This window comes from Cetorhinus maximus, chromosome 32 (genome assembly GCF_964194155.1).
Source record: "Cetorhinus maximus chromosome 32, sCetMax3.hap1.1, whole genome shotgun sequence".
NCBI classification, from domain to species: Eukaryota; Metazoa; Chordata; class Chondrichthyes; order Lamniformes; family Cetorhinidae; genus Cetorhinus; species Cetorhinus maximus.
In genome coordinates, this window is record NC_135910.1 from 21294066 (window position 1) to 21438244 (window position 144179).

At 41.0% G+C, this 144179-nt stretch overlaps 1 protein-coding gene across 1 annotated transcript; it reads left to right on the top strand.

Moving 5' to 3' along the window:
- The first annotated feature begins 17958 nt into the window (after positions 1–17958).
- On the top strand, positions 17959–76054 carry LOC144671431 (estrogen-related receptor gamma-like). The gene is made up of 6 exons (XM_078533333.1): positions 17959–18320; positions 28045–28161; positions 39835–39945; positions 40817–40978; positions 61348–61617; positions 75723–76054. Exons 1-6 carry the CDS (start codon positions 17990–17992, stop codon positions 75965–75967), a joined length of 1236 nt encoding a protein of 411 aa, XP_078389459.1. The 5' UTR covers positions 17959–17989; the 3' UTR covers positions 75968–76054.
- Positions 76055–144179: the final 68125 nt, after the last annotated feature.

Here is a 144179-nt window from a genome sequence, read left to right on the forward strand (position 1 = left end):
CAAAATTGCATCTGATCTCTTTCATATCCATGGCAGTGACTTCATCGTCATTGTTGACTACTTTACCAAGTACCCCATTATTCAACAATTGCACAATACATTAAACATAACTGTTGGACACACTTTAAGTGCTATTTTCAGTTTATTTGGTGTGCCTAGAAAGAGGTCCACAATTTATTGGTAAGCCATTTTAGGATATGTGTGAGAAGTGGAATATTGATCACCCTACTTCTCCTCCTCATTACCCTAGGTCTAATGGACTAGCTGAATGAATGATTCACATGGTGAAATATCTAATTCTGAAATGTAGACAGACCAAGCAAGATCTACTCACTGCAATGTTATATCTAAGAGCGACACCTTAAATTGCAACTATTCCATGGTGCTATGAAGCCATTATAGACAAAGATGCAACGGTGAGGCATAACCAAGAACAAATCAGATCCATTCCAGATCCTCAACCACCATGCAGTCCTATTGCATCTAGGAAAAGATCCCAAATGCAACCAGGAGCAACATCCAAGAACGACAGCCCCACAGCTCACTGTGAGCAATTAAAGAAACTTCCAGACGAGGAGGTTACTATGACAAGATCTGGGCAGACCAGCAGATTAGCTCTACGCTTTAGAGACTCATAGATTCATTAATTCTATACACTTAATGGTAACTAACATGAACATGTATTGTACATAGTTATACTTCTTTGGAAGGGGGAAAAGTATCTTTAAAAAAAAGAGGGGATGTTGTAACATGCCTTTAAGATATATCAGCATGACATCACTCGAAGGGAAATGTGCCCTGTGATTGAGTCTTAGTTTCACTTTCACTTTCAGCAGAGCACACACACACACACAGCTCTGATGTCTTCAAGCTTTATACCCATGTAGCACCATTCTCATGTGCCTAGTCTTAATAAATAAACCCACATGTTTACCCAATCCCTTATGGGCAATTGGAGATTATATCTTTATAATAACATGATACTGACCACATCCACCAATACTGACCACACCCACAGACACTGAGCAGATCCACCAATACTGACCACACACACCAATTGCTGAACAGACCCATCAATACTGACCAGACACACTGATACTCACCAGATGCACCAATACTGACCACACCCACAAATACTGAGCAGATCCACCAATACTGACCACACACACAGACATTGAGCAGATCCATCAATACTGACCACACCCACAGACACTGAGCAGATCCACCAATACTGACCACACACACAGACACTGAGCAGATCCACCAATACTGACCACACACACAGACACTGAGCAGATCCATCAATACTGACCACACACACACACACTGAGCAGATCCATCAATACTGACCACACACACAGACACTGAGCAGATCCATCAATACTGACCACACCCACAGACACTGAGCAGATCCATCAATACTGACCACACACGCCAATTGCTGAACAGACCCATCAATACTGACCAGACACACTGATACCAGATGCACCAATACTGACTGTCCACTGTGATATTGACCAGACCTACTGATACTGACCACGTACACACCAAGGTTGACCACACACACTGGTAACTGACCATGCACACCAATACTGATCAGACACACTGATACTGACCAGACCTATCAATACTGATGACACACCATGATATTGACCACACACACAGATACTGACCAGACCCACCGATATTGACCACACACCGATACTGATCACAGCCATCAATGCTGACCACACACAGTGATATTGACCATACACACTGATACTGACGACACACACAATGATATTGACCACACATACCAATATGGACCTGATCAACCAACACTGATGACACACTTCAGATACTGAAGCTGTCCATGTCCAAATGGAGCAAGACCTGGACAATACCCAGGCTTGGGCTGTGTTATGAATGGCAGGCGGTAATTGTTGGTCTGACCAAATCCCAAAGAGAAACTTGGTCAAGCTATCACAACAGTTTGCAATTTGTATTTTTATTATGGGAAGGTATGTGTGCTGAAGTCAGAGGTAAAGACTCCATGCCACTTTTGGAGATTTTAAATATTAAATTAAAACATTTATTAACAGAAGAAAAGAAAAACTTAAACACACAAGATCACAGTTACACAGTTAACTTTAGCCTTATAACGCTTCCCAAAAGATTTCTATTTAGATAGACTCACAACTAAACACCCTTTTCCAGGCAAGAGTCCCTTTAGATTCTTATTCTATAAAAAATCCAGTAATATTACCACAAGACACCCACTGTTGCTATAGGAGAGGCATTTCACAGGCTTCTCGCTCCCTCTCACTCGACAATGGAAATCCAAGGCTTGTAACAAAACCTTCCTCCTGAAAACAAACAAACACTCCTCTGGGATAGCAAGAGGCTGCTTACCTCACAGGTCCATCCTCGCACAGCACACTTTTCAAGATATCACATGGCCATACCACCCAAACAGCTTTCAATGTTTCCTTAAATATGTTTTGTCTCTTTCATCTTTAAACCCATTGTTCTTAACTTTCTTTGGAAGTTACCTTTCCTAAAGTATAAAAATCTTTCATAAAAGCAAAATACTGCGGATGCTGGAAATCTGAAACAAAAACAGAAAATGCTCGAAAAACTCAGCAGGTCTGATAGCACCTGTGGAGATTGATGTTTCAAGTCTGTATGACCCTTCTTCAGAGCTCTGAAAATCTGTAAAAATCTTTCATGCTGTCTTTATGGCCATTACTTTCAGGAAAATTAAAGTTAATAACTTTGCATTATTCATTTATGATCTTTGCCAGTTGTAAAACTTCCTTTTATTTCTCTTTGAAATTCAGCAGCTACAAATTCAACTCCTCATTTATCTCCTAATACAAATTCCTATTCATGCTGTATTTACTTGAATCCCATCTTAGCATGTTCATCTCCACTTCAAGATGCCTGTTTTTATACCTAACACTTTGATGACTTAAACCCTGCAGTCTGACTGTCTTCAGTTTAATTAAGTTAGTCACACACACACACAAACATACACAGAGCCTCCACAAGCCTGCTTCACAATATCCCACAGTAATATTGGAAAAAATAATATTTTCTTTACAGCTGATAAGTGGTATGTAACATTCGCGCCACACAAGTACCAGGCAATGACCATCTCCAACAAGAGATAATCTAAAAATTGCCCCTTGACATTCAATGGCATTACCATCGCTGAATTCCACACCATCAACATCCTGGGGGTTACCATTGACCAGAAACTGAACTGGACTAGCTATATAAATACTGTGGCTACAAGAGCCGGTCAGAGGCTAGGATTCCTGTGGTGAGTAACTCACCTCCTGACTCCCCAAAGCCTGTCCACCATCTACAAGGCACAAGTCAGGAGTGTGATGGAATATTCCCCACTTGCCTGGATGAGTGCAGCTCCCACAACACTCAAGAAGCTCAACACCATCCAGGACAAAGCAGCCCAATTGATTGGCACCACATCCACAAAAATACACTCCCTCCACCATCGATGCACAGTGGCAGCAGTGTGTACCATCTACAAAATGCACTGCAGGAACTCACCAAGGTTCCTTAAACAACACCTTCCAAGTCCACAACCACTGCTATCTAGGAGGACAAGGGCAGCAGATAGATGGGAACATCATCACCTGCAAGTTCCCCTCCAAGCCACTCACCATCCTGACTTGGAAATATATCGCCGTTCCTTCACTGTCGCTAGGTCAAAATCCTGGAACTCCTTCCCTAACAGCACTGTGGGTGTACCTACACCACATGGACTGCAACGGTTCAAGAAGGCAGCTCACCACCACCTTCTCAAGGGCAATTAGGGATGAGCATTAAATGCTGGCCCAGTCAGCGACACCCACATCCTGTAAGTGAATAAAAAAAACACACTGGTATTGACCAGACCCACTGGTACTGACCACATACAGTGATATTGACCGCAAATACAGATACTGACCACACACCCCAATACTGACCACAAACACCGATACTGACCACACACACATACTGACCGCACACACTCCGATACCACACACACCCCGATACCACACACACCCCGATACTGACCACACACACTCCGATACCACACACACCCCGATACCACATACACACCGATACTGACTACACACCCCGATACCACACACACACCGATACTGACCACACACACTCCGATACTGACCACACACACCCCGATACCACAGACACACTGATACTGACCACACACACCCCGATACCACACACACGCCGATACTGACCACACACACTCCGATACTGACCACACACACCCCGATACCACAGACACACTGATACTGACCACACACACCTCGATACCACAGACACACTGATACTGACCACACACACCCCAATACCACACACACACCGATACTAACCACACACACCCCGATACCACACACACACCGATACTGACCACACACACCCCGATACCACAGACACACTGATACTGACCACATACACCCCAATACCACACACACACCGATACTGACCACACACACCCCAATACCACACACACACCGATACTAACCACACACACCCCGATACCACACACACACCAATACTGACCACACACACCCCAATACCACACACACACTGATACTGACCACCCACACCGCGATACCACACACACCCCGATACCACACACACCCCGATACCATACACATACCAATACTGACCACACACACACCGATACTGACCACACACACCCTGATACTGACCACAGACACCGATACTGACCACACACACCGATACTGACCACAGACATCGATACTGACCACAGACACCAATACTGACCACACACACCCCGTTACAACACACACCCCGATACCACATACACCCCGATACTTACACACCCCAATACCACACACACCCCGATACCACACACACCCCGATACCACACATATACAATGATACTGACCACAAACAGAGTGTCACCAATCACACTGATCAAAATTTGCAACAGTCTGTTTGGAGGTCAGGTCAGATAGAGTTAATGGTGTGTGTAGGACATTCAATTTAGGGTTAAGGTCAGGGTGAGGGATCTACCTGCACTCCAGGAATCTCATCCACTCTGCATGCTGCTCTTGAGGTGGCTGTGGTGTGGAAGAGACCATCGCCTTCCAGAATGTGCCTTTGCAAAGCAAGTCTGGAAAAAGATAGAATGGATTTTGTTAAAGTTCATCCTGAGTAGCTCTGTACTCTATGGCTGTTCCCAGGGACACACCAAGATAAACATCAAATACTGCTGCAGGAGCATCACCTTGGAGAAAGATGTCCTCTGGTCTGCCCAAAACCTGCTGTTTGTCGACAACCAAGTGTTGCAGACTGGCACGTTCCAAGGTCCATGATTAAGTGCTAGAGGGCACATGAAAACTTGAGCAGCCAGCACAAAGGCTCACCAGAAATGGCCACTGTCTAAGGCGGTCCCACCATCGTACACTGAGGGGCTGGAAACCATTACTATGAAGACATGTTCAAATATTGGACATTTCAAAAAAGCATTTTTTGTTGGAAGGAGAGACTGACTCGCAGCAAGGTGGCTGAATCTACTTAACATCACTAAACCTCCCACATTCTGAGCCTATGGGGCAGAGACGGCAGGTCTGCAAAACTCACCAAAGACAATGACTTCTCTGGGGAATTGCAAATAACTCTCTTCCTGCCTTGTCAAATATATCTATGGAGGCATACACAGTATTCAATAATGGAAAATGAACCATTCAATGATTAATTGCTTGGACAAAAGACCTTGATGTTTTTCTAAGAAGGCTCTTCAGATGATTTAATCAAGTTACCTTTGGAAAATACAATTATTTTTTGAAATACCGGCAGTTGGAGAGAAGTCAAGTGACCAGTGAAGCTTTTTGTGTGTGTTTGAAGCACATGTTTGGAGCAGAACATGAGCAGCATTTGTGTGAAGGAAAGCCTCCTGCTCGCTCCCTCTCTCTCTTTCCCCATCTAAAGACTGAACCCTGTCTGTTACAGTTGAGTGTGTTTTCATTGCTGCAGTAGACAGAGTTTTTAAAGAATGACTTCAATTTTATAGCAGCAACGCCAGTGAAGAAGAAAATATCCACTTCAATACCCACTTGTAGAACCATAGAACCATAGAACACTACAGCACAGAAAAACAGGCCATTCGGCCCTTCTAGTCTGTGCCGAAATATTATTCCGCTAGCCCCATTGACCTGCACCCAGTCCATAACCCTCCAGACCTCTCCCATCCATGTATCCATTGTAATGCCAGTAGACTATTAATCCAGAGGCCCAAGTTAATGCTCTGGGGAAACAGGTTCAAATCCCAACGTGGCAGCTGGTGGGATTTAAATTCAATTAATAAAATCTGGAATTGGAAGCTAGTCTCGGTAATGGTGCCCATTAAACTATCATCAATTGTTGTAAAAACCCATCTAGTTCACTAATGTGACTCCAATGTGGTTGACTTTTAACTTCCCTCTGAAATGGCAGCAAGCCATTCAGTTCAAGGGTAATTAAGGATGAGCAACAAATACTGGCCATGCCAGTTGTAGTATTAGGGTGTTCTGGGCTGAAAGAGTTAATGTGTGATACTGGAGAAACAGTATTGCCCACATGATTATGTAAAATACAGTCATGGGGCAAGAAGGCTGGAAGGTGAAAGGTCATGGCTTAGACTGAGTAACACCTAGTCTTGTATATCTAAATAGTTACAATGAACAGTTATTGATCAGACATATCTATGTCTCTGCAATTGTTCCTTAGCCAGTAGCAGCCAACATTCAACACGATGGCAGCTGTGAAGGACCCAGAAACCTCCAAAAATCAACCTTAAAAATGTTTGCAAGTCGGACCTGAAAAAAGGCACCAAAACTGAAGACTCAGTAAAGAGATTGAACATCTCCAAGAGTTCCATAGAAGACGTGGAGGCAGAGAGAGAGGGGCAGAGAAGAGATCAACTGTCCAGCTTACTAAAAGCTATACCATGGCACATGGTGATCCATGAAAAATCCCAATTCAGTTACAGAGTCAATAAACTTGGCGACGATAAAGGAAGGGTGAGCAAACCTCGAACAAGCTTCAAATTTACAGCACAGTAAGCAGACAGCACCGGGAGAGATTCCATTAGAATGAGCACGGATCGATACACCCCGCAGCCCGGGTCTGAGGTCAGCGCCATTACACGTGGTGAGCGCGTGGTGAAAAAAATTTGAAAAAGAAAAATTGGCCGCTCAAAACAATTCCCCAATGGGACAAAAGCGGTGAACTGGCCTCAATAATTACTTGCAGCAATCATTTTCAAAATTCTGAAAAGATTAGGAACAATTACCAAAGAGGGTCAGCAACCATAGCGAGTATCAGTAAAAGTTTGGTCAGCACAGGAAAACTCCATTGCTGCAACAGAAGTTTAAAAACTTCAGGCACAACTCCTAAGAACTTAACACAGCAAAGGATTCCAAATTCACTTTGCCAGAACGATTTGGGCACAATTCAAATTGAAAAGCCTGAGTCAGCCTCAAATTTATCCAAAAGATCGAATTGGTCAAGCAGCAAGGATCTAGGTCTGACTTCAAAAAGGATTTTCCAAAACTGTTCACTGGGCTGAAGCGATGGAAGACTGAATACAGCATAATGCTGAGGGAAGATGTTAAACCTGTGTGTCTTTTCAGACCCGGGAAGATACCACATCCACTCGTGAAACAGATCCAATTGCAACTTGACAAGATGTCCAAGATGGGATTCATCCCTCCCATCACTAAGCCAACAGAATCGTGCTCCGGAATGGTTCCGGTTCCCAAACCAAACAGGTCCCTTCAAGCCTGTGGTGACCTGACACAGCTCAACATGGCTGTGGCGCGGGAAATCCATCCAATGTCCTCGGTGGGCAACAGCTTGACCAAGCTCTCCAAGTGCACAATGTTCTCGAAACTCGATAACAACAACGGCTTCTGGCAGGTACCGTTAGATGAAAAATCTAAATTATTGACAACCTTTATTACCCCATTTGGCAGATTTTGCTTTAATTGTTCACCAGGGAGAGAGACAGATAGAAAGAGAGAGATGGGCAGACATTTGTACTTCAGATTAACCAGCCAAATAAAACTGAATCAAACGGTTAATGTGCAAAGCTGCAGCTTTACAGCAACTTCCACTCAATAAACTCCGAGATTTGCAGAGAGAGAAAGTGAAATCAAAATAAAAACAACAAAATAAAGGAACAGATGGACAGTAATAGAGGTGGAGAGAATTATAGAAGTTTAAACATATATAAAATCATATATATAGAGAGAGAGAGGTACAGAAAATGGAGGGAGAGAGAAAGAGAGAGGCAGAAGGAAAAATATGATAGAGATAGACAATGAGAGGGAAGGTGTAAATGAAAAAGAGCAAATGAAATAGAAAGTAAACCCAAGTGAAGGAGGGAGGAACAGCAGATAGTGAAAGCTGGATCAGGTGCCAGTTATAACATGTTAGGATATATTTACCTGCATTAGTGTCAGATTAGCTTAATGTTATTTGCTAATGTGTAATATGCTGGTCAGCAGTGTAGACCTACCTAATCCATCCAAGCTGAGGTTGGTGTGACTGATCCAAAACTCTGCTGCTGGGGTCCTAACTTGCACCAAGTCCCATATACCATTCACCCACTATACTCGCTGATCTACATTGTCCCCCAATCCACAAATGCCTACATGTTAAGATTCAGTCTTAAGACTTTCGTGCATTGTAGGGGCAGTGTAGAGTGAGCTTCTATCTAACCCCGTGCTGTACCTGTCCTGGGAGTGTTTGATGGGGATGGTGTAGAGGGAGCTTTACTCTGTATCTAACCCCGTGCTGTACCTGTCCTGGGAGTGTTTGATGGGGACAGTGTAGAGGGAGCTTTACTCTGTATCTAACCCCATGCTGTACCTGTCCTGGGAGTGTTTGATGGGGACAGTGTAGAGGGAGCTTTACTCTGTATCTAACCCCGTGCTGTTCCTGTCCTGGGAGTGTTTGATGCGGACAGTGTAGAGGGAGCTTTACTCTGTATCTAACCCCGTGCTGTACCTGTCCTGGGAGTGTTTGATGGGGACAGTGTAGAGGGAGCTTTACTCTGTATCTAACCCCGTGCTGTACCTGTCCTGGGAGTGTTTGATGGGGACAGTGTAGAGGGAGCTTTACTCTGTATCTAACCCCGTGCTGTACCTGTTCTGGGAGTGTTTGATGGGGACAGTGTTGAGGGAGCTTTACTCTGTATCTAACCCCGTGCTGTACCTGCCCTGGAGTGTTTGATGGGGACAGTGTAGAGGGAGCTTTACTCTGTATCTAACCCCGTGCTGTACCTGTCCTGGGAGTGTTTGATGGGGACAGTGTAGAGGGAGCTTTACTCTGTATCTAACTCCATGCTGTACCTGTCCTGGGAGTGTTTGATGGGGACAGTGTAGAGGGAGCTTTACTCTGTATCTAACCCCGTGCTGTACCTGTTCTGGGAGTGTTTGATGGGGACAGTGTTGAGGGAGCTTTACTCTGTATCTAACCCCGTGCTGTACCTGCCCTGCAGTGTTTGATGGGGACAGTGTAGATGGAGCTTTACTCTGTATCTAACCCCGTGCTGTACCTGCCCTGCAGTGTTTGATGGGGACAGTGTAGATGGAGCTTTACTCTGTGTCTAACCCCGTGCTGTACCTGCCCTGGAGTGTTTGATGGGGACAGTGTAGAGAGAGCTTAGCTCTGTATCTAACCTGTGCTGTATCTCTTCCACTATGTTATGCCTGGTAAAGGCATGTCATATTTGTAACTTTAGACATGGATTGTGTTTGTATAGAAGTTTCTGGAACTGTCTTTTATTTAAAATGGAAACTGATGAACTGTTAAGATGGCCACCAATGGTCAGGTGACCTTTGCAACTACAACACAGGCTATCTGAAGATTCCAGAAAGTTCCTAATTGCATCATCCTGGCTGGGGACATCCCCTGGACTCGGCATTTCACGATGAATACTATCTGTGGAATTTACACTTGCTATTGTTTGTGGATTTATCAAAATCACAAGCCCAGACTCCTTTCCTTCAAGTTGGAACTCTAACAATGAGAGCTGGGCGGAGGTGAATTCATCTTGAGTAAGTGTGAAGACCTCTTCCATTATCTCCATTGTACAGCAATGACTTTCAGCTAAGCCAGTGCTTCCAAAACCTTTCCCACTGTCACCCCAGTTTGAGACTTGAAAAGTTCTGTCACCCCAGAGTGTGAGCCAGGTTGGGGTGGAGGGGAGGGGTAGTGCTGTGAGAGCTGGTGGTGTGGGTGTGGATTGTAGAGGGCGGTATGAGCAGGGAAGTGGTGGTGAAGGGATGTGGGACCAGTGGTGGAGGAAAGGGTGAGAGTGGGGGCTGAGGAGTTGTGAGAGCTGAGGGTGTGGAGATCTGTGCAAGTGGTGTGTTGGTTGAGAGTGGGGGTGCTATTGGAACCGCAGGGTTTTAAAATAAAAAGCATGTACTTGCTCACTGGCTTTTTGGGAACAGGATTCAGGCCATGTAGGCCATGCCCACCATTAAAAAGCGAGGATTTAAAGGGGCATTGCAGCTGCTAACACTCGGTCAGAGCTCCATGGCAGCCATTGCTGTCTCAGTGCTCATGGCCCCAAAATTTCATATGATTTGGGAAGCTCTAAGCTAAGCCATTCAAGGTCAATAATACGAATATTAGTCATGTGACTGAAACTGGTTGGAAAAAGCCAGTTTTCATCTGAAGACCCAGAAATACCAGGGCAGCCTATAGTAAAAACTGAAAGAGACAACAGCTGCAGCAAAAGGCTGCATCATCTTTGCCTTTAAGAACCTGGAGGCTATACAATGCAAAAGAATCTCCCAGCCCGATTTCAAAACTCCAAGTCCATCTTTAAATAAATTTGACCTCCTGATACGAAAACCACAAGTGCCTAGCTTCCTGACCTGCTGTGCATCCATCTCTTTGAGGGAATCCTGGAATAATCTGGATATCCAACTCCAGCTATTTGAATGTGTCTGAGCTACAATTCAAGAGTGGAAAAAGAGTCCTTTCTTTCTTGGGCTGACAGCAACTGTTCTTTCACCACTAACCCAACACCTGAACTATGAACAATTCTTTTGGTTTGCAACATGTAAAAGTAAATTACTTTCTTTAACTGTACCTTTCTTGTGTGTGAGAGTGATTGATGTAGCATTTAGGCTTGCAGGGTTGAATGTGTGAATAAATAACCCTCTTTATTTAAACCTACAAAAGCTTCCTTCTGTTATTTATAACCCTAACCCTCAATTGACCGCACACACTCTGGGTGCTCAGAAATACACCTATCTTCCTCTTCAAAACTGATTACAGACAGTAAGGGAAAGAGAATTGGGGGTTTCAGTTTATCTCTCCCTCCCTGTCTGTAACACCATAGCTATAACACTCAGATATGCTCCACATCCGGGCGGAGGTAATGGGATGCCCTGTTGCATCAGAGTCCAGTGCTCTGTAACATTGAATGATCATTTAACCGCACAATAATGCTGCAATCACCATCTTGTCGCCAGGAGGCAAAAGCAGCAGGTAACTGTGGAGCTCACCCAGAGAATCTGCTGCACAGTTGGTTTATGAGCGGTTGCAACGGTGAATTGGGATGGATTTTGGGCATTAGCTCAGCTTTATTGACTATGAACAAATTCCAATTAATCTTGACTGTTCTCCCAATCATTAAAGACTTGCCCTACTGACCTAACCAATTCTCCTCATTTCAGATTAACCTAGCACTTTTTAACTGCGCCTTTTCATCCAGGTGAGTCAGGGTTTGTTTAAGAGTGAGGCAACAGTACAAATGAGTGAAAAGGAATATCTCTGTCTGTGTGTCTCAGAGTCTCAGCTCCCAAATTAACAATCACGGGGATAACATGGAAATCACTGGAGATATAGGAACATAGCAACAGGAGGAGGCCATTCAGCCCCTTGAATTTGATGCACCATTCAATCTGATCATGGTTGGTCTGCACCTTAACTCCATCTACCCACCTTGGTTCCATAACCCTTAATACCCTTAATCAACTAAAAAAATCCATCAACATCAGCCTTGAAATTTTCAATTTACCCCCAACCTCAATGGCTTTCACAGGACAGCTGAATTATGGCAAGAGTTTGCTGGGAGGGCCTCAAATTTTTGAGGTTGAGATCTTTAGATGACAGATAGATAATTGAGTAGCTCTGTGCAGCCAGTCAGTCAGGGATTGTGAACAATTCTGCACAAAATAGAGCACCATTCCACGGCTTCTCACCAAGCCCTGGTGGATATTTAGTGTTCAGTGCATTCTCTGCTTACATTCCGCATGATACCAGGCACAACATGGCTTCACCGGCATAATGCCAGTTCCGGGAAGCCATAGAGAATACTGGGAATGTTCCTAATGGAGAAGAGAAGATGAAGAGAACTTTTTAAAATTCTGAAGAGTTTTGATAATGAGTGGGGAGAGACTATCCCTTTGATTGGAGAGTCAGGATGTTATGGGTTATTATACCCAGTGTCACAGTTTAATGGGGTTATTATACCCAGTGTCACTGTTTAATGGGGTTATTATACCCAGTGTTGCTGTTTAATGGGGTTAGTGCACTCAGTGTCACTGTTTAATGGGGTTAGTGCACTCAGTGTCACTGTTTAATGGGGTTATTGTACGCAGTGTCACTGCTTAATGGGGCTATTATAGCCAGTGTCACTGTTTAATGGGGTTATCTACCTACTGTCACTGTTTAATGGGGTTATTGTACCCAGTGTCACTGCTTAATGGGGCTATTATAGCCAGTGTCACTGTTTAATGGGGTTATCTACCTACTGTCACTGTGCAATGGGGTTATGTATCTAATGCCACTGTGTTATGGGGTTACTATATATAACCAGTGTTACTATACCCAGGAAAGAAGGCACTGGCGGGAATGGTTTTTAAATCCCTGACAGCAGCTACACTGCAGGGCAGAGTATAAATCAGGAAATAATAGGGACTGGTAAGGAAGGTATTGCAATAATTGTGGGAGATTTTAATCTTCATATGGGTTGGATGAATCAAATTGGCAAAGGTATCCTAGAGGATGAGTTCATAGAGTGCATTTGAGACAGTTTGTTAGAACAATATATTCTGAAATAAACCAGGGAACAGGTTATTTCAGAACTGGTAATGTGTAATGAGATATGATTAATTAATGACCTCATGGTAAAGGATCCTTTCGGTAAAAGTGATCATAACATGATAAAATTTCACATTCACTTTGAGGGTGAGAAATTTGGGTCTGAACCTAGCATTTTAAACTTAAATAAATGCAATTACAAAGGTACGAAGACAGATTTGGCTAAGTAGACTGGGAAAATAGGTTAACTATAAGACAGTGGAGATGTGGTGGTGGACATTTAAGGAGATATTTCATAACTTTCAACAAGAATTTATTCAATTTCGAAAGAAAGCCTCTACGAGAAAATTGCACCATTCATGGCTAAGAAAGTTAAGGATGGTATCAAATTGAAAAGAAGGATGTACAATGCTGCAAAGAGTTACCTTGGGTCAGAAGATTGGGCAATTTTAGAAACCAGCAAAGGGTGACTAAAAAACAATAAAGAGGGAAAAATTGGAGTACGAGGGAAAGCTACAAGAAATATAAAAGCAGACAACAAAAGCTTCTACAAGTGTATAAAAAGGAAAAGTGTTGTTAAATTGAGCATTGATCACTTAGAGGGGGAGAATGGAGAATTAATAATGAGACTCAGGAAATAGCAAAGACTTTGAACAAATATTTTGTGCCTGTCTTCACAGCAGGAGACACAAAAAGAATCTCAAGAATAGGAGAAAAGCAGGAGGCAAAAGGGAGAAGGGAACTTAAAACAATCACAAGCACTAGACAAAAAGCTTTAGGAAAATGAATTGGACTAAAGGCTATCAAGTCCTTGGACCTGATGGGCTGCATCCTGGGGCCTTAAAGGAAATGACTGCAGAGATAGTGGATGTATTGGTTGTAATCTTCCAAAATTGCCTAGATTCTGGAAAGGTCCTAGTGAATAGGAAAGCTGCAAATGTAACACCATTATTTAAGAAAGGAGAGAGACACAAAGCAGGAAACTGTAGGCTAGTTAGTCTAACATCTATCATTGTAAAATTCTAGAATCCATTGTTGAGGAGGTAGTAGCAGGATTTTTAGATAATCATAATACAAACAGGCAGAGTTAACATGGTTTTATGAAATTGAAATCATGTTTGACAAATCTATTAGCATTCTTTGTGGATGTAAGAAGCAGAGTGGATAAAGTGAACCAGTAGATGCAGCAACGAGTTTGGATTTCCAAAAGACATAAGGTGCCACACGAAAGGTTACTACACAAGATAACAGCTTGTGGTGTTGTGGGTGATATATTAGCGTGGATAGAGGACTGGCTAACTAACAGGAAACAGGGAGTTGGGATAAATGGGTCATTTTTGTGTTAGCAAACTATAGCTAGTAGAGTGCCACAGGGATCAGTGCTGGGGCTTCAACTATATCTGATTTATATTGAAGACTAGGACGAAGGGAACAAATGTACTGTAGCCAAATTTGCTGATGATGCAAAGATAGGTAGGAAAAAGAGACCTGTCTAAGCTTTCTCCATGCATTCTCCATGGCAATGCCACTTGCCAACCAATCAGCACTCTCCTCACATACAGTATAAATTGTTGTTTTCCCCTTATATTGGTCTTCTTGCGAGTGTCCTGATGAATGCATGATAAAAAGTTTAGACATGTCTCTTTTTTCAGCAATACTCAAGTCCTGTACTACCAAGCGACTATAGGTAGGAGAGTAAGTTGTGAGGAGGATACAAAGACTCTACAAAGGGATATGGATAGGTTAACTCAATGGGCAAAAATCTGGCACATGCAGTATACTGTGGGGAAAGGTCAGGTTGTCTACTTTGGCAGGAAGTATAACAAAACAGAATAAAATTTAAATGGAGAGAGAGACTGCAGAATGCTACAGTACAGGGGAACTTGGGCATCCTCATACATGAATCACAAAAAGTTAGGTAAAGCAAGTAATTATGAAGGTAAGTGGGCTAGTGGCCTTTATTGCAAGGGAATGGAATAAGAAAATAGGGAAGTCTTGCTACAACTGCACAGGGCATTGGTGAGACCGCACCTGGAGTTCTGTGTGTAATTTTGTCCCCTTACTTAAGGAGGGACATTGGAACCTGTTCAGATAAGATTCACTGGACTGATTCCTGGAATGAAAGGGTTGTATTATGAGGAAAGGTTAGGCTGATACACACTGGAGTTTAGAAAAATAAGAGGTGATCTTATTGAAACACATAAGATTCTGAGGGGGCTTGACAGGATAGATGCTGAGAGGATGTTCCCCCTCATGGGGAATCTAGAACTAGAGAACACTGTTCAAAAATAAGAGGCCTCCCATTTAAGACAGAGGTGAGGAGGAATTTCTTCTCCCGAAAGGTCATTGATCTTTGAAATTCTATTCCCCAGAGATGAGTGGGTGCTGGATCATTGAATATATTCAAGGCTAAATTGAACAGATTTTTGATTGACAGGGGAGTCCAGGGTTATGGGGACAGGCAAGAAAGTGAAGTAAAGGCCACAATCAGAGCAGCCATGATCTTACTGAATGACAGAGCAGGCTCGATAGGCTGAATGGACTACACCTGCTCCTATTTCTTTAAGGTCTCATAACGTTATCTGTTATGTGTCCTGAAGTTTGTATTATCCTGTGAAGAGGATCTGTCACCATCAGGTACTTGTGTAATAAATTAAGTCACTTTATGTTTAAGGTATTGATGTATTATTTCTGTTTGTTATTCCTTATGTAGGTGAGCAGTTTAATGTGAGGGAAAGCTGTGACAGCTTGGCCCAACGAGGCCCAGACCAGCGTGGCAGTGAATAGGTTAACTCTCTGGGACAAGTCCCTCCCTCTTCTCTTCTTTGATCTTCCTAGTGGGGCGTGTGTGTTTGTGAGAGCGTGCTGGAGTTTAATCCCACTTGGCTGCAGCTGACAGCTCTAGTGATAGTGGACAGAAAGGAAAGGAACTGCACGGATACAAGAGGCAATTAATCGTCACAAATTAAAGAAAGCAACGAAAAATCCAACAACATGTGAGTGATTCTTAAATTCAACCGTAGAGCTTGCACATTGAATTGGAACTTTGGGCTTCGATTGACATTTTATTTTATAAATGAAAATATATAAATGATTCTTTTCAAAAATCAGTATTATTTGAATAAATATCAAAACATGAAATAAATTCTGAGCTGATTTACAGTTAATAGTACGGCTCTGATCAGTGTAAAGTTTCTCAGTGAATTATTGAATTACCCGGTATCTGGGACCCTGACTATGACCCTCGCGTGTGGGGCTACAGTACCTGAGGCTATACCGGACTGGATCCTGAGACATCTGAGTCGCATTACTTTCCCTGGGATCCAGGAGCTAGGAAAGCAGAATTCTATAGCGCACCCAGACTATGTTACTCTATCTCCTTGCCTCTGATCCTGATTATTTTATTTTCAGAAATGAAGCACTAGAATTGATACTGATAATATTAATATAATAACTCAAGAGTTTTTCCTTTGTGAATAGTTAAATTATCAGACCGTTAGTTGCAGCCGGTATAAAGAACATTTTGAATGAATATTAAATAAATTGTCTTTGCGTTAATTTCTGAGGTCAACACGGAAACCTAATTTCTCCCAAAATAATTGCTCCCAATTCAAAGTATTTTAGATTTGATGGCATATTGATAATTGTATCGTCAAAGCAATTGTTTCTGACTGGCATTAGGCAGAGATATGATCTGAATAATTCCTTCGCAACCTTGGAGACCCGATCAAATATCTCTCAGTGAAATTAATTTTCCCAAAAGTGCTAACAGCCTTTGTGCTAACAATTAGCCGTTTATGCTTTTCTCAATGTCGATTGGACAACATCGCACTTTGGAGGTTCTCAAGACACTTGTGTTTGCACGAGGTCCATTTAATTTTCTACCTGATGGATGAGCAAACCCTCAAATTGACATGGAATCTAAGAAAGCGCACTCAGAAACTCTGACTCGAACTCATGAATGTCCAGTCCTTTATCACTGGGTATGAGAAGCCTAACAGCTTGAGGAAGGATATGCAAATCAATGTTAACTATAAAATGAAACTGGAAGTATTTAATTGTGTTCCACTGTCCATTTCTGACAAGTAAAATTAAATGAGTAGAAAGTTTCCTGCATGAAACTGCACCTCTGTCACTGAGCGTCATGGGTTCAATAAAACAGCATTCGAAAAGAGAGGAACATTGTGGGCAGTCAATTAACCATCGCTTGTATGTTGCAATGCACTGGACCATGTGAAAACGTCTGGTGCCCCCCAGGAACAGAGCAGCAAACTGCTCCCATTATCCCCAAACTCCTCATTCTAATTAAGAACCTTGGTTAACATTAATAAATTGATCTTTAATTCAGGGCAGCAATTTTGGAAATATTGCCTCTCTCTGCATTGCTCCCTCCAGAATTCACTCTTTCTCCCTTCTGCACTCACTCGCTTTCCAGTGTATTCTCTCTTTCCAGCATTCTCTTTCTCTGAAGCATTCTCTCTCTACCCCAGCATTCTTCCTCTCTTCAGCGAGCTCTCTTTCTCTACTGTATTTTTCTTTCTGCACCATGGGTTTGATACAGAATAAAGCTCCCTCTACACTGTCCCCATCAAACACTCCCAGGACAGGTACAGCACTGGGTTAGATACAGAGTAAAGCTCCTTCTACACCGTCCCCATCAAACACTCCCAGGACAGGTACAGCACGCGGTTAGATACAGAATAAAGCTCCCTCTACACTGTCCCCATCAAACACTCCCAGGACAGGTACAGCACGGGGTTAGATACAGTGTCCTTACACATATCCAATTGGTGTTGCCCTACTTCTTCATTCATGTGTCTTAAAATATATTCATCATATTGGTTTCAGGTTCCTTTGCAGGAAGTCAGTTGAGGACCAACGTTCACAATCCTATGTGAAAATGGAACCCTGGAGTCCGGTGGCAGAAGCAGCAAGTCACTGTAGCCTGGGTGGATCATCAGATGGGAGCACCATGTACAGTGTTACACTAAGCGGAATGCCTGAGGGACTCGCCTCCCCTGACCTCATCACAAGTAATTTCAGTTGCTGTCACAAGAGATATGAGGACTGTCCAAGCGGGCTGATTGGAGATGAGTCCATGAAGTGTGATTACAGCCTCAGCTCTGTTACCAAGCGTCTGTGCCTCGTGTGTGGTGACATTGCCTCCGGATACCATTATGGGGTGGCATCCTGTGAAGCATGTAAAGCCTTCTTCAAACGCACTATTCAAGGTCCAGCAATCATTCCCTGGCTTCATTCCTACCTTGGTTTTGTTTGCATGAACAATTTTGGTGATGGAGATTGGAAGGCATTCCATTTTGGGCAAATAATATCAGCACCAAGCACTCCCAAGAAGGAATGGTCAGGTACAGAGATCCCACTCTAAACCACCCAGGGCTGAGACAGCATTTCTCCAGCAACAACGGGAACTGAACAAGAGCTTTACTCTGTATCTAACCCTGTGCTGTACCTGCCCTGGGAGTGTTTGATGTGGACAGTGTAGAGGGAGCTTTACTCTGTATCTAACCCCGTGCTGTACCTGTCCTGGGAGTGTTTGATGGGGACAGTGTAGAGGGAGCTTTGCTCTGTATCTAACCCCGTGCTGTACCTGCCCTGGGAGTGTTTGATGGGGACAGTGTAGAGGGAGCTTTACTCTGTATCTAACCCCGTGCTGTACCTGTCCTGGGAGTGTTTGATGGGGACAGTGTAGAGGGAGCTTTACTCTGTATCTAACCCCATTCTGTACCTGTCCTGGGAGTGGTTGATGGGGACGGTCTAGAGGGAGCTTTACTCTGTATCTAACCCTGTGCTGTACCTGTCCTGGGAGTGTTTGATGGGGACAGTGTAGAGGGAGCTTTACTCAGTATCTAACCCCGTGCTGTACCTGTCCTGGGAGTGTTTGATGGGGACGGTGTAGAGGGAGCTTTACTCTGTATCTAACCCTGTGCTGTATCTGTCCTGGGTGTATTTGATGGGGACAGTGTAGAGGGAGATTTACTCTGTATCTAACCTTGTGCTGTACCTGTCCTAGGAGTGTTTGATGGGGACAGTGTAGAGGGAGCTTTACTCTGTATCTAACCCTGTGCTGTATCTGTCCTGGGAGTGTTTGATGGGGACAGTGTGGAGGGAGATTTACTCTGTATCTAACCCCGTGCTGTACCTGCCCTGGGAGTGTTTGATGGGGACAGTGTAGAGGGAGCTTTACTCTGTATCTAACCCCGTGCTGTACCTGCCCTGGGAGTGTTTGATGGGGACAGTGTAGAGGGAGCTTTACTCTGTATTTAACCCGGTGCTGTACCTGTCCTGGGAGTGTTTGATGGGGACAGTGTAGAGGGAGCTTCACTTTGTATCTAACCCCGTGCTGTACCTGTCCTGGGAGTGGTTGATGAGGACAGTATATTCCATATCTAACCTGTGTTGTACACGTACTGTGTGTTTGAACTTGACTCTTTGGGTAGTATCTTAGGCACGTATAAAGCTTTCAGATATTGGGGCTATTTCCATGTCCCAATCCTGCTTCCACCAGCTGCCTGCCCTCTGGGTGGATCTTCAGGCGGTGCCAATTAGCAAAAGCAAGAAGCTCAATTGTGTGGGGTCTCAGAGTGGAGATTGGATCCCTCCACAATGGTATCTATGACTACCATTGAACCTCTTTGAGCCTAGTCTAGCCCTGATATTTCCATTTCAATTAGCCTCCAATGGCTGCCCGGCCTCCTCCTGAGAAGCCACCTCCAAAGCTAAGCTCCCGACACAAGTGGGAAATTTCCACTGGTCCAGAATGGCCCTTGATTGAGTCAATTCTACTGGCAGCCAATTTCAGGGAATCTTGCTAGATGGTGAGACCAATTCGAGTAGCTGTCCAGAGGGTTTTTTTCAACTTTCCTGGTTACTCTCTGGCCTCCAAACCCATCATATCGGGGTTAGGAAGATCCTGCCCTTGGTATCCACTATGGAATGATTATTTTTCTCAGGATTTACTCCTTTCACTTTGGTGAGAATAAATTCATTTGAAATGATATTGTTCCAATGCCATCCCTAAATGACTTGCAAATCGTTTAACATAAGACATAAGAAATAGAAGCAGGAGTAGACCAAATGGACCCTTAAGCCTGCTCCACCTTTCAGTAATATCATGGCTGATCTTCAACTACCTCAACTCCACTTTCCTGCACTACCCCCATATTCCTTGATTCCCTTAGTATCCAAAAACCTATCGATCTCAGTTTTGAATATACTGAACCACTGAACATCCAGAGCTCTCTGGGTTAGAGAATTCTAAATATTCACAACCTCCTGCGTGAAGAAGTTTCTCCTCATCTCAGTCCTAAATGTCTGACTCCTGATGCTGGTATTATGACCCTTACTTATCTCTTGACTCTCCAGCCAAGGGGAAGCAGCCTCCCAGCATCTACCCTGTCAAGCTGTTGATGTATCTTGCATATTTCAATGAGGCTTCTGAACTCCACAGAGTATAGGCCCATTCTATTCAACCACTTCTCATAGAACAATCCTCTCATCCCAGGAATCAATCTAGAGAACCTTCACTGCAGCTCCACCAAGGCAAATATACCCTTCACAGGCTAAGGAGATCAACACTGCAGCTGAATTCCAGGTGTGGTTTCACCAAATCCCTACATAATTGCAGCAAGATTTTATTAGTGTTATACTCCAATCACTTTGCAATAAAGGCTAACAGACCATTTGCCTCCCTAATTGCTTGCTGTCCCGACATGTTAGCTTTCTGTGATTCATGTTCAAGGTTACCCATATTCCTCTGCATAGCAACATTTACTAATCTCTCTTCTTTTAAAAAATGTTCTGCTTTTCCAACCTTCTATCAAAGTGAATAATTTCACTCTTCCCTGCTTTATACCCCATCCACCATCTTCCTTGTCCAGTCGCTTAACTGGTCCACATCCCTCTGCAGACTTGTTAAATCAAGGCCCTTTCTGCCATCTAAGGTGGATGTAAAAGATTGCATGGTAATATCTAAAAGATGAACAGGAGAGTTCTCCTGGGCCAATCAACATCACAAAAGCAGATGATTTGGGCATTGTCCCATTGCAGCCTCTGGGAGCTTGCTGTGCACGAATAGGCTGCCTTGTTTCCCACATTATGACAGTAACTTCATTGGCTGTAAAGCACTTTGAGACATCTGGCCATCGTAAGAGACACCATATGAATGCAACTATTTTTCTTTTCTTTGTGTTCTCCTCACAGCTTACTTTCTCAACTAGCTTTATATCACCAGAAAACCTGAATCCGTTACACTCTGTCCCTTCACCTAATGCATTGATAAAGGTTGTAAACAGCTGAGGCCCCAGCACTGATCCTTGTGGTGATCCACTGCTCACACCCTGCCGTGCGAAAAATGACCCATTTATTTAGATTCTCTGTTTTCTGTCTGTTAACCAATTCTCAATCCATTAACCTTCAAATATTTCACCAACACAATCCACATGAGTCAATACCGGGTGTGCTAACAATCTGAGCAACAGATCTATATTGAGCGGGCAGACAGCGGCAGTACAACAGTTTCCCCAGCATCATAGCTACAAAGGAAGCATCTCACCTCTCTCTCATTGTATTCAGTGCTGTCCAGGATGGAAGAGTTGTGTCTCAGCTCACCTCAATCTGGGCCCGACACAAAGTGTGAGATTTAAAACCTGTTATTGATTAATACATCACTGTTCGAAAGGGATAAAAGCCAGCTGATTGCATTCGTCTGAAAAGCTGTTGAAATAATCAATAATCTATTCAGAAGCATTGTGTAAATGTCCTGTTTGATATTGATTGGTATGGGAAGGGCAAGTCTGTTGAGGAGAGCTTCAAATCTCTTGTTCTTGAGTTCCCATTGATCGCTAGCCTAAGAGTCACCATTAAAGATTCCCTGTCATCAGGAATGAGTGACAGTGCAGTCCCTCCCAACAAATGTAAATACCAAATACCACAGACTGGCTTGAATATTCAATATGGACAGACTAAATCTTTATTTTATTCAGTCATGGGATGTGGGCATCACTGACTAAGTCAGCATTTATTGCCCATCCTTAATTGCCCTTGAGAAGGTGGTGGTGAGCTGCCTTCTTGAACCGCTGCAGTCCATGTGGGTGTAGGTACACCCATTGTGCTGTTAGGGAGGGAGTTCCAGGATTTTGACCCAACGACAGTGAAGGAATGGCGATATATTTCCAAGTCAGAATGGTGAGTGACTTGGAGAGGAGCTTGAAGGTGGTGGTGTTCCCATGTGTCTGCTGCCCTTGTCCTTCTAGATGGTGCAGGTTGGGGTTTGGAAGGTGCTGTTGAAGAAACCTCAAACTGTTAGGACTTCATGGGTGATTCTTTACATCAATATCAGTCATTATACAGGGGCTGGATGTTAGGCGGAGATTGGAGGAGTCAGGTTACAGAGACTGGGAGGGGGGAATGTGTCACTTTTCCACAGGAAAGCCCCAGGAGCTGCCAGCCAAGCACTGTAGCTAACTGCCTCCCAGAGCCAGAGTGTGGCATTTCCGAGCACTGGGATAGAACTGACCTCAGGATCATGTGGAGCAGTGACACAAATAACATGGGAAGTGCAACAGAACAGCTTAATATGCCTTCATTCTGCCCTGTAGGCATGCTCTGTACTTGAGGTTTCCCATACATTTGATTTCAGGTGAATAAAGACAGAGAAGGCTATCAGGAAGAAAAAATTCTATTACTCTGTGTGACCGGTTTAAGGTCAGCTGATAAAACCTCGAGGAATATCTCCAAGCAGAGTTGCCAATGTTAGCTGAGGTACAGTGTTAGCGTGAAGAGATTGAGATATACTCTGTATCTAACCCCGTGCTGTACCTGTCCTGGGAGTGATTGATGGGGACAGTGTAGAGGGAGCTTTACTCTGTATCTAACCCCGTGCTGTACCTGTCCTGAGAGTGTTTGATGGGGACAATGCAGAGGGAGATTTACTCTGTATCTAACCCCATGCTGTACCTGTCCTGGGAGTGTTTGATGGGGACAATGCAGAGGGAGATTTACTCTGTATCTAACCCCGAGCTGTACCTGTCCTGGGAGTGTTTGATGGGGACTCTGGTAGCATGACATAGGAATGTGTTTAATTCTCACCTGATGAGCACGGAACAATCCATCTTTTTATTTAGGATTCTTTCCCTTCTCCGTCCGGTTCCCTGATGTTTGAGGAAAGGAGAAATCTAAATGTCTCCTCCCAGACACTATATATCACAATGTATATCATATATATCACATTAATGTGACAATAAGGGTTTAATTAATAATTGAGCTCAGATTTTTGTTCAGGAATATTTAAATCACAAAATTTATATGCTCTGTGTTGCTCAGTTTGTTCATGATGAAATTTGCAAATTTGACAAGAAGATACATATGAAAAGGATAGCAAGGATTTTAATTAATTACTTTTTATTTAATGACTTTGCTAATCTCTGTGCTTGACTCTGTAAGAAAGAGATATCAGGCGGAAGATACAGTCAATATTCATTAGTGTTTACAGAGTTTGAGTGCCGCGACATTTCATTAACGGCGCAGTCCCTGGGGACTGAGAAGGGACTAATTGCTAAATGCAAGCGCATATCTTCGAGAGCTGGTTTAATCCAAGCACAGCAGCTTTAATCAGGAGCACTGCCTCTTCCCCATGGTGTGACAGAACATTGAATCATTTCATATTCACTCTTGGCTACAGAACTGTAGAGAGCAGCAGTGAACACAGAAACAGCAAGTAGCTATTCAACAACAGAAGCCAGCACTATAATTGCATTAACCATGAGAGTTCCAGCTTTCAATTCCCAGATACCTTTAATATCCTTACTTCCCAAGCAGTTATCACTTTCCCTTTTAAAGCCCTCAGTTGTTTGGGAAACTACAATCCTCACAGTTATTGCCTTAAATCACAGGACTCTGATCCTGCTCCTTGCTGTGTACAGATCATTATCTTTGGTCTCAGTACCTGTTGAGTTGGTTGTGGGGAGGGGTAAATCAGAATCAGGGTTCTTGTAGCTGATTCCCATCCAGCTATTCACAGGCTTATGTACTGATGAGGACAGGGTTCAGTTTGGCTCTGGTTAAATAGCTCAAATACACACACACAGAGAGTGGCCACTGGAGAGCGTTTGGAGAGAATCTGATGTCCCAGCAGCAGGAGGAGGAGCAGCAGACCATCAGATTCAGGGAATACAGAGGGGCTTAAAGCTGATCCGATAGCTACCTTCCTGTTAAACAATGGTCAAGCACACAGCCTGGGTCTGGACCTGGGCCTTGGGATGGGGATGGGGCCTGGGGCCTGGGCCTTGGGATGGGGATGGGGCCTGGGGCCTGGGTCTGGGCCTGGGCCTTGGGATGGGGATGGGGCCTGGGGCCTGGGTCTGAGCCTGGGCCTTGGGATGGGGATGGGGCCTGGGGCCTGGGGCCTGGGTCTGGGCCTGGGCCTGGGCCTTGGGATGGGGATGGGGCCTGGGGCCTGGAGCTGGGCTTGGGCCAGAGCTTTGGATTTAGGGCCTCGACCAGGGACAGTTCTACAGTTGGCCTTTGGATTTGGTGCTTGGATCAATAAGGTGGGGTTCCTGAGTGCTGTGTCACAGAAAGCTGCAGTTATGGATTATAAGATCAGGCCAACAAAAGAGTTGAATTACAAAGGTGAGGCGAGAGTAACTGCCCTTGACATCAAGGTAGCATTTGACCAACTGTGGCATCAAGGAGCCCTGGCAAAGCTGCAGTCAATGAGGATCGTGGGAAAACTCTCTGCTGGCTGGAGTCACGTCTAGCACAAAGGAAGTTATATGTATTTTTGTTTTTGTTTTGGATTTCCAGCATCCGCAGTTTTTTGCTTTTATTTTATTGTAGTTGTTGTAGGTCAATCACCTCAGTTCCAGGACATCACTGCAGGAGTTCCTCAGGGTAGTGTCCTCAGCCCAACCATCTTCAGCTGCTTTATCAATGACCTTCCTTCCATCATAAGGTCAGAAGTGGGGGTGTTCGCTGATGTTTGCACAATGTTCAGCACCATTCGCAACTCCTCAGATACTGAAGCCGCCCATGTCCAAATGCAGCAAGACCTGGACAATATCCAGGCTTGGGCTGATAAGTGGCAAGTAACATTCGCACCACACAAGTGCCAGACAATGATCATCTTCAGCAAGAGAGAATCTAACCATCGCCCTTGGCATTCAATGGCATCACCATCACTTAATCCCCCACCATCAACATCCCGGAGGTTACCATTGACCAGAAACTGAACTGGACTAGCCATATAAATAATGTGGCTATAAGAGCAGATCGGAGGCTGGGAATTCTGTGGTGAGTAACTCACCTCCTGACCCCACAAAGCCTGTCCACCATCTACAAGGCACAAGTCAGGAGTGTGATGGAATACTCTCCACTTGCCTGGATGAATGCAGCTCCCATAACACACAAGAAACTCAACACCATCCAGGACAAAGCAGCCCAATTGATTGACACCACATCCACCACCATAAACATTCACTCCCTCCGCCACCGACGCACAGTAAGCAGCAGTGTCTGTACCATCTACAAGATGCACTGCAGGAATTCACCAAGGCTCCTTAGACAGCACCTTCCAAACCCACGACTACCAAGAAGGAAAAGGGCAGCAGACAGATGGGAACACTACCACCTTCTCAAGGGCAATTCTGGATGATCAATAAAAGCTGGCCTTACCAGGAATGCTCAAATCCAGTGCAAAGATCAAAATATTACCTCCCTGGCATCGCCAGTTCTGTTATTTCATCGGCAGCCCCTTAAAGAATTCCAAAAAAACTGAAAGGCCAAAGGAGAGGGAAAAGGAAAGCTGGAGTGCACAGGAGTGAGAGTCAAAGGAACTTGGGGAGTTACAGAGATGAATGGGGGGAGCAACTTGATGAGAAAGATAGAATAAGAGACAAAGAGAGACAGTGTTCAGTCTTTGTGAGGGTATGTGTGAGGGTTTGAGTGAGGGTTTGTGTGAGGGTTTGTGTCAGGGTTTGAGTGAGGGTCTCTGTGAGCGTCGAGGTGAGAGATTGTACGATGATCTGTGTGAGGGTCGGGGTGAGGGTTTGGTTGAGGGTCGGAGTGAGGGTCGGAGTGAGGGTCGGGGTGAGGGTCAGAGTGAGGACTGGGGTGAGGTCGGGGTGAGGGTTTGAGTGAGGGTCAGGGTGAGGGTCGGGGTGAAGGTTTGGGTGAGGGTCGGAGTGAGGGTCGAGGTGAGGGTCGGGGTGAGGGTTTGGGTGAGGGTTTGGGTGAGGGTCTGGGTGAGGGTCAGGGTGAGGGTTTGGGTGAGAGTCGGGGTGAGGGTCGGAGTGAGGGTTTGGATGACGGTCTGGGTGAGGGATTGGGTGAGGGTTTGAGTGAGGGTCAGGGTGTGGGTAGGGGTGAGGGTTTGGGTGAGGGTCGGAGTGAGGGTCGGGGTGAGGGCCGGGTTGAGGGCCAGGGTGAGGTTCGTGGTGCAGGTTTGAGTGAGGGTCAGGGTGAGGGTCGGAGTGAGGGTTTGGGTGAGGGTCGGGGTGGGGGTTTGGTTGAGGGTCGGAATGAGGGTCGGGGTGAGGGTCTGGGTGAGGGTTGGAGTGAGGATCGGGATGAGGGTTTGGGTGAGGGTCAGAGTGAGGGTTGGGGTGAGGGTCGGGGTGAGGATTTGGGTGAGGGTCAGTGTGCGGGTTGGGTTGAGGGTCGGAGTGATGGTTTGGGTGAGGGTCAGGGTGCGGGTCGGGGTGAGGATTTGGGTGAGGGGTCAGGGTGAGGGTTGGGGTGAGGGTTGGAGTGAGGTTTTGGATGAGGGTCAGGGTTAGGGTTGGGGTGAGGGTAGGGGTGAGGGTTTGGGTGAGGGTCAGGGTGAGGGTTTGGGTGAGGGTCGGAGTGAAGGTCAGGGTGAGGGTCGGGGTGAGGATTTGGGTGAGGGGTCAGGGTGAGGGTTGGGGTGAGGTTTGGAGTGAGGTTTTGGGTGAGGGTCAGGGTTAGGGTTGGGGTGAGGGTTGGGGTGAGGATTTAAGTGAGGGTTTGGGTGAGGGGTCAGGGTGAGGGTTGGAGTGAGGGTCGGAGTGAGGGTTTAGGTGAGGGTTTGGGTGAGGGGTCAGGGTGAGGGTTGGGGTGAGGTTTGGAGTGAGGTTTTGGGTGAGGGTCGGGATGAGGGTCGTGGTGAGGGTTGGGGTGAGGATTTAAGTGAGGGTTTGGGTGAGGGGTCAGGGTGAGGGTTGGAGTGAGGGTCGGAGTGAGGGTTTAGGTGAGGGTTTGGGTGAGGGGTCGGAGTGAGGGTCGGTGTGAGGGTTTGGGTGAGGGTCTGAGTGTGGGGTCAGGGTGAGGGTTGGAGTGAGGTTCGGAGTGAGGGTTTGGGTGAGGGGTCGGGGTTAGGGTCGGGGTGAGGGTCTGGGTGAGGGTCGGAGTGAGGGTCTGGGTGAAGGTCTGCGTGAAAGTCGGAGTGAGGGTTGGGGTGAGGGTTTGGGTGAGGGGTTGGGGTGAGGGTTTGGGTGAGGGTCGGGGTGAGGGTTGGAGTGAGGGTCGGGGTGAGGGGTCAGAGTGAGGGTCAGAGTGAGGGTCGGAGTGAGGGTCAGAGTGAAGGTCGGGGTGAGGGGTCGGGGTGAGGGTTGGGGTGAGGGGTCGGGGTGAGGGGTCGGGGTGAGGGGTCGGGGTGAGGGGTCGGGGTGAGGGTCGGGGTGAGGGGTCGGGGTGAGGGTCGGGGTGAGGGTCGGGGTGAGGGGTCGGGGTGAGGGGTCGGGGTGAGGGTCGGGGTGAGGGTCGGGGTGAGGGGTCGGGGTGAGGGTCGGGGTGAGGGGTCGGGGTGAGGGGTCGGGGTGAGGGTCTGGGTGAGGTTCGGGGTGAGGGTCAGGGTGAGGGGTCGGGGTGAGGGGTCAGGGTGAGGGGTCGGAGTGAGGGTCGGAGTGAGGGTCGGAGTGAGGGTTTGGGTGAGGGTCTGGGTGAGGTACTGTACTTTCTAACCATGTCTTTCCCCAGCAGGTAACATTGACTATAGCTGTCCCGCCAGAAACGAGTGTGAAATAACCAAACGCAGGCGGAAATCCTGCCAATCCTGTCGCTTCATGAAATGTCTGAAAGTTGGAATGATGAAAGAAGGTAAATACAATATTTTTATTCAAAAAACTCACTGCGCACTGTGCACATAACAGGAACTTACAGTAACTCACACACATGGGCCGTACAGGAGCCTCTGCCACACACATAGACACATATACACAAACACACAAACACACAAACACACACACACAAACACACAAACACACAGACACACACACACACACACACAAACACAAAAACACACAAACACACACACACAAACGCACAAACACACAGACACACACACACACAGACACACACACACACACAAACACACAGACACACACACACACACACACACACAAACGCACAAACACAAACACAGGCACACACGCACAGACACACACAAACACACAGACACACACACACATACACACACACACACACACACAGACACACACACACACAGACACACTCACACAAACACACAGACACACACGCACAGACACACATAAACAGACAGACATACACACACAAACACACAGACACACACGCACAGACACACACAAACAGACAGACATACACACACAAACACACAGACACACACGCACATACACACACACACACAGACACACACACACAGACACACACACACAAACACAAACACACAGACACACACACACAAACACACAGACACACACGCACAGACACACATAAACAGACAGACATACACACACAAACACACAGACACACACACACAAACACACAGACACACACGCACAGACACACACAAACAGACAGACATACACACACAAACACAAACACACAGACACACACAAACACACAGACACACACACACTCAAACACGCAGACACACACGCACAGACACACACACACAGACACACACACACACACAATCACACAGACACACACACACACACAAACACACACGCACAGACACACACATACACACAGACACACATAAACACACACTCTCACACACAGACACAGACACACACACATAAACACAAATTCACACATGCACAGACACACACACACACAAACACACATACACACAGACACACAAAAACACAAACACTGTCACACACACAGACACATACACACACAAACACAGACACATACACAGAAACACACAGACACACACAGACACACACGCACAGACACATACACACACCCACATAGACACTCATACACACATAAACACACACACACACAGACACACATAAACACACACACACATAAACACACACACACACAGACACACATAAACACACACACACACATAGACACACGCACAGACGCACACACACTCACACACATAGATACACACAGCCACACACACAGCCACACACAGATACACACACACATAGACACACACAGATACACACAGATACACATACAGACACACACAGACACACACACACATACATACACTGGTTGTACAAGGAGTTGACCCTGGGACACACACGCATTGGGGCTGTATATAGTTCCAGGCTTTTTCCCAGTTTGTAACTCTGGGTAAATGAAGGTTTAGGAGCAGTGAGCAAATTGCTGCAGTGTATCCTTACTGTGCGTATTTAGTAACTGGGATGCAATGAAGATGTGTTTTGCTGGAAGCTGAGCGCTGGTGGGTGAGAGGCCCCTGTAAGACAGGGAGCTAATTAAATTAGCATCTGTGCAGAGTGAGCTGGTCACCTCTCTTCCTGAAGGCGCTGATCTCATTTGGGAAGAAACATATAATTGAATTTGTATTTTCCCAGTATAACTTCCCAGCTCCCTATGTGCTCCCTCGCACTCAGTCTAACTCATCACAGCTGCTCAACCAAACCCCAGTGCCTGGTGGATTAACGCTAATCAGTTCCAGGCCTTATAGAAGGCTCTCAACAGAAGACCCCAAAAGTCTCAACATGCAGATTCATATGTGAAAAAATCCTTTTGGTGAAATACATGGCAGGGTTAGTACTCACAGAGCCTGGTATCGCAGGGTTAGTACTCACAGAGCCTGGTATCGCAGGGTTAGTATTCACAGAGCCTGGTATCGCAGGGTTAGTACTCACAGAGCCTGGTATCGCAGGGTTGGCACTCACAGAGCCTGGTATCCCAGGGTTAGTACTCGCAGAGCCTGGTATCCCAGGGTTAGTACTCACAGAGCCTGGTATCCCAGGGTTAGTACTCACAGAGCCTGGTATCCCAGGGTTAGTACTCGCAGAGCCTGGTATCCCAGGGTTAGTACTCACAGAGCCTGGTATCCCAGGAAAGATTGACATTTTCAGGAAAGGAGGTGGAAGATGGACACTGGGAGTTTTAGTGAAGCTTTACTGCATTGCTAACATTGTCATGATGATATTTCTCTGAATTGATTATTTATGTTTCTCTGTCTCATGCCTTCCCCCATTCACAAAGCACTCACAGGCCTCCTTGTGTTGGCAAGTTTGAAACACTGAGACTACTGCCATCAGCTGCCTCTTTCTATTTGGATCATGTATAGTGAAAATGATCATTTCACATTCAGATGAATAAGCTAAATAATTGTGTCAGAAGTACAGGAATGTGTCACTGTGATATCTCCTTCAGATTTGACAATTAGAAATCGATTCAACAAAGATACAGCACGGGTTTAGATAAAGAATAAAGCTCCCTCTACACTGTCCCCATCAAACGCTCCCAGGACAGGTACAGCACGAGGTTAGATACAGAGTAAAGCTCCCTCTACACTGTCCCCATCAAACACTCCCAGGACAGGTACAGCACGGGGTTAGATACAGAGTAAAGCTCCCTCTACACTGTCCCCATCAAACACTCCCAGGACAGGTACAGCACAGGGTTAGATACAGAGTAAAGCTCCCTTTACACTGTCCCCATCAAACACTCCCAGGACAGGTACAGCATGGGGTTAGGTACAGAGTAAAGCTCCCTCTACACTGTCCCCATCAAACACTCCCAGGGCAGGTACAGCACGGGGTTAGATACAGAGTAAAGCTCCCTTTACACTGTCCCCATCAAACACTCCCAGGACAGGTACAGCACGGGGTTAGATACAGAGTAAAGCTCCCTTTACACTGTCCCCATCAAACACTCCCAGGACAGGTACAGCACGGGGTTAGGTACAGAGTAAAGCTCCCTCTACACTGTCCCCATCAAACACTCCCAGGGCAGGTACAGCACGGGGTTAGATACAGAGTAAAGCTCCCTCTACACTGTCCCCATCAAACACTCCCAGGACAGGTACAGCATGGGGTTAGGTACAGAGTAAAGCTCCCTCTACACCGTCCCCATCAAACACTCCCAGGACAGGTACAGCACGGGGTTAGATACAGAGTAAAGCTCCCTCTACACCGTCCCCATCAAACACTCCCAGGACAGGTACAGCACGGGGTTAGATACAGAGTAAAGCTCCCTTTACACTGTCCCCATAAAACACTCCCAGGACAGGTACAGCACGGGGTTAGATACAGAGTAAAGCTCCCTTTACACTGTCCCCATCAAACACTCCCAGGACAGGTACAGCATGGGGTTAGGTACAGAGTAAAGCTCCCTCTACACTGTCCCCATCAAACACTCCCAGGACAGGTACAGCACGGGGTTAGATACAGAGTAAAGCTCCCTTTACACTGTCCCCATCAAACACTCCCAGGACAGGTACGGCATGGGGTTAGATACAGAGTAAAGCTCCCTTTACACTGTCCCCATCAAACACTCCCAGGACAGGTACAGCATGGGGTTAGGTACAGAGTAAAGCTCCCTCTACACTGTCCCCATCAAACACTCCCAGGGCAGGTACAGCACGGGGTTAGATACAGAGTAAAGCTCCCTCTACAATGTCCCCATCAAACACTCCCAGGACAGGTACAGCACGGGGTTAGATACAGAGTAAAGCTCCCTCTACACTGTCCCCATCAAACACTCCCAGGACAGGTACAGCATGGGGTTAGGTACAGAGTAAAGCTCCCTCTACACTGTCCCCATCAAACACTCCCAGGGCAGGTACAGCACGGGGTTAGATACAGAGTAAAGCTCCCTCTACAATGTCCCCATCAAACACTCCCAGGACAGGTACAGCACGGGGTTAGATACAGAGTAAAGCTCCCTCTACACTGTACCCATCAAACACTCCCAGGACAGGTACAGCACGGGGTTAGGTACAGATTAAATCTCCCTCTACACTGTCCCCATCAAACACTCCCAGGACAGGTACAGCACGTGGTTAGGTACAGAGTAAAGCTCCCTCTACACTGTCCCCATCAAACACTCCCAGGTCAGGTACAGCACGGGGTTAGGTACAGAGTAAAGCTCCCTCTACACCGTCCCCATCAAACACTCCCAGGACAGGTACAGCACGGGTTTAGATACAGAGTAAAGCTCCCTCTACACTGTCCCCATCAAACACTCCCAGGACAGGTACAGCACGGGGTTAGATACAGAGTAAAGCTCCCTCTACACTGTCCCCATCAAACACTCCCAGGACAGGTACAGCACGGGGTTAGATACAGAATAAAGCTCCCTCTACACTGTTGTTATCAAACACTGCTGTACCTTGTTGATAGGCATGTTACTGATGGGTTCTGGGATCCTGTGTTGTTGAATAATGAGAAGCTGTAAAAGGTCTGAAGCCCATTTGGGGATGAGGTTTCCTTTGTGCATCAGTGAATCGACACCTTTTGCACCTAATGACCCATTATAACTGGCTGCCAAATCCAATCTCCCCTTTAGCTCACAAGAGGAGGTGGTGGTGTGGTGGTAATGTCACTGGGCTAGTGATCGAAAGGCCCCGCTAATGCTCTGGGGTCACAGGTTCAAATATCCGCATGGCATCTGGTAGAGTTTAAATGCAGTCAATAAATTTGGAATTAAAAAGCTAGCCTCGGTAATAGTGACCATAAAAACATTGTCGATTGTCATAAAAACCCATCTGGTTCACTAATGCCCTTTGGGGAATGAAATCTTCCATCAATAGCCTACATTTAACTTCAGATCCACAGCCATGTGGGTGACACTGAATTGGCCTAGAATGCCACTTACTTGTATCAAACCACTAGAAAGGCCACAAAATGAATGAAACCAGATGGACTCCCTGGCATCGACCTGGGCACCAGAAACAACAACAGCAAACCCAACCCCACTGATCCTGCAAATTCCTCCTTTCTAACATCTGGGGGCTAGTGCCAAAATTGGGAGAGCTGTCTCACAGACTAGTCAAGCAACAGCCTGACATAGTCATCCTCACAGAATCACACCTTACAGATAATGTCCCAGACACCACCATCACTGTCCTTGGGTATGATGAATCAGTGCTCCTCCATGTTGAACATCACTTGGAGGAAGCACTGAGGGTGGCAAGGGTGCAGAATGTACTCTGGGTGGGGACCTTCAATGTCCATCACCAAGAGTGGCTCAGTAGCACCACTGCTGATCAAGCTGGCCGAGTCCTAAATGACATAGCTGCTGGACTGGGTCTGCGGCAGGTGGTGAGGGAACCAACAAGAGGGGAAAACATACTTGACCTCATCCTCACCAACCTGCCTGCCGCAGATGCATCTGCCCATGACAGTATCGGTAGGAGTGACCACCGCACAGTCATTGTGGAGACAAAGTTTTGCTCTCACATTGAGGATACCCTCCATCGTGTTGTGTGGCACTAACACCGCGCTAAATGGGATAGATTTTGAACAGGTCTAGCAACTCAATACTGGGCATCCATGAGGCGCTGTGGGCCATCAGCAGCAGCAGAATTGTACTCGAGCACAATCTGTAACCTCATGGTCTGGCATATCCCCCACTCTACCATTACCATCAAGCCAGGAGATCAACCCTGGTTCAATGAAGAGTGCAGGAGGGCATGTCAGGAGCAGCACCAGATATACCTAAAAATGAGGTATCAACCTGGCGACGCTATCACACAGGACTACTTGAATGCTAAACAGCATAAGCAGCAAGTGATAGACAGAGCCAAGTCATCCCACAACCAATAGATCAGATCTAAGCTCTGCAGTCCTGCCACATCCAGTCGTGAATGGTGGTGGACAATTAAACAACACACTGGAGGAGGAGGCTCCACAAATATCCCCATCCTCAATGATGTAGGAGCCCAGCACATCAGTGCAAAAGATAAGGCTGAAGCATTTGCTACAATCTTCAGCCAGAAGTGCTGAGTGGATGATCCATCTCAGCCTGCTCCGGAGGTCCCCAGCATCACAGATGCCAGTCTTCAGACAGTTCCATTCATTCCACATGATATCAAGAAACGGCTGAAGGCACTGGATACTGCAAAGGCTATGGGCCCTGACAATATTCCGGCAATAGTACTGAAGACTTGTGCTCCAGAACTTGCCGCACCCCTAGCCAAGCTGTTCCAGTACAGCTACAACACTGGCATCTACCCGGCTATGTGGAAAATTGCCCAGGTATGTCCTGTACACAAAAAGCTGGACAAATCTAACCCAGCCAATTACTGGCCCATCAGTCTACTCTCGATCATCAGTAAAGTAATGGAAGGGGTCATCAACAGTGCTATCAAGCGGCACTTGCTGAGCTATAACCTGCTCACTGATGCCCAGTTAGGGTTCTGTCAGGGCCACTCAGCACCTGACCTCATTACAGCCTTGGTTCAAACATGGGCAAAAGAGCTGAACCCCCGAGGTGAGGTGAGAGTGACTGCCCTTGACATCAAGGCAGTATTTGACTATGTGTGGCATCAAAGAGTCTTAGCAAAACTGGGGAAAACTCTCTGCTGGTTAGAGTCATGCCTAGCGCAAAGGAAGATGGTTGTAGCATTTGGAGGTCAATCACCTCAGCTCCAGGACATCACTGCAGGAGTTCCGCAGGGTAGTGTCCTCAGCCTAACCATCTTCAGCTGCTTCATCAATGAGCGTTCCAATGAAGGGAGTGGAAGTATATCAGAGTGTTGCAGTGAGGGCTGTGGGGTGTAACAGAGAGTTACAATTAGTGGTTTGGGCTATATCAGTGTGTTCCAGTGAGGGGTGTGGTTTGTATCAAGGGGTGTGGGATATATCAGAGTGTTACAGTGAGGGGTGTGGGTTATATCAGGTTGTTACAGTGAGAAATGTGGGATATATCAGAGTGTTACAGTGAGGGGTGTGGGATATATCAGACTGTTACAGTGAGGGGTGTGGGGTATATCAGAGTGTTACAGTGAGGGGTGTGGGGTATATCAGAGTGTTACAGTGAGGGGTGTGGGGTATATCAGAGTGTTACAGTGAGGGGTGTGGGGTATATCAGTGTGTTACAGTGAGGGGTGTGGGATATATCAGACTGTTACAGTGAGGGGTGTGCGGTATATCAGAGTGTTACAGTGAGGGGTGTGGGATATATCAGAGTGTTACAGTGAGGGGTGTGGGATATATCAGAGTGTTACAGTGAGGGGTGTGGGGTATATCAGAGTGTTACAGTGAGGGTGTGGGATATATCAGAGTGTTACAGTGAGGGGATGGGGTATATCAGAGTGTTACAGTGAGGGTGTGGGATATATCAGAGTGTTACAGTGAGGGGATGGGGTATATCAGAGTGTTACAGTGAGGGGTGTGGGGTATATCAGAGTGTTACAGTGAGGGGATGGGGTATATCAGAGTGTTACAGTGAGGGTGTGGGATATATCAGAGTGTTACAGTGAGGGGATGGGGTATATCAGAGTGTTACAGTGAGGGGTGTGGGGTATATCAGGGTGTTAAAGTGAGGGGTGTGGGGTATAACAGAGTGTTACAGTGAGGGGTGTGGGGTATATCAGAGTGTTACAGTGAGGGGTGTGGGATATATCAGAGTGTTACAGTGAGGGTTGTGGGGTATATCAGAGTGTTACAGTGAGGGGTGTGGGGTATATCAGAGTGTTACAGTGAGGAGTGTGGGGTATATCAGAATGTTACATTGAGGGTTGTGGGGTATATCAGAGTGTTACAGTGAGGGGTGTGGGGTATATCAGAGTGTTACAGTGAGGGGTGTGGGATATATCAGAGTGTTACAGTGAGGGGTGTGGTGCATATCACAGGGTTACAGTGAGAGGTTTGGGGTATATCAGAGTATTGCAGTGAGGGGTGTGGGGTATATCAGAGTGTTAAAGTGAGGGGTGTGGGATATATCAGAGTGTTACAGTGAGGAGTGTGGGGTATATCAGAGTGTTACAGTGAGGGGTGTGGGATATATCAGAGTGTTACAGTGAGGGATGTGGGATACATCAGAGTGTTACAGTGGGGTGAGTGGGGTATATCAGGGTGTAGCAATGAAGGGTGTGGAAGTATATCCACGTGTTACAGTGAGGGGTGTGGAGTATATCAGAGTTTTACAGTGAACTGTTTGGGGTATATCAGAGTGTTACAGTGAGGATAATTGGGTAAATGTGGTTTGCAGTGAGGGGTGTGGGGTATATCAGAGTGTTACAGTGAGGGGTGTGGGGTATATCAGAGTGTTACAGTGAGGGGTGTGGGGTATATCAGAATATTACAGTGAGAGGTGTGGGGTATATCAGAATATTACAGTGAGGGGTGTGGTGTATATCAGAGTGTTACAGTGAGGGGTGTGGGGTATATCAGAGTGTTACAGTGAGGGGTGTGGGATATATCAGAGTGTTACAGTGAGGGGTGTGGGATACATCAGAGTGTTACAGTGAGGGGTGTGGGGTATATCAGAGTGTTACGGTAATGGGTGTGGTGTATATCAGAGTGTTACAGTGAGGGGTGTGCAGTATATCAGAGTGTTACAGTGAGGGGTGTGGGATATATCAAAGTGTTACAGTGAGGGGTGTGGGATATATCAGAGTGTTACAGTGAGGGGTGTGGGGTATATCAGAGAGTGTTAGAGTGAGGGGTGTGGGGTATATCAGAGTGTTACAGTGAGGGGAGTGGGATATATCAGAGTGTTACAGTGAGGGGTGTGGGGTATATCAGAGTGTTACAGTGAGGGGTGTGGGGTATATCAGAGTGTTACAGTGAGGGGTGTGGGATATATCAGAGTGTTACATTGAGGGGTGTGGGGTATATCAGAGTGTTACAGTGAGGGGTGTGGGGATTATCAGTGTTACAGTGAGGGGTGTGGGGATTATCAGTGTTACAGTGAGGAGTGTGGGGTATATCAGAGTGTTACAGTGAGGGGTGTGGGGATTATCAGTGTTACAGTGAGGGGTGTGGGGTATATCAGAGTGTTACAGTGAGGGGTGTGGGGATTATCAGTGTTACAGTGAGGGGTGTGGGGATTATCAGTGTTACAGTGAAGAGTGTGGGGTATATCAGAGTATTACAGTGAGGGGTGTGGGGATTATCAGTGTTACAGTGAGGGGTGTGGGGATTATCAGAGTGTTACAGTGAGGGTTGTGGGATATATCACAAAGTTACGGTGAGGGGTGTGGCATATATCAGAGTGTTACAGTGAGGGGTGTGGGATATATCAGAGTGTTACAGTGAGGATTGTGGGATATATCAGAGTGTTACAGTGAGGGGTGTAGGGTATATCAGAGTGTTACAGTGAGGAGTGTGGGATATTTCAGAGTGTTACATTGAGGGGTGTGGGGTATATCAGAGTGTTACAGTGAGGGGTGTGGGATATATCACAGTGTTAAATTGAGGGGTGTGGGGTATATCAGAGTGTTACAGTGAGGGGTGTGGGATATATCAGAGTGTTACATTGAGGGGTGTGGTGTATATCAGAGTGTTACAGTGAGGAGTGTGGGGTATATCAGAGTGTTACGGTGAGGGTTGTGGGATATACCAGAGTGTTACATTGAGGGTTGTGGGATATATCAGAGTGTTACAGTGAGGGGTGTGGGGTATATCAGAGTGTTACCGTGAGGGGTGTGGGGTATATCAGAGTGTTACAGTGAGGGGTGTGGGATATATCAGAGTGTTACATTGAGGGGTGTGGGGTATATCAGAGTGTTACAGTGAGGGGTGTGGGATATATCAGAGTGTTACATTGAGGGGTGTGGGGTATATCAGAGTTTTACAGTGAGGGGAGTGGGGTATATCAGTGTGTTACGTTGAGGGGTGTGGGGTATATCAGAGTGTTACAGTGAGGGGTGTGGGATATATCAGAGTGTTACGGTGATGGGTGTGGTGTATATCAGAGTGTTACAGTGAGGGGTGCGGGGTATATCAGAGTGTTACGGTGATGGGTGCGGTGTATATCAGAGCGTTACGGTAATGGGTGTGGTGTATATCAGAGTGTTACGGTGATGGGTGTGGTGTATATCAGAGTGTTACGGTAATGGGTGTGGTGTATATCAGAGTGTTACGGTGATGGGTGTGGTGTATATCAGAGTATTACGGTAATGGGTGTGGTGTATATCAGAGTGTTACGGTGATGGGTGTGGTGTATATCAGAATGTTACGGTGATGGGTGTGGTGTATATCAGAGTGTTACGGTGATGGGTGTGGTGTATATCAGAGTGTTACGGTGATGGGTGTGGTGTATATCAGAGTGTTACGGTAATGGCTGTGGGGTATATCAGAGTGTTACGGTGAGGGGTGTGGTGTATATCAGAGTGTTACGGTGATGGGTGTGGTGTATATCAGAGTGTTAATGTGATGGGTGTGGTGTATATCAGAGTGTTACGGTATGGGTGTGGTGTATATCAGAGTGTTACGGTAATGGGTGTGGTGTATATCAGAGTGTTACGGTGATGGGTGTGGTGTATATCAGAGTGTTACGGTAATGGGTGTGGTGTATATCAGAGTGTTACGGTAATGCGTGTGGTGTATATCAGAGTGTTACGGTAATGGGTGTGGTGTATATCAGAGTGTTACAGTGAGGGGTGTGGTGTATATCAGAGTGTTACGGTAATGGGTGTGGTGTATGTCAGAGTGTTACGGTAATGGGTGTGGTGTATATCAGAGTGTTACGGTGAGGGCTGTGGGGTATATCAGAGTGTTACGGTAATGGGTGTGGTGTATATCAGAGTGTTACGGTAATGTGTGTGTTGTATATCAGAGTGTTACGGTAATGGGTGTGGTGTATGTCAGAGTGTTACGGTAATGGGTGTGGTGTATATCAGAGTGTTACGGTGAGGGGTGTGGGGTATATCAGAGTGTTACGGTAATGGGTGTGGTGTATATCAGAGTGTTACGCTAATGGGTGTGGGTTATATCAGAGTGTTACGGTAATGGGTGTGGTGTATATCAGAGTGTTACGGTAATGGGTGTGGGGTATATCAGAGTGTTACGCTAATGGGTGTGGTGTATATCAGAGTGTTACGGTAATGGGTGTGGTGTATATCAGAGTGTTACGCTAATGGGTGTAGGGTATATCAGAGTGTTACGGTGATGGGTGTGGTGTATATCAGAGTGATACGGTGAGGGGTGTGGTGTATATCAGAGTGTTACGGTAATGGGTGTGGTGTATATCAGAGTGTTACGCTAATGGGTGTAGGGTATATCAGAGTGTTACGGTGATGGGTGTGGTGTATATCAGAGTGTTACGGTGAGGGGTGTGGTGTATATCAGAGTGTTACGGTAATGGGTGTGGTGTATAGCTGTGTTATAGCGATGGGCGAAGTATTAAATTAACATCCTGCCTCCCTATTTGTTGCATGTGAAATGTCCCTTGACACCCACATGAAGAAAATGGATATGTGTTGTCAGTGTGTGGGTCAACATTTCTCCTGTTAATGGCATCAGCAACAATAGATAAACTGGTGATTAAGTGACTTTACAGTTGGTGGGATCTTGCTGTGCATTTATTGGCTGCGGTGTCTGTTGTTTTCTTGCCCCAAAGGTGTGCGCCTGGATCGTGTGAGGGGTGGCCGACAGAAGTACAAGCGACGGTTTGAGGAGGCAGGTGTTGGATACCTGAACTCACAGTGTTGTCAACCCAGCAAAAAATCAGGTAGCGGCCGAGGCTCCTTATTGCTCAGCCGACTGTGTCAGTCCAGGTGAAGGAACCGTGCGAGGTGATGGGTGAAAACTCTCTCTATCAGCATTGTGCTCGGGCAGGAGTCACTGCATTCACCAAATTCAAAACTGCCTGGAGTGGAAATGAGGTCGTAGGAGGTTTTCTGCTGAATTGTCTTTGAAATATACAGGCACAGCAGCAGGAGGCCATTCAGCCCACCATCTCTGTGCTGGCCCTTTATTGAAGCACTCCGAAGCTAATCCCACTGCACTGCTCTCTCCTCACACTTTCCTTCACTTGGCCAATGAAAGAAGCAACCAGCTCAAATAACCCAACTGATAAAACAAACATTTCATAAAGGGAATTGAAATAATGCTGGGCAAATAGTTCACTCACAGGGAGACATGAGGTCAGGGGAGAAAGAGGGGTCAGGTGAGTCGCAGGGTGGTGGGGTTGAGGGAGGGTCTGAATATTGTGAGGGCCAGAGCATGGTGAAGGTCAGGGGGCAGTGAGGGTCAAAGGGCACTGACGGTCGGAGGGCGGTGATGGTCAACAGGCGGTGAAGGTCGGAGGACACTGAGGGTCAAAGGGCAGTGAAAGTTGGAGGGCAGTGAGAGTCAGTGTGCAGTGAGGGTCAGAGGGTGGCGAGGGTTGGAAGGTGGTGAGGGTCAAAGGGCAGTGAGAGCCGTAGGGCAGTGAGGGTTGAAGGGTAATGAGGGTCAGAGGGCGGTGAGGGTTGAAGGGTAATGGGGGTAATCCGACAGACTATGAGCTTTCATTGGTACCTGACTGAGCTAATGAATATCCAACAATCAGAGTCACTGGGAGTCAGCTCATCATTTCAAAACTTTATTTTTTCTTCCAGGGAATAAAATTGTCTCCCATCTCCTATTGGTGGAACCAGACAAGCTCTTCGCTATGGCTGACCCAACAACCCCTGAGAGTGATGTCAAAGTCCTCACAACGCTCTGTGACCTGGCAGACAGAGAACTAGTCATTGTCATTAGCTGGGCTAAACATATCCCAGGTACCAATAACCCCACTGAACGGAAATCGTGGGGGTCACCATGATCCTCCCACATCTTTAAGCAAGTGTGAGTGTGAACAAGTATGTGCCCGTTTGTGTGTGTGTGTGAGTGAGTGTGAGCGAGTGTGTGAGCAAGTGTGAATGTGAGTGAGTGTGAGTGTGAACAAGTATGTGCCCGTTTGTGTGTGTGTGTGAGTGAGTGTGAGCAAGTGTGTGAGTAAGTGTGATGTGAGCGAGTGTGAGTGTGAACAAGTATGTGCCCGTTTGTGTGTGTGTGTGTGTGAGAGTGTGAGCGAGTGTGTGAGCAAGTGTAAATGTGATTGAGTGTGAACAAGTATGTGCCCGTTTGTGTGTGTGTGTGAGTAAGTGTGAGCGAGTGTGTGAGCAAGTGTGAATGTGAGCGAGTGTGAGTGTGAACAAGTATGTGCCCGTTTGTGTGTGTGTGTGTGAGTGAGTGTGTGAGCAAGTGTGATGTGAGTGAGTGTGAGTGTGAACAAGTATGTGCCCGTTTGTGTGTGTGTGAGTGAGTGTGAGTGTGAACAAGTATGTGCCCATTTGTGTGTGAGTGTGAGCGAGTGTGTGAGCAAGTGTGATGTGAGCGAGTGTGTGTGTAAGCGTGTGTGAGTGTGAGCGATTGTGAGTGTGTAAACATGTGTAAATGTGAGTGAGTAAGTGTAAGTGTTGGTGTTGTTCTAGATTTAACTATTCCGATACACTCTTGGCTGGTCTTCCTCTTTCTAACGTGTATAAACTTGAGATCATCCATAACTTTGCTGACCATGTCCCATCTTGTGCAAAGCCCCATTCCCCTATCACCCCTGTGCTCACTGACGTACATTGGCTCCTGGTCAGACAACCCCTTGATTCTAAATCCATCCATGGTCTTGATCCTCCCTATCTCTGTAATCTCCTCCAGCCTTGGCCACAATCCTCCGATATAGCTACACTCCTCTAATTCTGGCCTCTTGTGCAACCCCGATTTTAATCTGTCCACCATTGCCTGGGCCCCAGGCTCTGGAATTCCCTCCCTAAACCTCTTTGCCTCTCTATCTTTTCTCCTTTAAGAAAATACTTTAAAATTAACTCTTTGACCAAGCTTTTGGTCACCTGCCCTAATATCTCTTATGTGGCTCAGTGTCATACTTTATTTTATAGTGCTCCTGTGAAGTTCTTTGGGGCATTGTAGTATGTTAAAGGTGCTATATATTGCTGTTGTGTGTGTGTGTGTGTGTGTTAGAGTTTGTGTGTGTGTGTGTCAGTGTGTCTGTATGTGTCAGTGTGTTTATCTGTGTGTGTGTTTGCTTGAGTGTGTGTATTTGCATAGTTTACTTGTGAGTCTATGTGTGAGTGTAGGCATGAGAATGCGTGTAAATGTGTGTTGATGTACGAGTGTGTGTGAGTTCCATGTGAGTGTTTGTGGGCTGTTGCATAGGGAATTAAACAAAGTGATAAGTCAGACAGTGAAATGTAATCAATTGGCCTCCCAACTCACCAATAAATTATCACCATCAGAAGAATGTTTCTCCACAGTCACTGCACAAATATTGAAGAAATGTTGGGAATCAGTTCAAACCCTGGGGTGTTGGGAGAGTGGGAATTAGAACTAGTACAAACTGGCTTTTTAAAATGTGTTTTTGGGATATGAGGGTCTCTGGCTGGGCCAGCATTTATTGCACATCCTTAATTGTCTGTATGAAGGTGGTGGTGAGCCGCCTTCTTGAACTGCTGCAGTCCATCTGCTGCAGGTACACCCACAGTGCTGTTGGGGAGGGAGTTCCGGGATTTTGACCCAGCAACAGTGAAGGAACGGCCGATATATTTCCAAGTCAGGATGGTGCGTGGCTTGGAGGGGAATTTGCAGGTGGTGGTGTTCCCATGCATCTGCTGCCCTTGTCCTTCTAGGTGGTAGAGGTTGCAGATTTGGAAGGTACTGTTGAAGGAGGTTTAGTGAGTTGCTGCAGTGCATCTTGTAGATGGTACACACACTGCTGCCCTATGTGTCGGTGGTGGATGGGGTGGCAATCAAGTGGGCTGCTTTGTCCTGGATGGTGTCGAGCTTCTTGTGTGTTGTGGGAACTGCACTCATCCAGGCAAGTGGATTCCATCACACTTCTGATCTGTGCCTTGTAGATCGTGGGCAGACTTTGGAGAGTCAGGAGGTGAGTTACTCACTCAGAATTTCCACTCTCAGAGCTATTCTTGTAGCTACAGTATTTATGTGGCTAGTCCAGTTCAGTTTCGGGTCATTGGTAACCCCCAGGGTGTTGATAGTGGGGGATTCAGCAATGGTAATGCCATTGAATGTCAAGGGGAGATATTCATATTTCCTGCATTGTGTATTTCACAAATTAGTCCTGTAAATCTTAAACAGCTAACATGTTCTAAATTTTCTTTTTAATTTTCTTTTCTGCTTTGAGGGTGTCCTTGAAGCGTTTCCTCTGCCCTCTTGGACCTCACTTGCTGTGTCAAAGCTCTGAGTAGAGTGTTTGTTTCGAGAGTCTCGTGTCAGGCATGTGGATGATGTGACCTGCCCAGCGGAGCTGATCGAGTGTGGTCAATGCTTCAATGCTGGGGATGATGGCCTGAGTGAGAACACTGACCTTGGTGTGCCTATCCTGCCAGTGGATTTGCAGGATCTTGGGGAGGCAGCGCTGGTGGGACTTCTCCAGAGCTTTGAGGTGCCTGCTGTACACAGTCCACATCTCTGAGCCATATAGGAGGGCGGGTATCACTAAAGCTCTCTAGACCGTGAGCTTGGTGGTTTGAAGTCCTGGTCTTCAAACACTCCCATCCTCAGGCAGCTGAAGGCTGTGCTGGCACACTGAAGGCGGTGTTGAACCTCGTCATCAGTGTGTGCCCTTATTGACAGTGGGCTTCCAAGGTACGGAAATTGGTCTACGTTTACCAAGGCCTCGTTGTGGACTTTGATAACTTAGGGGCTGGGTGGAGGGTGGTGGGGCAGCAGTGCAGTGTGGAGTGGGCAGGTCCGTACAGAACCTTTGTCTTACAGATGTTTAGTGCAAAGCCCATACTCTCGTAAACTTCGGTGAAGGTGTTGACGATGGTTTGGAGCTCGGTCTCTGAGTATGCGCAGACACAAGCATCATCTGCATCCTGTAGTTCAATGACAGAGGATGGAACGACTAGCGACAATCCATGGAATTCGACGGGCATCACAAGGCAGATCAACCTCAGAAATTACTCTTATTGCCTCAGATCATGTTCTAACATCGAAATATCTAGACTGTTTTGACAAAATTGGCAGTTTCAAGGGAGCTACAATATTACACTTGCAGGAGATTGCAAGTCCGTCAACTGATCTGGTACAATTTGCACTAGGCAAATGTCAGCAGCTACAAGGATAAATGGCAAAAGATTCCACACTACAGAAATTGCGGAAAACTATCACTGAAGGATGGCCTGATTCAATTCAGCATGTCCGTGAATGTGTGAGACAATTTTGGCTTTACCAGGACGAGCTAGGCATCTCCCAGGGAGTAATTTTTAAAGCAGACAGGTCATCATACCGGAATATTTATGACCTGATATTCTTCAACAACTTCATCACTCACATATGGGCACAGTTTGGATGAGAAGACTTGCAAGGGAGACAGTCTATTGGCCAGGTATGAACAATGACATTGAAGTCATTGTAAAGAGGTGTGAGGCACTTGACATATGTCAAGGACATACGCCAAGTCAGCACAAAGAACCATTGATTCCGCATGAAGTCCCTACCCATCCTTGGTCCAAAATTGTATCCAAACTCTTTCATGTCCATTGCACTGACTCATCGTCATTATCGATTACTTTACCAAGTACCCCATTATTCGACAATTGCACAAAATGTCAAGCACACTCTAAGTGCTATTTTCAGTTTATTTGGTGGGTCTAGGGGAGGTCGTTACAGATAATGGTCTGCAATTTATTCGTAAGCCGTTTCAGGATATATGTGAGAAGTGGTATATTGATTACACTACTTCTTCTTCTCATTATCCCAGATCTAACGGTCTAGCTGAATGAATGATTTCACTGTGAAATCCCTAATTCTCAAATGTAGACAGACCAAGTAAGATCTACACCTTGCAATGTTACATCTGAGAGCAACACCTTTAACTGCAACTATTGCATCACTGGCAGAGCTCATGTTTGTCAGACCAGTGCATACCAAAGCAGGTATGCACCTACTCTTACCCATTCTACTCTCTCAGAAACTAGAGAGAAACTTTTAAAACTGCAAGAGAAGATGAGCATTGTGCACAATAAAAATGCAGGTAAAGAATTGCCAAGTTTACAGTTGGGACAACAAGTTCCCATCCAGGATCCCACAGAAGGTTCAAGGCAACCAGCCAAGGTGACAGGGATTTGTTCAGAACCAAGGCCCCATGAAGCCATTACACAGAAAGGTGCAACAGTGAGGTGTATCCGAGGACAAATCAGATCCATTCCAGATCCTCAACCACCGTACAGTCCTATTGCATCGAGGACAAGATCCCAAATGAAACCAGGAACAAGAATGACAATCCCACAGCTCACTGTGAGCAATTAAAGAAATCTTCAGATGAGGAAGTTACTATGACAAGATCTGGCCAGACCAGCAGATTAGGTCTACGCTTTAGAGACTCACTGATGCACCAGTCCTATACACTTAGGTAGTGGTAACTAAACATGAACATGTATTGTAAATAGTTACACTTCTTTGGAAAAGGGGATAGTATCTTTAAAAAGAAAGGGGGATGTTGTAATATGCCTTTAAGGGATTGCAGCATGACATCACTAGAGGGATAGTTTGTCATATGATCCAGTTTCAGTTTCACTTTAGCCTATGAGCGCAAACAGTTCTGCTGCTGATGTTTGAAGCTTTCTGTACATTACATTTGTTCTCATGTGTATAGTTTAAATAGATAAACCCACAACGTGTTTCCCCAATTCCTCATGGCTGATTTGTGCTTTTATGTCATTATAAAAACACAACAGCCCTATCGATCTTTAACGGTTTACTTGATCTAGATTTTCTTTTTAATTTTCTTTCCTGCTTCTCCTCAAACATTTCTTGCTCCTTCTGAGGGTGTTGACTGTAAATCAGCTTTTACAAATTTCGGCTATAGTTTGTTTCCTCAAACAAACTTTGTTCAGATAGTGAAATGTTGGTAAGATATTCAACCATAGGAGGATCACAGATAAACCTGATCCCCATCCAATATTCTCTGAGAGAGTGACTCCTTAACCCCTCACCCCTCCTCAACCCTCACCCCTCCTCCTGTCACCTCTTCTTCAACCCTTACCTCCGCTCGTCCCATCCTCAAACCCCACCCCTTTTCACTGCTTCCTCACCCCCTTCTCAATGCTCACCTCCCAGCTCAGCCCCTTCTTAATCCTCACCCTCTCCTCAACCCTCACCCTCACCCCCTGCTCAGCCCCTCCTCAACCCTCACCCCCTCCTCAACCCTCATCCCTCAACCCCTGCTCAGCCCCTCCTCAACCCTCAGCTGCTCCCCACTCCCTCCGCTGCTCCTCCTCCCACCCCCTTCCCTGCTTCCTCCCATTCCCCCACCCCTTCACCAACCAGATACTCACTCCCTCCTCATTTCCCACACCACATCCCCTCTCCAACCTCCCTCACACCCCAACCCCTACGCTTCACCCCACATCCCCTGTCCAACCTCCCTCACACCCCAACCCCTAACCTTCACCCCACATCCCCTCTCCAAACTCCCTCACACCCCAACCCCTACCCTTCACCCCACATCTCCTCTCCAACCTCCCTCACACCTCAACCCCTGTCCTTCACCCCACATCTCCTCTCCAACCCCTGTCCTTCACCCCACATCTCCTCTCCAACCTCCCTCACACCCCAACCCCTACCCTTCACCCCACGTCCCCTCTCCAACCCCCCTCACACCCCAACCCCTACCCTTCACCCCACATCTCCTCTCCAACCTCCCTCACACCTCAACCCCTGTCCTTCACCCCACATCTCCTCTCCAACCCCTGTCCTTCACCCCACATCTCCTCTCCAACCTCCCTCACACCCCAACCCCTACCCTTCACCCCACGTCCCCTCTCCAACCCCCCTCACACCCCAACCCCTACCCTTCACCCCACATCTCCTCTCCAACCCCCCTCACACCCCAACCCCTACCCTTCACCCCACATCTCACCTCCAACCTCCCCCACACCCCAACCCCTACCCTTCACCCCACATCACCTCTCCAACCTCCCCCACACCCCAACCCCTACCCTTCACCCCACATCCCCTCTCCAACCTCCCTCACACCCCAACCCCTACCCTTCACCCCACATCTTTCTGTTTTCCAAATTTATTATTTTGCAGGATGCCAAAATGGGGTCCACTCCCCACTCAGTCTCTGACCATCCACAGCTCGGTGCCCAGTCTCTGACCATCCACAGCTCGGTGCTCAGTCTCTGACCATCCACAGCTCGGTGGTCAGTCTCTGACCATCCACAGCTCGGTGCCCAGTCTCTGACCATCCACAGCTCGGTGGTCAGTCTCTGACCATCCACAGCTCGGTGGTCAGTCTCTGACCATCCACAGCTCGGTGCTCAGTCTCTGACCATCCACAGCTCGGTGCCCAGTCTCTGAACATCCACAGCTCGGGGGGATTTAAAGTGCAATTCATGCAACTGTTTGACAGTCAACCTGTTGGCATGGGAAACTCTTTCGAGTTATCAACAGTCACAGATTGCAACTCTTTCGAGTACAATCACAGTTCTTGGTTTCCGGGAGTGGGACATGAACCCACAACCCTCTGATTCAAAGGCGAGGGTGCTATGCACTGAGCCACAGCTGACACCTCCCTGAACAGTCTCTGAACATCCACAGCTCGGTGCCCAGTCTCGGACCATCCACAGCTCAGTGCCCAGTCTCTGACCATCCACAACACGGTGCCCAGTCTCTGACCATCCACAGTTTGGCGCCACTAACTCTCCACAATCTGATTTCTCTGTCCCTCTCTATGATCTTTTCCAATTTGGGTGTTTGGTTTCCCCAAACCTTTTAGCTGGGCTTCCAAACACAGATAATAAAAGGGTTTGCCATTGGTAATGGAAATTGCTCTCTGTCTATCTGATACAAATAATTCAAACTGAAAGTGCCTCACTAAGTGGAAATGAATGAAGTGTCTGAATGTGAAGGCTGTGTGGCTGTGATCGATTTGTTTCTAGGAGCTGGTAGCATCTCCCTGCACAATGTCACTGGGATCAGGTCCATTTGTTTTTGGCTCCTCCTCTTTTCTCAGTTTTCCATGATTCCTGGTCCCAGAGAACCCACACTTTCAGTCAACTATTCCATAAATGAGGCATCACAATTTAAGCCCGTTCCTGTCTTTAACAGAGGTACATTCATCCCCTCACACTCACAAACCCTCACACTCACACTCACAAACCTTCACACTCACACTCACACACCTTCACACTCACTCACAAACCTTCACTCTCACACTCACAAACCCTCACACTCACACTCACAAACCTTCGCACTCACACTCACAAACCTTCGCACTCAAACTCACAAACCTTCACACTCACACTCACAAACCTTCACACTCACACTCACAAACCTTCGCACTCACACTCACAAACCTTCGCACTCACACTCACAAACCTTCGCACTCACACTCACAAACCTTCGCACTCACACTCACAAACCTTCGCACTCACACTCACAAACCTTCGCACTCACACTCACAAACCTTCACACTCACACTCACAAACCTTCGCACTCACACTCACAAACCTTCGCACTCACACTCACAAACCTTCACACTCACTCACAAACCTTCACACTCACACTCACACACCTTCACACTCACACTCACACTCACAAACCTTCACACACTCACAAACCTTCACACTCACACTCACAAACCTTCGCACTCACACTCACAAACCTTCGCACTCACACTCACAAACCTTCTCACTCACACTCACAAACCTTCGCACTCACACTCACAAACCTTCGCACTCACACTCACAAACCTTCGCACTCACACTCACAAACCTTCACACTCACACTCACAAACCTTCACACTCACAAACCTTCACTCACAAACCTTCGCACTCACACTCACAAACCTTCACTCACAAACCTTCGCACTCACACTCACAAACCTTCGCACTCAAACTCACAAACCTTCACACTCACACTCACAAACCTTCACACTCACACTCACAAACCTTCGCACTCACACTCACAAACCTTCGCACTCACACTCACAAACCTTCGCACTCACACTCACAAACCTTCGCACTCACACTCACAAACCTTCGCACTCACACTCACAAACCTTCGCACTCACACTCACAAACCTTCACACTCACACTCACAAACCTTCGCACTCACACTCACAAACCTTCGCACTCACACTCACAAACCTTCACACTCACTCACAAACCTTCACACTCACACTCACACACCTTCACACTCACACTCACACTCACAAACCTTCACACACTCACAAACCTTCACACTCACACTCACAAACCTTCGCACTCACACTCACAAACCTTCGCACTCACACTCACAAACCTTCTCACTCACACTCACAAACCTTCGCACTCACACTCACAAACCTTCGCACTCACACTCACAAACCTTCGCACTCACACTCACAAACCTTCACACTCACACTCACAAACCTTCACACTCACAAACCTTCACTCACAAACCTTCGCACTCACACTCACAAACCTTCACTCACACTCACAAACCTTCACACTCACAAACCTTCACTCACAAACCTTCGCACTCACACTCACAAACCTTCACTCACACTCACAAACCTTCACACTCACAGACCTTCACTCACAAACCTTCGCACTCACACTCACAAACCTTCACTCACACTCACAAACCTTCACACTCACACTCACAAACCTTCACACTCACACTCACAAACCTTCACACTCACACTCACAAACCTTCACACTCACAAACCTTCACTCACAAACCTTCGCACTCACACTCACAAACCTTCACTCACAAACCTTCACACTCACACTCACAAACCTTCACTCACACTCACAAACCTTCACACTCACAAACCTTCACTCACAAACCTTCGCACTCACACTCACAAACCTTCACTCACACTCACAAACCTTCACACTCACAGACCTTCACTCACAAACCTTCGCACTCACACTCACAAACCTTCGCACTCACAAACCTTCACACTCACACTCACAAACCTTCACACTCACACTCACAAACCTTCGCACTCACACTCACAAACCTTCGCACTCACACTCACAAACCTTCGCACTCACACTCACAAACCTTCACACTCACACTCACAAACCTTCACACTCACACTCACAAACCTTCGCACTCACACTCACAAACCTTCGCACTCACACTCACAAACCTTTGCACTCACACTCACAAACCCTCACACTCACACTCACAAACCTTCGCACTCACACTCACAAATGCCAGGCACAGTGGGCGGGCCCGGGAGCAGCTGTGTAATGGTCCATACCGGCCCTGACTGCAACTTCATTCACGGGATGTGGGTGTCGCTGGCTGGGCCCAGCATTTATTGCCCATCCTTTGCTGCCCTTGAGAAGGTGGTGGTGAGCTGCCTTCTTGAACCGCTGCAGTCCATGTGATGTAGGTACACCCACAGTGCTGTTAGGGAGGGAGTTCCAGGATTTTGACCCAGCGACAGTGAAGGAACGGCCGATATATTTCCAAGTCAGGATGGTGAGTGGCTTGGAGGGGAACTTCCGGGTGGTGGTGTTCCCATCTATCTGCTGCCCTTGTCTTTCTAGATGGTAGTGTTAATGAGTTTGGAAGGTGCTGTCGAAGGAGCCTTGGTGAGTTCCTACAGTGCATCTTGTAGATGGTAAACACTGCTGCTACTGTGTGTCGGTGGTGGAGGGAGTGAATTTTTGTGGATGTGGTGTCAATCAAGCGGGGCTGCTTTATCCTGGATGGTGTCGAGCTTCTTTAGTGTTGTGGGAGCTGCACTCATCCAGGCAAGTGGGGAGTATTCCATCACACTCCTGACTTGTGCCTTGTAGATGGTGGACAGGCTTTGGGGAGTCAGGAGGTGAGTTACTCATCGCAGGATCCCCAGCCTCTGACCTGCTCTTGTAGCCACAGTATTTATATGGCTAGTCCAGTTCAGTTTCTGGTCAATGGTAACCCCCAGGATGTTGATAGTGGGGGATTCAGTGATGGTAATGCCATTGAATGTCAAGGGCGATGGTTGGATTCTCTCTTGTTGGGGATGGTCATTGCCTGACACTTGTGTGGTGTGAATGTTACTTGCCACTTGTCAGCCTAAGCCTGGATATTGTCCAGGTCTTGCTGCATTTGGATATGGACTGCTTCAGTATCTGAGGAGTCGTGAATGATGGTGAACATTGTGCAATCATCAGTGGAGTGACCATCCCCACTTCTGACCTTATGATGGAAGGAAGGTCATTGATGAAGCAGCTGAAGATGGTTGGGCCGAGGACACTACACTGAGGAACTCCTGCAGTGATGTCCTGGAGCTGAGATGACTGACCTCCAACAAACACAAGCATCTTCCTTTGTGCTGGGTATGACTCCAACAGCGGAGAGCTTTCCCCCGATTCGCATTGACCCCAGTTTTGCCAGGGCTCCTTGATGCCACACTCAGTCAAATGCTGCCTTGATGTCAAGGGCAGTTACTCTCACCTCACCTCGGGATTTTGGCTTTTTTGTCCATGTTTGAACCAAGGCTGTAGTGAGGCAAGGGGGTGGCCTGAATTCTGATGCATGTGTGATGTGGAGGCATCATAGCCCAATCTGCAACCAGCCATGGGATAATTTTAACATATTGGGTTCTCATCTATACCTGTTTTACACTCTGCCCCATTCTGACTTCAACTGGGGTATAAAACTGGGTGTTGGGTGAGATGGGAGACAGGCTCCAGCAGAGACACTGGACCAGATGCAGGAATCCTGGCAGAACTTCCTCTCTCGAACTCTAACCTACAGATGTTCAAGAACAGCTCCTCCTGGCAAATTCAGCACAGATCAGATCCTGAACCTGCAATCTCAGCTGAGCGTGTGTGTGTAGCTGTGCCTTGACTGAGAACACAAGTGTGTGTTCGTAAGTGTTGTGTGTGTGTGTGTGAGCATAAACTTGTGAGTGTGACAGTGTGTGAGTCTGTGTTTGCGGGTGAAAGAGTGTGTATCATGTGTGTGTATCTGTTTGTGTGAGTGTGTGTCACAGTATGTGTGCACGTGTGTGTGTACGTGACACTGTGTGTGTGTACGTGACACTTTGTGTTTGTGTGTATGTGGCACTGTGTGTGTGTATGTGACACTGTGTGTGTGTGTGTGTGTGTATACGTGACACTGTGTGTGGGTGTGTGTGTGTGTGTATGTGACACTGTGTGTGCGTGTGTACGTGACACTGTGTGAGTGTGTGCATGTGACACTGTGTGAGTGTGTGTATGTGACACTGTGTGAGTGTGTGTGTCACTGTGTGTGCCTCTGAGTGTGTGTATACCTGTGTGTGTGTGCGACGCTGTGTGAGTGTATCTGAATGTGTGTATACGTGTGTGTGTGTGTGTGTATGTGACACTGTGTTAGTGTTTCTGAATGTGTGTATACGTGTGTGTGTGACACTGTGTGAGTGTATCTGAGTGTGTGTATACGTGTGTGTGTGTGACGCTGTGTGAGTGTATCTGAGTGTGTGTATACGTGTGTGTGTGACACTGTGTGAGTGTATCTGAGTGTGTGTATACGTGTGTGTGTGTGACACTGTGTGAGTGTTTCTGAGTGTGTGTATACGTGTGTGTGACACTGTGTGTGTATCTGAGTGTGTGTATACGTGTGTGTGTGTGACACTGTGTGAGTGTATCTGAGTGTGTGTATACGTGTGTGTGTGTGACACTGTGTGAGTGTTTCTGAGTGTGTGTATACGTGTGTGTGACACTGTGTGAGTGTATCTGAGTGTGTGTATACGTGTGTGTGACACTGTGTGAGTGTATCTGAGTGTGTGTATACGTGTGTGTGTGTGACACTGTGTGAGTGTAACTGAGTGTGTGTATACGTGTGTGTGTGTGACACTGTGTGAGTGTTTCTGAGTGTGTGTATATGTGTGTGTGTGTGTGACACTGTGTGAGTGTATCTGAGTGTGTGTATACGTGTGTGTGTGTGACACTGTGTGAGTGTTTCTGATTGTGTGTATACGTGTGTGTGTGTGACACTGTGTGAGTGTTTCTGAGTGTGTGTATACGTGTGTGTGTGTGACACTGTGTGAGTGTATCTGAGTGCGTGTATACGTGTGTGTGTGTGACACTGTGTGAGTGTTTCTGAGTGTGTGTATACGTGTGTGTGTGACACTGTGTGAGTGTTTCTGAGTGTGTGTATACGTGTGTGTGTGTGACACTGTGTGAGTGTATCTGAGTGTGTGTATCCGTGTGTGTGTGACACTGTGTGAGTGTTTCTGAGTGTGTGTATACGTGTGTGTGTGTGACACTGTGTGAGTGTATCTGAGTGTGTGTATACGTGTGTGTGTGACACTGTGTGAGTGTATCTGAGTGTGTGTATACGTGTGTGTGACACTGTGTGTGTATCTGAGTGTGTGTATATGTGTGTGTGTGTGACACTGTGTGAGTGTATCTGAGTGTGTGTATACGTGTGTGTGTGACACTGTGTGAGTGTATCTGAGTGCGTGTATACGTGTGTGTGTGTGACACTGTGTGAGTGTTTCTGAGTGTGTGTATACGTGTGTGTGTGTGTGACACTGTGTGAGTGTATCTGAGTGTGTGTATACGTGTGTGTGTGTGACACTGTGTGAGTGTTTCTGATTGTGTGTATACGTGTGTGTGTGTGACACTGTGTGATTGTTTCTGAGTGTGTGTATACGTGTGTGTGTGTGACACTGTGTGAGTGTATCTGAGTGTGTGTATCCGTGTGTGTGTGACACTGTGTGAGTGTATCTGAGTGTGTGTATACGTGTGTGTGTGTGACACTGTGTGAGTGTATCTGAGTGTGTGTATACGTGTGTGTGTGACACTGTGTGAGTGTATCTGAGTGTGTGTATACGTGTGTGTGTGTGACACTGTGTGAGTGTATCTGAGTGTGTGTACACGTGTGTGTGTGTGACACTGTGTGAGTGTATCTGAGTGTGTGTATACGTGTATGTGTGTGACACTGTGTGAGTGTTTCTGAGTGTGTGTATACGTGTGTGTGACACTGTGTGAGTGTATCTGAGTGTGTGTATACGCGTGTGTGTGACACTGTGTGAGGGTATCTGAGTGTGTGTATACGTGTGTGTGTGTGACACTGTGTGAGTGTTTCTGAGTGTGTGTATACGTGTGTGTGTGTGACACTGTGTGAGTGTATCTGAGTGCGTGTATATGTGTGTGTGACACTGTGTGAGTGTATCTGAGTGTGTGTATACGTGTGTGTGACACTGTGTGAGTGTTTCTGAGTGTGTGTATACGTGTGTGCGTGACACTGTGTGAGTGTATCTGAGTGTGTGTATACGTGTGTGTGTGTGACACTGTGTGAGTGTATCTGAGTGTGTGTATACGTGTGTGTGTGTGACACTGTGTGAGTGTATCTGAGTGTGTGTATACGTGTGTGTGTGTGACACTGTGTGAGTGTATCTGAGTGTGTGTATACGTGTGTGTGTGTGTGTGACACTGTGTGAGTGTATCTGAGTGTTTGTGTGACACTGTGTGAGTGTATCTGAGTGTGTGTATACGTGTGTGTGACACTGTGTGAGTGTATCTGAGTGTGTGTATATATGTGTGTGTGTGACACTGTGTGAGTGTATCTGAGTGTGTGTATACGTGTGTGTGTGTGACACTGTGTGAGTGTATCTGAGTGTGTGTATACGTGTGTGTGTGTGACACTGTGTGAGTGTATCTGAGTGTGTGTATACGTGTGTGTGTGTGACACTGTGTGAGTGTATCTGAGTGTGTGTATACGTGTGTGTGTGTGACACTGTGTGAGTGTTTCTGAGTGTGTGTATATGTGTGTGTGTGTGACACTGTGTGAGTGTATCTGAGTGTGTGTATACGTGTGTGTGTGTGTGACACTGTGTGTGTATCTGAGTGTGTGTATACGTGTGTGTGTGTGACACTGTGTGAGTGTATCTGAGTGTGTGTATACGTGTGTGAGACACTTTGTGAGTGTATCTGAGTGTGTGTATACGTGTGTGTGACACTGTGTGAGTGTATCTGAGTGTGTGTATACGTGTGTGTGACACTGTGTGAGTGTATCTGAGTGTGTGTATACGTGTGTGAGACACTGTGTGAGTGTATCTGAGTGTGTGTATACCTGTGTGTGTGTGTGTGACACTGTGTGAGTGTATCTGAGTGTGTGTATACCTGTGTGTGTGTGTGTGACACTGTGTGAGTGTATCTGAGTGTGTGTATACCTGTGTGTGTGACACTGAGGGCAGGATTTTTCTCTCTCGGGTGGTTTGCGCCCAACCTGAACCGGTGTAAAATAGCTCACGGTGACATCAAGCCTGCATCCTGAAGCCATCGTGCACCCGCGCGATATTTTGGTCGGCGGGTCTGCGCAGGAGTCAGCAACGCGCCCACTGACAATTAATAGGGTTGTTAAGCCCATTAATAAACTCATTGAAGTGAATGTTTCTTTGCCCGTCCAACCTTACAGTTGGTGAGCGGGCGAAAAGGCCAAGCGGCCTTTGGGTTTTTGAGGAAACCTCATCCAGGGGCAGGATGAGGTTCCCGATGTTAATTAAAAATAAAATAAAATAAAAATGCTTAAATCTCATTTTTAATATGTCGCTGCTCATGTGACAGAGTCACCTGACAGGGACATGTTTACCTTCATTTTAAAACCTTTATTTTTAATGTCAGTAATCTCCAGCTCCCTGAGGGAGCTCTGTGCCTTTGGGGAGCTTTCACTGAGTCACCCGCCCGCCTGCGCAGACTTCCACACTCACCCCACCCCAGGCAGCGCTGAGCGTTTCAGCGCGCGATTCACACTGGCTGCCTCTCGATCGCGGGCAGGGCCCGATGGTGGGCAGCCGACTGTTTACGGCTGCGCCCAGGCCCAACCACCAGCACCTGGGAGCCCGAATCACACCCGCCAACAATTACAAGGCCATTAAAAAGCCAATTCAGCTGCATTTTACATTCCCTGTGAGATGTCGCACGGGCAAAACAGGCAGGCGGACAGTGAATAATTTGCTAAACTTCACCCAAGGGCGGGATAAAAAGGGTCAGCAGCATTGCCAGTGTGAGGAGTGAGGAGTTTAGGGGATAGTTTGCTGCTGGTTGCTTATTTGAACTTGACAGCTTCATCTCTGTTCTGAGCTTTATTCTTAGCATTTCCAGGCTCCATTCCAGGATTTATTGGTGTCTCCAAGGCCCCTGGAGGATTCAGACCGTGTGGACCCTTCCAGGTATCAGACAGCCTCCTGTTACCCTGGGAATGGGGATTGTGGTCTCCGCTGGGGCACCTCCTCTGAGGAGGGAGAGAGGGGCAGAAGGGAGAGGAGGCCGGGTGTCCCAATGCAGCTTCCAGGGGAGGGACCTGTGGGAGGAGAGGCGCAGGCACAAGGGGCACAGGGTCAGCAGGTAGTTCAAGGCGGAAGGGGCCACAGAAAACACCACTATCCTGCTGCCAGGGTTTACAGGCGGCAATGCAGCTACCTCAATATGTCTGAGGTGCAATGCCAAAGGAGGCTCCGTCTCTCCAGGGAGACAGTGACCTCCATCTGTCAGATGATCGGCCCTGAGATCAGCTCCGACTGTGTGGGTGGACACCCCATGCCAGTGGCTCTGAAGGTCACAGTGGCCCTCAACTCCTATGCCTCCAGCTCTTTCCAGGGCTCAGTGGGGGATCTGTGTAGAGTCTCCCAATCAGCTGTCCACAGTTGTGTCAAACTGGTGACAGACGCTCTGTTCAGGCGGGTACTGACCTTTATTCTTTACCGTATGGACGAGGCCAGTCAGGCTGAGTGAGCCAGAGGCTTCACGGCCATTGCTGGCTTCCCCCGTGTCCAGGGTGCTATAGACTGTACACATGTGGCCATCAAGGCCCCAGCGGGTCAGCCGGGTGCCTTCGTCAACAGGAAGGGCTCCCACTCCATGAACGTGTAGATAGTGTGTGACCACAGGATGCTGATTCTACAAGTCTGTGCAAGGTACCCAGGCAGCTCCCATGACGCTTACATCCTGAGACACTCCCAGGTGCTGAGACTCTTCAGTGCTCCAGCCCGGCTGGATGGATGGCTGCTGGGTGACAAGGGCTATCTGTTGAAAAGGTGGCTCATGATGCCTCTCTGCCACCCAAGAACAGGCAGAGCAGCGTTACAGTATGAGTCATGCTCCCACAAGGGCGATGGTAGAGAGGACCACAGGTCTTTTAAAGATGTGCTTCTGATCCCTGGACCGTTCAGGACGAGGACTCCAATACCCCCCAGAGTGGGTGTCACTGATAGTGGTTGAATGCTGCACTCTCCACAATCTGGCACTGGCAAGGGGGGACCCACTGGAGGAAGAGGATCTTGAGGCAGCTCCACAGGCCTCAGAGGATGGATCCAGTGGTGAATCAGAAGAGGAGCTGGTGAGGAGAACACTGAGGGTGTGGAGTCAGACCTAGATACCCTCCAGAGAGGCAGAGTACCTCATTCATCTCCCACACTGGCACTGACCACCTGAGGTCATTGCCGCTGTGAGGGTTGAAGGTCCGAGCGCAACCCCAGGAACCCCTGATTCTGTCCCTGGAGCTGCCTCTCCATGAGAGTCGCCACTCTCTCAATGGAGGAGGCAGTGGGTTTGGCCATAGGGGTCAATGCAGTCCTCATGCTCCGCATGGACACCTCCAGAATGGGGACTATGGCACACAGACCCTCATGTATCTCCGCCAGACCCTCCCACACATCCCGCTGGACATCCAGCATCTGTCACCTAATGGACGACGCCAGAGGCTCATCATCAGCCTTTGACTCAGCATCGTCCTGGTCTCCAGCAGCCCTCTGACTGCCGGCATCTTGGGCCTCTGCCTCTGCCTGCTCCTCAAGTGAGTGTGAAATGCCCTCACCGCTGTGCACCAACATTCTAGCTGCCAATCTAATGCCCACTGAGGTGCTGGCATCTGCGTTGGTGTCTGGTTCAGAGAGCGGGTGTGATGCAGGTGCAAATGTAGCCTGGTGATCCTCCAGTGTCAGGAGTTCCCCTTCGGGGTCCAGAGAGCGAGTGCGTACTGGGGAATCTAAAAGGGAGAATAGGACATGTCATTAGTTAAAGTCATCACACTGTCCCTGTGTGTGCCAGGCACCCTGGTGAGACAGTGGAGATCTGCATCATGGTGCCCTTGTCTCTCAATGATCAATGGGGACTCCAGGTTTGAGGCTCCCATCAATGGAGAGACTACACTGGAGTGTTGCACAGTCCGAAACTCTCACCTCTGTGCCCTGCACTCTGACCTTCGCCTGGTACCCCCGCCTCTCCATGCCCGGCTGCACGGGGAGAGGGCCAGTTCTCCAGCTCCAGGGCGCTCTGCTCCAATCGGCTGAGCAGCAGCAGGGTGGGTGGGGCTTCCACCCGTCTGTGACCCTCTCTGATTGGTTATGGCTCATCTTCTCCTGAAAGGACAGAGGAGCATTGATGAGTTCACTCTCTACCTGCAGCCCCATTGCAGCCTGGCCAACCCCAGCTGAGGAACACCTCGCAGGGCACATCCGAGTCGTGGCCCTCGACCCGCCAGACACTCAGTTCAAGCAGCCAGGGCTCACCCCCTTGGCCAGCTCCAGTGTCAGTGACAGTTGGCACACAGACTGTAACAGGCCTGAGCTCCACGGGGTGGACAGCTACACCTTAACACTTCAACACACTGACCCATACCACAGGGTCCTCACCCTTCCCGAGCAACAGCAGGTCATTGAACCTCTTCCAGCACTGCACCCATGTGCACTGCACCACCTCATGGCTGCTAACCTGTGCTGCCACCTCCTCCTGTGCCCTCTTGGTGAGGTGTGGTGGTCACCTCCTCCCAACTCCGGGACAAGCGTGTCCCACCTGGCAGCCACCTCCTCCAGCAGGACCGCGAGGCACTCAGCCGAAAACCTGGGGGGTGCTGAGTGCCCACTTGGCCTGCCCTCCTGCCTGGTGTCTCCAGCCGCACTGGACTCCATCACATTAAGTAACGAGAACCGGAAGAGGATCTCGTGTAGCAGCCTCCAAGGGGCAGCCTGTGCTGTTTTAAAACCAGCTGCTGGGTTACCAGAGGACCCGGCGACTGGCAGTTCCCCATTCTCGCTCAGCCCTTCTCAACCAGCGGGGAGACGTGTTTCATGCTGGGTGGGGCCTTAACTGGCACCAGTGTGAAATCTCAGCCGGGGGCCAATTGTGGCAGTGGCTCATTTCCCCATCGACCGAGCCTGCCCGACAAACCGAAACTTCGGCCTTGTGTGTGTGTGTGTTTGTGTGTGTGTGACACTGTGTGTATGTGTGAGTGTGAGTGTATGTGTGAGTGTGACACTGTGTGTGTCTGTGAGTGTGTGTGTGTGTGTGAGTGTATGTGTGAGTGTGACACTGTGTGTGTCTGAGTGTGTGTGTGTGTGACACTGTGTGTGTGTGTGAGTGTGAGTGTGTGTGTGTGTGACACTGTGTGTGTGTGTGAGTGTGAGTGTATGTGCGAGACACTGTGTGTGTCTGAGTGTGTGTGTGTGACACTGTGTATGTGTGAGTGTGTTTGTGTGTGACACTGTGTGTTTCTGAGTGTGTGTGTGTGAGACACTGTGTGTAAGTGTGAGTGTGTGTGTGTGTGTGAGACACTGTGTGTGTCTGAGTGTGTGCCTGTGTGAATATACGTGTGCATTCACACAGTGAGTTGAGAGAGATTAAAGCTTTGACATCAGAAACTTTAATGCCTGTGAAGGACCTTACTCCCTGACATAGTTTGTCTCTTCTGATCTCCTTCCTATCGACCTGCTGATTACTATCTGTTAATTAATGTTTTCTAAACCCTGTTTTGTATTAATCAGCTAAAAAAAATGAAAATAAGAGTCACTTGGGACCCAGAGGCAGAGGTGTCGTCCAGATAGAAATCTCCAATAACAAGTAATGAAAGTGATCTGCATCATTCAATCTCCCTCTTACAGGATTCCTCAGCCCAGTAGTTATAATGATGGAGCTGAATGAAAGCTGTCATGTGGAGGTCAGTTTGACTTGAATGCAGCTGTCAGTGGTCAATGCTTCAGGCAGTTCTCGCCGCTCCTCACCAGCCTAAAAATGCCAAATCCGCATTTTGATCCTCCGAGCTGTTGAGTTGTTGAGTTTCTGTACATTAAATGGTGAAAGTTAATGAGGGGCTTTTGATGTAGAAAGATTTTCTATCCAAATTTTCAATCAGTTTTCATTTTCAGAAAAAAATATACATCAGAATTCAGCCACTCCCTTGGCCCCGACATTTTCCACCCTTCCCCACCCCCTCTCCGCCCTTCCCCCTCACTCCAACAATCCCCACCCCCTCTCCGCCCTTCCCCCTCACTCCAACAATCCCCACCCCCTCTCCGCCCTTCCCCCACACTCCAACAATCCCCACCCCCTCTCCGCCCTTCCCCCTCACTCCAACAATCCCCACCCCCTCTCCGCCCTTCTCCCTCACTCCAACAATCCCCACCCCCTCTCCGCCCTTCCCCCTCACTCCAACAATCCCCACCCCCTCTCCGCCCTTCCCCCTCACTCCAACAATCCCCACCCCCTCTCCGCCCTTCCCCCTCACTCCAACAATCCCCACCCCCTCTCCGCCCTTCCCCCTCACTCCAACAATCCCCACCCCCTCTCCGCCCTTCCCCCTCACTCCAACAATCCCCACCCCCACCTCCATCTCTCCCAACTCCCCTTCTTCTCCCCTCTTTACCTTTGCTCTCACCCGACTCCTTTCCCCAACCCCATGCACCTTCCTTGCCCCCAGTCTTTGCCCCCCCCACAACCCCTAAACTTTCTCCCTACACACACCCATCTGCCAGCCCTTGTCCTCCCACTACGGTTTCCCCCCAGCCCCCACTCTTACACCCCCACCCCAGCTCGCTCCTTCCCGCAGGTCACCAAGTTAGTATATCCATGCTGTTTCCTGGAATGTGACCGGAAACACGATCAATAAGGAAATCATGGTGAGGTGATTGGTTCCTGAAAGCTGGTCATTCAGGAGGACAGAGCCAGAGATGAGATGAGTTACAGTTTACAGTGAGGAGTGACTCTGCCACAATGTTGGTTGGCAGAGGAGGCGGCACAGGGGAGTTTAACCTAACCAGGGGATCAGGGGGTTGTAGATGGGAGGAGACAACATTTGATGTGACCCTCCTGAGGTGGCAGCTTCAATGTCCAGTAAACTCGATCTGCCAATCTTACATTTGTCTTAATTCTCACAGGTTTCTCCACATTGTCACTGGGAGATCAGATGGGCCTCCTGCAGAGTGCCTGGATGGAGGTGCTGATCCTGGGTGTTGTGTTCCGCTCGCTGCCCTATGGTGAAGGATTGGTCTATGCGGATGATTTAATCATGGAGCGAGAACAATGCCGGATGATTGGATTACTTGACCTTTACTGCACACTCCTGCAACTGGTTACAAAGTACCGCAAACTTCAGCTTGATAAGGAAGAGTTTGTGACACTGAAAGCCATGGCCCTGGCTAATTCAGGTACAAATCCCCATTCATCACCTCCCAATCTCGGCCTATACTATGGAGAATGGTAGCATTGTGGTTATGTTGCTGGGCTAATAATCAAGAGGCCAGGACCAATGTCCTGGAGACATGAGTTAAAATCCCAACTTGGCAGCTGGGGAATTTAAATTCAATTAATGAAATAAATCTAGAATTAAAAGCTAGTCTCAGTCATCATGACCATGAATTCTTGCGAAATCCCATCTGGTTTACGACGGTCCTTTAGGACACGAAATCGATCGTTCTTAGCTGGCCTGGCCAACATTTGACTCTAGACCCACAGCAATGTGATCATAAGATTATTGCAGGACCCTTCTAACAAGCCCCCATTATTTTCTGGTGCATATTCTATCCTGTAGTGGGGCCTTAGTGCCACTCCCACCAGTGACTTTGATTCCTTTGCTACCTTTTATCTCCACCCAGACTGATTCTACATTTTGATCTTCTGACCAAGATCATTTCTCACCATTGTACTAATTTCATCCTTTATTAACAGAATCATCCCACCTCCCTTTCTTCCTGTCCTTCCAAAATGTCAAATGCCCATGGATTTTCAGATCCAAGGTCACTTTGGAACCATGTCTCTGTAATGGCTATTATATCATACTAATTTATTTCCATTCGAGAATCCTGGAATAGTACAGCACAGAAAAAGGCCAATAGGCCAATTGAGTCTATGTCGGCTCTGTCGAAGAGCTACCCAGTTAATTCCACTCCTGTCCACTTTATCTATATCCCTCCAAACATTCCTCTTTCAAATATCCATCTAATTCCCTTTTGAAAGCTGTTATTGAATCTATTTTCATCGTCCTATCAAGCAGTGTCTTCAAAATCCTAACCATTCATACTGCAAAGTTTCCCCTCATGTTGCCTCTAATTTGTTTGTTAATCATCTCAAATCTGTTCCCCCTAGTTATCAACCCTACAGCGATGGGAAACAGTTTCTCTTTATTTATTCTTTCTGAATTCTTTGCGATTTGAAATATCTCCAACAAATCTCCTCTTAGCCTTCTCTGCTCTAAGGATACCAGGTCCAGTTTTCTCAATCTATCAAGAAACTGTAATCTTTCACCTCTAGAACCATTATAGTAAGTCTCTTCTGTGCTCCCTCTAAAGCCTTCACATCTTTCCTATGGTGTGGTGCCCAGAATTTGATACAATACTCCTTAGGGGGGCAAACTAATGTTTTATAAATGTTTAGCATAACTCAGTACTTGAACTCCCTTTAAAATTGTACCATTTAGAATACAAAAGTAAGGATATAATGTTGGAATTGTATAAAACACTGGTGAGGCTACAACTGGAGTAGTGTGTGCAGTTCTGGTCATCACATTACAGGAAAGACGTAATAGCTCTGGAGAGAGTGCAGAGGAGGTTTACAAGAATGTTGCCGGGGTTAGAAAAGTGTAGCTACGAGGAGAGATTGGATAGGTTGGGGTTATTTTCCTTTGAACAAAGAAGGCTGAGAGGTGACTTGATTGAGGTGTACAAAATTATGAGGGGAATAGAGAGATTGGACAGGATAAAATTGCTTCCCTTGATGGAGAATTCTAGAACCAGGGGACATAGATTCAAGATAAGCGGCAAAAGGTGTAAGGGGGACATGAGGAAGAACTTTTTTAAGCAGAGGGTAGTGGGTGTCTGGAATTCGCTGCCCAAGTTGGTGGTAGAGGCAGAAACTTTAAATTCTTTTAAAAAGTACCTGGATCTGCACCTTAAATGCTGTAAGCTGCAGGGCTATGGGCCGGGTGCAGGAAGGTGGGACTAGAAAGGGCACCTGGGTGTCCTCGGGCTGGCATGGACAAGATGGGCCGAATGGCCTCCTTCTGTGCTGTAACTTTTCTATGGTTCTATGGTTCATTTAGTTTGTATTATTTATCCCCATTCTTCCTACCAAAACTTATCACTTCACACTTTTCTGTTGAATTTCATCTGTCATGTTTCTGCCCTTTCCAATGCCCTGTCTATATCCTCTTGGTGTCTAATGCTATCTCCCTCCTTGTTTGCTACACTTGCCAGCTTCTTAGCATTTGTAAGTTTCCAAATTGTGCCCTGTACCCCAAAATCGGAGTGACTTTTAGCTGGGATTTTGGGTCAGTCGTAAAGCAATGGTTCTTCCCACAAAAAGCTCCTTACAAAGATCCAGCGATTTCCATAACATGGACCTCAATCTTGACAATGCTAATTTCATTCTGGCTATAGACAATCTCTGGTATCTAGCAACAATAATGCCACCAAACAGCCTAATGCTAACAATTCATCCACCTTGTTACGGTTGCTGTGTGAATTCAGAGAAAGAGCCTTTCATTCTGCCCAGAGATAAAAACAAAAAGCTAAAAGCTACTGCGGATGCTGGAAATCCAAAACAAAAACAGAATTACCTGGAAAAACTCAGCAGGTCTGGCAGCATCGGTGGAGAAGAAATCAGTCAACGTTTCGAGTCTTCATGACCCTTCGACAGAACTGAAGCATAGTTAGGAGAAAGGTGAAATATAAGCTGGTTTAAGGTGGGGGGGTGGGGGGGAGAGAGAAGTTGAGGGTGTGGTGATTGTGGAGATAAGCAGTGATAGGAGCAGATAATCAAAGAGGTGTTGAAGGTGGTGATATTATCTAAGAAAAGTGCTAATTAAGAATGGAAGACAGGACACTCAAGGTACAGCTCTAATGGGGGTGGGGTGGAAAGACTAACAAAGTTTTAGTTTTAGATTTAAAAATAATGGAAATAGGTGGGAAAAGAAGAATCTATATAAATTATTGAAAAAAAAGGGAGGGGGAGAAACGGGGTGGGGATGGGGGGAGGGAGTTTAAGATCTAGAGTTGTTGAATTCAATATTCAGTCCGGAAGGCTGTAAAGTGCCTAGTCGGAAGATGAGGTGCTGTTCCTCCAGTTTGCGTTGAGCTTCACTGGAACAATGCAGCAAGCCAAGGACAGACATGTGGGCAAGAGAACAGGGTGGAGTGTTAAAATGGCAAGAGACAGGGAGGTTTGGGTCTTTCTTGCGGACAGACCGAAGGTGTTCTGCAAAGCGGTCGCCCAGTTTGCGTTTGGTCTCTCCATTGTAGAGGAGACCGCATTGGGAGCAACGAATGCAGTAGACTAAGTTAGGGGAAATGCAAGTGAAATGCTGCTTCACTTGAAAGGAGTGTTTGGGCCCTTGGACGGTGAGGAGAGAGGAAGTGAAGGGGCAGGTGTTGCATCTTCTGCGTGGGCATGGGGAGGTGCCATAGGTGGGGGTTGAGGAGTAGGGGGTGATGGAGGAGTGGACCAGGGTGTCCCGGAGGGAACGATCCCTACGGAATGCCGTCAGGGGGGGTGAAGGGAAGATGTGTTTGGTGGTGGCATCATGCTGGAGTTGGCGGAAATGGCGGAGGATGATCCTTTGAATGCGGAGGCTGGTGGGGTGATAAGTGAGGACAAGGGGGACCCTATCATGTTTCTGGGAAGGAGGAGAAGGCGTGAGGGAGGATGCGCGGGATATGGGCCGGACACGGTTGAGGGCCCTGTCAACGACCGTAGGTGGAAAACCTCGGTTAAGGAAGAAGGAGGACATGTCAGAGGAGCTGTTTTTGAAGGTAGCGTCATCAGAACAGATGCGACGGAGGCGAAGGAACTGAGAGAATGGGATGGAGTCCTTACAGGAAGCGGGGTGTGAGGAGCTGTAGTCGAGGTAGCTGTGGGAGTCGGTAGGCTTGTAATAGATATTGGTGGACAGTCTATCATCAGAAATTGAGACAGAGAGGTCAAGGAAGGGAAGGGAAGTGTCAGAGATGGACCATGTGAAAATGATTGAGGGGTGGAGATTGGACCGGAGAAAGAATTGTGGGAGGGGGCCGGAGTAGGACTGGAACAAGGAATGTTCCACATACCCCATAAAGAGACAGGCATAGCTGGGGCCCATGCGGGTACCCATAGCCACACCTTTTATCTGGAGGAAGTGAGAGGAGTTAAAGGAGAAATTGTTCAGTGTGAGAACAAGTTCAGCCAGACGGAGGAGAGTAGTGGTGGATGGGGATTTTTTGGGCCTCTGTTCGAGGAAACCGTTTCATCATTTTCCCCTACTCTAACTTTTATGTTTGTCTGCTCTGTCCCTTCCTGTCACGTTCAGATTATCATTACCCACATCGCTATCCTGCATTATTGCCCTGTTCTTCCTCTTTATCTTTCCAAAGCTTCCCTTACAACATCCCCCACCCACCCCCACTATTTAGTTTAAAGTCCTTTCTACAGCTCTAGTTATACAATTCGCCAATATACAGGTCCCAGTGTGATTCAGGTGAAGGTCATCCCAACAGTACAGTTCCCACTTTTCCCAGTATTGGTGCCAGTGCCCCAGGAATCGAAATCCATTTCTCCCACACCAATCTCTGAGACACACATTCAACCCTCTGGTCTATTGACCCTGTGCCAATTTGCTTGTGGCTCAGGTAGTGATCCAGAGGTTATTACCTTCGTGGTTCTGCTTTTTAATTCAGTCCCCAGCTTCGCACTCCCTCAGCTGCTCTTGGCCCTTCCTTAATCCAACCCATTTCATTGGTTCCACATGGACCATGACAACTCAGTCCTTTCCCCCACACTCCAAGTTCCTCTCCCACCCTGAGGAGATGTCTTTAATCCTGGTCCAGGTAGGCAGCATAGCCTCAGGGATCATGCTCTCACCTAAAGAGAACAGTATCTATCCCTCCAACTATACTGTCCCTACTACAACTACATTCCCGTTTACTCCCCTCACTTGACTGGCTCCCTGCGCCACAGCGCTGTGGTCAGATTTGCTCAGTCTCCCTGCAGTCCCAGCTTTCAACCACATGAGCTGCCAAAACATCAAAGCTATTGGAAAATTGCAAGGGCTGAGGTTCCTCCATTGTGAAAGGGATTCTTCGGGAGCCTGTTCACCTTTACTGTTAGTTCTTGACTTTAGGATTTTATAAAGGACAAACTTACATGACGCAGGGTTTTAGGCTCAACCACAGGCTCGGTTATTAACAAAACCACCCCAATGCCCCAACACAAGGGCTCGAAACTAGTGCAATGATGCTGCACAACAGTCAAAACCATAATATTATTCATAAAAACCTCCATCGAAAATAAAAAACCTACAGGCCAAACCCAAAGTTTCTGCCTCAAGGCTTTACACGGTCCAACTCAAACCCCCTCAGGATTTAGTTGCCGCCCTTAGTACTATCCTTAAACCTCAGCCCCAATATCCCTCGGACCTAGCTGATACTTACAACTCCCCACATGGTTGGTCGTTCCGGTGTGAGCTGTAGGTGAATCAGGTTGTCTATTCCTGATCCTCCTTGGTAACCGCAGTGCCAGACCCTACGGCCTTGGCCTTTTTATTACAAACTTTATCGACAATTTCCTGGAGATATTCTGTTTGGATGGTCGGTGCTTAGCACCCTTTTCATTTCTTTAGTCCGGTTCCTGCCTTGGTTCAAACAAACCCATTCATCCCAATGATAAAAGCAAAATACTGCGGATGCTGGAAATCTGAAACAGAAACCAAAATAGCTGGAAAAACTCAGCAGGTCTGACAGCATCTGCGGAGAGGAACACAGTTAACGTTTCGAGTCTGTGTGACTCTTCATCGATGAAGAGACTCGAAACGTTAACTGTGTTCCTCTCCGCAGATGCTGTCAGAGCTGCTGAGTTTTTCCAGCTATTTTTGTTCCCATTCATCGCAATGTTGTTTCCACAACTGAAACAATGGACCCCATCCCAGTGTGATGTTCCTGGCTCCCAGGTTGATGTGCATGTGATAAAGTCCGTTTCACCTGAGCTGTTGTGGATGTTTGTTTGTATAGGGGCTGTTGTCTGGGGCTCTCTGCCATGATGGTCTCCCAGTTTCTTTAATTGGATTGTCTAGTGGGATCTACTTTGTGTCTTTGAGATGATAATGTCCCAGTGTCTTTACACAGTATCGACTCGGTTTGGTATTGACATAGTTTGAAGATCAATCCCACGCAGTACAGCCTGTCTCCGTGTGTTGAGGTTTGGCGTTTCTTTTGCATGTTTATGTCCATGAAACAAGATTTTTTTTGGGTTTTATATTGAATAAAATTCCAATTGGAGGGGATTCCGACCCTACAATTGTTACCTTCTGGATCCCCATACCTGCCTCACTCACAATCACACCCCCCTGTCCCTAACCAGGGACCAAATCAGAAATATCTAGCCTAAGGGGTGTGACTACCTCCTGGAACAAAGTGTCCGGGTAACATTCCCCTCCCCTGATGCAGCGCAGTGGAATCCAGCTTATCAACTCTAAGCCAAAATTCCTTAAACTGCAGACACTTACAACAGGTGTGGTTGCTATGGGTTACACAGATGTCCACAAGCCCCTTCAAGTTACAGCTGTAACACATCTCCTGTCCTGCCATCTTTATTGTGTTTTGTTTAACTAATTAGGTCTCAAGTTTAGAAATCACTCAACTGGGTGGTTTCCCTTTGAAATAACTGAGTGAGCCACTCAGTTGTATTCAGGGCAGCTCACCACGAACTTCTCAAGGTCAGTTAGGGTTGCACAGTAAATGCTGGCCTTTCCAGCAACACTCTGGTCCCATGAATGGATAGTGCCTGGGGCTGTTGACATGTCAAGTCTTCTATTCATTTGTAATCTACCCAAGGCTGGTACTTGGCTCATTGTCCTGCCGGTACTTCATCCGGAACTGTTTTCTTGGCAGCTTTTTTAAAAGTGGCTGTTTGTCATTGCCTCAGGGCCATGGGAAGGAAGCAGGTCCCAGTTCTACCTCAGCTGGAATAGGAATCAAACCTGGGCTGCTGGCATTAATCTGAACCACACACTTAGCCAACTAGTTAACTGAGCTAACCAACCCCCCTCACTTCAAATGAGGACCAGTGAACATCATTGTTCCTACTGTATGTAACTGCATCAGAGAGACAGTTACAACTGAGAGTCTTACATGAGGGTGCAGTGTAACAGAGAATGTTATAATGGAGAGTTTTAAACTGAGAGTGGGGTTTAGGCAGGATTATAACTGAGAGTTCTATCGGACTCTATTTCCTGATGGTTTCTGTCATAAGATTCTGAGGATTCCTGCTCCTTTCGTCCTTTTATTATCAATTCTTTTTCAAGGACACATTTTCTCTGTGGTTAATTCTAGAAGCTATTGGTGTGGCGTTTATTAATTACAAAAGGATGATCTTGCAGGGATATAATGTGTGCACCAACTGAGGGCTCCACACAGCCACAAAGCATGAGACACAACTCTTTAAATTGTTTGCTAAAAGGAAGCTGATGACCGATAAAGTTATTGACATCTGTCACTTCCTGAGCAGGAGACGTGACCTATTCTATTGACAGAAACCCCTATTCAAAGGTGCTGCAGTCTAGTCTGCAATGTCAAAATCTCCAATGGTGCAGAATAATGGTATAGCATCAGCGAAGGTGAGAGAGGGAGTGAGATAGCAGATTGTGGGCTAGCTTAGGATATATTAGGCGTTAAGGAAAATTGCTCCCTCAGGAAAGAATTAGGATAGGGGCTGAGGAAAGAAGAGAAATTGATTTTGTAATTAAGAGCTCATCAATCTAATTGATTGACACAAGGTTGTTACTTATCCATTTGCGTTTGTTCATAGAAGCAAGTAATTCCAAAAAGTTCAGAGAGGCACTGAGTGAGGAAAGAGAGAGGGGAAAGGGAGGAGGGGAGAGAAGGGATGCACGAGGGAGAGAAAAGAGGAGTTAGGGAGGAAAAGAGAGATGGTGTGTGTGAGAGAGTGAGAGAAGTGAGAGTGGGTGAGGGAAGGAGGAGGAGAAGCGGAGAGGGAAGGGGAGAGGGAAAGGAAGATTGAGGAAGAGAATGAGTGAGGGGCAAGAGATTATTTTTATTCTTTCACATCGCTCACAAGACCAGCATTTGTTGCCCATCCCTAATTGCCCTTGAGAAAGTGATGGTGAGCTGTCTCCTTGAACCACTGAAAATCCACCTGGTGAAACCACAGTGCTGGTACAGAGGGAATTCCAGGGATTTTGACCCAGAGACAATGAAGGAATGGTGATATAGTTCCAAGAGAGGATGCTGTATGACTTGTTCCCATGCATCTGTTGACTAGGTGGTGGAGGTCATGCGTTTGGAAAGTGCTCTTGAAGGAGCCTTAGTGAGGGAGGGGAGGGAGAGTTAGGGACAATCCAAGGAGCTAGAATCTTCCTCTCTTCCAATGATATCTGGACTGAGCCTCTCTCTTCATTTATCTCTGTTGTAAGGGTGGCCGAGTTGCTACTATTAATGATAGAGCTGATCTGCAGACACTTCTTAGGTGGAAATATTAAGTTTATTTACAATGTACAATGGAGGAGAGTGCGAGAGGAGGACCCTGGGACAGGCAGTCAGCAGTGCCTGGAGGATCTAGTCTATCAGGGGATCTAGCATCTAGTCTATACTCAGGTAGGAGTAAGGGTAAACTAAAAGTAAGGGTCCATATTCTATTTAGTTAAGATATGTCTGGGGACCTCAGTCCTGTGATTTGCAAATCCTGCGCTATGTGGGAAATCCTAGACACTCCTGGCGGTCTGAATGACCATGTGAGCAGGAGGTGCTTCCGACTGGAGCAACTTGAGCTCTGGGTTTTGGAGCTTGAGTGGCAGCTGGGTGCACTACGGTGCATTCACAAGGCTGAGAGGTTTGTGGATAGCACGTTTCAGGACGTGGTCACCCCGTAGCTTGAGGAAATGCAGGCAGAGAGGGGATGGGTGACTGCCAGACAGAAGGAGGGGACCAGGCAGGTAGTGAGGGAATCCCCTGACTGCATCTCGCTCGCAAACCGTTTTTCAGCCTTGGAAAATGGTGAGAGTGACAGTTCCTCTGTGGAGGCCAACCAGAGCAAAGGCCATGGCACTGTGGGTGGTCCAGCTGCTCAGGAGAGGAGGGAGGAGTGTGGAACAGCAATAGTGGTAGGAGATTTGTTAGTGAGGGGAGTAGACAGGCGTCTCTGCGGCCATAGACGTGACTCCAGGATATATGTTGCCTCCCAAGTGCCAGGGTCAAGGATGCCACAGAATGGCGGCAGGGCAGGGGGAGGGTGAACATTCAGAGGTCATGGTCCACGTTGGGAAGAAAGAGAAATGAGGTCCTGCAAGCAGACTTTAGGGAGTTAAGTAGGAAATTGAAAAGCAGGGCTTCAAAGGTAGCAATCTCCGGATTACTACTGCCATGCAGTAGTGAATATAGGAACAGAAGGATAGAGCAGATGAATGTGTGACTGGAGAGAGGGTGCCGGAGGGAGGGCTTTAGATTCTTGGGGCAATGGGGCCATTTCTGGGGGAGGTGGGACCTGTACGGGTTATATCTGAACAGGAACGGGACTAACATCCTTGCAGGGAGGTTTGCTAATGCTGCTGGGGTGGATTTAAACTGAATTGGCAGAGGAATTGGATCCTGAAAAGTAGTTCAGAGGGAGAGAAGCTGAGACGGAAGTAGAGTTAAAACACTAGTAAGTGAGTCTGGAAGGCAAAGGAAACATAGGCTAGATAAGAAAGAAGTGAGTTTAGTGAGGCTAAATGGAATATATTTTAATGCAAGGAGCTTGAGGAATAAGACAGATGAGCTGAGGGCACAGATAGGCACATGGGAGTGTGATATCATAGCTGTGACCAAGACTTGGCTAAAATTGGCAGCTCAACATTCCTGGTTGTAGGGTATTCAGATGAGACAGAGAGAGGGATGGAAGAGGAGTGGGGGTTGTAATATTGATCAGGGAATCAATTATAGCAGTGAGGAGGGATGATATCTTGGAAGGATCATCAAATGAGGCCATAAGGGTAGAAGTAAAAAACACAAAAGGGGCAAACACGCTGTTGGGTGTGTACTATAGGCCCCCAAACAGTCAGGGAGAGATAGAGGATCAAATATATAATCAAATTTCAGAGAAGTGTCAGAATAATAAGACAGTAACAGTAGGGGATTTCAACTACCCAAATATTAATTGGGATAGTTTTAGTGTGCAAGGTAGGGAGGGAGCAAAATTCTTAAGTTGCATCCAGGAGAACTTTTTTAGTCAGTACGGAGAAAGCCCAACAATATGAGGGGGCAGTTCTGGACCTAATATTCAGAAATGAGCCCGGGCAGGTGGAAGGCTTGTCAGTGGGGGAGCATTTAGGGGATAGTGACCATAACTTAGTTAGATTTAGGTTAGTTATGGAAAAAGATAAGGTTGGGTCAGGAATAAAAGTTCTAAACTGGAGAAAGGCTAATTTTACTAAGATGAGATACAATTTGGCCCAAGTGGACTGGGAGCAGCTACTTGCAGATAAAACTGTGTCTGAGCAGTGGGAGGCATTCAAGGAGGAAACAGTGAGAGTACAAGGCAAATATGTTCCTGTAAAGACAAAGGGAGGGACCAAGTGCAGAGAATCCTGGATGTCGAGAAACATAAAGGTTAGAATTTAAAAAAGAGAAGTTTATGGCAGATACTGAGAGCTCAGTACGGCATATGGCAGAGTCCTTAGAGGTGTATAAAAAGTGCAGGGGGGACCTTAAAAAGGAAATTAGGAAAGCTAACAGAGTGCATAAGAAAGCATTGGTGGGTAGAATAAAAGAAAACGCAATGGGTTTTTAAAAATGTATAAAGAGCAAGAGAATAACTCGGGAATGAGTAGGGCCAATTAAGGACCATAGAGGTAATGTGTGTATGGATCTGAATGACATGAGTACAGTCCTCAATTAATACTTTGCGTTGGTCTTCACAATGGAAAAGGATGATGCAGGTGTAGACATCAGGGTGGAGGAATGTGAAATGTTAGAGGAAATTAACAGAGAGGGGGTACTGGCAGGTTTAGCGGCCTTAAAAGTGGATAAATCCGCAGGCCCGGATGAGATGTATCCCAGACTGTTGAGGGAGGCAAGGGAAGAGATATCAGGGGCCCTGGCAGTAATTTTCAAATCCTCTCTGGCCACAGGTGAGGTGCCAGAGGACTGGAGGATTACTAACGTTGTCCCATTATTAAAGAAGGGAGGAAGGGATAGACCAGGAAATTACAGGTCAGTCAGTCTAACCTCGGTGGTGAGGAAGTTACTAGAAAGTATTCTGAACAGCAGAACATATCTGCACTTGGAGAGACACAGATTCATCAGGGATAGTCAGCATGGATTTGTTAAGGGAAGGTCGTGTTTGACAAATTTGATTGAATTTTTTGAGGAGGTAACCAGGAGTGTTGATGAGGGTAGTGCATTTGATGTGGTCTACATGGACTTTAGCAAGGTTTTTGATAAGGTCCCTCATGGCAGACTGGTCAAGAAAGTAAGAGCCCATGGGAACCAAGGCAAAGTGGCACATTGGATCCAAAATTGGCTGAGAGGCAGGAAGCAGAGGGTGATGGTAGAGGGATGTTTCTGTGACTGGATGTCTGTTTCCAGTGGGGTTCCACAGGGCTCGGTGCTGGGGTCCTTGCTGTTTGTGGTGTACATAATTGATGTGGACTTAATATTGGAGGCATGATCAAGAAGTTCATGGATAGTGCAAAAATTGGTAGGGTGGTAAATAGTGAGAAGGATAACCAAAAACTGCAGGAGGATATCAATGGACTGGTCAGGTGGACAGAGCAGTGGCAAATGGAATTCAACCCGGCAAAGTGTGAGATAATGAACTTGGGGAGGGCTAACAAGGCAAGGGATTACACTATGAATGGTAGGACCCTGGGAAGTACTGAAGATCAGAGGGACCTTGATGTGCATATCCATAGATCCTTGAAGGTAGCAGGACAGGTAGATTAAGAAGGTTATATGGGATACTTGCCTTTATTAGCTGAGGCATAGAATACAAGAGCAGGGAGGTTATGCTGGAACTGTTTAAAACGCTGGTTAGGCCACAGCTGGAGTACTGTGTGCAGTTCTGGTCACCACATTATAGGAAGGATGTGATTGCACTGGAGAGGGTGCAGAGGAGATTTACCAGGATGTTGCCTGGGCTGGAGGGTCTGAGCTATGAGGAAAGATTGGATAGACTGGGGTTGTTTTCGTTGGAGCAGCAAAGGTTGAGCGGGAACTTGATAGAGATGTATAAGATTATGAGGGACATAGATAGGGTAGATAAGAAGGTACTTTTCATGGCCAGCGCTATCTCTAGCACCTTCTTGAAATACAGATTCACTTCGGACAATATTCCTTTCTGAATAGAGTCCTCTTTCACAGCACACACTAAACAATCTCTGAGCATGTTGTTCAGAGTCGTACTGAACTCACAATGTTCTGTAGCTGCTTCAGATTTGCCATGTAGCCTGCGATTGTCTCACTTGGGACTCTATTTTGTGAATTAAGCCTGAATCCCTGCACCGTGACTGAGGACTATGGTTGAAGATGACCCTTCATGAGATCCACCAATTCATCCAAACTTGTTGAATCTGGGGTACTGGGTGCCCTCAAACTTCAAATCAAACTGTAGGCTTTGCTCCCACAAGTACTTAAGAGGATCGCCTCTTCTCTTGCCCTGTAATCTTGTTTGCTTGAAAAAAGAACATGAGGCGTTCTATGTAATGAGACTAATTGTCTGTGGCTGGTTCAAAAGGATCAATTCTCTTAAATTGTGGCATTTCGAGAGGGGATAAATTCTTCAATTCTAACAGAGCTTGCTGCTTAGTCACTGGGCGAGATACAGTGCCGATTTCTTTCCATCTTGATTTCTGCTGTTCAATCCTGTTTTACCCATGTCACCAGTTTGTTTTAAGGGTGGTCCAGTTGCTGCTATTAATGGTGGAGTTGATGTGCAGACACTTCTTGGGTGGAAATATTAAGTTTATTTACAATATACTCAGCAGCAACCACACGTGCGCTTTCAACTCCAACTCTATCTCCACACTGACTGCTGAGGTGGCCTGTGCTATTCTCCTATTGGTTACCACAGATCACGTGATCTTCCTTAACAAGTATTATTCTTAAAGGTACATTATACACAAAATAAAACCATATTTACTACAATCTTTGAATTGATTTTATATTCTTTTATTTTCTTGATTCTCTCCTTGAATCCTAGAGGTCACTGTGAACAATGCCACTGGGTCAGGGGAGGAACATTAGTTCCAAAGCACAGAATGTCCAAGTGTTTTGTCTTTCACTTGTTAACACTAATCCACCAGTGACACAACAAATACAACCCTTCCTAAACCCCTCAGGCCGCAAGATTCAAACACAACCAAGGAAACAATGAAATATTTCGGGGCAGGCAGGACTGATGCCCTTGCAGATACACTACCCCACACTCCACAAACCCCCACCCCTGAAACCTCCACACCTCAACACTCCAAGTCCCCCACGCCCAATCCCCCACAACCGACCCCATCCCCAATGCCCCCCTGCACCCCCATCTCCCACAGATGCATACACACCTACCCTTGCACCCCTCACCCCTACATCCCCCATGCACCCCATCTCCCACACCCAATCCCCATCCCACCCACCCCCACAGATTCCTACCCCCCCAAACACCCGCATCCCCCCCAACCCAACCTCCCATTACCACAACCCTCACCACCCCCCCGACAGACCCCAGCCCCCACCCCTGCCCCTCATACATACACACTCTTTACACCAAACCCCCACACCCCTGTAATCCCACACCCATGCACTGTACTGCTAGATGTTAAAGGTATAGGGATGTCAAACAAAGACATCCTTCAGTGCAGTGTGGGGCTATAAACTTAATGTGATTAATGCCTTTTGTGTAGCTCAGGCATACAAGCCTCTGACCCAGATCACTACCATCTAGAAGGACAAGGGCAGCAGACAGATGGGAACACAATCACCTGGAAGTTCCCCTCCAAGCCACTCACCATCCTGACTTGGGAATATATCACCGTTCCTTCACTGTCACTGGGTCAAAATCCTGGGACTCCCTCCCTAACAGCACTGTGGGTGTACCTACACCACATGGACTGCAGCGATTCAAGAAGGCAGCTCACCACCACCTTCTCAAGGGGCAATTAGGGATGGGCAACAAATGCTGACTCAGCCAGTGAAGCCCACGTACTGTGAATGAATAAAAATAAGACCAACCGAGCCAAACCTGCACTGAAAGTCTAAACGGGGTTCAAGTAAGCAGGAAGATATCTAATGTTTTCCTTTGTTGGTTACAGATTCAATGAATATTGAAAATGTAGAGGCGATTCAGAGCCTGCAGGATATTCTTCACGAGGCTCTGCAGGAGTATGAGAAGAACCGGCATCTGGAGGATCCTCACCGCGCTGGCAAACTGCTGATGACATTACCGCTTCTCCGACAAACAGCAAACAAGGCCGTGCAATGCTTCCGCCGAATCATGGCAGAAGGCAAAGTGACAATGCACAAACTGTTCCTCGAGATGCTGGAGGCCAAAGTCTGAACGCTGGAGTGGAGGATCTGCTTAAACATCTTCCCCTCAAACACAGCCACTGTTACCTGCTGACCAGCTCTGAACTGCAACCAACAAACTAACCGGATCCGGACTGAGGTCAACGGCAGCTCTGGAGCTCAATCCCCACTTGGCTGAGAAATAAGTTTCACCACCTGGTAATATGTTATTTGAATGTACGGGAGGTTTGTGTTCACTATAACCTGGCGACATGGTAAAGGCTGACTGCCTCTTCCCCAGGTCACACAGTCTATTCACTGGTAGTCAAATTCGGGACATCTAGTAAAAAACTTCCTGGCTCTGCATTTTCCGAAAAGGCACAATGGTGATACTTCAAATAAAATAGAAGTTTTTTTTCAAGAATTGAAAAGTTCATTTAATGAAAAGACAATGAAAAACGAGAAAATCTGAGACTTTTGCTATAATGCTGTATCTCTTGCTCATCCCACTATTACTGGCCATTCTTTCTGATTATTTTATGTTTATTTAATATTATTCACCTACAGCCATGTGAGTCCTGCATTCCTTCTGTTAAAATCTCCCTTTAATGCACATGCAAATTGAAAAAAAATCTGCTTTATGAAATGGATATTTCCTGGGATCTGGAATCTCAGGATCTTCCTATGTTTCACCTGGTCTCAGGAATATCATGTGTGGATTCTCCATTTACTCAGTCTCATGTACCAAGGTTTTTTTCTGTTTTTGTTGCTGCTCCACATGTAAGAGCAGGAATGTGTTATGGACTTCGACCTATCATAAAATCACGGAATTGACAGTATTTTTGGCAATGGCACTTCTGATGGGAATCCAGTTAGTCCCATTTTCCCCTCTCTTTCTCCAAATCTTTGTGACTGTTTCTCTGTTAAGTATTCATCCAGTTCTATTTGAAGTGTTAATGTTAAAGATTACAGTTAAACCTATTTCCACCACCCTACCCAGCAGTGCAATCCAATCCTAACCACTTGTTGTGTAAAAAGGCTTTTGCTCTAGTTGCCCTGATTCTTCTAAAAATTCTTCTGGAATTCCTGGTGTTGGAGCTCAAAAGTCAGAAGTTCTGACACATCTGAGACCCTGCATTCAGGCAGGCCGAGAAATGACGAGACCTTCCCTCGTTCTAATCATCAATTCTCAGCTCGGCAAGTTAGGAAAGACATTTAAATTTCCTCTGTGACCTTTTGCAAAGAGAAAGCTGAGCAGAATTCCACAGGCCCAAGGAAAGTCCAAATGGGAACAGGCCCCACCTTTTCTCAAGGACTGGGAGCAAGAACAGGAACACTGATTTGCTCCAGAACCTGGGATAATTTGAGGTCTCTTTTAGTGCCCGTCTTAGGATCAAATCTCATAATCTGCTTAGGCACAGACCTGAGCCACGTTATTTTATGTCTTAGCCCAATACCCTGTAATATATTTACTCACAAGTGCACAAAGCGAGAAGGTGGGGTTCAAGGCTGTCACTCAATCCTGAGTGAGACTCTCCTGGTTTGGAGGCTGAGACTTCACCTGTGGGCAGCATTTACATACGGACATATGAATTAGGAGCAGGAGGAGGCCACTCAGCCCCTCTGGCCTGCCCCACCATTCAATAAGGCCATGGATGATCTGATTGTAAATGTCAACTCCACATTCCCCTCTACCCCCGATAACCTTTCACCCCTCTGCTTACCAAGAATCTATCTCGCTCTGTCTTAAAAATATTAAAAGACTGTTTCCACAGCCTTTCCAGGAAGAAAGCTCCACAAGCCCACAGCCCTCTGAGAGAAAAGAAATTCTCCTCATCTCTGTCTCAAACGGACAACCACTTATTTTTAAAATGTGACCCCTAGTTCTAGATTCTTCCACAAGGGGAAACATCCTTTCCACATCCCGCCTGTCAATACCCCTCAGGATTTTATATTACAGAATCACAGGATTGTAATGGCGCAGAAAGAGGCCATTCAGCCCATAGAGTCTGCACCAGCTCTCCAAATGAGCATTAATACTCAGTGCCAATCTCCTCCTTTTTCCCTGTTACCCTGCACATTATTTCTATCTAAATAATCATCCAATCCCCTCGAATGCCTCGATTGAACCTGCTTCCACCCACACTTCCAATGCATTCCAAACCCTAGCTACTCGCTGTGTGAAAGTTTTTGCTCACATCACATTTGCTTCCTTTGCAAATCACTTTAAATCTGTGTCCTTTCATTCTCAATCCTTCTGTGAGCAAGAACAGCTTCTTCTTATCTACTTTGTCCAGCCCCCACATGATTCTGAACACCTCTATCAAATCTCCTTTTAGCCTTCTCCTCTCCAAGAAGAACAGTCCCATCTTCCCCAATCTATCTTCATGATTGAAGTTTCTCATCCTTGGAACCATTTTTGTAAACCTCTTCTGCACTTTCTCCAATGCGTTCACATCCTTCCTAAACTGTGACACCCAGAACTGTACACAATACTCCAGCTGAAGCCTAACTAGTGTCCTATACAAGTTCAGCATAACCTCCTTGTCCTTGTACTCTGCCTCTATTAATAAAACCCAGGATACTATAGGCTTTATTAACTGCTCTCCCCATCTGTCCTGCCACTTTCAATGATCTATGCACATATACACCCAGGTTCCTCTGCTCCTGTATACCCTTTTGAGTTGTACCCCTTATTTTATATGGTCTCTTCATGTTCTTCCTACCAAAATGAATAACCTCACACCTCTGCATTGAACTTCATCTTCCACTTATCTGCCCACTCCACCAGCTTGTCTATGTCCTTTTGAAGTTCCATATTGTCCTCCTCACAGTTTACAGTGCTTCCAAGTTTTGTATCATCCACAAACTTTGAAATTGTCCCCTGTACACCAAGATCTAGATCATTAATATATATTAAGAAAAGCAAGGGTCCCAATACCGAACCCTAGTGAACTCCACCTCAAGCCTTCCTCCAGCCCGAAAAGATATCCACTGGCCATTACCTCTTCAAAAAACTCCAGCAAGTTAGTTATGCTCTTCCTTATCAACCCATATTTTTCCATGTGACTACTAATTCTATCCTGAACAATTGTTTCTAGAATCCTGCTCACCACTGAAGTTAAACTGACTGGTCTGTAATTGCTGGGCTTATTCTTACAATCTTTTTTGGAACAAGGGCATAATGTTTGCAATTATCCAGTCCTCTGGCACCTCCCCTGAGTCTGGGGAAGACTGAGAGATTATGGCCAGTGCCCCTGCAATTTCCACTCTTACTTCCTTCAATATCCTTGGATGCAGCTCATCCGGTCCCGGTGCCTCGTCAACTTTAAATACCGACAGTTTATCCAATAACTCCTCCTTATCAATTTTGAACCCTTCAAGTGACAGAGTTTCCTCATCTGTCACCGTGGCCTGGATAGCATCTGCTTCCTTGGTAAAGACAGATGCAAAGTATTTATTTAATACCTCAGCCATGGCCCCTTCATCCATGTGTAAATCCCCTTTTTGGTCCCTAATTGGCCCTACTCCTCGTTTTACCACCCTTGTACTATTTCTGTGCCTAAAGAAGACTTTGGGATTCCCCTTCATGTTGGCTGCCAGTTTTTTCTCATAATCTCTCTTTGTTTCTCTTATCTGCTCCTTCAGTTTTCCTCTGAACTTTCTGTATTCAGGTTGGTTCTCAGTTGTATTTTCTACCTGACACCTGTCAGAAGCACACTTTTTCTTCATTATCTTAATTTCTATCTCCTTTTTCATCCAGGGAGACCTGGGATTGTTTGCCCCACCTTTCCCTTTTGAGGGAATATACCTTGACTGTGCCCGAACCATTTCTTCTTTGAAGGTAGCCCATTGTTCAGCTACAGTTTTTCTCACCAACCGTTGGTCCCAATCTGTCCGGCCCAGATCCGTTCTTGCTCCATTGATGTTGGCTCCCCCCGAGTGAATTATTCTTACACTGGATTGCACATTGTCCGTTTCTACCACCATCCTAAACCTTACGATACAATGATCACTGTCTCCTAACTGTTCCCCCACTGACACTTGATCTACTTGACCCACCTCATTTCCAAGAACCAGGTCTAGCAATGCCTCCTTCTTTGTTGGACTGGGCACATACTGCTGTAGAAAATTCTCCTCTTGCCCTTTACACTACCACTGTCCCAGTCTACATTCGGGTAATTAAAGTCCCTCATTATAACTGCTCTATAATGCCTGCTTCTCTCTGTAATTTCCCTGCACATTTGTTCTTCTACGTCCTTCTCACTATTTGCCGGTCTATAGACTACACCGAGCAATGTAATTGCCCCATTTTTGTTTCTTAGCTCGAGCCAAATTGATTCTGTCCTTGAATTCTCTGGGACATCCTCTTTCTCCAGCACTGCAATGCTCTCCTTAACCAATACAGCCACCCCTCCTCCTTTTCTTCCTGCCCTATCTTTTCAGAACACCTTGTACCCAGGAATATTTAAATGCCAGCCCAGCACTTCCTTGAGCCAGGTCCCTGTTATCACCACAACATCATATCTCCATGTGGCAATCTGCGCCTGTAAATCCCCAATCTTATTAACTATACTCCGTGCATTCACATACATGCACAGTAACTCTGATATACACTTCATTACTTTTGCCCTTACTCCGACTCCACCTATTAACTTACTATCCTCTATTCTAGTGCTATCTGTCTCTCCCAGTATTTTGTGCACCTTGGTATTACTTTCTAATATTCTCTCCTCATTCCCACCCCCCACCGGCTGAGTTAGTTTAAAGCCCTCCCAGCAGCACTAGCAAAACGCCCACAAGGAACTCAGTCCCGACTCTGTTCAAGTGCAACTCGTCCGGCTGTACAGGTGCCATCTCCCCCAGAGCCAGTCCCAGTGTCCCAGGAATCTAAAGCCCTCTCCCTCTTGCATCATCTTTCCAGCCGTGCACTCATCTGCCTTATCCTCCTATTTCTGTACTCACTTACATGTGGGATTGGGAAAAATCTGGAGATTACTTTTGGGGTCCTGCTTGCTAATTTTCTAGCTATTTACCTAAATTCTGTCCACAGGACCACATCCCCCTTCCTACCCAAGACATTTGTACCAACGTGGACCACGACTTCAGGCTGTTCACCCTCCTACAGAAGAATATCCTGCGGCTGTTTGCTGACATCCTTGAACCTGGCACTAGGAAGGCAACATACCAACCTGTAGAAATGCCTGTCTGTTGCCTAACTAACACATCCCCTATCACTAATGCTCTTCCTTTCTTCTTCCTCCCCTCCTGTACAGTGGAGCTGCTTGTGGTGCCACAAACTTGGCTCTGACTGCACTCCTCTGAGGAACCAATGCCCTCACCAGTACCCAAAATGGAAAACTGATTAGCAAGCAGGATCCCAGGGGTCTCCTGCACTGCCTGCTTGGTTCTCTTGGACTGCCTGGTGGTCACCCATTCCCTTTCTGCCTCCATGCTCCTAGCCTGTGGTGTGACCATCTCTCTGAACATGCTATCCATGTAGCTGTCAGCCTCATGACTGTGCTATAGTGATTCCAGCTGCTGCTCGAGCTCCGAAACCTCTAGTTTCTGCAGCTGGTAGCACGTCTTGCACATGAGGCTGTCTAGAACATCAGCAGTGTCCACTACTTCCCACATATTACAGGACACGCATTCCACATGATAGAGCTGGCATGCCATGTTTTAACTTTACTTCCCTTAAGTTAACTTTATTTTGCTTTGGTTTACTTATATTAATTTATGTTATTGGCCCTGACTTCGGCTTATTCCTAGTGTTTCTTACTCAAATCCAAGTAGCTACTTTTAAGGAAAAAATACATTTTTTAAAATTACAGGTATTTAAAGACACTTCCTAACAGCAGTTTCTTACCAACCAATCATCACATGGTTTTCCTGTGATGTCACTGTTTGATTTTTTTTTTTCAAACTCAGTTACTAAGGTGAGGTTTACACCCAGGTCCATTTCTGCTCAGCTGCTCCTGTTCCTGACTCAGAGTCATTCCTGTGTATACCACACCTCTTTCCCCTATGCACCGAATTCCTACGTGAGCCTAATTCGCTACTCACTCAGTCTCCATCTCATTCCAGTATAGTACCTGACTCATACAAATTAGGAGCAGGAGGAGGCCACTCAGCCCCTCGAGCCTGCTTCACCATTTCATAAGATCATGGCCGATCTGGTTGTGACCTTAACCCCACATTCCTGTTTACCCCCGATAACTTTTCACCCCCTTGTTAATCAAGAATCTATCTCGCTCTGCCTTTAAAATATTCAAAGACTCTGCTTCCACTGCCTTTTCAGGAGGAGAGTTCCCAAGATTCACAACCCTCTGAGAGAAAAAATTTCTCTTCATCTCTGTCTTAAATGAGTGACCCCTAATTTTTAAACAAGTTCTAGATTCTCCCACAAGAGGAAACGTCCTCTCCACATCCACCCTGTCAAGACCCCTCAGGATCTTAAAGGTTTCAATTAAATCGCCTCTTATTTTTCTAAATTCCAGTGGATACAAGCCTAACCTGTCCAGCCTTTCCTCATAAAACAACCTGCCCATTCCTGGCATTAGTCTGGTAAACCTTCTCTGAACTGCTTCTAACACATTTACATCTTTCTTTAAATAAAGAGACCAGTACTGTACATAATACTCCAGATGTGGTCTCATCAGTGCCCTGTACAACTGAAGCATAACCTCCCTACTTTTATAATCAATTCCTCTCACAATAAATGATAACATTCTATCAGCTTTCCTAATTACCTGCTGTACCTGCAGACTAACCTTTTGTGATTCATGCAGTAGGACCACCAGATCCCTCTGAATCTCAGAGCTCCTCAATCTCTCACCATTTAGATAATAAGCTTCTTTTTTATTCTTTCTGCCAAAATGAACAATTTCACATTTGCCCACATTATACCCCATTTGCCAGATCTTTGCCCACTCGCTTAACCTATCTATGTCACTTTGTAGCCTCCTTATGTCCTCTTCACAATTTACTTTCCTACCTATCTTTGTGTCATCAGCAAATGTAGAACCATTCCTTCGGTCCCTTCATCCAGGTCATTCATATAAACCACCACTCGTTACATCCTGCCAACCAGAAAAAGACCCATTCATGCCAACCATCTGCTTCCTGTTAGCCAGCCAATCTTCTATCCATGTCAATATGTTACCCCCTACACCATGAGCTTTTATTTTCTGTAATAACCTTTGATGCGGCACCTTATCAAATGCCTTCTGGAAATCTAAGTACAGTACATCCACCAGTTCCCCTTTATCCACAGCACATGTGACTCCTACGAAGCACTCCAATAAGTTGGTTAAACATGATTTCCCTTCCATGTTGACTCTGCTTGATTGCCTTGAATTTTTCTAAGTGCCCTGTATAACATCTTTAATAATAACTTCTAACATTTTCCCTCTGACAGATGTTAGGTTAACTGGCCTATAGTTTCCTGCTTTCTGTCTCCCTCACTTTTTGAATAAAGGAGTTATATTTGCTATTTTCCAATCTAATGGAACTTTCCCCGAATCTAGGGATTTTTGGAAAATTAAACCAATGCATCAAATTTCTCACTAGCCACTTCCTTCAAGACCTTAGTGTGAAGTTCATCCGGACCTGGGGATTTGTCAGCCCCACAGCCCCAACAATTTGCTCTATACCACTTCCCTGGTGATTGTAATTTTCCTGAGTTCCTCCCTCCCTTCCATTTCCTGATTTACAACTACTTCTGGGATGTTATTTGTGTCCACTAGTGAAGACTGAAGCAAAATACCTATTTAATTCATCCGCTATCTCCTTACTTTCCATTATCAATTCCCCAGATGCACTCTCTATAAGACCAACGGACACTTTGTTAACTCTTTTCGTATTTAAATATCTGTAGAGACACTCACACTATTTTTATTTTAAGAGCTAGCTTTTCTCATACTCTAATTTTTCCCTCCTTATTAATCTTTTTGTCATTCTTTGCTATTCTTTATATTCTTTCCAATCTCCTGACCTGCCACCTGTCTTTGTGTAATTATATGCTTTTTCTTTAAGTTTGGGACTGTCTTTAACTTTTTTAGTTAACCACAGATGGTGGAATTTCTCTTCGAATTTCTCTTTCTCATTGGAATGTATCTATTCTGTGTATTCTGAAATATCCCTTTAAATGTCTGCTACCGGTTTGTGGGGCACTGACACCAGTATTGGGGATAGTGGGATCTGTACTGTTGGGATGATCTATGCCTGAACCGTGTTGGGGCTGGTGTCCTCGTGCGCTGCCTAACTAGGGAGGTACAGAGGGTTTTAAACTGAATAGTGGGGGCAAGGTGTGGTAAACCAAAGAGTAGAGACAAGGCAAGAGAGACAGGTATTAATATGGGAAATGGAAAACAGACTATGACAGGAAGGGACAGAGATACAAATCTAAGAATAAATCAGCAGATAAGGTGAAACGTTACCAAAATAAGAGGACAAAACTAAAGGCTCTGTATCTAAACGCACGTAGCATTCAATATAAAACAGGTAATCTGATATCGCAAATAGAAATAAATAAGTACAATCTGATAACCATTACAGAGACATGGCTACAGGATGACATAGATTGGGACACGAATATTGAAGGGTATGTGACATTTAGAAAGGACAGGAAGTTAGGAAAATGTGGAGGGGTGACTCTGTTAATTAATGATGGTATTAGCACTTTAGAGAGGGATGACCTAAGTTCAGGAAACCAGGATGTAGAAGTGGTTTGGGTTGAGATGAGGGATGATAAAGACAAGAAGTCACTTGTGGGAGTGGAGTACATGCCCCCTAATTGTAACTACACGGTAGGACAGAGTATAAAAGATGAGATAATTGGAGCTTTCCAGAAATATACAGCAATAATCATGGCGGATTTTAATCTACATATAGACTGGAAAAACCAGATGGTAAAGGTAGCATAGATGAAGCATTCATAGAATGTTTTCAGGATAGTTTCTTAGAACAGCACATTCTAGAGCCAATCAGATAGCAGACTGTACTAGACCTGGTATTGAGCAAACAGACAGGATTAATTGACAACTTCCTAGTGAAGGCACCCCTATGTAGCAGCGATCATAATATGATTGAATTTTACATTCAGTTTGAGGGAGAAACGAGTGCATCCAAGACGAGTATTTTAAACTTAAATAAGGGTAATTATGAGGACATGAAAGCAGAGCTAGCTAAAGTGAACTGGCAAATGAGGTTAAGGGATATGTCAATAGAAGCTCAGTGGCAGACATTTAAAGGAATATTTCGGAATACACAGAATAGATACATTTCAATGAGAAACAAATATTCCAAGTGGAGGGCCCACCATCTGTGGTTAACTAAAATGTTAAAGACGTTTCAAACTTAAAAAATAAGCATATAATTACACAAAGACGGGTGTCAGGTCCGAAGATTGGAAAGAATTTAAAGAACAGCAAAGAATGACAAAAAGATTAATAAGGAGGGAAAAACTAGAGTATGAGAGAAAGTTAGCTAGTGATATAGAGATGGATAGTAAGAGTTTCTCTCAATATTCAAATAATGGAGTTAACAAAGTGAGTTAAAATACTGCAGATACTGGAAAGCTGAAACAAAAAGAGAAAATGCTGGAAAAACTCAGCAGATTTAACAGCATCTGTGGGGAGAAAGATAGAGTTAATGTTTCGAATCCATATGAGTGATACGGACTCGAAACGTTAACTCTGTCTTTCTCTCCACAGAGGCTGTTAGACCTGCTGGGTTTTTCCAGCATTTTCTGTTTTTGTTTAACAAAGTGAGTGTTGGTTCTATAGAGAGTGTGTCTGGGGAATTGATAATGGAAAGTAGGGAGATGGCAGATGAATTAAACAGGTATTTTGCTTTGGTCTTCATTATGGAGGACACAAGTAACATCCCAGAAGTAGCTGTAAATCAGGAAATGGAAAGGAGGGAGGAACTCAGGAAAATTAGAATTACCAGGAGCTTTGGATTGTGGCTTAAAGGAGGTAATTAGTCAAGTTCTTAACAAGTAACCCTTGTTCCTTAAGAGCCATCTGCAGCTCTGCATTGGTGGCCAAAATAGATGGGGAGTTGTGAACTCCTTAGTATGAAGGAGCCATGTCCAGCTACCCAGGCAGGAACCTCACAGACACTTGAAGAAAGACCTTATTGTGGTCACAAACCACCTGGACATTAATTGAATGAAAGGACTTGTGATTGACAAAGGTCAATGCCTGTTGAGTTGGGCCCTTTAATGCAACATGGGTGCATCCTATGACACCCTACACCTGAGGGAAGGCTGCAATTTGGGGAAAGCCCCTGGCTCTCTGTGTTTGAGACACCAAATCTATAGGGAAACTAATGTGCTCCCCGAGATGCGCAGTCTAGGCAATAGTCACTGCCTTAATACAGCTGTGTGCTGCTGTCTGGGATATAACCGTCAAGTCTCCTGAAAAGCTCTGGGAAATCCCTGAGGCATGTGTGGGGGTGGGTGGGGGTGATGGGCTATGGCTCGATTTGCTGTTGGACCATGAGATAAATGCCTGTCACAATATCACAGCTCAACCTACATCTCCTCAGGCTGGTTTTCCACCATGTTAAGGTGTGATTTGCTCAGTCTGTGCACCCTCCCCACAGCGGAGAATCTGGTTGTCCTCTCTCTCTCTCTCTCTCTCTTCCTCCTGGCCCTCAGGTCTCCCTCTGGGCTCCAGCTGCTCATGTTGACTGAGAGGGCACCACGTCCAGCTTCTATACTCCCTTAGCTGAAGCCTAATGTGCCCTTCAAAAGCAGTAAGTTCTTTCTTCTGCCTGAGCGCAGGAGTCAGTAAGATCAACACAAAATTGCCCTGGGAGACCTGCAGCACCACCCACCCACCCTCCCTCCCACCCACCCACCCTCCCTCCCACCCACCCAACCTCCCAAACACCCACCCTCCCAACTACCCACCTTCCCACCCACCCACCGTCCCATCCTCCCTCCGTCCCACCCACCTTCCCTCCCACCCTCACCATCCACCCTCCCCACCCTCCCTCCCTCCCTCCCTCCCACCCACCCACCCCCTCCCACCCCTCCCACCCACCCCACCCTCCAAACCACCCACCCACCAGGTTGATAAGGAAGACAGTTGGAGTCAGGTTTTTGACAGTTCTGGAGCAGCACGTACAAATGTAAAGATAACACTACAGGAATACTCGACCTCTCCTGGCTATCCAAGGGAATGTACAAAGATCAGAGCTGCCCTGCTCCAGTCTGCTCTGTACACGTTGGGTTCCACACTGCAAGGTGCCAAAATCCAATTTGACTGGAGGCTGCTGATGAATTGTCCATGTGTGAGCCCTGGGCTGCCTCATCCCATTCCCACCTCCCCGAGAATAGGAAGCACCGTGTTCTGGAGCAGGACTTTGGATTTCCAAACACTTCCACCATGTTTACCACAATGGAGAGCCTCTCTGCCAAGGCAAAAACTCAGGCTGAGTGAGTGTGAGAGAGTGAGTGAGTGAGTGGGAGCGAGTGTGAGAGAGTGAATGAGTGAGTGGGAGCGAGTGTGAGAGAGTGAATGAGTGAGTGGGAGCGAGTGTGAGAGAGTGAATGAGTGAGTGGGAGCGAGTGTGAGAGAGTGAATGAGTGAGTGGGAGTGAGTGTGAGAGAGTGAATGAGTGAGTGGGAGCGAGTGCGAGTGAGAATATGAAAAAGTGTGAGTGTGAGAGTGAGTGAGTGTGAGAGAGTAAGTGTGAGTGAGAATAAGCCAGTGTGAGACAGTGTGAGTATGAGGGTGAGAGAGTAAATGAAAGGGAGGAATAGTAAAAATGTGAGTGAGAAAGTGAGAGCCTGAGAATGAGTGCGAGAGTGTGAGTGTGAGAGACTGTGAGAGTGAGTGAGAGTAAGTGTGTGTGTGAGTGAGAGAGTAAGTGAGAGTATGAAAGTCAAATAGTAAGTGTGAGTGTGAGAGAGTAAGTGTAAGAATGTATGTATGTGAGAGAGCAAGTGGATGTATGAGCGTGAGTATGAGAACAAGAGTAAATGTGAGTGTGAATCCACCCACCAGCTGGCATATATCCAGGGCCCTCAGCATGGACTGACCTTAAACCCATGTCCTGAAGGTGACAGTCTAAGTGATGATTCAACCAAGATTTTCATTCCCGTTTAGGAACAGAATTTACAATAAACTCTTCCGTGAGTTGCACTGAACAATAAGCCAGTGTTCCTATAACAATCAGTCAGACTACACATAGCACAAAATAAAAGCAAAATACTGCAGATGCTGGAAATCTGAAACAAAAATAAAAATAGCTGGAAAAACTCAGCAGGTCTGACAGCATCTGCGGAGAGGAACACAGTTAATGTTTCGAGTCCGTATGACTCTTCAACAGAACTGAGGAAATATAGAAATGAGGTGAAATATGAGCTGGTTGAGGGGGGGTTGGACAGGTAGAGCTGGATAGAGGGCCAGTGATAGGTGGAGGCAAAGAAGAGATTGCCAAAGATGTCATAGACAAAAGGACAAAGGGGTGTTGACGGTGGTGATATTAGCCATGGAATGTGCTAATGGTGACATTAAAGGTAGAAATCAGGATGAGCAAGTCTCAGATAACCCTAGTGGGGGTGGGGTGGGGGGAAGGGATCGAAATAGGTTAAAAGGTAGAGATGAAACAATGAATGGGAATACATCTAAAAATAATGGAAATAGGTGGGAAAAGAAAAGTATATTAATTATTGGAAAAGGTGGGATCGGAAAGGGGGTGGGGATGGAGGAGAGAGTTCATGATCTAAAATTGTTGAACTCAATGTTCAGTCCGGAAGGCTGTAAAGTGCCTAGTTGGAAGATGAGGTGCTGTTCCTCCAGTTTGTGTTGAGCTTCACTGGAACAATGCAGCAGGCCAAGGACGGACATGTGGGCAAGAGAGCAGGGTGGAGTGTTGAAATGGCCAGTGACAGGGAGGTCTGGGTCATGACTGCACATAGGGCAGAATGTGGCTGTGTCTGCTGTCACACTCCACACTAATGTCAATGGGAAGCATTCCTCACAAGGGGTAAAGTGCTCACACAGATTGCGCTTCAGAGAATATTTGCAGAGCCTGGGGAGGTACTTAACTTTAAAGAGCCAGACTTAGACATAGAAAAATCTCTATTTAAAACCAAGGGTTTTAGAAACAGTCTATCCAATGGGTTAGATGCAGAATGAATCAACCATAGTAAAAGATGGGATTCCAAATCGGGGTGTCCTCAAATAGTAATTAAAAATTTGTTCATGTTTTAACAAACTCCAGACATACTGATTGCAACAGGACAGCCTCAGACAGTGAGGCTCAGAATCAATGACTGCGCAATCCCTTTCTGTTTGTGTCTCAATTATCTCTCTTCTCTTGAAGGTGTTGGTTACCTCAGGGTTAATGGCATAAGCAGCAACTTCGTTCAGGCAGGTAGAATAACTCACAGAGATACAAAAACTCACACAGATACAAAAACTCACACAGATACAAAAACTCACACAGATACAAAAACTCACAGATACAAAAACTCACACAGATACAAAAACTCACACATACAAAAACTCACACAGATACAAAAACTAACAGAGATACAAAAACTCACAGATACAAAAACTCACAGATACAAAAACTCACACAGATACAAAAACTCACACAGATACAAAATTTCACAGAGATACAAAAACTCACAGATACAAAAACTCACAGAGATACAAAAACTCACAGATACAAAAACTCACAGAGATACAAAAACTCACAGAGATACAAAAACTCACAGAGATACAAAAACTCAAAGATACAAAAACTCACAGATACAAAAACTCACAGATACAAAACTCACAGATACAAAAACTCACAGATACAAAAACTCACAGATACAAAAACTCACACAGATACAAAAACTCACACAGATAAAAAAACACACACAGATACAAAAACTCACAGATACAAAAACTCACACAGATACAAAAACTCACAGATACAAAAACTCACACAGATACAAAAACTCACAGATACAAAAACTCACAGATACAAAAACTCACACAGATACAAAAACTCACAGATACAAAAACTCACACAGATACAAAAACTCACAGATACAAAAACTCACACATTTACAAAAAGTCATAGACACAAAAACTCACAGGTACAAAAACTCACAGACACAAAAACACACACAGATACAAAAACTCACAGATAAAAAAGCTCACAGATACAAAAGCTCACAGATACAAAAACTCACAGATACAAAAACTCACACAGATACAAAAACTCCCACTGATACAAAAACTCACAGATACAAAAACTCACAGATACAAAAACTCACACAGATACAAAAACTCACAGATACAAAAACTCACAGATACAAAAACTCACAGATACAAAAACTCACAGATAGAAAAACTCAAAGATACAAAAACTCACACAGATACAAAAACTCACAGATACAAAAACTCACAGATACAAAAACTCACACAGATACAAAAACTCACACAGATACAAAAACTCACAGATACAAAAACACACAGATACAAAAACTCACACAGATACAAAAACTCACAGATACAAAAACTCACAGATACAAAAACTCACAGATACAAAAACTCACAGATACAAAAACTCAAAAGTACAAAAACTCACACAGATACAAAAACGCGCAGATACAAAAACTCACACAGATACAAAAACTCACACAGATACAAAATCTCACAGGTACAAAAACTCACAGATACAAAATCTCACAGATAGAAAAACTCACAGATACAAAAATTCACACAGATACAAATACTCACAGATACAAAAACTCACAGATACAAAAACTCACAGATACAAAAACTCACAGATACAAAAACTCACACAGATACAAAAACTCACAGATACAGAAACACACAGTTACAAAAACTCACACAGATACAAAAACTCACAAAGATACAAAAACTCACAGATACATAAACTCACACAGATACAAAAACTCACAGATACAAAAACTCACAGATACAAAAACTCACAGATACAAAAACTCACACAGATACAAAAACTCACACAGATACAAAAACTCACACAGATAAAAAAACTCACACAGATACAAAAACAAACAGATACAATAACTCACAGATACAAAAACTCACACAGATACAAAAACTCACAGGTACAAAAACTCACAGATACAAAAACTCACAGATAAAAAAACTCACAGATACAATAACTCACACAGATACAAAAACTCACACAGATACAAAAACTCACACAGATATAAAAACTCAGAGATACAAAAACAGACACAGATACAAAAACTCACAGATACAAAAACTCACAGATACAAAAACTGAAACAGATACAAAAACTCACAGATACAAAAACTCACACAGATACAAAAATTCACAGATACAAAAACTCACAGATACAAAAACTCACACAGATACAATAACTCACAGATACAAAAACTCACAGATACAAAAACACACAGGTACAAAAACTCACAGATACAAAAACTCACAGATACAAAAACACAGAGATACAAAAACTCACAGATACAAAAACTCACAGATACAAAATCTCACAGATACAAAAACTCACACAGATACAAAAACTCACACAGATACAATAACTCACAGATACAAAAACTCACAGATACAAAAACTCACAGGTACAAAATCTCACAGATACAAAAAGTCACAGATACAAAAACTTAAACAGATACAAAAACTCACAGGCAGAAAAACTCACAGATACAAAAAGTAACAGATACAAAAACTCACAGATACAAAAACTCACAGATAAAAAAACTCACAGATACAAAAACTCACACAGATACAAAAACTCACAGACAGAAAAATTCACAGATACAAAAACTCACAGATACAAAAATTCACAGATACAAAAACTCATATATACAAAAACTCACAGATACAAAAACTCATAGATACAAAAACGCACACAGATACAAAAACTCACAGATACAAAAACTCACACAGATACAAAAACTCACAGATACAAAAACTCGCACAGATACACAAACTCACAGACACAAAAATGCACAGATACAAAAACTCACAGATACAAAAAGTCACAGATACAAAAACTCACACAGATACAAAAACTCACAGATACAAAATCTGACAGATACAAAAACTGACAGATACAAAAATTCACAGATACAAAAACTCACAGATACAAAAACTCACACAGATACAAAAACTCACAGATACGAAAACTCACAGATGAAAAAAGTCACAGATACAAAAACTCACACAGATACAAAAACTCACAGACAAAAAAACTCACAGATACAAAAACACATAGATACAAAAACTCACACAGATACAAAAACTCACAGATACAAAAACTCACACAGATACAAAAACTCACAGATACAAAAACTCACAGATAAAAAAAGTCACAGATACAAAAACTCACACAGATACAAAAACTCACAGACCAAAAAACTCACAGATACAAAAACTCACAGATACAAAAACTCACAGATACAAAAACTCATAGATACAAAAACTCACAGAGACAAAAACTCATAGATACAAAAACTCACGCAGATACAAAAACTCACAGATACAAAAACTCAAACAGATACAAAAACGTGCAGATACAGAAACTCACACAGATAACAAAACTCACAGATACAAAAACTCACAGATACAAAAACTCACAGATACAAAAACTCACAGATACATAAATTCACACAGATACAATAACTCATACAGATACAAAAACTCACACAGATACAAAAACTCACAGATACAAAAACTCACACAGATACAAAAACTAACAGATACAAAAACTCACAGTATACAAAAACTCACACAGATACAAAAACTCACAGTTACAAAAACTCACAGATACAAAAACTCACAGATAAAAAAACTCACAGATACAAAAACTCACACAGGTACAAAAACACACACAGGTACAAAAACTCACATAGATACAAAAACTCACAGATACAAAAACTCACACAGATACAAAAACTCACAGATACAAAAACTCACAGATACAAAAACTGAAACAGATACAAAAACTCACAGATACAAAAACTCACACAGATACAAAAACTCACAGATACAAAAACTCACAGATACAAAAACTCACACAGATACAAAAACTCAAACAGATACAAAAACTCACAGATACAAAAACTCACACAGATAGAAAAACTCACAGATACAAAAACTCACAGATACAAAAACACACAGGTACAAAAACTCACAGATACAAAATCTCACAGATACAAAAACTCACAGATACAAAAACTCACATGTACAATATCTCACAGATACAAAAACTCACAGATACAAAAACTCACAGATACAAAAACTCACACAGATATAAAAACTCACAGATACAATAACTCACAGATACAAAAACTCACAGATACAAACAGTCACAGATACAAACACTCACATGTACAAAAACTCACAGATACAACAACTCACACAGATACAAAAACTCAGATACAAAAACTCACAGATACAAAAACTCACAGATACATAAACTCACACTGATACAAAAACTCAAACAGATACAAAAACTCACACAGATACAAAAACTCACAGATACAAAAACTCTCACAGATACAAAAACTCACAGATACAAAAACTCACAGGTACAAAAACTCACACAGATACAAAAAATCACAGACAGAAAAACTCACAGATACAAAAAGTAACAGATACAAAAACTCACAGACACAAAAACTCACAGATAAAAAAACTCACAGATACAAAAACTCACAGATACAAAAACTCACAGATAAAAAAAGTCACAGATACAAAAACTCACACAGATACAAAAACTCACAGACAAAAAAACTCAGATTCAAAAACTCACAGATACAAAAACTCACAGATACAAAAACTCATAGATACAAAAACTCACAGAGACAAAAAATGATAGATACAAAAACTCACGCAGATACAAAAACTCACAGATACAAAAACTCAGACAGATACAAAAACTCACAGACACAAAAACTCACAGATAAAAAAACTCACAGATACAAAAACTCACACAGATACAAAAACTCACAGACAGAAAAATTCACAGATGCAAAAACTCACAGATACAAAAACTCAAAGATACAAAAACTGATAGATAAAAAAACTCACACAGATACAAAAACTCACAGATACAAAAACTCACAGACACAAAAATGCACAGATACAAAAACTCACAGATACAAAAACTCACAGATACAAAAACTCACAGATACAAAAACTCACACAGATACAAAAACTCACAGATACAAAAACTCACAGATACAAAAACTCACAGATACAATAATTCACAGATACAAAAAATCACAGATAGAAAAACTCACACAGATACAAAAACTCACAGATACAAAAACTCACAGATAAAAAAAGTCACAGATACAAAAACTCACACAGATACAAAAACTCACAGACTAAAAAACTCAGATTCAAAAACTCACAGATACAAAAACTCACAGATACAAAAACTCATAGATACAAAAACTCACAGAGACAAAAAATGATAGATACAAAAACTCACGCAGATACAAAAACTCACAGATACAAAAACTCACACAGATAGAAAAACTCACAGATACAAAAATTCGCACAGATACAAAAACTCACAGACACAAAAACGCACAGATACAAAAACTCACACAGATACAAAAACTCACAGATACAAACAGTCACAGATACAAACACTCACATGTACAAAAACTCACAGATACAACAACTCACACAGATACAAAAACTCAGATACAAAAACTCACAGATACAAAAACTCACAGATACAAAAACTCACACTGATTCAAAAACTCAAACAGATACAAAAACTCACACAGATACACAAACTCACAGATACAAAAACTCACACAGATACATAAACTCACAGATACAAAAACTCACAGATACAAAAACTCACTGATACAAAAACTCACAGGTACAAAAACTCACACAGATACAAAAACTCACAGACAGAAAAACTCACAGATACAAAAAGTAACAGATACAAAACCTCACAGACACAAAAACTCACAGATAAAAAAACTCACAGATAAAAAAACTCACAGATACAAAAACTCACAGACAGAAAAATTCACAGATACAAAAACTCACAGATACAAAAACTCAAAGATACAAAAACTCATAGATACAAAAACTCACACAGATACAAAAACTCACAGATACAAAAACTCACAGACACAAAAATGCACAGATACAAAAACTCACAGATACAAAAACTCACAGATACAAAAACTCACACAGATACAAAAACTCACAGATACAAAAACTCACAGATACAAAAACTCACAGATACAATAATTCACAGATACAAAAACTCACAGATACAAAAACTCACACAGATGCAAAAACTCACAGATACAAAAACTGACAGATAAAAAAAGTCACAGATACAAAAACTCACACAGATACAAAAACTCACAGACAAAAAAACTCAGATTCAAAAACTCACAGATACAAAAACTCACAGATACAAAAACTCTTAGATACAAAAACTCACAGAGACAAAAACTCATAGATACAAAAACTCACGCAGATACAAAAACTCACAGATACAAAAACTCACACAGATACAAAAACTCACAGATACATAAATTCGCACAGATACAAAAACTCACAGACACAAAAACGGACAGATACAAAAACTCACACAGATACAAAAACTCACAGATACAAAAACTCACACAGATACAAAAACTCACAGATACATAAATTCGCACAGATACAAAAACTCACAGACACAAAAACGGACAGATACAAAAACTCACACAGATACAAAAACTCACAGATACAAAAACTCACACAGATACAAAAACTCACAGATACAAAAACTCACAGATACAATAACTCACAGATACAAAAACTCACAGATACAAAAACTCACAGATACAAAAACTCACAGAGATACAAAAACTCACAGATAAAAAAACTCACAGATACAATAACTCACAGATACAAAAACTCACAGATACAAAAACTCACAGATACAAAAACTCACAGAGATACAAAAACTCACAGATACAAAAACTCACTGATACAAAAACTCACACAGATACAAAATACTCACACAGATACAAATACTCACAGATACATAAACTGACACAGATACAAAAACTCACAGATACAAAAACTCACAGATACAAAAACTCACAGATACAAAAACTCACAGATACAAAAACTCACAGATACAAAAACTCACAGATACAAAAACTCACAGACACAAAAACTCACAGATACAAAAACTCACACAGATACAAAAACTCACAGGTACAAAAACTCACACAGATGCAAAAACTCACAGATACAAAAACTCACAGATACAAAAACTCACCCAGATACAAAAACTCAGACAGATACAAAAACTCACAGATACAAAAACTCACACAGATACAAAAACTCACACAGATACAAAATTTCACAGATACAAAAACTCACAGATACAAAAACTCACAGATACAAAATCTCACAGATACAAAATCTCACAGATACAAAAACTCACAGATGCAAAAACTCACACAGATACAAAAACTCACACAGATACAAAAACTCACAGATACAAAAACTCACACATTTACAAAAAGTCATAGACACAAAAACTCACAGGTACAAAAACTCACAGACACAAAAACACACACAGATACAAAAACTCACAGATAAAAAAGCTCACAGATACAAAAACTCACAGATACAAAAACTCACACAGATACAAAAACGCCCACTGATACAAAAACTCACAGATACAAAAACTCACAGATACAAAAACTCACACAGATACAAAAACTCACAGATACAAAAACTCACAGATACAAAAACTCACAGATACAAAAACTCACAGATAGAAAAACTCACAGATACAAAAACTCACCCAGATACAAAAACTCAGACAGATACAAAAACTCACAGATACAAAAACTCACACAGATACAAAAACTCACACAGATACAAAATTTCACAGATACAAAAACTCACAGATACAAAAACTCACAGATACAAAATCTCACAGATACAAAATCTCACAGATACAAAAACTCACAGATGCAAAAACTCACACAGATACAAAAACTCACACAGATACAAAAACTCACAGATACAAAAACTCACACATTTACAAAAAGTCATAGACACAAAAACTCACAGGTACAAAAACTCACAGACACAAAAACACACACAGATACAAAAACTCACAGATAAAAAAGCTCACAGATACAAAAACTCACAGATACAAAAACTCACACAGATACAAAAACTCCCACTGATACAAAAACTCACAGATACAAAAACTCACAGATACAAAAACTCACACAGATACAAAAACTCACAGATACAAAAACTCACAGATACAAAAACTCACAGATACAAAAACTCACAGATACAAAAACTCACAGATAGAAAAACTCACAGATACAAAAACTCACACAGATACAAAAACTCACAGATACAAAAACTCACAGATACAAAAACTCACACAGATACAAAAACTCACACAGATACAAAAACTCACAGATACAAAAACTCACACAGATACAAAAACTCACAGATACAAAAACTCACAGATACAAAAACTCACAGATACAAAAACTCACAGATACAAAAACTCAAAAGTACAAAAACTCACACAGATACAAAAACGCGCAGATACAAAAACTCACACAGATACAAAAACTCACACAGATACAAAATCTCACAGGTACAAAAACTCACAGATACAAAATCTCACAGATAGAAAAACTCACAGATACAAAAACTCACACAGATACAAATACTCACAGATACAAAAACTCACAGATACAAAAACTCACAGATACAAAAACTCACAGATACAAAAACTCACACAGATACAAAAACTCACAGATACAAAAACACACAGTTACAAAAACTCACACAGATACAAAAACTCACAAAGATACAAAAACTCACAGATACAAAAACTCACAGAGATACAAAAACTCACAGATACAAAAACTCACAGATACAAAAACTCACAGATACAAAAACTCACACAGATACAAAAACTCACACAGATACAAAAACTCACACAGATAAAAAAACTCACACAGATACGAAAACTAACAGATACAATAACTCACAGATACAAAAACTCACACAGATACAAAAACTCACAGGTACAAAAAATCACAGATACAAAAACTCACAGATAAAAAAACTCACAGATACAATAACTCACACAGATACAAAAACTCACACAGATACAAAAACTCACACAGATATAAAAACTCAGAGATACAAAAACAGACACAGATACAAAAACTCACAGATACAAAAACTCACAGATACAAAAACTGAAACAGATACAAAAACTCACAGATACAAAAACTCACACAGATACAAAAATTCACAGATACAAAAACTCAGATACAAAAACTCACACAGATACAAATACTCACAGATACAAAAACTCACAGATACAAAAACTCACAGATACAAAAACTCAGAGATACAATAACTCACACAGATACAAAAACTCACACAGATACTAAAACTCACCGATAAAAAAACTCACAGATACAAAATCTCACACAGATACAAAAACTCACAGATACAAAAACTCACACAGATACAATAACTCACAGATACAAAAACTCACAGATACAAAAACACACAGGTACAAAAACTCACAGATACAAAAACTCACAGATACAAAAACACAGAGTACAAAAACTCACAGATACAAAAACTCACAGATACAAAATCTCACAGATACAAAAACTCACACAGATACAAAAACTCACACAGATACAATAACTCACAGATACAAAAACTCACAGATACAAAAACTCACAGGTACAAAATCTCACAGATACAAAAAGTCACAGATACAAAAACTTAAACAGATACAAAAACGTACAGGCAGAAAAACTCACAGATACAAAAAGTAACAGATACAAAAACTCACAGATACAAAAACTCACAGATAAAAAAACTCACAGATACAAAAACTCACACAGATACAAAAACTCACAGACAGAAAAATTCACAGATACAAAAACTCACAGATACAAAAATTCACAGATACAAAAACTCATATATACAAAAACTCACAGATACAAAAACTCATAGATACAAAAACGCACACAGATACAAAAACTCACAGATACAAAAACTCACACAGATACAAAAACTCACAGATACAAAAACTCGCACAGATACACAAACTCACAGACACAAAAATGCACAGATACAAAAACTCACAGATACAAAAACTCACAGATACAAAAACTCACACAGATACAAAAACTCACAGATACAAAATCTCACAGATACAAAAACTCACAGATACAAAAATTCACAGATACAAAAACTCACAGATACAAAAACTCACACAGATACAAAAACTCACAGATACGAAAACTCACAGATGAAAAAAGTCACAGATACAAAAACTCACACAGATACAAAAACTCACAGACAAAAAAACTCACAGATACAAAAACTCACAGATACAAAAACTGACAGATACAAAAACTCATAGATACAAAAACTCACAGAGACAAAAACTCATAGATACAAAAACTCACGCAGATACAAAATCTCACAGATACAAAAACTCACACAGATACAAAATCTCACAGATACAAAAATTCGCACAGATACAAAAACTCACAGACACAGAAACGCACAGAAACAAAAACTCACAGATACAAAAACTCACAGATACAAAAACTCACACAGATAAAAAAACTCACACAGATACAAAAACTCACACAGATACAAAAACTCACAGATACAAAAACTCACAGATACAAAAACTCACAGATACAAAAACTCACAGATACAAAAATTCACAGATACAAAAACTCACTGATACAAAAACTCACACAGGTACAAAAACTCACAGATACAAAAACTTACAGATACAAAAACTCACACAGATACAAAAACTCACACAGATACAAAAACTCACAGATACAAAATCTGACACAGATACAAAAACTCACAGATACAAAAACTCACAGATACAAAAACTCACACAGATACAAAAACTCACAGATACAAAAACTCACAGATACAAAAACTCACAGATACAAAAACTCACAGACAAGAAAACTCACAGATACAAAAACTCACACAGATACAAAAACTCACAGATACAAAAACTCAAGCAGATACAAAAACTCACAGATACAAAAACTCACAGATACAAAAACTCACCCAGATACAATAACTCACACAGTTACAAAAAATCACAGATACAAAAACTCAAACAGATACAAAAACTCAAAGATACAAAAACTCACGGATACAATAACACATACAGATACAGTAACTCACACAGTTACAAAAAATCACAGATACAAAAACTCACAGGTACAAAAACTCACAGACACAAAAACTCACAGATACAAAAACTCACAGATAGAAAAACTCACAGATACAAATACTCAAAGATACAAAAACTCACAGATACAATAACTCACAGGTACAAAACTCACAGATACAAAAACTCACAGATACTAAAACTCACACAGATACAAAAACTCATACAGATACAAAAACTCACACAGATACAAGAACTCACATATACAAAAACTCACAGATACAAAAACTCACACAGATACAAAAACTCACAGATACAAAAACTCACAGATACAAAAACTCACAGATACAAAAACTCACAGATACAAAAACTCACACAGATACAAAAACTCACACAGATACAAAACTCACTGAAACAAAAACTCACACATACAAAAATTCACACAGATACAAAAACTCACAGATACAAAAACACACACAGATACAAATGCACTCAGATACAAAAACTCAGATACAAAAACTCAGATACAAAAACTCACAGATACAAAAACTCACAGATACAAAAACTCACACAGATACAAAAACTCACAGATACAAAAACACACAGATACAAAAACACACAGATACAAAAACTCACACAGATACAAAAATTCACAGGTACAAAAACTCACAGATACAAAAAATCACAGGTACAAAAACTCACAGATACAAAAACGCATAGATACTAAAACTCATAGATACAAAAACTCACAAATACATAAACTCACAGATACAAAAACTCACAGATACAGAAACTCACACAGATACAAAAACTCACAATTATTAAAACTCACACAGCTACAAAAACTTACACAGATACAAAAACTCACACAGATACAAAAACTCGGATACAAAAACTCACACAGATACAAAAACTCACAGATACAAAAACTCACAGATACAAAAACTCACAGATACAAAAACTCACCGATACAAAAACTCACACAGATACAAAAACTCACACAGATACAATAACTCACAGATACAAAACAAAAACACAGATACAAAACTCACACAGATACAAAAACTCACAGATACAAAAACTCACAGATGCAAAAACTCACATATACAAAAACGCACAGATACAAAAACTCACACAGATACAAAAACTCACAGATACAAAAACTCAAAGCTGGAAAAACTCACACAGATACAATAACTCACACAGATACAAAAACTCACACAGATACAAAAACTCACACAGATACAAAAACTCACACAGATACAATACCTCGCAGATGAAAAAACTGACAGATACAAAAACCTTCAGATAAAAAAACTCACAGATACAAAAACTCACACAGATACAAAACGGACACACATACAAAAACTCACACAGATACAAAAACTCACACAGATACAAAAACTCACAGATACAAAAACTCAAAGATACAAAAACTCACAGATACAAAAACTCACACAGATACAAAAACTCACACAGATACAAAGAATCACAGATACAAAAACTCACATAGATACAAAAACTCACAGATACAAATACTCACAGATACAAAAACTCACACAGATAGAAAAACTCACAGATACAAAAACTCACAGATACAAAAACTCACACAGATACAAAAACTCACAGATACAAAAACTCACAGATACAAAAACTCACAGATACAAAAACTCACAGATACAAAAACTCACAGATACTAAAACTCACAGATACAAAAACTCACCGATACAAAAACTCACACAGATACAAAAACTCACACAGATACAATAAATCACAGATACAAAAACTCACAGGTACAAAAACTCACTGATACAAAAACTGACAGATAGGAAAACTCACAGTTACAAAAACTCACAGATACAAAAACTCACAGATACAAAAACTCACAGGTACAAAAACTCACAGATACAAAAACTTACAGATACAAAATCTCACACAGATACAAAAACTCACAGAAACAAAAACTCACACATACAGAAACTCACACATACAGAAACTCACAGATACAAAAACTCACAGATACAAAAACTCACAGAGATACAAAAACTCACACAGATACAAAAACTCACACAGATACAAAAACTCAGATACAAAAACTCACAGATGAAAAAACTCACAGATACAAAAAATTACAGATACAAAAACTCACTGATACATAAACTCACAGATACAAAAACTCATTCAGATACAAAAACTGACACAGATAAAAAAATTCACACAGATACAAAAACTCACAGATACAAAAACTCACAGATACAAAAACTCACAGATAGAAAAACTCACAGATACAAAAACTCACACAGATACAAAAACTCACAGATACAAAAACTCACAGATACAAAAACTCACACAGATACAAAAACTCACACAGATACAAAAACTCACAGATACAAAAACTCACACAGATACAAAAACTCACAGATACAAAAACTCACAGATACAAAAACTCACAGATACAAAAACTCACAGATACAAAAACTCAAAAGTACAAAAACTCACACAGATACAAAAACGCGCAGATACAAAAACTCACACAGATACAAAAACTCACACAGATACAAAATCTCACAGGTACAAAAACTCACAGATACAAAATCTCACAGATAGAAAAACTCACAGATACAAAAACTCACACAGATACAAATACTCACAGATACAAAAACTCACAGATACAAAAACTCACAGATACAAAAACTCACAGATACAAAAACTCACACAGATACAAAAACTCACAGATACAAAAACACACAGTTACAAAAACTCACACAGATACAAAAACTCACAAAGATACAAAAACTCACAGATACAAAAACTCACAGAGATACAAAAACTCACAGATACAAAAACTCACAGATACAAAAACTCACAGATACAAAAACTCACACAGATACAAAAACTCACACAGATACAAAAACTCACACAGATAAAAAAACTCACACAGATACGAAAACTAACAGATACAATAACTCACAGATACAAAAACTCACACAGATACAAAAACTCACAGGTACAAAAAATCACAGATACAAAAACTCACAGATAAAAAAACTCACAGATACAATAACTCACACAGATACAAAAACTCACACAGATACAAAAACTCACACAGATATAAAAACTCAGAGATACAAAAACAGACACAGATACAAAAACTCACAGATACAAAAACTCACAGATACAAAAACTGAAACAGATACAAAAACTCACAGATACAAAAACTCACACAGATACAAAAATTCACAGATACAAAAACTCAGATACAAAAACTCACACAGATACAAATACTCACAGATACAAAAACTCACAGATACAAAAACTCACAGATACAAAAACTCAGAGATACAATAACTCACACAGATACAAAAACTCACACAGATACTAAAACTCACCGATAAAAAAACTCACAGATACAAAATCTCACACAGATACAAAAACTCACAGATACAAAAACTCACACAGATACAATAACTCACAGATACAAAAACTCACAGATACAAAAACACACAGGTACAAAAACTCACAGATACAAAAACTCACAGATACAAAAACACAGAGATACAATAACTCACAGATACAAAAACTCACAGATACAAAATCTCACAGATACAAAAACTCACACAGATACAAAAACTCACACAGATACAATAACTCACAGATACAAAAACTCACAGATACAAAAACTCACAGGTACAAAATCTCACAGATACAAAAAGTCACAGATACAAAAACTTAAACAGATACAAAAACTTACAGGCAGAAAAACTCACAGATACAAAAAGTAACAGATACAAAAACTCACAGATACAAAAACTCACAGATAAAAAAACTCACAGATACAAAAACTCACACAGATACAAAAACTCACAGACAGAAAAATTCACAGATACAAAAACTCACAGATACAAAAATTCACAGATACAAAAACTCATATATACAAAAACTCACAGATACAAAAACTCATAGATACAAAAACGCACACAGATACAAAAACTCACAGATACAAAAACTCACACAGATACAAAAACTCACAGATACAAAAACTCGCACAGATACACAAACTCACAGACACAAAAATGCACAGATACAAAAACTCACAGATACAAAAACTCACAGATACAAAAACTCACACAGATACAAAAACTCACAGATACAAAATCTCACAGATACAAAAACTCACAGATACAAAAATTCACAGATACAAAAACTCACAGATACAAAAACTCACACAGATACAAAAACTCACAGATACGAAAACTCACAGATGAAAAAAGTCACAGATACAAAAACTCACACAGATACAAAAACTCACAGACAAAAAAACTCACAGATACAAAAACTCACAGATACAAAAACTGACAGATACAAAAACTCATAGATACAAAAACTCACAGAGACAAAAACTCATAGATACAAAAACTCACGCAGATACAAAATCTCACAGATACAAAAACTCACACAGATACAAAATCTCACAGATACAAAAATTCGCACAGATACAAAAACTCACAGACACAGAAAAGCACAGAAACAAAAACTCACAGATACAAAAACTCACAGATACAAAAACTCACACAGATAAAAAAACTCACACAGATACAAAAACTCACACAGATACAAAAACTCACAGATACAAAAACTCACAGATACAAAAACTCACAGATACAAAAATTCACAGATACAAAAACTCACTGATACAAAAACTCACACAGATACAAAAACTCACAGATACAAAAACTTACAGATACAAAAACTCACACAGATACAAAAACTCACACAGATACAAAAACTCACAGATACAAAATCTGACACAGATACAAAAACTCACAGATACAAAAACTCACAGATACAAAAACTCACACAGATACAAAAACTCACAGATACAAAAACTCACAGATACAAAAACTCACAGATACAAAAACTCACAGATACAAAAACTCACAGACAAGAAAACTCACAGATACAAAAACTCACACAGATACAAAAACTCACAGATACAAAAACTCAAGCAGATACAAAAACTCACAGATACAAAAACTCACAGATACAAAAACTCACCCAGATACAATAACTCACACAGTTACAAAAAATCACAGATACAAAAACTCAAACAGATACAAAAACTCAAAGATACAAAAACTCACGGATACAATAACACATACAGATACAGTAACTCACACAGTTACAAAAAATCACAGATACAAAAACTCACAGGTACAAAAACTCACAGACACAAAAACTCACAGATACAAAAACTCACAGATAGAAAAACTCACAGATACAAATACTCAAAGATACAAAAACTCACAGATACAATAACTCACAGGTACAAAACTCACAGATACAAAAACTCACAGATACTAATACTCACACAGATACAAAAACTCATACAGATACAAAAACTCACACAGATACAAGAACTCACATATACAAAAACTCACAGATACAAAAACTCACACAGATACAAAAACTCACAGATACAAAAACTCACAGATACAAAAACTCACAGATACAAAAACTCACAGATACAAAAACTCACACAGATACAAAAACTCACACAGATACAAAACTCACTGAAACAAAAACTCACACATACAAAAATTCACACAGATACAAAAACTCACAGATACAAAAACACACACAGATACAAATGCACTCAGATACAAAAACTCAGATACAAAAACTCAGATACAAAAACTCACAGATACAAAAACTCACAGATACAAAAACTCACACAGATACAAAAACTCACAGATACAAAAACTGACACAGATACAATATCTCACAGATACAAAAACTCACAGATACAAAAACTCACAGATACAAAAACTCACACAGATACAAAAATTCACACAGATACAAAAACTCACTGATACAAAAACTCACACAGATACAAAAACTCACAGATACAAAAACACACAGATACAAAAAGTCACAGATACAAAAACTCACACAGATACAAAAACTCACTGATACAAAAACTCACACATACATAAACTCACACATACAAAAACTCACCCAGATACAAAAAATCACAGATATAAAAACACAAACAGATAGAAAAACTCACAGATACAAAAACACACAGATACAAAAACTCACACAGATACAAAAACTCACAGGTACAAAAACTCACAGATACAAAAAATCACAGGTACAAAAACTCACAGATACAAAAACGCATAGATACTAAAACTCATAGATACAAAAACTCACAAATACATAAACTCACAGATACAAAAACTCACAGATACAGAAATTCACACAGATACAAAAACTCACAATTATTAAAACTCACACAGCTACAAAAACTTACACAGATACAAAAACTCACACAGATACAAAAACTCGGATACAAAAACTCACACAGATACAAAAACTCACCGATACAAAAACTCACACAGATACAAAAACTCACACAGATACAATAACTCACAGATACAAAACAAAAACACAGATACAAAAACTCACACAGATACAAAAACTCACAGATGCAAAAACTTACATATACAAAAACGCACAGATACAAAAACTCACACAGATACAAAAACTCAGATACAAAAACTCAAAGCTGGAAAAACTCACACAGATACAATAACTCACACAGATACAAAAACTCACACAGATACAAAAACTCACACAGATACAAAAAGTCACACAGATACAATACCTCGCAGATGAATAAACTGACAGATACAAAAACCTTCAGATAAAAAAACTCACAGATACAAAAACTCACACAGATACAAAACGGACACACATACAAAAACTCACACAGATACAAAAACTCACACAGATACAAAAACTCACAGATACAAAAACTCAAAGATACAAAAACTCACAGATACAAAAACTCACACAGATACAAAAACTCACACAGATACAAAGAATCACAGATACAAAAACTCACATAGATACAAAAACTCACAGATACAAATACTCACAGATACAAAAACTCACACAGATACAAAAACTCACAGATACAAAAACTCACAGATACAAAAACTCACACAGATACAAAAACTCACAGATACAAAAACTCAGAGATACAAAAACTCACAGATACAAAAACTCACAGATACAAAAACTCACAGATACTAAAACTCACAGATACAAAAACTCACCGATACAAAAACTCACACAGATACAAAAACTCACACAGATACAATAAATCACAGATACAAAAACTCACAGGTACAAAAACTCACTGATACAAAAACTGACAGATAGGAAAACTCACAGTTACAAAAACTCACAGATACAAAAACTCACAGATACAAAAACTCACAGGTACAAAAACTCACAGATACAAAAACTTACAGATACAAAATCTCACACAGATACAAAAACTCACAGAAACAAAAACTCACACATACAGAAACTCACACATACAGAAACTCACAGATACAAAAACTCACAGATACAAAAACTCACAGAGATACAAAAACTCACACAGATACAAAAACTCACACAGATACAAAAACTCAGATACAAAAAATCACAGATGAAAAAACTCACAGATACAAAAACTCACAGATACAAAAACTCACTGATACATAAACTCACAGATACAAAAACTCATACAGATACAAAAACTGACACAGATAAAAAAATTCACACAGATACAAAAACTCACAGATACAAAAACTCACAGATGCAAAAACTCACAGATACAAAAACTCACACAGATACAAAAACTCACAGATTCAAAAACTCAGATAGATACAAAAGCTCACAGATACAAATACTCGCAGATACAAAATCTCACACAGATACAAAACTCACAGATACAAAAACTCACAGATACAAAAACTCACACATATACAAAAACTCACTGATACAAAAACTCACACAGATACAAAAACTCACAGATACAAAAATTCACAGATACAAAAACTCAAAGATACAAAAACTCACAGATACAAAAACTCACAGATACAAAAACTCACAGGTACAAAAACTCACAGATACAAAAACTCACAGATACAAAAAATCACAGATACAAAAACTCACACAGATACAAAAACTCACAGAGACAAAAACTCACACAGATATAAAAACTCACATACAATAACTGAAAGATACAGAAACTCACAGATACAAAAACTCATAGATACAAAAACTCACACAGATACAAAAACTCACACAGATACAAAAAATCACAGATACAAAAACTCAGAGGTACAAAAACTCACTGAAACAAAAACTCACAGATAGAAAAACTCACAGATACAAAAACTCAAGGACACAAAAACTCACAGATACAAAAATTCACAGGTACAAAAACTCACAGATACAAAAACTCACAGATACAAAAACTCACATAGATAAAAAAACTCACACAGATACAAAAACTCACACAGATACAAAAACTCAGAGATACAAAAACTCACAGATACAAAAACTCACACAGATACAAAAACTCACAGATAAAAAAACTCACAGATACAAAAACTCACAGATACAAAAAGTCACAGATACAAAAACTCACACAGATACAAAAACTCACTGATACAAAAACTCACACATACAAAAACTCACACATACAAAAACTCACCCATATACAAAAAATCACAGATATAAAAACACAAACAGATAGAAAAACTCACAGATACAAAAACTCACTGATAGAAAAACTCACACATACAAAAACTCACACAGATAAAAAAACTCACAGATAGAAAAACTCAAACAGTTACAAAAACTCACAGGTACAAAAATTCACAGATATAAAAACTCACAGATAGAAAAACTCACACAGATACAAAAACTCACAGATACAAAAACTCACACTGATACAAAAACTCACAGATACAAAAACTCACGTCTACAAAAACTCACAGATACATAAACTCACAGATACAAAAACTCACAGATACAAAAACTCAAAGATACAGAAACTCACACAGATACAATAACTCACAATTATTAAAACTCACACAGCTACAAAAACTTACACAGATACAAAAACTCACACAGGTACAAAAACTCACACAGATACATAAACTCACAGATACAAAAATTCACACTGATACAAATACTCACAGATACAGAAACTCACAGATACAACTCACACAGATACAAAAATTCACACAGATACAAAAAATCACAGATACAAATACTCACAGATACAAAAACTCACTGATACAAAAACTCACAGATACAGAAACTCACAGATACAGAAACTCACAGATACAAAAACTCACAGATACAAAAACTCACACAGTTACGAATAATCACAGATACAAAAACTCACAGATACAGAAACTCACACAGATACAATAACTCACAGATACAAAAACTCACACAGATACAAAAACTCACACAGATACAAAAACTCACACAGATACAAAAACTCACACAGATACAAAAACTCACACAGATACAAAAACTCACAGATACAAAAACTCACACAGATCCAAAAACTCACAGAGACAAAAACTCACACAGATACAAAAACTCACATAAAATAACTGAAAGATACAGAAACTAACAGATACAAAAACTCACAGATACAAAATCTCACACAGCTACAAAAACTCACACAGATACAAAAACTCACACAGATACAGAAAATCACAGATACAAAAACTCAGAGGTACAAAAACTCACAGATACAAAAACTCACAGATAGAAAAACTCACAGATACAAAAACTCAAAGATACAAAAACTCACACAGATACAAAAACTCACAGATACAAAAACTCACAGATACAAAAACTCACAGATACAATAACTCACACAGATAAAAAACTCACACAGATAAAAAACTCACACAGATACAAAAACTCACAGATACAAAAACTCACAGATACATAAACTCACACAGATACAAAAACTCACAGATACAAAAACTCACAGATACAAAAACTCACAGATACAAAAACTCACAGATACAAAAACTCACAGATACATAAACTCACACAGATACAAAAACTCACAGAGATACAAAAATTCACTGAGACAAAAACTCACACAGATACAAAAACTCACACAGATACAAAAACTCACCCAGATACAAAAACTCACAGATACAAAAACTCACACATACAAAAACTCACATATACAAAAACGCACAGATACAAAAACTCACACAGATACAAAAACTCACAGATACAAAAACTCATAGCTGGAAAAACTCACACAGATACAATAACTCACACAGATACAGAAACTCACACAGATACAGAAACTCACACAGATACAAAAAAGCACAGATACAATATCTCGCAGATGAAAAAACTGACAAATACAAAAACTCACAGATACAAAAACTCACACAGATACAAAAACTCACAGATACAAAAACTGACAGATACAAAAACTCACAGATACAAATACACACAGATACAAAAACTCACACAGATAGAAAAACTCACAGATACAAAAACTCACAGATACAATAACTCACAGATACAAAAACTGTCAGATACAAAAACTCACACAGATACAATAAATCACAGATACAAAAACTCACAGGTACAAAAACTCACTGATACAAAAACTGACAGATAGGAAAACTCACAGTTACAAAAACTCACAGATACAAAAACTCACAGATACAAAAACTCACAGGTACAAAAACTCACACAGATACAAAAACTCATAGAAACAAACAGTCACAGATACAAAAACTCTCAGATACAGAAACTCACAGATACAAAAACTCACAGATACAAAAACTCACTGAGATACAAAAACTCACAGATACAAAAACTCACACAGATACAAAAACTCACAGATACAAAAACTCACAGATGAAAAAACTGACAGATACAAAAACTCACAGATACAAAAACTCACTGATACATAAACTCACAGATACAAAAACTCATACAGATACAAAATCTGACACAGATAAAAAAACTCACACAGATACAAAAACTCACAGATACAAAAACTCACAGATACAAAAACTCACAGATACAAAAACTCACAGATACAAAAACTTACACAGATACAAAAACTCACAGATACAAAAACTCACAGATACAAAAACTCACAGATAGAAAAACTCACAGATACATAAACTCACAGATAAAAAAACTCACAGGTACAAAAACTCACATATACAAGAACTCACAGATACAAAAACTCACACAGATACAAAAACTCACAGATACAAAAATTCACAGATACAAAAACTCAAAGATACAAAAACTCACAGATACAAAATCACACAGATACAAAAACTCACAGATACAAAAACTCACAGATGCAAATACTTACAGATACAAAAACTCACAGATACAAATACTCACAGATACAAAAACTCACACAGATACAAAAACTCACAGAGACAAAAACTCACACAGATATAAAAACTCACATACAATAACTGAAAGATACAGAAACTCACAGATACAAAAACTCACAGATTTAAAAATTAACACAGATACAAAAACTCACACAGATACGAAAACTCACACAGATACGAAAACTCACAGATACAAAAACTCACAGATACAAAAACTCACAGTTACAAAAACTCACACAGATACAAAAACTCACAGATACAAAAACTCACAGATACAAAAACTCACAGATACAAAAACTTAAAGATACAGAAACTCACACAGATACAATAACTCACAATTATTAAAACTCACACAGTTTCAAAAACTTACACAGATACAAAAACTCACACAGATACAAAAACTCACACAGATACATAAACTCACAGATACAAAAATTCACACAGATACAAATACTCACAGATACAACAGCTGACACAGATACAAAAACTCACACAGATACAAAAAATCACAGATAAAAATACTCACAGATACAAATACTCACTGATACAATAACTCACAGATACAGAAACTCACAGATACAGAAACTCACAGATACAAAAACTCACACAGATACAAAAACTTACAGATACAAAAACTCACACAGTTACGAATAATCACAGATACAAAAACTCACAGATACAGAAACTCACACAGATACAAAAACTCACAGATACAAAAACTCACAGATACAAAAACTTACAGATACAAAAACTCACAGATACAAAAACTCACACAGATCCAAAAACTCACAGAGACAAAAACTCACACAGATACAAAAACACACATACAATAACAGAAAGATACAGAAACTCACAGATACAAAAACTCACAGATACAAAAACTCACACAGATACAAAAAATCACAGATACAAAAACTCAGAGGTTCAAAAACTCACAGATACAAAAACTCACAGATAGAAAAACTCACAGATACAAAAATTCGAAGATACAAAAATTCACAGATACAAAAACTCACAGATACAAAAACTCACAGATACAAAAACTCACAGATACAAAAACTCACACAGATACAAAAACTCACACAGATACAAAAACTCACACAGATACAAAAACTCACAGATTCAAAAACTCACACAGATACAAAAACTCACAGATAAAAAACTCACAGATACAAAAATTCACAGATACAAAAACTCACAGATACAAAAACTCACAGATACAAAAACTTGCAGATACAAAAACTCACACAGATACAAAAACTCACTGATACAAAAACTCACACATACAAAAACTCAAACAGATAGAAAAACTCACAGATACAAAAACACACAATGATACAAAAACTCACACAGATACAAAAACTCTCAGATACAAAAACTCACACAGATACTAAAACTCACAGGTACAAAAATTCACAGATACAAAAACTCACAGATACAAAAACTGACACAGATACAAAAACTCACAGATACAAAAACTCACAGATACAAAAACTCACAGATACAAAAACTCACAGATACAAAAACTCGCGGATACAAAAATTCACAGATACAAACACTCACAGATACAAAAACTCAAAGATACAGAAACTCACACAGATACAAATACTCACAGATACAAAATTTCACACAGATACAAATACTCACAGATACAGAAACTCACAGTTACAAAAACTCACACAGATACAAAAACTCACACAGATACAAAAAATCACAGATACAAAAACTCACAGATACAATAACTCACTGATACAAAAACTCACAGATACAGAAACTCACAGATACAAAAACTCACAGATACAAAAACTCACACAGATACAAATACTCACAGGTACAAAAACTCACACAGTTACGAATACTCTCAGATACAAAAACTCACAGATACAAAAACTCACACAGACACAAGAACTCACAGATATAAAAACTCACAGATACAAAAACTCACAGATACAAAAACTCACACAGATACAAAAACTCACAGATACAAAAACTCACAAATACAAAAACTCACACAGATACAAAAACTCACAGATACAAAAACTCACAGATACATAAACTCACACAGATAATAGAACTTACAGACACAAAAACTCACAGATACAAAAACTCACAGATACAAAAACTGACACTGATACAAAAACTCACACAGATACAAAGACTCACACAGATACAAAAACTCACACAGATACATAAACTCACAGATACAAAAACTGACACAGATACAAAAACTCACACAGATACAAAAACTCACAGATACAAAAACTCATAGATACAAAAACTCACAGAGATACAAAAACTCACACAGATACAAAAACTCACACAGATACAATAACTCACAGATACAAAATCTCACAGATACAAATACTCACAGATACAAAAAGTCACACAGATACAAAAACTCACAGATACAAAAACTGACACAGATACAAAAACTCACACAGATACAAAAACTCACAGATACAAAAACTCATTGATACAAAAACTCACACAGATACAAAAACTCACACAGATACAAAAACTCACTCAGATACAAAAACACACAGATAAAAAAACTCACAGATACAAATACTCACAGATACATAAACTCACAGATACAAAAACTCACAGATACAAAAACTCACACAGATACAAAAACTCACAGATACAAAAACTCACAAATACAAAAACACACTGATACAAAAACTCACAGACACAAAAACTCACAGATAAAAAAACTCACAGATACAAAAACTCACAGATACAAAAACTCACAGATACAAAAACTCACAGATACAAAAACTCACAGATACAAAAACTCACAGATAGAAAAACTCACAGATACAAAAATTCGAAGATACAAAAATTCACAGATACAAAAACTCACAGATACAAAAACTCACAGATACAAAAACTCACAGATACAAAAACTCACACAGATACAAAAACTCACACAGATACAAAAACTCACAGATTCAAAAACTCACAGAGATACAAAAACTCACAGATAAAAAACTCACAGATACAAAAACTCACAGATACAAAAACTCACAGATACAAAAACTCACAGATACAAAAACTTGCAGATACAAAAACTCACACAGATACAAAAACTCACTGATACAAAAACTCACACATACAAAAACTCAAACAGATACAAAAACTCACAGATACAAAAACACACAATGATACAAAAACTCACACAGATACAAAAACTCTCAGATACAAAAACTCACACAGATACTAAAACTCACAGGTACAAAAATTCACAGATACAAAAACTCACAGATACAAAAACTCACACAGATACAAAAACTCACAGATACAAAAACTCACAGATACAAAAACTCACAGATACAAAAACTCACAGATACAAAAACTCGCAGATACAAAAACTCACAGATACAAAAACTCACAGATACAAAAACTCAAAGATACAGAAACTCACACAGATACAAAAACTCACAGATACAAAATTTCACACAGATACAAATACTCACAGATACAGAAACTCACAGTTACAAAAACTCACACAGATACAACAACTCACACAGATACAAAAAATCACAGATACAAAAACTCACAGATACAATAACTCACTGATACAAAAACTCACAGATACAGAAACTCACAGATACAAAAACTCACAGATACAAAAGCTCACACAGATACAAATACTCACAGATACAAAAACTCACACAGTTACGAATACTCAGATACAAAAACTCACAGATACAAAAACTCACACAGACACAAGAACTCACAGATATAAAAACTCACAGATACAAAAACTCACAGATACAAAAACTCACACAGATACAAAAACTCACAGATACAAAAACTCACAAATACAAAAACTCACACAGATACAAAAACTCACAGATACAAAAACTCACAGATACAAAAACTCACACAGATAATAGAACTTACAGACACAAAAACTCACAGATACAAAAACTCACAGATACAAAAACTGACGCTGATACAAAAACTCACACAGATACAAAGACTCACACAGATACAAAAACTCACACAGATACAAAAACTCACAGATACAAAAACTGACACAGATACAAAAACTCACACAGATACAAAAACTCACAGATACAAAAACTCATAGATACAAAAACTCACACAGATACAAAAACTCACACAGGTACAAAAACTCACACAGATACAATAACTCACAGATACAAAATCTCACAGATACAAATACTCACAGATACAAAAAGTCACACAGATACAAAAACTCACAGATACAAAAACTGACACAGATACAAAAACTCACACAGATACAAAAACTCACAGATACAAAAACTCATAGATACAAAAACTCACACAGATACAAAAACTCACACAGATACAAAAACTCACTCAGATACAAAAACTCAAAGATAAAAAAACTCACAGATACAAATACTCACAGATACATAAACTCACAGATACAAAAACTCACAGATACAAAAACTCACACAGAAACAAAAACTCACAGATACAAAAACTCACAGGTACAAAAACACACTGATACAAAAACTCACAGACACAAAAACTCACAGATAAAAAAACTCACAGATACAAAAACTCACAGATACAAAAACTCACAGATACAAAAACTCACAGATACAAAAACTCACAGATACAAAAACTCAAAGATACAGAAACTCACACAGATACAAAAACTCACAGATACAAAATTTCACACAGATACAAATACTCACAGATACAGAAACTCACAGTTACAAAAACTCACACAGATACAAAAACTCACACAGATACAAAAAATCACAGATACAAAAACTCACAGATACAATAACTCACTGATACAAAAACTCACAGATACAGAAACTCACAGATACAAAAACTCACAGATACAAAAACTCACACAGATACAAATACTCACAGGTACAAAAACTCACACAGTTACGAATACTCTCAGATACAAAAACTCAAAGATACAAAAACTCACACAGACACAAGAATTCACAGATATAAAAACTCACAGTTACAAAAACTCACAGATACAAAAACTCACAAATACAAAAACTCACACAGATACAAAAACTCAGATACAAAAACTCACAGATACAAAAACTCACTCAGATAATAGAACTTACAGACACAAAAACTCACAGATACAAAAACTCACAGATACAAAAACTGACACTGATACAAAAACTCACACAGATACAAAGACTCACACAGATACAAAAACTCACACAGATACAAAAACTCACAGATACAAAAACTGACACAGATACAAAATCTCACACAGATACAAAAACTCACAGATACTAAAACTCATAGATACAAAAACTCACACAGATACAAAAACTCACACAGATACAAAAACTCACACAGATACAATAACTCACAGATACAAAATCTCACAGATACAAATACTCACAGATACAAAAAGTTACACAGATACAAAAACTCACAGATACAAAAACTGACACAGATACAAAAACTCACACAGATACAAAAACTCACAGATACAAAAACTCATAGATACAAAAACTCACACAGATACAAAAACTCACACAGATACAAAAACTCACTCAGATACAAAAACTCACAGATAAAAAAAAATCACAGATACAAATACTCACAGATCCATAAACTCACAGATACAAAAATTCACAGATACAAAAACTCACACAGATACAAAAACTCACACAGATACAAAAACTCACAGATACAAAAACTCACAGATACAAAAACACACTGATACAAAAACTCACAGACACAAAAACTCACAGATAAAAAAACTCACAGATAAAAAAACTCACACTGATACAAAAACTCACAGACACAAAAACTCACAGATACAAAAACTCACAGATACAAAAACTCACAGATACAAAAACTCACAGATACAAAAAGTCACAGATACAATAACTCACAGATACAAAAACTCACAGATACAAAAACTCACACAGATACAAAAACTCAAAGATACAAAAACTCACAGATACAAAAACTCACAGACACAAAAACTCACAGATACAAAAACTCAAAGATACAGAAACTCACACAGATACAATAACTCTCAATTATTAAAGCTCACACAGCTACAAAAACTTACACAGATACAAAAATTCACACAGATACAAAAACTCACAGATACAAAAATTCACACGGATACAAATACTCAAAGGTACAGAAACTCACAGATACAGAAACTCACACAGATAAAAAAAATCACAGATACAAAAACTCACAGATACAAAAACTCACTGATACAAAATCTCACTGATACAAAAACTCACAGATACAGAAACTCACAGATACAAAAACTCACAGATACAAAAACTAACACAGATACAAAAACTCACAGATACAAAAAGTCACACAGTTATGAATACTCACAGATAGAAAAACTCTCAGATGCAAAAACTCACACAGATACAAAAACTCACGGATATAAAAAATCACAGATACAAAAACTCACAGATACAAAAACTCACACAGATTCAAAAACTCACAGATACAAAATCTCACAGATACAAAAACTCACACAGATACAAAAACTCACAGATACAGAAACTCACAGATACAAAAACTCACACAGATAATAGAACTCACAGACACAAAAACTCACAGATACAAAAACTCACAGATACAAAAACTCACAGATACAAAAACTCACAGATACAAAAACTCACACAGATACTAAAACTCACAGGTACAAAAATTCACAGATACAAAAACTCACAGATACAAAATCTCACACAGATACAAAAACTCACAGATACAAAAACTCACAGATACAAAAACTCACAGATACAAAAACTCACAGATACAAAAACTCACAGATACAAAAACTCAAAGATACAGAAACTCACACAGATACAAAAACTCACAGATACAAAATTTCACACAGATACAAATACTCACAGATACAGAAACTCACAGTTACAAAAACTCACACAGATACAAAAACTCACACAGATACAAAAAATCACAGATACAAAAACTCACAGATACAATAACTCACTGATACAAAAACTCACAGATACAGAAACTCACAGATACAAAAACTCACAGATACAAAAACTCACACAGATACAAATACTCACAGGTACAAAAACTCACACAGTTACGAATACTCTCAGATACAAAAACTCAAAGATACAGAAACTCACACAGATACAAAAACTCACAGATACAAAATTTCACACAGATACAAATACTCACAGATACAGAAACTCACAGTTACAAAAACTCACACAGATACAAAAACTCACACAGATACAAAAAATCACAGATACAAAAACTCACAGATACAATAACTCACAGATACAAAATCTCACAGATACAAATACTCACAGATACAAAATGTCACACAGATACAAAAACTCACAGATACAAAAACTGACACAGATACAAAAACTCACACAGATACAAAAACTCACAGATACAAAAACTCATAGATACAAAAACTCACACAGATACAAAAACTCACACAGATACAAAAACTCACTCAGATACAAAAACTCACAGATAAAAAAACTCACAGATACAAATACTCACAGATACATAAACTCACAGATACAAAAACTCACAGATACAAAAACTCACACAGAAACAAAAACTCACAGATACAAAAACTGACAGATACAAAAACACACTGATACAAAAACTCACAGACACAAAAACTCACAGATAAAAAAACTCACAGATACAAAAACTCACAGATACAAAAACTCACAGATACAAAAACTCACAGATACAAAAACTCAAAGATACAGAAACTCACACAGATACAAAAACTCACAGATACAAAATTTCACACAGATACAAATACTCACAGATACAGAAACTCACAGTTACAAAAACTCACACAGATACAAAAACTCACACAGATACAAAAAATCACAGATACAAAAACTCACAGATACAATAACTCACTGATACAAAAACTCACAGATACAGAAACTCACAGATACAAAAACTCACAGATACAAAAACTCACACAGATACAAATACTCACAGGTACAAAAACTCACACAGTTACGAATACTCTCAGATACAAAAACTCAAAGATACAAAAACTCACACAGACACAAGAACTCACAGATATAAAAACTCACAGATACAAAAACTCACAGATACAAAAACTCACAAATACAAAAACTCACACAGATACAAAAACTCAGATACAAAAACTCACAGATACAAAAACTCACACAGATAATAGAACTTACAGACACAAAAACTCACAGATACAAAAACTCACAGATACAAAAACTGACACTGATACAAAAACTCACACAGATACAAAGACTCACACAGATACAAAAACTCACACGGATACAAAAACTCACAGATAGAAAAACTGACACAGATACAAAATCTCACACAGATACAAAAACTCACAGATACAAAAACTCATAGATACAAAAACTCACACAGATACAAACACTCACACAGATACAAAAACTCACACAGATACAATAACTCACAGAAACAAAATCTCACAGACACAAATACTCACAGATACAAAAAGTTACACAGATACAAAAACTCACAGATACAAAAACTGACACAGATACAAAAACTCACACAGATACAAAAACTCACAGATACAAAAACTCATAGATACAAAAACTCACACAGATACAAAAACTCACACAGATACAAAAACTCACTCAGATACAAAAACTCACAGATAAAAAAAAATCACAGATACAAATACTCACAGATACATAAACTCACAGATACAAAAACTCACAGATACAAAAACTCACACAGATACAAAAACTCACACAGATACAAATACTCACAGATACAAAAACTCACAGATACAAAAACACACTGATACAAAAACTCACAGACACAAAAACTCACAGATAAAAAAACTCACAGATAAAAAAACTCACACTGATACAAAAACTCACAGACACAAAAACTCACAGATACAAAAACTCACAGATACAAAAACTCACAGATACAAAAACTCACAGATACAAAAAGTCACAGATACAATAACTCACAGATACAAAAACTCACAGATACAAAAACTCACACAGATACAAAAACTCAAAGATACAAAAACTCACAGATACAAAAACTCACAGACACAAAAACTCACAGATACAAAAACTCAAAGATACAGAAACTCACACAGATACAATAACTCTCAATTATTAAAGCTCACACAGCTACAAAAACTTACACAGATACAAAAATTCACACAGATACAAAAACTCACAGATACAAAAATTCACACGGATACAAATACTCAAAGGTACAGAAACTCACAGATACAGAAACTCACACAGATACAAAAAATCACAGATACAAAAACTCACAGATACAAAAACTCACTGATACAAAATCTCACTGATACAAAAACTCACAGATACAGAAACTCACAGATACAAAAACTCACAGATACAAAAACTAACACAGATACAAAAACTCACAGATACAAAAAGTCACACAGATACTAAAACTCACAGGTACAAAAATTCACAGATACAAAAACTCACAGATACAAAAACTCACACAGATACAAAAACTCACAGATACAAAAACTCACAGATACAAAAACTCACAGATACAAAAACTCACAGATACAAAAACTCACAGATACAAAAACTCACACAGATACTAAAACTCACAGGTACAAAAATTCACAGATACAAAAACTCACAGATACAAAAACTCACACAGATACAAAAACTCACAGATACAAAAACTCACAGATACAAAAACTCACAGATACAAAAACTCACAGATACAAAAACTCACAGATACAAAAACTCAAAGATACAGAAACTCACACAGATACAAAAACTCACAGATACAAAATTTCACACAGATACAAATACTCACAGATACAGAAACTCACAGTTACAAAAACTCACACAGATACAAAAACTCACACAGATACAAAAAATCACAGATACAAAAACTCACAGATACAATAACTCACTGATACAAAAACTCACAGATACAGAAACTCACAGATACAAAAACTCACAGATACAATTCTCACACAGATACAAATACTCACAGGTACAAAAACTCACACAGTTACGAATACTCTCAGATACAAAAACTCAAAGATACAGAAACTCACACAGATACATAAACTCACAGATACAAAATTTCACACAGATACAAATACTCACAGATACAGAAACTCACAGTTACAAAAACTCACACAGATACAAAAACTCACACAGATACAAAAAATCACAGATACAAAAACTCACAGATACAATAACTCACTGATACAAAAACTCACAGATACAGAAACTCACAGATACAAAAACTCACAGATACAAAAACTCACACAGATACAAATACTCACAGGTACAAAAACTCACACAGTTACGAATACTCTCAGATACAAAAACTCACAGATACAAAAACTCACACAGACACAAGAACTCACAGATATAAAAACTCACAGATACAAAAACTCACAGATACAAAAACTCACACAGATACAAAAACTCACAGATACAAAAACTCACAAATACAAAAACTCACACAGATACAAAAACTCACAGATACAAAAACTCACAGATACAAAAACTCACACAGATAATAGAACTTACAGACACAAAAACTCACAGATACAAAAACTCACAGATACAAAAACTGACACTGATACAAAAACTCACACAGATACAAAGACTCACACAGATACAAAAGCTCACACAGATACAAAAACTCACAGATACAAAAACTAACACAGATACAAAAACTCACACAGATACAAAAACTCACAGATACAAAAACTCATAGATACAAAAACTCACACAGATACAAAAACTCACACAGATACAAAAACTCACACAGATACAATAACTCACAGATACAAAATCTCACAGATACAAATACTCACAGATACAAAAAGTCACACAGATACAAAAACTCACAGATACAAAAACTGACACAGATACAAAAACTCACACAGATACAAAAACTCACAGATACAAAAACTCATAGATACAAAAACTCACACAGATACAAAAACTCACACAGATACAAAAACTCACTCAGATACAAAAACTCACAGATAAAAAAACTCACAGATACAAATACTCACAGATACATAAACTCACAGATACAAAAACTCACAGATACAAAAACTCACACAGATACAAAAACTCACAGATACAAAAACTCACAGATACAAAAACACACTGATACAAAAACTCACAGACACAAAAACTCACAGATAAAAAAACTCACAGATACAAAAACTCACAGATACAAAAACTCACAGATACAAAAACTCACAGATACAAAAACTCAAAGATACAGAAACTCACACAGATACAAAAACTCACAGATACAAAATTTCACACAGATACAAATACTCACAGATACAGAAACTCACAGTTACAAAAACTCACACAGATACAAAAACTCACACAGATACAAAAAATCACAGATACAAAAACTCACAGATACAATAACTCACTGATACAAAAACTCACAGATACAGAAACTCACAGATACAAAAACTCACAGATACAAAAACTCACACAGATACAAATACTCACAGGTACAAAAACTCACACAGTTACGAATACTCTCAGATACAAAAACTCACAGATACAAAAACTCACACAGACACAAGAACTCACAGATATAAAAACTCACAGATACAAAAACTCACAGATACAAAAACTCACACAGATACAAAAACTCACAGATACAAAAACTCACAAATACAAAAACTCACACAGATACAAAAACTCACAGATACAAAAACTCACAGATACAAAAACTCACACAGATAATAGAACTTACAGACACAAAAACTCACAGATACAAAAACTCACTGATACAAAAACTGACACTGATACAAAAACTCACACAGATACAAAGACTCACACAGATACAAAAACTCACACAGATACAAAAACTCACAGATACAAAAACTAACACAGATACAAAAACTCACACAGATACAAAAACTCACAGATACAAAATCTCATAGATACAAAAACTCACACAGATACAAAAACTCACACAGATACAAAAACTCACACAGATACAATAACTCACAGATACAAAATCTCACAGATACAAATACTCACAGATACAAAAAGTCACACAGATACAAAAACTCACAGATACAAAAACTGACACAGATACAAAAACTCACACAGATACAAAAACTCACAGATACAAAAACTCATAGATACAAAAACTCACACAGATACAAAAACTCACACAGATACAAAAACTCACTCAGATACAAAAACTCACAGATAAAAAAACTCACAGATACAAATACTCACAGATACATAAACTCACAGATACAAAAACTCACAGATACAAAAACTCACACAGATACAAAAACTCACAGATACAAAAACTCACAGATACAAAAACACACTGATACAAAAACTCACAGACACAAAAACTCACAGATAAAAAAACTCACAGATACAAAAACTCACAGATACAAAAACTCACAGATACAAAAACTCACAGATACAAAAACTCAAAGATACAGAAACTCACACAGATACAAAAACTCACAGATACAAAATTTCACACAGATACAAATACTCACAGATACAGAAACTCACAGTTACAAAAACTCACACAGATACAAAAACTCACACAGATACAAAAAATCACAGATACAAAAACTCACAGATACAATAACTCACTGATACAAAAACTCACAGATACAGAAACTCACAGATACAAAAACTCACAGATACAAAAACTCACACAGATACAAATACTCACAGGTACAAAAACTCACACAGTTACGAATACTCTCAGATACAAAAACTCACAGATACAAAAACTCACACAGACACAAGAACTCACAGATATAAAAACTCACAGATACAAAAACTCACAGATACAAAAACTCACACAGATACAAAAACTCACAGATACAAAAACTCACAAATACAAAAACTCACACAGATACAAAAACTCACAGATACAAAAACTCACAGATACAAAAACTCACACAGATAATAGAACTTACAGACACAAAAACTCACAGATACAAAAACTCACAGATACAAAAACTGACACTGATACAAAAACTCACACAGATACAAAGACTCACACAGATACAAAAACTCACACAGATACAAAAACTCACAGATACAAAAACTGACACAGATACAAAAACTCACACAGATACAAAAACTCACAGATACAAAAACTCATAGATACAAAAACTCACACAGATACAAAAACTCACACAGATACAAAAACTCACACAGATACAATAACTCACAGATACAAAATCTCACAGATACAAATACTCACAGATACAAAAAGTTACACAGATACAAAAACTCACAGATACAAAAACTGACACAGATACAAAAACTCACACAGATACAAAAACTCATAGATACAAAAACTCACACAGATACAAAAACTCACACAGATACAAAAACTCACTCAGATACAAAAACTCACAGATACAAATAATCACAGATACATAAACTCACAGATACAAAAACTCACAGATACAAAAACTCACACAGATACAAAAACTCACAGATACAAAAACTCACAGATACAAAAACACACTGATACAAAAACTCACAGACACAAAAACTCACAGATAAAAAAACTCACAGATAAAAAAACTCACACTGATACAAAAACTCACAGACACAAAAACTCACAGATACAAATACTCACAGATACAAAAACTCACAGATACAAAAACTCACAGATACAAAAACTCACAGATACAATAACTCACAGATACAAAAACTCACAGATACAAAAACTCACACAGATACAAAAACTCAAAGATACAAAAACTCACAGATACAAAAACTCACAGACACAAAAACTCACAGATACAAAAACTCAAAGATACAGAAACTCACACAGATACAATAACTCACAATTATTAAAGCTCACACAGCTACAAAAACTTACACAGATACAAAAACTCACACAGATACAAAAACTCACAGATACAAAAATTCACACGGATACAAATACTCAAAGGTACAGAAACTCACAGATACAGAAACTCACACAGATACAAAAAATCACAGATACAAAAACTCACAGATACAAAAACTCACTGATACAAAAAGTCACTGATACAAAAACTCACAGATACAGAAACTCACAGATACAAAAACTCACAGATACAAAAACTAACACAGATACAAAAACTCACAGATACAAAAAGTCACACAGTTACGAATACTCACAGATAGAAAAACTCTCAGATGCAAAAACTCACACAGATACAAAAACTCACGGATATAAAAAATCACAGATACAAAAACTCACAGATACAAAAACTCACACAGATTCAAAAACTCACAGATACAAAAACTCACAGATACAAAAACTCACACAGATACAAAAGCTCACAGAAACAGAAACTCACAGATACAAAAACTCACACAGATAATAGAACTCACAGACACAAAAACTCACAGATACAAAAACTCACAGATACAAAAACTCACAGATACAAAAACTCACAGATACAAAAACTCACACAGATACTAAAACTCAAAGGAACAAAAATTCACAGATACAAAAACTCACAGATACAAAAACTCACAGAGATACAAAAACTCACAGAGATACAAAAACTCACAGAGATACAAAAACTCAAAGATACAAAAACTCACAGATACAAAAACTCACAGATACAAAACTCACAGATACAAAAACTCACAGATACAAAAACTCACAGATACAAAAACTCACACAGATACAAAAACTCACACAGATAAAAAAACACACACAGATACAAAAACTCACAGATACAAAAACTCACACAGATACAAAAACTCACAGATACAAAAACTCACACAGATACAAAAACTCACAGATACAAAAACTCACAGATACAAAAACTCACACAGATACAAAAACTCACAGATACAAAAACTGACACAGATACTAAAACTCACAGGTACAAAAATTCACAGATACAAAAACTCACAGATACAAAAACTCACACAGATACAAAAACTCACAGATACAAAAACTCACAGATACAAAAACTCACAGATACAAAAACTCACAGATACAAAAACTCACAGATACAAAAACTCAAAGATACAGAAACTCACACAGATACAAAAACTCACAGATACAAAATTTCACACAGATACAAATACTCACAGATACAGAAACTCACAGTTACAAAAACTCACACAGATACAAAAACTCACACAGATACAAAAAATCACAGATACAAAAACTCACAGATACAATAACTCACTGATACAAAAACTCACAGATACAGAAACTCACAGATACAAAAACTCACAGATACAAAAACTCACACAGATACAAATACTCACAGGTACAAAAACTCACACAGTTACGAATACTCTCAGATACAAAAACTCAAAGATACAGAAACTCACACAGATACAAAAACTCACAGATACAAAATTTCACACAGATACAAATACTCACAGATACAGAAACTCACAGTTACAAAAACTCACACAGATACAAAAACTCACACAGATACAAAAAATCACAGATACAAAAACTCACAGATACAATAACTCACTGATACAAAAACTCACAGATACAGAAACTCACAGATACAAAAACTCACAGATACAAAAACTCACACAGATACAAATACTCACAGGTACAAAAACTCACACAGTTACGAATACTCTCAGATACAAAAACTCAAAGATACAGAAACTCACACAGATACAAAAACTCACAGATACAAAATTTCACACAGATACAAATACTCACAGATACAGAAACTCACAGTTACAAAAACTCACACAGATACAAAAACTCACACAGATACAAAAAATCACAGATACAAAAACTCACAGATACAATAACTCACTGATACAAAAACTCACAGATACAGAAACTCACAGATACAAAAACTCACAGATACAAAAACTCACACAGATACAAAAACTCACAGATACAAAAACTCACACAGACACAAGAACTCACAGATATAAAAACTCACAGATACAAAAACTCACAGATACAAAAACTCACACAGATACAAAAACTCACACAGATACAAAAACTCACAAATACAAAAACTCACACAGATACAAAAACTCACAGATACAAAAACTCACAGATACAAAAACTCACACAGATAATAGAACTTACAGACACAAAAACTCACAGATACAAAAACTCACAGATACAAAAACTGACACTGATACAAAAACTCACACAGATACAAAGACTCACACAGATACAAAAACTCACACAGATACAAAAACTCACAGATACAAAAACTAACACAGATACAAAAACTCACACATACAAAAACTCACAGATACAAAAACTCATAGATACAAAAACTCACACAGATACAAAAACTCACACAGATACAAAAACTCACACAGATACAATAACTCACAGATACAAAATCTCACAGATACAAATACTCACAGATACAAAAAGTCACACAGATACAAAAACTCACAGATACAAAAACTGACACAGATACAAAAACTCACACAGATACAAAAACTCACAGATACAAAAACTCATAGATACAAAAACTCACACAGATACAAAAACTCACACAGATACAAAAACTCACTCAGATACAAAAACTCACAGATAAAAAAACTCACAGATACAAATACTCACAGATACATAAACTCACAGATACAAAAACTCACAGATACAAAAACTCACACAGATACAAAAACTCACAGATACAAAAACTCACAGATACAAAAACACACTGATACAAAAACTCACAGACACAAAAACTCACAGATAAAAAAACTCACAGATACAAAAACTCACAGATACAAAAACTCACAGATACAAAAACTCACAGATACAAAAACTCAAAGATACAGAAACTCACACAGATACAAAAACTCACAGATACAAAATTTCACACAGATACAAATACTCACAGATACAGAAACTCACAGTTACAAAAACTCACACAGATACAAAAACTCACACAGATACAAAAAATCACAGATACAAAAACTCACAGATACAATAACTCACTGAAACAAAAACTCACAGATACAGAAACTCACAGATACAAAAACTCACAGATACAAAAACTCACACAGATACAAATACTCACAGGTACAAAAACTCACACAGTTACGAATACTCTCAGATACAAAAACTCACAGATACAAAAACTCACACAGACACAAGAACTCACAGATATAAAAACTCACAGATACAAAAACTCACAGATACAAAAACTCACACAGATACAAAAACTCACAGATACAAAAACTCACAAATACAAAAACTCACACAGATACAAAAACTCACAGATACAAAAACTCACAGATACAAAAACTCACACAGATAATAGAACTTACAGACACAAAAACTCACAGATACAAAAACTCACAGATACAAAAACTGACACTGATACAAAAACTCACACAGATACAAAGACTCACACAGATACAAAAACTCACACAGATACAAAAACTCACAGATACAAAAACTGACACAGATACAAAAACTCACACAGATACAAAAACTCACAGATACAAAAACTCATAGATACAAAAACTCACACAGATACAAAAACTCACACAGATACAAAAACTCACACAGATACAATAACTCACAGATACAAAATCTCACAGATACAAATACTCACTGATACAAAAAGTTACACAGATACAAAAACTCACAGATACAAAAACTGACACAGATACAAAAACTCACACAGATACAAAAACTCACAGATACAAAAACTCATAGATACAAAAACTCACACAGATACAAAAACTCACACAGATACAAAAACTCACTCAGATACAAAAACTCACAGATACAAATAATCACAGATACATAAACTCACAGATACAAAAACTCACAGATACAAAAACTCACACAGATACAAAAACTCACAGATACAAAAACTGACAGATACAAAAACACACTGATACAAAAACTCACAGACACAAAAACTCACAGATAAAAAAACTCACAGATAAAAAAACTCACACTGATACAAAAACTCACAGACACAAAAACTCACAGATACAAAAACTCACAGATACAAAAACTCACAGATACAAAAACTCACAGATACAAAAACTCACAGATACAATAACTCACAGATACAAAAACTCACAGATACAAAAACTCACACAGATACAAAAACTCAAAGATACAAAAACTCACAGATACAAAAACTCACAGACACAAAAACTCACAGATACAAAAACTCAAAGATACAGAAACTCACACAGATACAATAACTCACAATTATTAAAGCTCACACAGCTACAAAAACTTACACAGATACAAAAACTCACACAGATACAAAAACTCACAGATACAAAAATTCACACGGATACAAATACTCAAAGGTACAGAAACTCACAGATACAGAAACTCACACAGATACAAAAAATCACAGATACAAAAACTCACAGATACAAAAACTCACTGATACAAAAAGTCACTGATACAAAAACTCACAGATACAGAAACTCACAGATACAAAAACTCACAGATACAAAAACTAACACAGATACAAAAACTCACAGATACAAAAAGTCACACAGTTACGAATACTCACAGATAGAAAAACTCTCAGATGCAAAAACTCACACAGATACAAAAACTCACGGATATAAAAAATCACAGATACAAAAACTCACAGATACAAAAACTCACACAGATTCAAAAACTCACAGATACAAAAACTCACAGATACAAAAACTCACACAGATACAAAAACTCACAGAAACAGAAACTCACAGATACAAAAACTCACACAGATAATAGAACTCACAGACACAAAAACTCACAGATACAAAAACGCACAGATACAAAAACTCACAGATACAAAAACTCACAGATACAAAAACTCACACAGATACTAAAACTCAAAGGAACAAAAATTCACAGATACAAAAACTCACAGATACAAAAACTCACACAGATACAAAAACTCACAGATACAAAAACTCACAGATACAAAAACTCACAGATAAAAAAACTCACAGATACAAAAACTTACAGATACAAAAACTCACAGATACAAAAACTCAAAGATACAGAAACTCACACAGATACAAAAACTCACAGATAAAATAACTCACAGATACAAAAACTCACAGATACAAAAACTCTCAGATACAAAAACTCACAGATACAAAAACTCAAAGATACAGAAACTCACACAGATACAAAAACTCACAGATACAAAATTTCACACAGATACAAATACTCACAGATACAGAAACTCACAGTTACAAAAACTCACACAGATACAAAAACTCACACAGATACAAAAAATCACAGATACAAAAACTCACAGATACAATAACTCACTGATACAAAATCTCACAGATACAGAAACTCACAGATTCAAAAACTCACAGATACAAAAACTCACACAGATACAAATACTCACAGGTACAAAAACTCACACAGTTACGAATACTCTCAGATACAAAAACTCACAGATACAAAAACTCACACAGACACAAGAACTCACAGATATAAAAACTCACAGATACAAAAACTCACAGATACAAAAACTCACACAGATACAAAAACTCACAGATACAAAAACTCACAAATACAAAAACTCACACAGATACAAAAACTCACAGATACAAAAACTCACAGATACAAAAACTCACACAGATAATAGAACTTACAGACACAAAAACTCACAGATACAAAAACTCACAGATACAAAAACTGACACTGATACAAAAACTCACACAGATACAAAGACTCACACAGATACAAAAACTCACACAGATACAAAAACTCACAGATACAAAAACTGACACAGATACAAAAACTCACACAGATACAAAAACTCACAGATACAAAAACTCATAGATACAAAAACTCACACAGATACAAAAACTCACACAGATACAAAAACTCACACAGATACAATAACTCACAGATACAAAATCTCACAGATACAAATACTCACAGATACAAAAAGTTACACAGATACAAAAACTCACAGATACAAAAACTGACACAGATACAAAAACTCACACAGATACAAAAACTCACAGATACAAAAACTCATAGATACAAAAACTCACACAGATACAAAAACCCACACAGATACAAAAACTCACTCAGATACAAAAACTCACAGATAAAAAAACTCACAGATACAAATACTCACAGATACATAAACTCACAGATACAAAAACTCACAGATACAAAAACTCACACAGATACAAAAACTCACAGATACAAAAACTCACAGATACAAAAACACACTGATACAAAAACTCACAGACACAAAAACTCACAGATAAAAAAACTCACAGATAAAAAAACTCACACTGATACAAAAACTCACAGACACAAAAACTCACAGATACAAAAACTCACAGATACAAAAACTCACAGATACAAAAACTCACAGATACAAAAACTCACAGATACAAAAACTCACAGATACAAAAACTCACACAGATACAAAAACTCAAAGATACAAAAACTCACAGATACAAAAACTCACAGACACAAAAACTCACAGATACAAAAACTCAAAGATACAGAAACTCACACAGATACAATAACTCACAATTATTAAAGCTCACACAGCTACAAAAACTTACACAGATACAAAAACTCACACAGATACAAAAACTCACAGATACAAAAATTCACACGGATACAAATACTCAAAGATACAGAAACTCACACAGATACAAAAAATCACAGATACAAAAACTCACAGATACAAAAACTCACTGATACAAAAACTCACTGATACAAAAACTCACAGATACAGAAACTCACAGATACAAAAACTCACAGATACAAAAACTAACACAGATACAAAAACTCACAGATACAAAAAGTCACACAGTTACGAATACTCACAGATAGAAAAACTCTCAGATGCAAAAACTCACACAGATACAAAAACTCACGGATATAAAAAATCACAGATACAAAAACTCACAGATACAAAAACTCACACAGATTCAAAAACTCTCAGATACAAAAACTCACAGATACAAAAACTCAAAGATACAGAAACTCACACAGATACAAAAACTCACAGATACAAAATTTCACACAGATACAAATACTCACAGATACAGAAACTCACAGTTACAAAAACTCACACAGATACAAAAACTCACACAGATACAAAAAATCACAGATACAAAAAATCACAGATACAATAACTCACTGATACAAAATCTCACAGATACAGAAACTCACAGATTCAAAAACTCACAGATACAAAAACTCACACAGATACAAATACTCACAGGTACAAAAACTCACACAGTTACGAATACTCTCAGATACAAAAACTCACAGATACAAAAACTCACACAGACACAAGAACTCACAGATATAAAAACTCACAGATACAAAAACTCACAGATACAAAAACTCACACAGATACAAAAACTCACAGATACAAAAACTCACAAATACAAAAACTCACACAGATACAAAAACTCACAGATACAAAAACTCACAGATACAAAAACTCACACAGATAATAGAACTTACAGACACAAAAACTCACAGATACAAAAACTCACAGATACAAAAACTGACACTGATACAAAAACTCACACAGATACAAAGACTCACACAGATACAAAAACTCACACAGATACAAAAACTCACAGATACAAAAACTGACACAGATACAAAAACTCACACAGATACAAAAACTCACAGATACAAAAACTCATAGATACAAAAACTCACACAGATACAAAAACTCACACAGATACAAAAACTCACACAGATACAATAACTCACAGATACAAAATCTCACAGATACAAATACTCACAGATACAAAAAGTTACACAGATACAAAAACTCACAGATACAAAAACTGACACAGATACAAAAACTCACACAGATACAAAAACTCACAGATACAAAAACTCATAGATACAAAAACTCACACAGATACAAAAACCCACACAGATACAAAAACTCACTCAGATACAAAAACTCACAGATAAAAAAACTCACAGATACAAATACTCACAGATACATAAACTCACAGATACAAAAACTCACAGATACAAAAACTCACACAGATACAAAAACTCACAGATACAAAAACTCACAGATACAAAAACACACTGATACAAAAACTCACAGACACAAAAACTCACAGATAAAAAAACTCACAGATAAAAAAACTCACACTGATACAAAAACTCACAGACACAAAAACTCACAGATACAAAAACTCACAGATACAAAAACTCACAGATACAAAAACTCACAGATACAAAAACTCACAGATACAAAAACTCACAGATACAAAAACTCACACAGATACAAAAACTCAAAGATACAAAAACTCACAGATACAAAAACTCACAGACACAAAAACTCACAGATACAAAAACTCAAAGATACAGAAACTCACACAGATACAATAACTCACAATTATTAAAGCTCACACAGCTACAAAAACTTACACAGATACAAAAACTCACACAGATACAAAAACTCACAGATACAAAAATTCACACGGATACAAATACTCAAAGATACAGAAACTCACACAGATACAAAAAATCACAGATACAAAAACTCACAGATACAAAAACTCACTGATACAAAAACTCACTGATACAAAAACTCACAGATACAGAAACTCACAGATACAAAAACTCACAGATACAAAAACTAACACAGATACAAAAACTCACAGATACAAAAAGTCACACAGTTACGAATACTCACAGATAGAAAAACTCTCAGATGCAAAAACTCACACAGATACAAAAACTCACGGATATAAAAAATCACAGATACAAAAACTCACAGATACAAAAACTCACACAGATTCAAAAACTCACAGATACAAAAACTCACATATTCAAAAACTCACACAGATACAAAAACTCACAGATACAGAAACTCACAGATACAAAAACTCACACAGATAATAGAACTCACAGACACAAAAACTCACAGATACAAAAACTCACAGATACAAAAACTCACAGATACAAAAACTCACACAGATACTAAAACTCAAAGGTACAAAAATTCACAGATACAAAAACTCACAGATACAAAAACTCACACAGATACAAAAACTCACAGATACAAAAACTCACAGATACAAAAACTCACACAGATACAAAAAATCACTGATACAAAAACTCACAGATACAAAAACTCACAGATACAAAAACTCAAAGATACAGAAACTCACACAGATACAAAAACTCACAGATACAAAATTTCACACAGATACAAATACTCACAGATACAGAAACTCACAGTTACAAAAACTCACACAGATACAAAAACTCACACAGATACAAAAAATCACAGATACAAAAACTCACAGATACAATAACTCACTGATACAAAAACTCACAGATACAGAAACTCACAGATACAAAAACTCACAGATACAAAAACTCACACAGATACAAATACTCACAGGTACAAAAACTCACACAGTTACGAATACTCTCAGATACAAAAACTCACAGATACAAAAACTCACACAGACACAAGAACTCACAGATATAAAAACTCACAGATACAAAAACTCACAGATACAAAAACTCACACAGATACAAAGACTCACACAGATGCAAAAACTCACACAGATACAAAAACTCACAGATACAAAAACTGACACAGATACAAAAACTCACACAGATACAAAAACTCACAGATACAAAAACTCATAGATACAATAACTCACACAGATACAAAAACTCACACAGATACAATAACTCACAGTTACAAAATCTCACAGATACAAATACTCACAGATACAAAAAGTTACACAGATACAAAAACTCACAGATACAAAAACTGACACAGATACAAAAACTCACACAGATACAAAAACTCACAGATACAAAAACTCATAGATACAAAAACTCACACAGATACAAAAACTCACACAGATACAAAAACTCACTCAGATACAAAAACTCACAGATAAAAAAACTCACAGATACAAATACTCACAGATACATAAACTCACAGATACAAAAACTCAGAGATACAAAAACTCACACAGATACAAAAACTCACAGATACAAAAACTCACAGATACAAAAACACACTGATACAAAAACTCACAGACACAAAAACTCACAGATAAAAAAACTCACAGATAAAAAAACTCACACTGATACAAAAACTCACAGACACAAAAACTCACAGATACAAAAACTCACAGATACAAAAACTCACAGATACAAAAACTCACAGATACAAAAACTCACAGATACAATAACTCACAGATACAAAAACTCACAGATACAAAAACTCACACAGATACAAAAACTCAAAGATACAAAAACTCACAGATACAAAAACTCACAGACACAAAAACTCACAGATACAAAAACTCAAAGATACAGAAACTCACACAGATACAATAACTCACAATTATTAAAGCTCACACAGCTACAAAAACTTACACAGATACAAAAACTCACACAGATACAAAAACTCACAGATACAAAAATTCACACGGATACAAATACTCAAAGATACAGAAACTCACACAGATACAAAAAATCACAGATACAAAAACTCACAGATACAAAAACTCACTGATACAAAAACTCACTGATACAAAAACTCACAGATACAGAAACTCACAGATACAGAAACTCACAGATACAAAAACTAACACAGATACAAAAACTAACACAGATACAAAAACTCACAGATACAATAAGTCACACAGTGACGAATACTCACAGATAGAAAAACTCTCAGATGCAAAAACTCACACAGATACAAAAACTCACGGATATAAAAAATCACAGATACAAAAACTCACAGATACAAAAACTCACACAGATTCAAAAACTCACAGATACAAAAACTCACAGATACAAAAACTCACACAGATACAAAAACTCACAGATACAGAAACTCACAGATACAAAAACTCACACAGATAATAGAACTCACAGACAAAAAAACTCACAGATACAAAAACTCACAGATACAAAAACTCACAGATACAAAAACTCACAGATACAAAAACTCACACAGATACTAAAACTCAAAGGTACACAAATTCACAGATACAAAAACTCACAGTTACAAAAACTCACACAGATACAAAAACTCACAGATACAAAAACTCACAGATACAAAAACTCACAGATAAAAAAACTCACAGATACAAAAACTCACAGATACAAAAACTCACAGATACAAAAACTCAAAGATACAGAAACTCACACAGATACAAAAACTCACAGATACAAAATTTCACACAGATACAAATACTCACAGATACAGAAACTCACAGTTACAAAAACTCACACAGATACAAAAACTCACACAGATACAAAAAATCACAGATACAAAAACTCACAGATACAATAACTCACTGATACAAAAACTCACAGATACAGAAACTCACAGATACAAAAAATCACAGATACAAAAACTCACACAGATACAAATACTCACAGTTACAAAAACTCACACAGTTACGAATACTCTCAGATACAAAAACTCACAGATACAAAAACTCACACAGACACAAGAACTCACAGATATAAAAACTCACAGATACAAAAACTCACAGATACAAAAACTCACACAGATACAAAAACTCACAGATACAAAAACTCACAAATACAAAAACTCACACAGATACAAAAACTCACAGATACAAAAACTCACAGATACAAAAACTCACACAGATAATAGAACTTACAGACACAAAAACTCACAGATACAAAAACTCACAGATACAAAAACTGACAATGATACAAAAACTCACACAGATACAAAGACTCACACAGATACAAAAACTCACACAGATACAAAAACTCACAGATACAAAAACTGACACAGATACAAAAACTCACACAGATACAAAAACTCACAGATACAAAAACTCACACAGATACAAAAACTCACACAGATACAAAAACTCACACAGATACAATAACTCACAGATATAAAATCTCACAGATACAAATACTCACAGATACAAAAAGTCACACAGATACAAAAACTCACAGATACAAAAACTGACACAGATACAAAAACTCACACAGATACAAAAACTCACAGATACAATAACTCACAGATATAAAATCTCACAGATACAAATACTCACAGATACAAAAAGTCACACAGATACAAAAACTCTCAGATGCAAAAACTCACACAGATACAAAAACTCACGGATATAAAAAATCACAGATACAAAAACTCACAGATACAAAAACTCACACAGATTCAAAAACTCACAGATACAAAAACTCACAGATACAAAAACTCACACAGATACAAAAACTCACAGATACAGAAACTCACAGATACAAAAACTCACACAGATAATAGAACTCACAGACAAAAAAACTCACAGATACAAAAACTCACAGATACAAAAACTCACAGATACAAAAACTCACAGATACAAAAACTCACACAGATACTAAAACTCAAAGGTACACAAATTCACAGATACAAAAACTCACAGTTACAAAAACTCACACAGATACAAAAACTCACAGATACAAAAACTCACAGATACAAAAACTCACAGATAAAAAAACTCACAGATACAAAAACTCACAGATACAAAAACTCACAGATACAAAAACTCAAAGATACAGAAACTCACACAGATACAAAAACTCACAGATACAAAATTTCACACAGATACAAATACTCACAGATACAGAAACTCACAGTTACAAAAACTCACACAGATACAAAAACTCACACAGATACAAAAAATCACAGATACAAAAACTCACAGATACAATAACTCACTGATACAAAAACTCACAGATACAGAAACTCACAGATACAAAAAATCACAGATACAAAAACTCACACAGATACAAATACTCACAGTTACAAAAACTCACACAGTTACGAATACTCTCAGATACAAAAACTCACAGATACAAAAACTCACACAGACACAAGAACTCACAGATATAAAAACTCACAGATACAAAAACTCACAGATACAAAAACTCACACAGATACAAAAACTCACAGATACAAAAACTCACAAATACAAAAACTCACACAGATACAAAAACTCACAGATACAAAAACTCACAGATACAAAAACTCACACAGATAATAGAACTTACAGACACAAAAACTCACAGATACAAAAACTCACAGATACAAAAACTGACAATGATACAAAAACTCACACAGATACAAAGACTCACACAGATACAAAAACTCACACAGATACAAAAACTCACAGATACAAAAACTGACACAGATACAAAAACTCACACAGATACAAAAACTCACAGATACAAAAACTCACACAGATACAAAAACTCACACAGATACAAAAACTCACACAGATACAATAACTCACAGATATAAAATCTCACAGATACAAATACTCACAGATACAAAAAGTCACACAGATACAAAAACTCACAGATACAAAAACTGACACAGATACAAAAACTCACACAGATACAAAAACTCACAGATACAAAAACTCATAGATACAAAAACTCACACAGATACAAAAACTCACACAGATACAAAAACTCACTCAGATACAAAAACTCACAGATAAAAAAACTCACAGATACAAATACTCACAGATACATAAACTCACAGATACAAAAACTCACAGATACAAAAACTCACACAGATACAAAAACTCACAGATACAAAACTCACAGATACAAAAATACACTGATACAAAAACTCACAGACACAAAAACTCACAGATAAAAAAACTCACAGATACAAAAACTCACAGATACAAAAACTCACAGATACAAAAACTCACAGATACAAAAACTCAAAGATACAGAAACTCACACAGATACAAAAACTCACAGATACAAAATTTCACACAGATACAAATACTCACAGATACAGAAACTCACAGTTACAAAAACTCACACAGATACAAAAACTCACACAGATACAAAAAATCACAGATACAAAAACTCACAGATACAATAACTCACTGATACAAAAACTCACAGATACAGAAACTCACAGATACAAAAACTCACAGATACAAAAACTCACACAGATACAAATACTCACAGGTACAAAAACTCACACAGTTACGAGTACTCTCAGATACAAAAACTCACAGATACAAAAACTCACACAGACACAAGAACTCACAGATATAAAAACTCACAGATACAAAAACTCACAGATACAAAAACTCACACAGATACAAAGACTCACACAGATGCAAAAACTCACACAGATACAAAAACTCACAGATACAAAAACTGACACAGATACAAAAACTCACACAGATACAAAAACTCACAGATACAAAAACTCATAGATACAAAAACTCACACAGATACAAAAACTCACACAGATACAATAACTCACAGTTACAAAATCTCACAGATACAAATACTCACAGATACAAAAAGTTACACAGATACAAAAACTCACAGATACAAAAACTGACACAGATACAAAAACTCACACAGATACAAAAACTCACAGATACAAAAACTCATAGATACAAAAACTCACACAGATACAAAAACTCACACAGATACAAAAACTCACTCAGATACAAAAACTCACAGATAAAAAAACTCACAGATACAAATACTCACAGATACATAAACTCACAGATACAAAAACTCACAGATACAAAAACTCACACAGATACAAAAACTCACAGATACAAAAACTGACAGATACAAAAACACACTGATACAAAAACTCACAGACACAAAAACTCACAGATAAAAAAACTCACAGATAAAAAAACTCACACTGATACAAAAACTCACAGACACAAAAACTCACAGATACAAAAACTCACAGATACAAAAACTCACAGATACAAAAACTCACAGATACAAAAACTCACAGATACAATAACTCACAGATACAAAAACTCACAGATACAAAAACTCACACAGATACAAAAACTCAAAGATACAAAAACTCACAGATACAAAAACTCACAGACACAAAAACTCACAGATACAAAAACTCAAAGATACAGAAACTCACACAGATACAATAACTCACAATTATTAAAGCTCACACAGCTACAAAAACTTACACAGATACAAAAACTCACACAGATACAAAAACTCACAGATACAAAAATTCACACGGATACAAATACTCAAAGATACAGAAACTCACACAGATACAAAAAATCACAGATACAAAAACTCACAGATACAAAAACTCACTGATACAAAAACTCACTGATACAAAAACTCACAGATACAGAAACTCACAGATACAGAAACTCACAGATACAGAAACTCACAGATACAAAAACTAACACAGATACAAAAACTCACAGATACAATAAGTCACACAGTGACGAATACTCACAGATAGAAAAACTCTCAGATGCAAAAACTCACACAGATACAAAAACTCACGGATATAAAAAATCACAGATACAAAAACTCACAGATACAAAAACTCACACAGATTCAAAAACTCACAGATACAAAAACTCACAGATACAAAAACTCACACAGATACAAAAACTCACAGATACAGAAACTCACAGATACAAAAACTCACACAGATAATAGAACTCACAGACACAAAAACTCACAGATACAAAAACTCACAGATACAAAAACTCACAGATACAAAAACTCACACAGATACTAAAACTCAAAGGTACACAAATTCACAGATACAAAAACTCACAGATACAAAAACTCACAGATACAAAAACTCACAGATACAAAAACTCACAGATAAAAAAACTCACAGATACAAAAACTCACAGATACAAAAACTCACAGATACAAAAACTCAAAGATACAGAAACTCACACAGATACAAAAACTCACAGATACAAAATTTCACACAGTTACAAATACTCACAGATACAGAAACTCACAGTTACAAAAACTCACACAGATACAAAAACTCACACAGATACAAAAAATCACAGATACAAAAACTCACAGATACAATAACTCACTGATACAAAAACTCACAGATACAGAAACTCACAGATACAAAAAATCACAGATACAAAAACTCACACAGATACAAATACTCACAGGTACAAAAACTCACACAGTTACGAATACTCTCAGATACAAAAACTCACAGATACAAAAACTCACACAGACACAAGAACTCACAGATATAAAAACTCACAGATACAAAAACTCACAGATACAAAAACTCACACAGATACAAAAACTCACAGATACAAAAACTCACAAATACAAAAACTCACACAGATACAAAAACTCACAGATACAAAAACTCACAGATACAAAAACTCACACAGATAATAGAACTTACAGACACAAAAACTCACAGATACAAAAACTCACAGATACAAAAACTGACACTGATACAAAAACTCACACAGATACAAAGACTCACACAGATACAAAAACTCACACAGATACAAAAACTCACAGATACAAAAACTGACACAGATACAAAAACTCACACAGATACAAAAACTCACAGATACAAAAACTCACACAGATACAAAAACTCACACAGATACAAAAACTCACACAGATACAATAACTCACAGATACAAAATCTCACAGATACAAATACTCACAGATACAAAAAGTCACACAGATACAAAAACTCACAGATACAAAAACTGACACAGATACAAAAACTCACACAGATACAAAAACTCACAGATACAAAAACTCATAGATACAAAAACTCACACAGATACAAAAACTCACACAGATACAAAAACTCACTCAGATACAAAAACTCACAGATAAAAAAACTCACAGATACAAATACTCACAGATACATAAACTCACAGATACAAAAACTCACAGATACAAAAACTCACACAGATACAAAAACTCACAGATACAAAAACTCACAGATACAAAAACACACTGATACAAAAACTCACAGACACAAAAACTCACAGATAAAAAAACTCACAGATACAAAAACTCACAGATACAAAAACTCACAGATACAAAAACTCACAGATACAAAAACTCACAGATACAAAAACTCAAAGATACAGAAACTCACACAGATACAAAAACTCACAGATACAAAATTTCACACAGATACAAATACTCACAGATACAGAAACTCACAGTTACAAAAACTCACACAGATACAAAAACTCACATAGATACAAAAAATCACAGATACAAAAACTCACAGATACAATAACTCACTGATACAAAAACTCACAGATACAGAAACTCACAGATACAAAAACTCACAGATACAAAAACTCACACAGATACAAATACTCACAGGTACAAAAACTCACACAGTTACGAATACTCTCAGATACAAAAACTCACAGATACAAAAACTCACACAGACACAAGAACTCACAGATATAAAAACTCACAGATACAAAAACTCACAGATACAAAAACTCACACAGATACATAAACTCACAGATACAAAAACTCACAAATACAAAAACTCACACAGATACAAAAACTCACAGATACAAAACCTCACAGATACAAAAACTCACACAGATAATAGAACTTACAGACACAAAAACTCACAGATACAAAAACTCACAGATACAAAAACTGACACTGATACAAAAACTCACACAGATACAAAGACTCACACAGATACAAAAACTCACACAGATACAAAAACTCACAGATACAAAAACTGACACAGATACAAAAACTCACACAGATACAAAAACTCACAGATACAAAAACTCACACAGATACAAAAACTCACAGATACAAAAACTCACAGATACAAAAACTCACAGACACAAAAACTCACAGATACAAAAACTCAAAGATACAGAAAGTCACACAGATACAATAACTCACAATTATTAAAACTCACACAGCTACAAAAACTTACACAGATACAAAAACTAACACAGATACAAAAACTCACAGATACAAAAATTCACACGGATACAAATACTCAAAGGTACAGAAACTCACAGATACAAAAACTCACACAGATACAAAAACTCACACAGATACAAAAAATCACAGATACAAAAACTCACAGATACAAAAACTCACAGGTACAAAAACTCACTGATACAAAATCTGACAGATACAAAAACTCACAGATACAGAAACTCACACAGATACAAAAACTCACAATTATTAAAACTCACACAGCTACAAAAACTTACACAGATACTAAAACTCACAAAGATACAAAAACTCACAGAGATACAAAAACTCACAGATTCAAAAACTCACACAGATACAAAAACTCACAGATACAGAAACTCACTGATACAAAAACTCACAAAGATACAAAAACTCACACAGATACAAAAACTCAAAGATACAAAAACTCACAAATACAAATCTCACAGATACAAAAACTCACAGATACAGAAACTCACAGATACAAAAACTCAAAGATACAAAAACTCACACAGATACAAAAACTCACACAGATTCAAAAACTCGCACAGATACAAAATCTCACAGATACAAAAACTCACAGATACAAAAACTCACAGATACAAAAACTGACAGATACAAAATCTCACAGACACAAAAACTCACTGATACAAAAACTCACAGATACAAAAACTCACACAGATACAAAAACTCACACAGATACAAAAACTCACGGATATAAAAAATCACAGATACAAAAACTCACAGATACAAAAACTCACACAGATACAAAAACTCACAGATACAAAAACTCACAGATACAAAAACTCACACAGATACAAAAACTCACAGATACAGAAACTCACAGATACAAAAACTCACACAGATAATAGAACTCACAGACACAAAAACTCACAGATACAAAAACTCACAGATACAAAAACTCACAGATACAAAAACTCACAGATACATAAACTCACAGATACAAAAACTCACACTGATACAAAAACTCAAACAGATACAAAGACTCAC

Coding starts and splice junctions, on each gene's coding strand:
- LOC144671431 (XM_078533333.1), top strand. CDS start 17,990: ATGGAACCCTGGAGTCCGGTGGCAGAAGCAGCAAGTCACTGTAGCCTG. Junction 18,321..28,044: donor CTTCAAACGCACTATTCAAG/GTCCAGCAATCA, acceptor TTTCCCCAGCAG/GTAACATTGACTATAGCTGT. Junction 40,979..61,347: donor CTGGGCTAAACATATCCCAG/GTACCAATAACC, acceptor TAATTCTCACAG/GTTTCTCCACATTGTCACTG.